At 34.0% G+C, this 112,550-nt stretch overlaps 1 protein-coding gene and 1 long non-coding RNA gene across 2 annotated transcripts; one reads left to right on the forward strand and one right to left on the reverse strand.

Annotated features, from left to right (window-relative positions):
* Positions 1 to 1,945: 1,945 nt before the first annotated feature.
* LOC142356323 (ephexin-1-like) lies at positions 1,946 to 62,783 on the forward strand (the record flags this gene model as incomplete). The annotated part of the gene is made up of 4 exons (XM_075408255.1): positions 1,946 to 2,530; positions 32,176 to 32,458; positions 61,528 to 61,795; positions 62,327 to 62,783. Coding segments are annotated over 4 exons (1,500 nt in total), but the record flags the coding sequence as incomplete, so codon positions are not given.
* A 4,006-nt stretch (positions 62,784 to 66,789) lies between these two features.
* Positions 66,790 to 90,451, reverse strand: LOC142356322 (uncharacterized). Its single transcript, XR_012761397.1, has 2 exons — positions 89,628 to 90,451; positions 66,790 to 68,239 (listed from the first exon to the last, which is right to left on the reverse strand). It is a non-coding gene; the product is annotated as an uncharacterized LOC142356322 (long non-coding RNA).
* Between the last annotated feature and the right edge of the window lie 22,099 nt (positions 90,452 to 112,550).

The raw sequence follows: 112,550 nt of genomic DNA on the forward strand, positions 1-112,550 counted from the left end.
ATTTTATCCACTATCAGATAAACTATTTGAGTTTTAAGAAGAGTACATGATGAATTACACACTATTGGCAAAGAAAGCTTTACATAGCTATCATTATTTGATTTTCTCAAAAACTCGGGCCTGCTCTCAATGCAGCCGCAGCGGAAAGCGTTCATATGAACGTTTACACAAGAAACAGAGTTTTATCCATCCACTACAAAGACACTTGCGTTCCGTACAAGACGCTGTATTACCATATGTAGAAATAGTAGAGGTACTTAAACTTCTGCCGCTGCTTCCTTGGAAGCACTTCCAAAAGGACAACAAGATTTAAAAATACAATCGTACTCTCACAACCCACGGATACGAATCCAAATTTAAAAAAATCGATATAGATTTTAACTCTACACAGCTGGACGATGGAGCAATGTTTTTATCACACGCTATAAGTACCCTTTCAATCGCAATTTTAGGTAAAAACAATACAAAAAACCTTCTTAGCACTCAGTAATCAAGAAAATCAACGAAACTGAACCATTAATCCTGAGTACATGCACTCAACAATTACAATCTAAACTAGATTTTAAATCTCTACATCTTGAATTTTTCCACTCTAATAGACGAAAAGCTCTCACTCTCTTTCCTTGTCAAGAGATCGTTTTGAGGCAGATACTGACTATCAGGAAATTCCCGAAACTCATTTTAAAACTACCAAGCACTCAATTATAACACTATTTTTTAGTGACACCTTAGTGGAACCATAGCGTCACTTTCACAATACATACCCCCTTATGCACATCAGCTTGCAACTTCAGTATATTAATTCGAAAATCAGATCTGCGTATTATCTTAATTACTCATACATCGCTGACTAGTTATTACGAGGTAACATTGATTCTGGTACCAATCGAGTACCTCCAGTGCCTAGGGAGGGGCCACGAAGTGTATGTACGGCCAACTTTCAATCTTCTCTACAGTGATTGGATATCACAGAAGATAGCGATCAGGGAGCCGTCACAGGATGAAAAAGTTATATTGTCTTTATCTGGCATCTCAGCTGCAGACCTACATCCTCAGGTTTTAGCGGTGACAACAATTTCCTTGAATTTTTACGGGATTTTGACAATCGTGCCCCGAATTTTGATTCCGAGCACTGCTGATCAATAGACAAGGACCCCAGACGACGACACAAGTTACCGACTCCCCCCACCTGACGAGGATGACACATTGAACCTATTTCAGCTACAGTTTGCAAATTCGGACAAAAACTCCTAGCCCCGGAAGGATGTCGCAGATGAAATATTGAATGTACAACTCCAACCAATCAGAGACTGAGAAAACTCTATTCTGTTTTAAATAGTGCTTGCACGGCTTACTTCATTCAGTAGATAGACATAGAAATAGATATAGATAATAGATAATAGTTAAATTATATGTATATCTTACACCTTTACTCGAGTGATATATATTATACACCGTTTTAATTGAAATATATCTTCAGTGTTCTGAAGAGTTGGTTAGTCTGAGAGAATTCAGTCTGCTTCGGGCGCAGAAATAAGTGGCCCTAACTCTTTATACTTTAAGGCTGTAAAAGGAGCCCTCCAAGGGTCCGCCTAACTCATAACAAAATGACTTTTTGATTATAACAATCAATTCCGCACTCTACAGGACTGTTCTGAAAACGACTACAAAATGCAAATGAGTCAGGCTTTCTAAAAAATTAGCGGGAAATAAAAATATACACAAACAAATACCACACGTAACCACACGCACGCGCACACTCAAAATCACATACCATACACAAGAACGCACATTCATTAATCAAAATTAAACTTAAAATTTCTTCCCCTCTAGTTAGATATAATAATTCAGTTTTTTAGGGGCATTTGATCGTCTTGAAGGAACTTACCGGACGTTAACAAGTTAACCAGAAAGTTATTACTGAGACCTTTATGTGCTTGTTTAGGTAAAGGAGCGCAACCTTGAGAAAAAACTGTCAGAGACGGAAGTGAAGCTAAACGAGGCCATGTACGAGATATACATGACAGAGAACTCCTACTACAAGCACCTGGGCATCGCAATTGATGTCTTCCTAAACCACCTGGAAAAAATGTCAGAGAGCATCAAAAATGGGGGAATCTGTTCAAAATACGAGTTACACAAGCTGTTCTCTAATATGCGCCAACTGCATGAATTATCAGATAAATTTATCACAAGGATACAACACAAACAGGGCGAAAATGTCATCATGCAGAATTTCATGCCAGATCTGACCGAGTTTTTGACGGAATTTTTCCCTGTGCCTTATAGAGCGTATGCTTCCAAAAGAGCGGAGCAGGAAAAGACGCTTAAAAAACTGCTTCTAAATAAAAATTTTGTCACGGCTATTGATTCTATGCGCTGCGATCCCAGGTGTCAGAATCAAGATCTCAAGTCGTATTTGTGTGCGCCTATCCAAAAGATAACCCGCTTCCACCTTCTGGTTGAAAAAGTTGTTTCATACAGTGGCCGACTCGCAGAGAATGGGAAGACGCCTGAAATCAAAGAACAGGTAAAAAATGCTCCCAAGTTGTGTTAAGAAAGATAAATAATCTGCTGCTGCATTCTTATTAAAGTTAATAAATCTTTCGGGTTACAATGAATCATCATGAAATTTAATTTGAAGCATGATCAAAATAGGGTAAAAGCCTCCAAAGGAATTTATAGAAAATTGTAAAATTTGAATCTCCCAAAACTCGGAAAACAGCGAAAACATTTTGACTGCAAAGCAGAGATTTAATATTTAGCCATAGCATGGAAATACAGTAGTGTTTGCTCGCACTGCAAGTTCCCATCAGCCCACTCAAACTGTTATCTTTATCGTAATTTGCCTGCGATTCAAATTATTTTCAGAGACAACTAAAACAGTTTGCCATCAGTAGGCACAATTTCAAAAACATTAAAGTTTGCTGGTAAGAGTTAGTTTGCGGAAGTAGTTTCAATTTGCTTCAAAATCTGAGCTCTTGTAAAGTTAGACAAAGATAGAAAACTGAATAATATTAAAACGAAACGGAAAAACTGATATTTGTCGATAGTCTTTCCTTCGCCACCAAAATCACCGATTGTAGCATATTATTTTTTTTGGATTTTAATACATAATTTAACTTATGTCAACAAAAAGCTGCAACAAGAAAAAAATTGAATCTAAAATTTTTCAGAATTTAAAACAATTGTTTTAGTTTTTAAATCGCTCTTTCACAGTGGCCCTGCTATTGTCGAAGTGTTTGACTATAGTTTTGTACTTGTACAGTGTGATGAGTATTGTTCAACATCAAGAATTCTTTTCGAAATTATAGAAAACATCGGTTCCTTTTCATGTCGGCACTATTGGTCTGTTAGATCAATCCATAGAGTTCTATAGTAACTGATTGATGAATCTTGAGAAAACGATGTGTTTTCAACAAATTGTAAAACAACAAATCTGTTTTGTTTTCAATACAAGGAGGCTCGGTAATGTGCGATCGCACAAAAGGTTCCGACCCCGCTCATCCACAATTTTGATATAGTTCTCCAGCAAATGAAGAACAGATAGAAAAACCCAAAAATTCAAGTATTTTTCAGAAAAAAGTTGTTGTATGAACAAAAAGATAGCCTCCAAAGCAAATAACTCAATAGAGTAAAAAATGATGCATTAAACTATTGAGATATATCAATATTAAGAAAGCGAGTCAAGACGAACAGCAGAATTTAACAACAACAACAACAACAAACATTAATTACATCAAAAACTTTGTCTGATTTAAAAAACAAAACTTAATAACAAAGTCATTATACAGTCAGACAAAATTGATAATACACAAAATAACTTGTACTTCGCCAGAAAAGATATAGGACCAGTCCATAATATTGCTTGGTAACAGCTAGACAATAAAGAACAAAAACAGTAAATTTGAAAAATTAGCTTATAATTATTAAAAACAATTAAATTTAAAGTTAAATCATTAGAAATCAACTAAAATATCGTATTGGTTTACAATTACCAATGCTTCTATGGAAGGGGATTAACAACTGTCGGTTTTACATTGTTTATGTTGTTACAAAAAGAACAACAAATAGACAACAAACAGAAAATCAATTAAAACTTGCCAGAAAACGCTTTTGAAGCCGTAAAGCCATAATTTGGCGCCCAGACTAAGTTTGATTGCACCTTCTTTGAACACTGATACGGTATTATGTGACTTCTCATTAACTCTCATTAATGAAACTAGTTAACAAGTAGACAAAAAAGGAAAAAAAAAGGCAAAATAAAGTAACATTTGTTTTTTTCCAAAAAAAATTATTTCCAAAGACATGAAAGTCATTAATTACAAAATGAAATACTTAAATAGGTTCCTTTATTCTTCCAAAGACTTGCCAAATTCCAAACATAAGACTTGACAAAACTCAAAAATTAAATTATTTTTTTTGTGAAAAACCTGTGTCGAAGCCAGTAAAGGCATAAAGATTTCTTAAAAACATTAGATTTTGTGATAACAATCGTTTTTGGCACCTTTTTTGACAACAATAATGTCATATTTAGACGGTAATTAACGAGAATAAGTAACAAACAGACAGAAAAAAGAACCAATTTGCGGAATTAATGTGTTTTTTTTAATTTTAGAAAACAAAGTTTTTTTTTCACAGTCATGAAAGCCATCAGCTATCTACTAATAACAGAATATCGGCTCATCTATTCTCCCATGAAAACCAATGAGACGGGGTACTTGTACAGGGTATTTGATACAACTAAAAAGACAAAGTAAAAGCGACAGTTAAAAACAGAATTAAAAAGTTCCAATAACTTATTCGAGAAAGTAGTGTCGAAGACGTTAAAACCGAAATCTAAATCTTTAAGTTTTTTAATATTTTCAATGGTGCCTTATGTTGAACGCCAATAATGTGATATATGAACTGTCAATAACGTGATAATGCGACAAAAATAGAAGACACGAAAAATGGGCAAAAATCTAAAAATTAAAAAAAACTGTACCAAAACTTGAGGCGTAAAACCTCAAAAAATATTGAGTTTGAATTCAGTAGAAAGAATAAGCATTCTTTCATTGCTGACACTAAGCTACAAGTTGACAAAAAACGACAAAAATGGAGGCAAAGTTCAATAAGCCATTTTTTATTTAGAAACCATTTATTTTTAAAAGTCAAAACGACCACAAGCTTTCAAGTAACAAATTAGATACAATATTTTGGAGTTAATTAGGAATTGAGTTAGACTTATCACTAGTAAGCTTTGATTTGACATGTTCTGTTATTTAATTAACATAAAAATATCAAATTTTTTTAATAAAAAAGACCGACTGATTACAATCCAAATTATTTTTGGATTGTAACAGTCCAAGAATGATCCAAAACTAGCCCTGCTAATGCTGTTTGTCCATTCAGAAGACCTAACTTTTCGAATGTCATAGATATAAATATTTTGTTAGTTAAAAAATCAAAAATAAATGCTGCGTTTTTGATAGTCAAGTAAAGTTTGCAAAAAAACGGTAAAGTTTTAATTACAGAGCACTTTTAACGGAAGTTGAAGTAGAAATTGCGCAATGAGTATTGTTCAATATCAAGAATTCTTTTCGAAATTATAGAAAACATCGGTTCCTTTTCATGTCGGCACTATTGGTCTGTTAGATCAATCCATAGAGTTCTATAGTAACTGATTAATGAATCTTGAGAAAACGATGTGTTTTCAGCAAATTGTAAAACAACAAATCTGTTTTGTTTTCAATACAAGGAGGCTCGGTAATGTGCGATCGCACATAAGGTTCCGACCCCGCTCATCCACAATTTTGATATAATTCTCCAGCAAATGAAGAACAGATAGAAAAACCCAAAAATTCAAGTATTTTTCAGAAAAAAGTTGTTGTATGAACAAAAAGATAGCCTCCAAAGCAAATAACTCAATAGAGTAAAAAATGATGCATTAAACTATTGAGATATATCAATATTAAGAAAGCGAGTCAAGACGAACAGCAGAATTTAACAACAACAACAACAAACATTAATTACATCAAAAACTTTGTCTGATTTAAAAAACAAAACTTAATAACAAAGTCATTATACAGTCAGACAAAATTGATAATACACAAAATAACTTGTACTTCGCCAGAAAAGATATAGGACCAGTCCATAATATTGCTTGGTAACAGCTAGACAATAAAGAACAAAAACAGTAAATTTGAAAAATTAGCTTATAATTATTAAAAACAATTAAATTTAAAGTTAAATCATTAGAAATCAACTAAAATATCGTATTGGTTTACAATTACCAATGCTTCTATGGAAGGGGATTAACAACTGTCGGTTTTACATTGTTTATGTTGTTACAAAAAGAACAACAAATAGACAACAAACAGAAAATCAATTAAAACTTGCCAGAAAACGCTTTTGAAGCCGTAAAGCCATAATTTGGCGCCCAGACTAAGTTTGATTGCACCTTCTTTGAACACTGATACGGTATTATGTGCCTTCTCATTAACTCTCATTAATGAAACTAGTTAACAAGTAGACAAAAAAGGAAAAAAAAGGCAAAATAAAGTAACATTTTTTTTTTCCAAAAAAAATTATTTCCAAAGACATGAAAGTCATTAATTACAAAATGAAATACTTAAATAGGTTCCTTTATTCTTCCAAAGACTTGCCAAATTCCAAACATAAGACTTGACAAAACTCAAAAATTAAATTATTTTTTTTGTGAAAAACCTGTGTCGAAGCCAGTAAAGGCATAAAGATTTCTTAAAAACATTAGATTTTGTGATAACAATCGTTTTTGGCACCTTTTTTGACAACAATAATGTCATATTTAGACGGTAATTAACGAGAATAAGTAACAAACAGACAGAAAAAAGAACCAATTTGCGGAATTAATGTGTTTTTTTTTTAATTTTAGAAAACAAAGTTTTTTTTTTCAAAGTCATGAAAGCCATCAGCTATCTACTAATATCAGAATATCGGCTCATCTATTCTCCCATGAAAACCAATGAGACGGGGTACTTGTACAGGGTATTTGATACAACTAAAAAGACAAAGTAAAAGCGACAGTTAAAAACAGAATTAAAAAGTTCCAATAAATTATTCGAGAAAGTAGTGTCGAAGACGTTAAAACCGAAATCTAAATCTTTAAGTTTTTTAATATTATTAATTGTGCCTTATGTTGAACGCCAATAATGTGATATATGAACTGTCAATAACGTGATAATGCGACAAAAATAGAAGACACGAAAAATGGGCAAAAATCTAAAAATTAAAAAAAATTGTACCAAAACTTGAGGCGTAAAACCTCAATAAATATTGAGTTTGAATTAAGTAGAAAGAATAAGCATTCTTTCATTGCTGACACTAAGCTACAAGTTGACAAAAAACGACAAAAATGGAGGCAAAGTTCAATAAGCCATTTTTTATTTAGAAATCATTTATTTTTAAAAGTCAAAACGACCACAAGCTTTCAAGTAACAAATTAGATACAATATTTTGGAGTTAATTAGGAATTCAGTTGGACTTATCACTAGTAAGCTTTGATTTGACATGTTCTGTTATTTAATTAACATAAAAATATCAAATTTTTTTAATAAAAAAGACCGACTGATTACAATCCAAATTATTTTTGGATTGTAACAGTCCAAGAATGATCCAAAACTAGCCCTGCTAATGCTGTTTGTCCATTCAGAAGACCTAACTTTTCGAATGTCATAGATATAAATATTTTGTTAGTTAAAAAATCAAAAATAAATGCTGCGTTTTTGATAGTCAAGTAAAGTTTGCAAAAAAACGGTAAAGTTTTAATTACAGAGCACTTTAAACGGAAGTTGAAGTAGAAATTGCGCCCTTTGGAATCTACAAAGATTGTGTTAGTGGTGTTTGGGTGTGCATTTCCTGCAATTTTAATCAAATTGGACTGAAGAAATTTATTTCAGTCCAATTTGATGAAAAAGTCTGGGTCTTGAAATATTTGGCCAGATTTTTTGACAAAGAAATTAAACGGAGATAGCCGACAATATTTTCTGTCGTTAAAAATGAAATCAACAAGACTTTCTTTAAAAAATTCTAACAAATTTTAGCAAAATTGGCGAAACTTTTCTGTCCAAATTCTGAAAAAATAAAATCAACTGAGTTCACTCTATTTTATCAAAAGTTTAAACCTCAATAACTCCCTGTAGAAAACAAAAACCAAAAAATCTTTTTAATTCCATATTATACGCTGGACAAGCTTTCTAATGATATCAGTTTCAACTCTCTACGATGAATAAATCGATCGGCCAAAATTGACTGAACAAAAACCCATTTGAGTATATAGTTCCTCCCCCCCCCCCCCCCCCCTCAAGAGGGGTCGGAACAATGAAGTACTTAGACGACCAATGACAAACCAATTCCATTGAATCAAAAACTTCATTATTAACGTGGTTGGTGCTCAGTGCAATGCAAAGAGCTATCAATAGCATTGTTCTAAAAAATATTCCAAAGAAATCTACTTTATATTTTTTTCTTCCTACTTGCAATCGATGACGCTTCTTCTAAAGTTGATGCACGTAAGGTTTTGAAACGTAGTGTAGTTAAAGAGGAGAACCTTCCTAATAAGGAAACACTTAAATTTGCTATTACGCAATATTTTGGAGTTAATTAGGAATTCAGTTGGACTTATCACTAGTAAGCTTTGATTTGACATGTTCTGTTATTTAATTAACATAAAAATATCAAATTTTTTTAATAAAAAAGACCGACTGATTACAATCCAAATTATTTTTGGATTGTAACAGTCCAAGAATGATCCAAAACTAGCCCTGCTAATGCGGTTTGTCCATTCAGAAGACCTAATTTTTCGAATGTCATAGATATAAATATTTTGTTAGTTAAAAAATCAAAAATAAATGCTGCGTTTTTGATAGTCAAGTAAAGTTTGCAAAAAAACGGTAAAGTTTTAATTACAGAGCACTTTTAACGGAAGTTGAAGTAGAAATTGCGCCCTTTGGAATCTACAAAGATTGTGTTAGTGGTGTTTGGGTGTGCATTTCCTGCAATTTTAATCAAATTGGACTGAAGAAATTTATTTCAGTCCAATTTGATGAAAAAGTCTGGGTCTTGAAATATTTGGCCAGATTTTTTGACAAAGAAATTAAACGGAGATAGCCGACAATATTTTCTGTCGTTAAAAATGAAATCAACAAGACTTTCTTTAAAAAATTCTAACAAATTTTAGCAAAATTGGCGAAACTTTTCTGTCCAAATTCTGAAAAAATAAAATCAACTGAGTTCACTCTATTTTATCAAAAGTTTAAACCTCGATAACTCCCTGTAGAAAACAAAAACCAAAAAATCTTTTTAAATCCATATTATACGCTGGACACGCTTTCTAATGATATCAGTTTCAACTCTCTACGATGAATAAATCGATCGGCCAAAATTGACTGAACAAAAACCCATTTGAGTATATAGTTCCTCCCCCCCCCCCCTCAAGAGGGGTCGGAACAATGAAGTACTTAGACGACCAATGACAAACCAATTCCATTGAATCAAAAACTTCATTATTAACGTGGTTGGTGCTCAGTGCAATGCAAAGAGCTATCAATAGCATTGTTCTAAAAAATATTCCAAAGAAATCTACTTTATATTTTTTTCTTCCTACTTGCAATCGATGACGCTTCTTCTAAAGTTGATGCACGTAAGGTTTTGAAACGTAGTGTAGTTAAATAGGAGAACCTTCCTAATAAGGAAACACTTAAATTTGCTATTACGCAATCAGTACCACAAATTAAAAAAGAACATAGCAAGCCAGTTCAACAGGTAATACAATTAATTTGACAAACTAAAAGTAGTGGATAAAATAAGGGATTCAACCACCAGCAAAACTTGTCCCTTTCTCCTAACGCTAATTGCGCATGTCGAATCGGGCCAAATTTTACTGTTTGTTGAATCCCTTGTTTTAACCACTACTATATATTAGCTCTATATTCACTTCTTTTATATTTTAAATCTATCATTTCTGGTCTCACTTAGTGCAAGCCACTAGTACAGAGTTAAGCTGGTAATTAACCATTATCAGACGGATAGTTCGGGTTCTATCCTCGCTGACTCCAGTGAACGTATCCCAGATACTAGTATAAAACTAATCAGTGAAACTGCTTCGCAGATGAGACCGTGTAACAATCACATAAACAAACTTGCGAAAAAAACTTGAACAAAAATTGAAAGAAATATTTAAATAATAAAAATTTTCATATATCTCCCCAAATTAATATTTAATCAATTTAAAAATAAAACTTTCTGTCTCACTTGGTGTAGTGGTTAAATCATCGAGTCTAGTTAAGTTGCTTTAGCAAACGGAAGGTTTGGGGTTCCTTCCTCACTGACTCCAGTGAACGTCCCCCGACTCTAATGAATTACTATGAAACTAAGTGAGATAAAAAAAACCAAATTCACAGTTCTTAAAAAGGATAATCCCTGCTGTGAGACTGTGTATGGGACACACTGTGATGGGTATACAGTCAAAAAACACTGAGATCGGTGGAAACACAGTGATTAGTGTTTTTCTATTTCTTCTTGAATATTATACTTATAAACATGCTCTCTGAATTGATTTCTAGTGTGACCATATCTATATCTATGAAGTTAAATACATAGTCTACATTTCCTATTTCTAAATCTAAATATTGATATATGTTTATAAACATTACACATACTACTTATTAGATATTGATCAGGATCAGAATAATGATATTCCAAATGTTCTATATAATCTTTAACCTTAACCATATTTTTACATACATAACAAGAATATTCTAATTCTTTACAATTATTACAACATTCGTTCCAAGGTTTATTTATACACTTATCACATTTCATTTTCCTTTTTCGAAAAATTATTTTTTGATTATTTCCCTAAAAAAATACATCATGTCTCAATCAACTAATACTAGTGTCATAAACTTCTTCGATGTCTGTAATCTATCATTTGAATCAAAGAAGGCTTTATACAGGCATCAACCATACGATCTCAAACATAAGGAACTATTGGAGAAAATGTTTGAGTCTGAAGAAGAAGAAGAAATCTCGGAGAGGGTGTATAATCCGGATGAAGATGATTATATTATTAAAACTAAACCAGCCACCAAACCTAAAGCTAAAACTGAAGAGGATATCTACACCAGAATTAAATCGGCGAAGCCGTTTCACGGATATGAATGTAAAGAATGTCATGAAGAATTTAGAAGTAAAGTAGCTCTAACTACTCATTCATATAGTCACAATCGCAATTATCTAGAAAACACAGAAGACTTCGATATAAACTCAAGTCAGAACATGAGAGAATTTTATATTACTGATAAAGGTGGGAATTACATTGAAGATATAGACGAAGCAACTAATTACTCTTTAGAAGAAATTAAAAACTGTTACCAGTTCAGAAAAGTTAAGAGTTTTAAATATAAGATCACGGCTGAATGTGATTATAAGAAGAGAACCAAGGAAGAAGATAAAACTACTAAAATATTTTTCATTACTGATTATATTAATAATAATGCAATATATGAATATGGTGACTTCAATCGGTGGCTAGATTTCGAAAAGGAAATATATGAAGGTTATGGTTATGATTTTGAGTTTCTTGGAATAAAAAGTATTCAGTTAAACATTGAACCAACTAAAGCATCTATTGGTAGTTATATAGATTTACCTCCTGATCTCAAAAACTCTAAATCGATATTAAATATACGTAGTTATAAATACAACTGCTTACAACTAACTATAACTGCTTGGCTACATCCCGCCCCACAACATGCAACTCGAGAAAGTAAATATGTAGATAAACTAATTGAATCAAGACAACAACATGAAGATGATTTTGCTTATATAATAAGAATACAGAAATTGTATAGTATTAATATTTGGGTATACACACCTTGTGGTAATGGTAAAATAGAATTGTTTAAACAAGTGGATGATTTTTATAAAGATAGAAAAGATGTAAGAATACTAGTTTGGAGTAATGGTCAAATAAAACACTGTGCCCTAATAAAAAATATAGAAACCTTGTTAGAACGACCAAATAAAAACAACATTAAATATTATTATTGTGATAGGTGTACCTATTGGTTTAACTCACAAATTAAATATGATAAACACGAATGCAGCACTTCATTCAAACCAGAGATTGTTTGTCCTAAGAAAAAACATATTACTTTTGTAAATGAACACAAACGTCAGAATATAAAAAATAATATAACTGCCGATATAGAATGTTGCATTGTTGATCCACGAAGCGGTTTCACCGATGTCTCAACTAATGATTTAAAATATGTAATAGCTGAACATGTTCCAATAGCTGTGGGTTACACCTGGCAAGGTAACTTCAAGCACTACTTCGGTCTAGGCTGCATCAAAAGATTTGCTAGAGATCTGTTAGAAATAGAAACTGAGAATAATTTCAAACATAATGAAAAGATGATATTCACTTAAGAAGATAAATTATATCATGAAACTAATAACACTTGTCATATCTGCAGCAAAACATGTATTAATAAAGAAAGAGATTATTGTCATGAAACTGGTAAATATAGAGGACCAGCATGTAAAATATTTAATCTAAGATACAAACAACAAAACTTCATTCCAGTAATATTCCATAATGGCTCTGGCTATGACTTCAACCTACTATACAGTGAACTCTTTGAACAGAATAATGATAAAAGAAAAGTAGATAACATACCACTAGCTGCTGGTAAATCTAAGATGTTTAGCATTGGTTGTCTCAAATTCTTAGACAGTTATAACTTCTTAGCTATGCCTCTAGATCAAATGGCAAAGATATACGGATGTAAAACTAAAACATTATATCCATATGAATACTTTGGTTTGGATGATTATGGCAGCGAAGCTGCCAATGGTAGCAAAGCTACCTACCAAGAAGCTATAGGTAATCTATAAATAGAAGACTTTAAATCCTCTCTACATAATAAATTACCAACACAAGAAGAAGTAGATAATTTTAATAATGAAAACAGTAATAAAACTGGTAAAGATCTAACTATAGAGTATTTACAGAATGATGTGGAAATATTAGACTTTTGCATGAATGAATATGTTAAACTAAGTATGAAAGAATTCAAGCTCAATCCACTACATTACGTTAGTCTCCCGGGTTATAGTTTTGATTGTTGGTTAATGTCAAGCGGTGTAACATTAGATACATTACAAGATAAACAAATGCTAGATGATTTTGTTGGAGCAAAGCGAGGTGGTATATGCAGAATAATGGGTGATAGATATATAAATATTAGTAATACTAATACTAATGCTAATAATAATGATAATACTAATACTAATACTAATACTAGTACTATTACTAATACTAATCAGGGAACGTGCTTCGCAGATACTAATGATAAAGTTATTAATAGAAATATATGGTACATAGACGCAAACAACCTATATGGTTATGCAATGATGCAAAAGTTACCTTATAAGGACTTCCAGTTTACTACTACTACTCTTGATACAATATTGAATACTCCAGATGATAGTAATCATGGTTACTATATAGTTTGTGATATTGATTATACTAATGAATGTAAAGAGAGAACAGAACAGTTAGCACTAATGCCTAGTAAAAGAAAGATAAATGATAATGAATTAGGTTACAGAGAAAGAGATGGAGGCAAGGCAAGATCAGGGAAACTGCTTCACCGATCAGAGAAATTAATCTTAGACCAAAACAACAAAACAGAATATATGGTTCATTATAGGATGTTAAAGTTCTATGTTCAGATGGGAGTAAAAGTAACAAAAATACATAGAGTAATTAAATTTAAACAAGATTATATATGTAGCGATTATATACAAAACAATACAAATAAAAGAGCAACAGCTAAAACTGAAGCAGAAAAGTATGTAAGGAAATTAACGAATAACTCATTATATGGAAGAATGTGCATGAATCCTCTACACTTCTTTCAAAGCAAGTTCTTGCATGATGAAGAAAAGATAATGAAAAGTGTAAGTAAACCAACATTTAAGAATATAACTAGATATAGAGATTATAGCCAAATAGAATATATAAAGAAAAAAATAGAATATGGTTCTCCAGTATTTGTAGGTGTTACTATCTTAGAATTAAGTAAATTACACAGGTATGATGTTTTCTATAATATTCTGCCACCATCCCTTAAAGATCTAACACTTCACTATATGGATACGGACAGTTTCGTATTAAGTTATAGTGAAGGTAAAGTTAGTGATGAGCATATGGACTTAAGTAATCTAGACATACCTATAAAAACTAATAATAAAGTCCCCGGCAAGTTTAAGCACGAGCTGGGAAGTAGGATTATTGAGGAATTTATAGCATTGTCCCCCAAAACATATAGCTTCAAAAATTATCCTAAACACACTAAAGAAAAAGGAATAAAGAAGCCTAATAATGCTAGGCACATAGATTATTATGATGCATTAATAAATAATAAACAGAGAACAGTAGATGAATGTAGAATACAAAAAGTTGGCGATAACATGACAACAACAAAAACAAGTAAGATAAGTCTAAACACATTTGATGATAAAAGATTTTATGTAAATAATATAAAAAGCTATCCTCATGATGAGAATCTATATCTATTCAAAAGAGAATTAATAAAAATGATCCACCAAGCATCAGTGAACGAGCAAAGCTCGCGGTTTACCAAACTGCTTCGCAGATCATTAGATGGAGACAAAGACCTACTGGTTAATAATATTCTAGTTCTAACCATTAATGATGATAGAAAGTTAATTGAAGTTGCTATTATATTATATAACGAGCTTTGCAAATTTTTATAACAAATAATTATAGACCTAATTCATTCATTACATCCATATGGTTGGTAGTTAGTAAATTATAAATCATTATCTGAGCCATATATTTTTCCATAGTGTCTCCCATGATTGTAATCTTATGTAGTGTAGCTCCAGCTATTATATTTTTATTATATTCTAGAAATTTTATTGTCTTCTTAGCCCCATCTACATACTTAGAATAAGCTGAAATTATTAAATCATCATGATTTGGTTCCTTAATATGATCAATAAGATCATCTATAGTATTACAACGTCTTTTACAAGCTAAACATCATTTTAGATTAAGAGAGAAGCTGTTTTCATTATCCATTTTTTACTCTTATTATACTTTTTCAATACATACAAAATGACTAAACTAGATAAACTTATAGAAATAAACAATCTAGAAAAACAAAACAGAAGAAATAGATTAGAAGATAAATTAAAACAACAAGAATATTATGGTGAAATAGAAGAGTTATTTGATCCTCTAACCAAAACTATCAGTGAAAACAATGAACGGAATCTAGCATTAAGTGAACAAACATTAAGAGCAATAGATTGGCAAAATCAAGAGTTAGATAAACAAACTAAGATGATTGGTGAAACTGCTTAGCAGATCGAGCAAGCTGGTTCCCAGTTTAATGAAACTGCTTCCAAGATGGGTGAAACTGCTTCGCAGATTGGTGAAACGTTAAAGGGGACCATAAAGCAAACTCAAGATATAGCACCAGTTTATGTTGATACAAAAACAGCCAAACTTCTTCATGACATGGGGCCTCAAACTAATCCTCAATTAAAATTAGAACTCGTAGATTTACCTAGTAGGAGATATAAAATGAATGGTGTTGATATAACTCTAGAGCAGGGTGCATTTTTAGTTAGGGATAATGTATATGAGTTTTCAGAAGGATTTACTGATTTTCTTACTAAAACAAATGTAACATATGATGATAAGGTTGAGGAAGATGAAAACAAAATTAAAAGGTTTTTAAAGGATATTAGATATGATTCAGGAAAAGGGGATAAGAAAAGCGCTAGATATAGAACAATAAAACGTATAATGGAGGTAAGAGATGATATATTTGGCAGGGGATTAAATAGCAACTCAAATAATTTAGTAGAAAGACTAGAATTATTAAAACTTGAAACAGAAGCTGGTCATGATGGATTATATGATGAAATGCTAGATATATCTAAGCAACTATTATCTATGAATATTATTAATCAAGACCAACTAGATAATTTTGTTTTTAACTATGGTAAATGAATAATGATGGAAAAACAACAACAACAACTAGCTAAAGAAGTATTCAGTCCTCAAATAACAAAGTTTAAAAGACAAAGAATAATACTACTATATAAAGATGAAACATGGTCAGCTGATTTAATTGATAAGTCTTCTCTAAGTAAATACAATAATAATTATAAGTTTATATTAACAGTTATAGATATATTCACAAAATATGCATGGGATATTTCTTTAAAAAATAAATCTGGTTTATCTATAACTAATGGTTTTAAAACAATCCTATCAGAAGGACGAAAACCAGAAAAATTATGGGTAGATAGAGGTAGTGAGTTTTACAATAAAACATTTAAATCTTTACTTAAAGAATATGGAACCGGCGAAGCCGCTTCAGGGATAGAGCCATATTCTACTTATAGTGATTTAAAGGCTGTGTTTATAGAGAGATTTAATAGAACATTATTACACATAATAAATAAACCAATGTTCATCAATGGAGATGGTAATTGGGTAAATATATTAAATGATGCTGTTGTAACATATAACAATAACATTTACTCAACAATTAATATGACACCAGTTGATGCTTCTAAAAATCCTGATAAAGTTAAATACACTTTTAGTTTTAAGAATATTAAGGGTAAATTTAACGTTGGCGATTATGTTAGAAATGTAGATAAACGTAATATCTTCTCTAAAGGTTACACTTCTAATTGGAATAGAGAATTGTTTAAAGTGAATGAAGTTCTAAAAACACATCCGCCAACATATAAAATAGAAGATATTATTGGAGAGATAATAGAAGGCAAATATTATGAACAGGAACTATTGAAATCTGAGTTTGATTTTGAATCTAATAATAAAGTTTTAGAATCATTAAATATATTTCTTAAAGTAAATAATCACAAGAAACAGATTCAATCAAGCGAAACATCATATAGGGAATGGAAACAACTTAACACTAAGTAAGTCTCGTGGGTTATTCCTAGAAGATAATGATAATATTGATTTGAAGGATACCTATAAAATTACAAATGTTCATCCTCCTAGAGATGAAAAAGATGTTGTTAATAAAGAGTATTGTGACAATAACTTATTATCCTCTTATAATAAAATAGACATTTTAAGTAAAAACATAACTGAACTAAGAAAGGGTGACTTTGATAAAGTTACAACTAAAACATTACAACTAAATGAAACACAAGTTAATGAAGAACTAATTAATGAGTTTATTGAATCAACAAATGAAGTCAGAAATACTGTTAAGTTTTGTAATAAAGTTGCTGCAGATACTATCTCTAAATATAATCAATTAAAGCAAGAGTTTGATAATAATAAGCTTAATCAGAATATAACTAACATACAACTAGATGAAATGTTTACTAACGGTCTGAGAGAAATGAAAGAATACAATAAATCTCTTAGAGGTGTTATAGTACAATATATAATTGCTATACTTTTACAAAGTAAGTTACTTGATAATAAAGAGAAAGACAGACTTGAGATGCATTATAGTTTTAATCAAGAAGATATAATAAAAGAAATAAAGAATTTTTACTAATGAAAACAAGCAAAGCAATGACCAATCCAACAGCACCGAGTGAGAGATTACTATATCCAGATTTGTCATCAGTATCAGAAAGATTGATAAACGAAAAAATTCAAGCTAATAATAAATTTAACAACAATAATAACATTATAAAAGATATTAGAAATTATTATGAAACTGAAACTAATAACTATAATAAGAATTTAGGTAGATATAAGAATTATATTAACATAGCTGAGATAACAGAAATAGTATTATCATCAATAGCAACAACTGCAACAACAACATCAGTTTCCTTAACAGGTATAGGATTAGCTTATTCTATACCAACACCTTTTGCTACAGCAACTGTTTGTGGTTCATTATCAAAAACAATTAATACTAAAATTAGAAATAAAATTATAAAGTATTCACAAATGTATATTTTAAGTAAACAGTTTAGTGATAAGTTTAATAAACTATATACTGAATCAACGAATGATAATCAAATAGATAATGATGAGTATAATGAATTTGTTAAGTTATATGAGGATTATAAGAAGAACAAGAAAAACAAGCTGAGTATTTTTTTAGATTAAAGATATTAGTGCTTAGTAATAACAATGTTTTTAGTAATAATAATAATAGTATTAATATTTATCGATAAATATATAATCATAATCGTAGCTATAATCATAAACAAAATCATAATCATAATCATAATCAAATAATTATCTTTTCTTTGTACCTAAGTATAACCCTCTTCCTTTTTGTACTAATTTTATACCTACACCAGTAGTTGCAAATTTAATTAAATTACGTGTAGCCGCTAGAGCTGCTTTAGGGTTTCTAGATGCAGCTGCACTTCCTACTTTTCTTGCTATTTCTAATGCTCTTACTGGATTATTAGCAACTTTCTTTCCAAAGTTAACCGTAGCTCTACCAACACTTTTAAAGAAATCTTTAAGTCCTTCTGCTTCTATCGTTGCATCAGATACTGTCATTGATTTATTCCTTCTACATAAAACACAATTACCTTTTAACATTTTAGTACCTTTTGAAGTGATAGCTCCTCTTATATTAACAGTACCACTATAATGTCTACCTCCAACACAATATGAATTAGTTTTGAACTTATTTGAAAGACTCATTTCTATATATAAAAAATAATGGAAGTTGAAAAGTATAATCCCTTTGTTGTTATTAAGCCTAAACCCCAGCCTAAGCCCAAGGTTAGACCTAAGCCTAAGATTAAGCTTGAAGCTGGAGGCTTAGCTCTAGAGAATAAAAAAAAATTAGACATTATTTATGCTAAAGGTTTTGTTAATTCTAATAAGAAATAGTTAGGTATTAACAAGAGTAACAATTAGAGCTGACTAGCTATAAGTATAAGTATAAGTATATGGTTATATATAAGTAAAAGTATATAATTATAACAATAACTATATTATACTATAATTATAAATTATCGCTAGAGTTATATCTAAAATTATAGTTATCGCTAGAGTTATATCTAAAATTATAATTATCGCTAGAGTTATATCTATGACTTAAATTATATCTAGGACTTAAATTATATCTATGACTAAAATTATATCTATGATATTATGTCTACCATCTTATTACCATCACTATTCACACTAATAACCTTTCTAGTTAATACTAATGCATGACATATAACATCTGCAACTGCAGCACTAAATTTAAAATTAAGTTGTATTGGTTGTGGACCTATATGATCCCTTTGATATCTAGTATCGAATACATATATTCTATAATTACTTTTGAATGTTCTATGATTTATATATGGTTTTATATTATGTGGTACCCCATTATAATCTTTATTAAAGCTAACAATCTCTTTAAAAGCCTCATTATAATTATTGGTTCCATAATTAATATTCATTCTATCCTTGGGATAAAACTCACTACCAATCTTACAATAACATTCAGTAACATTCATTACATCAAATGTACTTGCATCATGAGTTTGTTCATTAACATTATTATTTTCAAAACCAACTATTATATTTTGCGGTCTTTCCATACCACTTTCCATACCTAGATCAAACAAGAAGTTAGTAGCATTGGGCACATTCTTATAAAATGTCTTTCTTTCATAATAACTAAAGTCTACATTATTCTTTTTACTTAAACCCGTTTGTACAATAATTCTATTATCATTACTAGTAGTTGCAAATTTAATTAAATCAGGTGTAGCCGCTAGAGCTGCTTTAGGGTTTCTAGATGCAGCTGCACTTCCTACTTTTCTTGCTATTTCTAATGCTCTTACTGGATTATTAGCAACTTTCTTTCCAAGGTTAACCGTAGCTCTACCAACACTTTTAAAGAAATCTTTAAGTCCTTCTGCTTCCATCGTTGCATCAGATACTGTCATTGATTTATTCCTTCTACATAAAACACAATTACCTTTTAACATTTTAGTACCTTTTGAAGTGCTAGCTCCTCTTATATTATCAGTACCACTATAATGTCTACCTCCAACACAATATGAATTAGTTTTGAACTTATTTAAAAGACTCAATTCTATATATAAAAAATAATGGAAGTTGAAAAGTATAATCCCTTTGTTGTTATTAAGCCTAAACCCCGGCCTAAGCCCAAGGTTAGACCTAAGCCTAAGATTAAGCTTGAAGCTGGAGGCTTAGCTCTAGAGAATTAAAAAAATTAGGCATTATTTATGCTAAAGGTTTTGTTAATTCTAATAGGAAATAGTTAGGTATTAACAAGAGTAACAATTAGAGCTGACTAGCTATAAGTATAAGTATAAGTATATGGTTATATATAAGTAAAAGTATATAATTATAACAATAACTATATTATACTATAATTATAAATTATCGCTAGAGTTATATCTAAAATTATAGTTATCGCTAGAGTTATATCTAAAATTATAAATATCGCTAGAGTTATATCTATGACTTAAATTATATCTAGGACTTAAATTATATCTATGACTAAAATTATATCTATGATATTATGTCTACCATCTTATTACCATCACTATTCACACTAATAACCTTTCTAGTTAATACTAATGCATGACATATAACATCTGCAACTGCAGCACTAAATTTAAAATTAAGTTGTATTGGTTGTGGACCTATATGATCCCTTTGATATCTAGTATCGAATACATATATTCTATAATTACTTTTGAATGTTCTATGATTTATATATGGTTTTATATTATGTGGTACCCCATTATAATCTTTATTAAAGCTAACAATCTCTTTAAAAGCCTCATTATAATTATTGGTTCCATAATTAATATTCATTCTATCCTTGGGATAAAACTCACTACCAATCTTACAATAACATTCAGTAACATTCATTACATCAAATGTACTTGCATCATGAGTTTGTTCATTAACATTATTATTTTCAAAACCAACTATTATATTTTGCGGTCTTTCCATACCACTTTCCATACCTAGATCAAACAAGAAGTTAGTAGCATTGGGCACATTCTTATAAAATGTCTTTCTTTCATAATAACTAAAGTCTACATTATTCGTTTTACTTAAACCCGTTTGTACAATAATTCTATTATCATTACTAGTAGTTGCAAATTTAATTAAATCAGGTGTAGCCGCTAGAGCTGCTTTAGGGTTTCTAGATGCAGCTGCACTTCCTACTTTTCTTGCTATTTCTAATGCTCTTACTGGATTATTAGCAACTTTCTTTCCAAGGTTAACCGTAGCTCTACCAACACTTTTAAAGAAATCTTTAAGTCCTTCTGCTTCTATCGTTGCATCAGATACTGTCATTGATTTATTCCTTCTACATAAAACACAATTACCTTTTAACATTTTAGTACCTTTTGAAGTGATAGCTCCTCTTATATTATCAGTACCACTATAATGTCTACCTCCAACACAATATGAATTAGTTTTGAACTTATTTAAAAGACTCAATTCTATATATAAAAAATAATGGAAGTTGAAAAGTATAATCCCTTTGTTGTTATTAAGCCTAAACCCCGGCCTAAGCCCAAGGTTAGACCTAAGCCTAAGATTAAGCTTGAAGCTGGAGGCTTAGCTCTAGAGAATTAAAAAAATTAGGCATTATTTATGCTAAAGGTTTTGTTAATTCTAATAGGAAATAGTTAGGTATTAACAAGAGTAACAATTAGAGCTGACTAGCTATAAGTATAAATATAAGTATATGGTTATATATAAGTAAAAGTATATAATTATAACAATAACTATATTATACTAAAATTATAAATTATCGCTAGAGTTATATCTAAAATTATAATTATCGCTACAGTTATATCTAAAATTATAATTATCGCTAGAGTTATATCTATGACTTAAATTATATCTAGGACTTAAATTATATCTATGATTTAAATTATATCTATGATATTATGTCTACCATCTTATTACCATCACTATTCACACTAATAACCTTTCTAGTTAATACTAATGCATGACATATAACATCTGCAACTGCAGCACTAAATTTAAAATTAAGTTGTATTGGTTGTGGACCTATATGATCCCTTTGATATCTAGTATCGAATACATATATTCTATAATTACTTTTGAATGTTCTATGATTTATATATGGTTTTATATTATGTGGTAGCCCATTATAATCTTTATTAAAGCTAACAATCTCTTTAAAAGCCTCATTATAATTATTGGTTCCATAATTAATATTCATTCTATCCTTGGGATAAAACTCACTACCAATCTTACAATAACATTCAGTAACATTCATTACATCAAATGTACTTGCATCATGAGTTTGTTCATTAACATTATTATTTTCAAAACCAACTATTATATTTTGCGGTATTTCCATACCACTTTCCATACCTAGATCAAACAAGAAGTTAGTAGCATTGGGCACATGTCTTTTTTTCATAATAACTAAAGTCTACATTATTCTTTTTACTTAAACCCGTTTGTACAATAATTCTATTATCATTACTAGGATCAATACTAGGTACACACCATGATATATCTCTAATTTCTATATTACCATCATTGGCAACTGCACCAGGATTAGCATTAACTCTATATAGAGCTCTATCATTATTATTTCTTTTTAATAATAGTTTAAATCCTAAACAATATATAATCTTTTCTAAATCGTTTACGAAACCAAATAGATCACTCATCTTAACCATCATATACATATGTCCTCGTTGTTCAGCAATATGGTCGCCTTTAAGTTGACTATCTCTATTGCCCTGATTTCTAACAAAACCACTCTCATATTCATCACCAGTACTAGTTAATAACTTATACCTCAATAGATTAGGATGACAAAGATCTATTTTTTCAATAGTCCTACCACCACTAGTTTCAAGCTTAATTGAAATAAACAATGCCATCACACCATAATTAACTAATCTGATATTAGCATCATTAGCAAATACACCACCAGCATCATCTGATACAACAAACTCTATCTCTTGATAGGAATCACGCAAATTTAAGTGATTCTCTTCTCTATTGAGTATGATATTAATATTGGTATTTATCGTATTCATTGTTGCCAGGTTATTTGGTTTATATTTTATAATCTTACTTTTATGTATATCATTTTTGTAACCATAAGTTGCATCCAAATTAAAATCCATTTTAATTAGATAAAAAATGACAGACAACTTCTTTCTATATGAACTACAAAATAAACACTAAGCTTTAACTAAAACTAAAGAAGAGTATACACTTAACTTTAGAATGATAAAACCAACAGAAAAGTTTAACTTTAGTGAACCTATACTTACTACAACAAAATTAGGTTTAATTAGATTATCTGTTTATAATTCGGTGTTTAATGTGAATAGGAGAAATAATCAATTCTTATATGCTAGTACTGTTATAGAAGATGATGAAGCTTTACCTCAGGCTCTTAGCTCTGACCCTAACCTTAACCCTATCTCTACCTCAAGCCCAAACATTACATCTATACATAATCATAATTATAAAGGAATCCCGTTGCTATATTCAACCATTACACCGGGAGCATATGAGTTAACTGATATAGCAGAATTAATAAAAGAGGAAACTGATGGTAATGTTATAATAGAACCTGATAAGAATACGATGAAATGGAAATAAAACAAGGAGCACTCAGCTTTGATATAGAAAACTCACTAGCCTCATTACTAGGATTTAGAAAAATAATTTATAAAAATGGTAGATATAAATCTCAGAAAATTATTGATATTATGGGTTTTAGTACTATTAACATTCATTGCAATATTATATCTGGAGCTAAAGATATTGGTAAAGATACAGACATACTATATACTTTTAATCTAACAGAACCACCAGGTTACTTGATAAATATTATACCAACTAATATCTTATATCAAAATGTAACTAAAGATAGAATAGAATACATAGAATTTCGTATTAAAGATGAGCATGGAAGACCTATAGACTTTAATGGTGTTGTATTAAGTTTTACTTTACATCTGGTGTAACCAGCAACTTCGTTGATCTAGTTTAGTTTTTATCTTTATGACTTAACTTAAACTAAACTACAAAATTTTCCTATCCCAATTAATTTAGTTTAGCATTAATATTTTTATTTTTAGTTATATCAATGACAATATAATTATAAGGCTCTTTCCATACCTTATTACATATATTAGCAAAATCATTATAACTAAGTTCAACATTATTAAAGAAATCTTGATATATCGATGCTAGGACTTTACCTCTCTGTTCATATAAAATAAATAGATTACAGTTCTCTCTAACACTCTGCGTATCCAGAGAGAACAGGTTTTGATTAAGATATATCATATTACAGTTATTATGTCTACCTCTACAAAAGTATTCATTAATAACTGGTTCCTTGCCTCTAACATCATCAAATATCATTAGTTTCTTTAAGTCTTTGGGTAGTTTATCGGGAGATGGTAAATCTTTTATATCTTTAATAAATTCAACATCTGCTTTTGGGTTTATTCTTTCTATACCATGGTACTGATCACCAGTAGGTCCAATGATTTATAGCTTATCAAAATATATACTAGCTAGAATTAGTTTTTTTTAATAAGAATGTCTTACCACATTCACTAGGACCAGATATTATACATCTAAAGTTATCTGGGAATGCGGCTTCAGTAATTATATCATCATCATTTAACCATGAATATAGATCATCATTTATGTTTACAGATATCGGTGAAACCGCTTCACGGATAATATTAGTAGGACTATTACTAATGCTATTACTATTGCTATTCCTATTAGATTTACTCTTTTGATATTTTTCATCAAATAGATATATAAAATTATCATTATCATTATCATTATCATTATCATTATCATTATCAATGACATTATCCTTATGATTAACATTATCATTATCATTATCATTATCAATGACATTATCCTTATGATTAACATTATCATTATCATTATCATTAACATTATCATTATCATTAATAGCAAAGCTACTTCTTAGATCATTAACATTATCACTAACATTATCCTTATCTTTATCACCACCTCTACTACAACTTAAACAAGAACACTCATTATATATTCCCGGATATTTACATTGATTAACTAGAATATTCAAAGCACTTTTAATTCTAAATCCTCTATCAATAAGATAGATCATATATAAACAATAAGCCCCACAATAAGATTCCTTATATTGTTGTATTCTCTCATTAGAGCCTAGATCAACATGTTCTTCTAAAAATAAAGGTGGAGTTTCTACATCAAAACTATCAAATAAATATGTTGGACCACCTTCTCTTCTTATAACTAAAGCCCAATGTGTACCTTTAGTTGGATGTAGATTTACAATAATGTTAGAGTTAGGTTCACTTACCATTTCTGGTTTATCATCTCTCATTACAATTTCAATTGGTGTTAGACTTATGTCTTTACCTATATCTTTTATTCTGATATCACTCATAGCATTATTATCAATATTAAATTTATTATTGAATTCCTCAAAAGTTAGGATGAGCATTTTTATATAATAACTTTATTAAATCTAAGTCTAATTATAAGTCTAAGTCTAAATCTAAATCAAATCTATATTTATTATATAAAAATGGAAACAGGTAGTGCAGTTTTTATTTTTATTAATATAATTAGAATTTGTTATATAATATATGATTCAAGACCAAGTAAATATACAAAACTAGAAGAAAGCTTTGGTGGATTTATGAATAGGAGTCTAGTTAGATTTGAATATGAAAAGTCACCACTACATACTATTGTTTATGGCTGAACTGGAACGGGTAAAACATGTTTTATTAGACAATACTTAAAGTTATACTTAGACCATGATCAAGTTCAAGATCAAGTTCAAGATCAAGTTCAACATCAAATTCAAGATCAAGATCAAGTTCAAGATCAAGTTCAACATCAAGTTCAAGATCAAGTTCAACATCAAGTTCAAGATCAAGACCAAAGGTCCATAGTTATAGTTTGTAAAGATGACAGAGACTGGATAGATCCTGAGTCTAATAAATTTTATACTGCGTTTAAGAAATGTGATATAAATATGATCACAAAAAATAATATGCATAAATTTCAAAATTGTGTAATAGTACTTGATGATATGGGTGATAGGTTAAATAAGGATATAGGTTATTAGTTTACTGAAGGTAGACATTATAATATTCAAATGATTGTAATGTGTCATAAACCAGCTCAAATAAATAATACAGCAAGAATGAGTTGTGATACTATTTATTTAACAAATTATAATGGACCTGACCTATTTAAAAACTTTAATGAGATATATAAATGTGAACATGACTTCAATAAAATAATTAGTGAATTAAATAGTAACTATTATAATTGTACAGATGGAATGTCAGATGAACTTCGTTATGGTATAATTAAATATAATAAAAAGGAAAATACTTTTATTATTATTAGTAGTAATAGAACAATGATATATGATTCAAGAGTTGGTTTCCTTGATTTAAAAGCTCTTAGTTTAAAAGATGATTTAGAAAGAGAAGATATAAATAAACTTATAGCATATATGAAACCACTAATGATTAATGCAACAGATAGAAATGTTATTAATCATGATAATTATCAGTTTTATTTTAATAAACTTCTTACTTTAAATAATATTAAAATACAGAATGATGTTTTAACTAAAGAAATGATTATGGGAAAGGGTATGAAAATTTTATCAAATATTGGTGGAATTATAGGCGCAGGTTTATTTATATTTAATTGTTTTTATCCTAATTCAATATCAAGAAATGCTGGAACTGTAGCAATGGGAGCAAGTACAATGTTGAGTAGAGTAAATACATTAGTTAATGTTGGATATGGAGAAGAGTTGGAAGGTGAAACACGAAATACAATCTGCCAAACAGTTTCCCTGATACAAGAGGAATATATAAACCAGTGTAACTATGACTTCGTCAATGAAGAGATGGGAATTTTGAATAGAAAGGGAGGAAGGTTTTTAAACAAACTATATATAAATAATAAAAAATTTAGAGAAGAGATTGTAAATTTTGTTAAAGATAAAAAAGAATTAGACCTTGATTTGATTTTAGATAAGAGATGTAAAACTAATACACTCAATACTTTAGGAAATAAATATTTAGCAGAGTGTATCACATCTAAAGATAATACTAAAGATTTAATTGAAATCATGGCTAAATATTACCCTGTGAAGGATTAGGTAAATATTATCTGCGAAGCAGTTTCACTGATAGTTTACCCTATTATAAATGCTTTTACAATGTTTAGAGTGTAACTATAAATGTGGAAACATTGCTGTTTTAAAATATCATTATGAATCATTTCATAAAGATAAAACTGATAAATGTATGTGTGGTAATGTAATATTAAGTGGTATTTGTGCTAATGATTTTTCTCCATGGGGTTGTTCTTTAAAAAATGAATCTAGTTCTAGTTCTAATTCTAGTTCTAACCCCAGTTCTAATTCTAATTCTAATTCTAGTTCTAACCCTAGTTCTAGTTCTAGTTCTAACTCTAATTCTAACTCTAATTCTAACCCTAGTTCTAGCTCTAGTTCTAGTTCTGGTTCTGGTTCTGGTTCTAACCCCAGTTCTAGCTCTAGTTCTGGTTCTGGTTCTATCTATGACTATAACTCTAACTCAGATCCTAACCCCAACCCTAACCCTAACCTTATCCCCAACCCTAACCCTAACCTTAACCCCAGCTCAGAAGTATTAACTAGATGTTGTAATAAGTGTAATTATATAAAACCACTAAATAATTTTGATGAGGGTAAGTATACATGTAGAAGTTGTACTTCAGCTAAAGTTAATTGTCCATATTGTGCTTCTGTTGTGAGATATGATGGGATACGGGCTCATGTAAAGAAACAACATCCAGATATAGAATTGACTAGAGGATTTAGTAGAAATCTGCAAAGCGGGTTCCCTGATATAACTGATTGGTGTAACCGCTTCGTGGATAAAACAATTAATCCTAGTTGGCAAAGTCCTAGAGCTGTAAGTCCTTTAGTTATTAACCAAACAGAAGAAAGTTGTTCATGTAAATACTATAATTTTGTATCATTTCTTATTAATAATGGAATAAATATAGAAAAAATAAAAGAAAATATAAATTTATTGAAAAGTATAGATAATTTGAAATAAAAATTAAAAATAAAAAAATATCAAAAAGAGGGATTCACTCTTTAAGAGCGAAAAAGAGCGATCTTTTCTACTGGGGATCACTCCGAATAAAAGTCAATCACTCTTAAAAAGAGTGAAATATAAATTTTGCTTTGATTTTTTGATTTTTTGTATTATTTTTGATTTTAATTTTAATTTTTTTATTGAATTTAGAGCTAATATATAGTAGTGGATAAAACAAGGGATTCAACAAACAGTAATATTTGGCCCGATTCGACATGCGCGATTAGCGTTAGGAGAAAGGGACAAATTTTGCTGGTGGTTGAATCCCTTGTTTTATCCACTACTACTAAAAACCTCGCCGTCTGCTTGAATATGAGAACAGTATTTGATAGTCAACAAATCTTATTATACTAAACCACACACGATATACATAAAAAAGTTATCTAAAAAAACAACCTTTTTTCACACTTTTTATTCGATAATAAGTGACGCTTTCGTCACGAAGTGTGTTATCAGCATTCCGACGACTGCAACTTATCTACCAAATAAAAAACTAAAGAAGCATGTCTTCACAGAGAATAGAGAGAACGCTAAAACCAACAAAGGTTGACTATTTTCTATAGTCGCATACGCGTTTTGGAAACAGATTGTGTCAATTTCTTTAAACCGCTCAATAGGTATAAATCCTGTGTTTATAATTAAAGAACCTCGTTGACGTGTCATGAAAACGACGACTATTTGACAAGACAACACAGGTAAATGAAAAAATGACACAATTAAGTCTCTAAATTTTAAATATAGAAAATATTGCAAAAGTAGCCAAAACCATTAAACATGAAAACAGGCTGTAAAAGATTCAATTACGGTTCATCAATGAGACTAGCTACTATTAGACTAGCGACTAAATGACAAGACGATAAACAAAACTACAATAACGGGAAACATACAAAATAACATTATGTAAGATTATATAGTAGTTAAAACCTTGGAAAAAACTAATGGTTAATACAGTTAAATATGTTTGTTTGTCTCTTTGAAAATTCATTGAAACATTGCATTATTCAGATAAACCTAAAAGAAACCAAATGTACAACAAACGGGGGCAAGACAAGTGCATAAATTCACCAATTGTTTATAGAAGAATTGTCACCATGCAATTATTTATAGAAGAAAAACTCCTTAGGGTTGTTAATGTCTTACTGAAAATCCTCTTGTAGCACTTTCGTTAGCAAAACTAAATTTCAAAACAAAAAAAAAATTTTTAGCAGAAATTCAAAAAATTTCAGATATATTCCAGAACAGACAAAACAAAAAGCGAAATCCATTAGCTCAATTTTGACTTATAATTTTTGATTGAACAACTTGAAAACGGTTAACTATTTGCTGTTTATGCTGTCTTTTTAGCACTAAAATACAAGCTTTTGACTGGAGTTTGACTTTTCATTGACTTCAGAAAGCCAAAAAAGTGTGAACAGGCCTCATTAAAAAAGAAAGCGCTGCATTGCGTTTTCTTTTGGTAATGAGAAAAGACAGGTTTTAAAATTCCAAAGAGAAAACAATTTTACAATTTGAGAGACAACTACCGAAAACAGTGTTTGATAGTCAATAAAACAAATTACCCTGCATACAAAGATGAAAAAAAACTTTAAAAAGTTATCAAACTAATGTTAGGCAAAATTTCAGGAAAATGTGAATAAAAATAAGGCAAATATTCACAAAAATTTAAACCAGGATAAATCGCTCTAGAAATCGAAATTCAAAATTTTTAATTTCATATTCTATGCTGGACGGGCTTTTTAATGATACCACTCACAACTCTGTACGATGAATATATCGATCGGTCAAAATTGTCTGAACAAAAAAAACTATTTGAGTATATAGTTCCTCCCCCCTCAATAGGGTGGGAACAGTTAGAAAAAGGCAACACAAGGACTCGTGTTCAAAATTTAAATCTGAAAAACTAAAGAAAGTTAGCTACCAAGTGAGAATTTTGCAAAAAAAAATTGCACATGTTTTGTTCGATTGATAATGGACTTCTTTATCAGGATATAATGATGTGAGGACAAAAGAACAAGATGTATTTGCAATAATTTGCAGAGTTTTACCAGAACCAAGTGTGAGAGCCAAAAACAGTTAGATTGTATTTGAAAATTTGTTGACTGAGGGCTGATTAAAACGCCATTGCTACCTAAAGTCAAGTAAAAAACAACAAAGGTTGTCTTTTTTTCCTGTGGCATGTCTAACACTGGCCTCAAAAATTCGGAAAAAGTGTGAGTGTTATTTAAGAAAATCATAGCATGCCCTGAAACACAATTCAAACAAAAAACTAAAAAAGCAAGACCTAAGTGGCAGCCCAAATGATAACTAGGAACCAGTGCGATGAAAAGCCTAATTTGTCCAATTTGGAGAATTAAACCAAAAATAATTGATGCATTTCGGATATATATCCATTTATGCTTGCGAACAGCTGGAAAATTGTAATTCTTTTGAGAACTGGAAGTAAGAAGAGCTTTCATTCGGGTTGATAAATAATGTGTCAGAATTTTTAGGCCCCTAGTACGGGAAAACTGAGCCAAAGACGAATAATTTGTTCCAGTTTTAATGAACAATTGTTCAATTCTGGCCACAAATGATAGCCAAAAAATGCAGGCCATCAGCTCAGCATACCCCTTTTTCTTTAAAAGTTAATTCAATAAAAAAAAGTTGTAGAATTTTATTATTGTAGCAAACATCCTCAGAATTTCACCAAAAATCTGAAAAAGTGAACAAAGACAACGAGAACTAGGATAAATATCCGAAAAATTAATTATATTTCTCATTTGGAAGCCAACTATTTTTCTAATTACTGGTGATAAGTCAGATAAAATCCAAAAATCATCAAAAGCAAGCGAAGCCTATTATTTCAATGGCAGTCTACAGTCATGGTGTCGAAACCTTAAAAACCATAAGCCATTCTCTGAAAACAAAATATAGGTTCATTGGACCTGATTTGAACATTAAGGGGCTTTGTCGTTTAGAAAAACTGATTAGGAGCCCCGATCCTAAGTTGAACAAAATAGTCTCTAAACGTGAACAAAATCCCGTCTAATATCAAATGCTCACAATAATTTAAACCCCGATAGAACTCCTCGAAAAAAAAACAAAATTAAAAAAATGTGTTTGCATTAAGATCTTAGAAAAGAAAGACTTTTTGTGATACCACACTCATGTCGTACGTCAAATTCGATTGGCCAAAATTGAATGAACAAATAATCCCAATTCAGAATATAGTCCCCCACTACGTGGAGTCGGAACAAGTAATATTCTAACTGTTTCTATAAAGCATGAATGGAAAACGTTTAAATTTTCGTGAGGGCAGAAGTTAGATTTTATAAAGGTAAGAAATGTTTCATATCAAGTGTTACTTCACACCCCTACTTTGTGAGAACAGTTCATGAATCAATCGCACAGGTTTGCAATATTAACGCTAAATTTTTGTTATGGAAACTCGAAATCGGAAAAAATGTATAGAAAATCGCAGAATCGAAATCGTTCCTAACAAAAACGTGTCTTGGTTCGCCGAGAGGATAGAATAGGGGCAATGTATCAGAAATAAAAATAGAAAAAATTGTACAAAAGTACTTCAGAAAAAATTACGAAAAATCCAGAGGAGTCTGAGAAACCTCAAATTTTAATAATCTACAATTGACTTGCTTTTTGAGGATACCATTCAATGCTCTCGATTTTTTTTATTAGGAACATCTCCAAATTTGGCTGAATAGAAAAACATCAATCATATTAGTGGCCCCCCTCCAAAAAATGGTGGCGACTTCAGCAATTAACCGTTTGACAGTGGTATCAAAATTTCAACCTGAAGCCCAGAGCTCATTATTTGAAAAATGTGACAAGCCAATATTTCGTCGATTGCAGAATTAAAATTTGCACCATTCTAAACTGGTTCACTGCTTTTGACTTCAATTTTGTGAAATTCTGGACAGTCTGAGGTGTTCAATTTAGAACCAGATACTGCACAGTGACGCGGAAAAAGCCCTGTCGGCTGCTAAGAAGCTGGCGCACGAATGCAATAATGCCGACTTAAAGATGCGCCAGATAGAACAAGTCATTTCGATACAGCAGAGACTCGATATTCCGTCCGGACCTGGGGCGAAGGGTGGGGCCAAAAAGGATTCCGGGTCTGAGCCGAAGATGAAGCTGATGCAGAACCAGGAAACTGCTAAGAACTGCTTCCTGTTGAAGGAGGGAGAACTCACTGTCATCACGGGAAAGGGAACTATAGCAGGCTAGTACAGTTGTTGACATTGGTTAAAATTTAACAACATTGAATTTATAATTTAATTCCTCTATTTTATCCCGGGCCAAGAAATTCTGGCACAAATTATGTAAGATAAACGGTAACTAGCGATCGCAAGTTCCAAAATTCCACGCAATTCTTTTACTTAATTTTGAGGTGAAAGTCATAACAACGCGTTCAATCCCAACAATTGTGCTAGAAAATTGCAGGGCATTGTCTAATTTGTCAACACTAGTTACCGCCTATATTAGATAATAATTGCGTTTCTATGCATCTGAAACAATTTTGGCGTTTGTAATCGTAGATCTTACATAAATTTATCATTTCTAAGCGTTGCAATTGTTTAACTTCGACGTTTTGACCTCTGTCTGTAAGACGCGACCCACCGACTTCTTGCATGCTTGTTGCCTTTTCTACGATTGTATACCATAATTAGTAGTTTTCTTGATAAACGTATTTAGAAATCGCACCGTAACATCAGGTCTCTTACGTGGTGATGCGTGGATTGAACTTTTTACGCTTCGTTAATTTGGCAAAAAAAATCATCCGTAAATTGTGGTGGATGCTGACAAAGCACAATTTTATGTAAGATCAACGCTAAGATTTAAGTCTTGAATCTATGCAGGATCAACACTAATTTATGTAGGCCCGGGTTGACAAAAAGTTTTAATCATAGAACTTTCATATTATGGACCATTGACTTCTTAAATCAAAAAAGTTTTAAAAGATTGGTAAGACTATAACTTTCCCATAAATGAAAGTTCTATGACTAAAACTTTTCCATAAATGGAAGTTTCATGACTACAACTTCTCCATAATATGGAAGTTCAATGGATACTACTTCTCTATAACAACAGAAAGGAGGCATTTAAAGAGTCTTGGTTTTTTCGTGAGTCCTCATGAGCTTCTTAAACTACAAGGGAAAACAGTTTTGACTGTTTTTCTTGCAGAATAAGCAAAAATGGAGGCTCTTTTTTTCCAAGACATGATATATAGCTAAAAACTAAAATCCCGGATAAGCCAGGAACATCATAGAAGAAAGAAACAACGCACAATTAAAATACAGCACATGGGAGAAGGTGCCTGTAAGGGCACAAAGGGATGGACATTTAACAAAAAATCGTTTTTTAAAAAAAAAAAAATTTTAGCCCCCAAAACTTTAACGAAGACGCCAAACAAAAAAAGCCGGTGCCTTACAATCCTTATGGATAGAAGGCACTGCCAAAACAGTATGGGTAACATTGAATAACTAATTGACCCAGAAGGTCCCATTATATTTTTTAAATAAAATTGACTTTTTGAGAAACTCTCGACGAAATTGCAGAACTTGAACTTATACATCAATTATGGGAAATTTTCTTCTTCCATAGCCAACGTTAGCCTAACACACGATTGTCATGTCAATTTGAGCAACCAAAGCCCAGTAGTAAAGAAATGAGAGCAATTTTTATATGAAAAACGCTCGAAAAATCTGCTTTTCCGAACTACACACTTTTTTATGTATCAAATTTTAAGCTTTGGCCCAGAAAAATCTCTGGGTGTTTTACCATCCTTATGGATAGGAGGCATCGCCAAAATAGTATGGGTAGTATTGAACAGCTCACTGAGACAAAAGGTCCTATTATATTTTTTAAATATAATTGACTTTTTGAGAAACTCTTGACGAAAATGCAGAACTTGAACTTATACATCAATTATGGGAAATTTTCTTATTCCATAGCCAACGTTAGCCTAACACACGATTGTCATGTCAATTTGAGCAACCAAAGCCCAGTAGTAAAGAAATGAGAGCAATTTTTACATGAAAAACGGTCGAAAAATCTGCGTTTCCGAAATACACACTTTATGTATCAAATTTTAAGCTTTGGCCCAGAAAAATCTCTGGGTGTTTTACCATCCTTATGGATAGGAGGCATCGCCAAAATAGTATGGGGAGTACTGAACAGCTCACTGAGACAAAAGGTCCTATTATATTTTTTAAATTTAATTGACTTTTTGAGAAACTCTTGACGAAAATGCAGAACTTGAAATTATACATGAATTATGGGAAATTTTCTTATTCCATAGCCAACGTTAGCCTAACACACGATTGTCTTGTCAATTTGAGCAACCAAAGCCCAGTAGTAAAGAAATGAGAGCAATTTTTACATGAAAAACGGTCGAAAAATCTGCGTTTCCGAACTACACACTTTTTTATGTATCAAATTTTAAGCTTTGACCCAGAAGAAAAATCTCTGGGTGTTTTACCATCCTTATGGATAGGAGGCATCGCCAAAATAGTATGGGTAGTATTGAACAGCTCATTGAGACAAAAGGTCCTATTATATTTTTTAAAAAAATTGACTTTTTGAGAAACTCTTGACGAAATTGCAGAACTTGAACTTATACATCAATTATGGGAAATTTTCTTATTCCATAGCCAACGTTAGCCTAACACACGATTGTCATGTCAATTTGAGCAACCAAAGCCCAGTAGTAAAGAAATGAGAGCAATTTTTTTTTTAAAAAACGGTCGAAAAATCTGCGTTTCCGAAGTACACACTTTTTTATGTATCAAATTTTCAGCTTTGACCCAGAAAAATCTCTGGGTGTTTTACCATCCTTATGGATAGGAGGTATCGCCAAAATAGTATGGGTATTATTGAACAGCTCATTGAGACAAAAGGTCCTATTATATTTTTTAAATAAGATTGACTTTTTGAGAAACATCTGACGAAATCGCAAAACTTGATGTTATATACCACTTCTGGCAAATTGTCTTGATTCATGACCAATAATAGCCTAACGCACGCTTGTTATACTTTTTTGAGCAGCCTAGAATTAGTAGTAGAGAAATGAGTCAAGTTTTTACATAAAAAACGATCTAAAAATTAGCGTTTCCGACCTAAACCTGTTTTACGTAACAATTTTTCAAGCATTGACTGAAAAAAAAAATCTCTGGGTGTTTTACCATCCTTATGGATAGGAGGCACCGCCAAAATAGTATGGGTAGTATTGAACAGCTCATTGAGCCAAAAGGTCCTATTATATTTTTTAAATAAGATTGACTTTTTGAGAAACATTTGACGAAATCGCAAAACTTGATGTTATATAAAACTTCTCGCAAGTTTTCTTGATTCATGGCTAACGTTAGCCTAACGCACGCTTGTTAAATCAAGTTGAATAGCCTAGACTCAGTAGTAAAGAAATGAGACTACTTTTTACCTAAAAAACGTTAGAAAAATTAGCGTTTCCGACCTTCACCTGTTTTATGTAAGAATTTTTAAAGTATTGACCCAAACGAACAATCTCGGGTAGTTATAACATCTGTATGGATAGGAGACACTACCAAAACAGTATGGGAAACATAGAACAACTAATTGACTCAGCAGCTCCTATTACATTTTTTAAATACGATTGGCTTTTTGGGAAACATTTGATGAAATCGCAAAACCTGACTTTATATATAAATTATGCAAAATTTTCTTGATTCATGGCCAATGCTAGCCTAAAGCACGCTTGTTATCTCAATTCAAATAGCCTTGAATCAGAAGTAAAGAAATGAGACTAATTTTTACATAAAAAACGATCGAAAATTAGCGTTTCCGACCTACACCTGTTTTGTGTAACAATTTTTTAAGCATTGGCCCAAAAGAAAAAAATTGGGTTGCTATAACATCCTTATGGATAGGAGGCACTGTCAAAACAGTATGGGTAACATTGAAGAACTCCTTGAGCCAGAAGGTCCTATCAAATTTATTAAATACGATAGACTTTCTGAGAAACAATTGACGAAATCGCAAAACTTGATGTTATATATGACTTCTTGAGAATTTTCTTGACTCATGGCCAACGTTAGCCTATTGAACGCTTGCTATATCGCTTTGAGCAGCCTCGACTCAGTAGTAAAGAAATGAGACTAATTTTTACATATAAAACGATCGAAAAATTAGCGTTTCCGACCTACACCGGTTTTGTGTAACCATTTTTTAAGCAATGGCCCAAAAGAAAAATATCGGATTGTTATAAAATCCTTATGGTTAGGAGGCACTGCCAAAACAGTATGGGTAACATTGAACAACTCCTAGAGCCAGAAGGTCCTATTAAACTTTTCAAATACGATTGACATTTTGAGAAACAATTGACGAAATCGCAAAACTTGATGTTATATATCACTTATAGGAATTTTTCTTGATTAATAGCCAACCTTAGTCAAACGCACGCTTGTTATATCGCTTTGAGCAGCTTAGACTTAGTAGTCGAGAAAAAAGAAGGCATTTTAAACAGAAAACAGACGATATTTTTGCGTTTCCGAACTTTACATTTGTAATGCAGTATTTTTTCAAGCATTGAAACCTAAGCAAAAACTTTTGGTTTGATGCAATCCATTTGGATAGGGCATACTACATAAATAGTATGAGCAACATTTAACAACTCCTTGACCCATGGGGCTACATCAAGTTTTTGAAAAACGAGACGACTTTAGAGAAACAATTGACGAAATTGCAAAACTTGACTTTATATAACAATAATCTTGAATTTCCATTTTTTTTACATCAAAGCCACCATTAGCCTAACACACGTTTCTCTTATCACTTTTAGTTGCCTAAGCCCAATAGTCTAGAAATAAGAAGGCAATTAACATAAAAAACAGACGAAATTTTCGCGTTTCTGAACTTCAACTTTCTATGTACCAATTTTTCAAATATTGAACCAATAGCAAAAGTTTTTGAATTAATACAAACCATATGAATGTGAGACACCACAAAAAGAATAAAAAGAGTTTGAGCAGGGTCATCATAATTAAAAAAAAGACGAGTTTTGAGAAGCATTTGACGAAATTGGAAAACTCAACTTTAGATATCACAATTTGCAAAGTTCTTCACATCATAGCCAATGATAGCCTAACGAACATTTGTTTTACCACTTTGAACTGGCTAGAACAAAAAGTCAAGAATTAAGAAGAAAATTTCAAACAGACGAAAATTATGCGTTTCCGATCTTCACATTTCTAATGTACTACTTTTTAAAGTCTTGACCTCGAATCAAAACTTTCCAAGTTATTACATTCCATATAGAAGGAGCCTATATTAAGGTCTACTGAAGGACAGAATTAGCTTATTATTTTGCCTCAATTAGCACAGACCTAACATTCTGGTTAAAACAAAAGCTTGTTAAAAGGAAGACAATTCAATTTTTGCAAAAATTTTTCAACTGAAAAAAAATTGAGTTATTTTCGAGTCTCAAAATTGTATTCAATCGCTCAAAACTTCTACCACTTGTTCGCAGTCCCCACAGATCGACTTTTCAGCATCAACAAAGAACCTGGGGACATAACTTCGACAGACAGAGCACAATGCAAAATTTTTGTTGGATAAAATTTCGTCAACATCCTCACGGCAAATAGGGCATGTCGGTCTCTCATTGCACAAGAACTGACTTGAGAAACTTTCGAGCCACTCTTTAATACAACTCTTGCATCCAACATGCTCAATTAGATAGCTTTTGTGCAAAACAAAAACATTATCTCCCACATCCTCCAAACAGAAGGGGCAGATGGGGTTATTTGAAGGCATTCTGGCAATCAATGAATTGACAATTCAAACGTCTGAAGAAAAGAAATCATTCCTGTTTAGTAGCAATTAGAATTTTTGGGTTGCTTTTGAAGAACAGTAGTAACTCTGGGCGAAAAAGCGCAATACAAGCAACAAGAAAACAAAAAGTTCAACAAAAATTTGGATTTAGCAAAGGGAAAATTGTGATTGAACTTTTTTGGAAAATGTACCAAAAGTTATTCAATCAAAACATTTTATACAAATCGACAAAAATGTTATAGTTTAAAGTCACATTTGAAGTCAAAAGACTGACTCATTCATTTTTCCACAGTTCGGGCAACAAACTTTTGAATCTTTTACAGCACAGTCATCGCAGATCACATCACAGCATTGAGCGCAAAATGAAAAACCCATGTCACGCAAAAACCGATCTGAACAACTTCCACAAATAATCGCTAAAGCTGGCCTTGGATTATTGGAATTCGCAGCCAGAAAGTGTCGAACAAAGAGGTACTTCTCCGCAAACTTCTGCCACCAATCATTTCCAGCTCTTTCGTTTTTTGTCCAACTCGGAGGCATCGAGACCCCTGACCTCAGACCCATCTTATACGCTGCTTCTTTAACATCTTGCGCAGACTTTGCGTAGAGGACTACGTCGATCAGCAACTTGTTAATCAAACTACGCGGAAGTACGCAGGGCCTTCCTTGCTGTAAGTCAACTTTTGACACGTGGCGTCTTAATGTCGATCTTGGAACACCATGTTTCTTTGTGACCTTCAGCAACGAAATCCCTTTAGTTCTTACATCTTTAACAGCGGCATTAAAATCAGAATTGGAATATTTCCCAGTTGTTTTTCGAATGTATTTTTGAGGCATTTGACACTGAAGAAACAAAAAAAAGAAATGAGATTTTACCAAAAAAAAGAAACACTGAATAGTCAAACATAAAAGCAACAACTTTTTCAATTTCTTCAAACTATGAGTTCAAAATTTTCTACTAAGGCTCAATCATGTTCAAAGATATTCACCAAAGGTACCAAAACAAGTTTTTCATTTACAGTTAATGGCAAGAGCTTTTCAATAATAGCATCCTGACTAATAGTCTGTACATTTTCCAATTTTCTGACTTCATAAAAACTGTAAACGTCAGCCGTTGATTGAGAAGGTCTGTGCTTTTTTTCTATTTGGTAGAGCACAACAGAAGCAAAATCTTGTTTGTCGATTGTAAAGAACAATCGAATTTGACACAATTTTACTCGCCGTCACAGACAAAAGAAATGAACGAGTTTCTACACGACGAATGAGAAAGGGAATCAAGGGTAAATTTCTCAAACTTTTGCGTGGAATAAAATTGAGCAGAAAGATCTTTGAGATCAGAGGGGATTTCTTGCGAGCAAACAGCCCGTTGTTTGAAAGATTTTCTCTCCCTAAGAGACAGACACAAGTCGTATAGCGTGTCTTTTCGAGGATTTTCGCAGCAAGAATTTTTGTTCATTAAGTAGCGGTCCACCAAAACATTCAGATGACACACTGTCCCAGTGAACTTGCAACGTAGGAGGTAATTTGCCGATTCAAACATGATGGCAGAGGTGCACCATAAAGGTCCAAAGCACCTAACCTGCCACGCTAAATGATTGAGAGAATGAATATTCGCAGAAAATACTTCGTTTGAGTGGGCTTCCGCAGTTAGAAGGTGAAACCGTTCAATAAGATTTTCAGCCACGCGGCAGTGCTCAGAAGAAAATAAAAGCAAACGGGTGGAATAGCTCAACAAATGAAACCTCTCGTACAAACTTTTGTTGACGAAACTCTGAAAACTGCTGGTTCCACATATAAAAGCCAAACTTTCAACTCGTTGCTTTGAAAAACTCCAATTCATCAAGACTTCGGACCGATCTCTTGAAATCAGAAGTCAATTGAAGAGTGGCACCGTTTTCGCGAATTTTGTTGAGATCAGATTTTGTCGATTTATCTCTAATAAGAAACAGAAGAGCACGTGTAACACCCAGCAGCACCTGATGCATGTAGTCAACAGGAGCAGTGAGAGGTAGATTTTCGATTAATGTGGACACCGCTGAAGGCCCTTTGACACCTCTAAAAGAATCCTTAGCTTGCTCCTGTATTAAGCGTATATAGACTTCATGTTGTGCCGCCGTTCGCATCTTGTTCCTCTGGTTAGGATAATATAAACCTTTCTTGCCTTCTCCTATTGGTTTGCTTTTTATCAAACAGAGCGTACAGCCAAAATAGGCATTGAATTGTTGCATATTAAGTATGGATGCTTTCGCGGGCAAACCCACAACTAATAATTTGATTACAAAATTGACTTCCCAAAGAGTACCGTTCCATTCAATTGACGACTCACTTTGCAGAGTTTCTTTAATTTGGCTAAAAAAAAAAACATTCCAGTCAGGTTTACCTCGACCGAGCCATAATTTTGCAAGAATAATGTTTGCAAACTTGCATCGTAAAACCGGAGGTAAATTAAGAATACCAAGCCATAGGGGCCACAATGATCGCTTTTTTGAATTGATAATCCTAACACCATCGGAATTCATTGACAACGAAACTGTTATTTTATTGCTCGAATCAAAAAACGGCGGGATATTTACATCTTTCAGAGGGCACTGGGAAGAATTGTACTCATATGTTGAATTGAGATTCCTCTTAAGAACAAGTAAAATGTCTGATATAAAATCTAATGTAATTAACTCGCCTTCACCACATGATAGAGTAGTCTTCAAGGCCAATTTCACGGTCTCATCAGCTTTTTGTTTCATTGACTTTAGCGAGGGAACGTAGCTTTCGGGAAATGCAGTCCGCATTAGTTTTATCCAATCGGAAGCTTCAGCGTCTGAAGTACCATGGCGGGCAATAATTTCATTCACGCAGATCGCAAAGTTCTGCTGCAAAAATGTGCAGCTTCGATCATTAGCAGAATCACGAGCATCTTCTGAGGACGAATCTGAGACATGATCATTGATTGCGCTCAACGTGAAACTGGGAGCCATCTTTTCTACACTGTTGTTAGGCGAGGACGCAAAATTGTTTATTTGCTGAAAATCAGCCAACGAAGAACTTGTTTCACCAGAAGAGGTATCATCCTGTGGTAGATCAAAATCTGATGAACTACTGCTCTCCGCAAAGTTGCGCTTTTCCAATTTTGGTCTGGGTGATTTCTTGCGACATTTCGACCGGAGAACTGATTGTCGTCTTCACCGGATACGAGAACTGGGCAAAACAAGTCTAGGCCTGGAGTCGCGTTGCCTCTCAGCCAAAGACACTTTAGTCTGATGTCTATTGACATGAACACAGAGACAGTCTTGATTCCCTTCTCCGAAGAAATCATTACCATAACTAACTGTTATATCGTCATTTTTTTCAATAGGGCAAAGTATCTCCAACTGGATACATCGTCGGGAATTGACTTCTCTCAGAACGAAACGACAGTTAGGTTTACAAGAGTGGTTGGCAAAGCGAGTAGGGCCTAACATGACTCGATCAAACTTACAGGCGTCCGTCTTTCTGAAAATTGATATGTCTTTGAAGCTCGCCAATGACTCACTGGAAATTTTTTCAATAAATCCAACTATTGATGGCAGAATTTGTAACGGTCTTGACTTCCTAGTTTGAAAGGTTTTCTCACCTACGTAAAACAAACCATATCCACCAAACCAATCCTGTTTGAAAGAAAAATTGTTTGCCAGTGCAGTCTGATAGGCGTCACGTAACAAACCATCGAACTCGAAAAGTGCAAAATTTCTACCCAATGCTTCTCTGTATTCATTTGCCGAAAGTATCTGTACCAACGGTTCAACCGGATGGTTATTAACCTCAATAATTTCTTTAGTGACATGCGCATCAGCCTGCGCAAGGCTAAAGCACTTCAACATTTCTTTAACAAAAGATAATGATATCCATTATTCTATCTAAAAGAGCGCGGCTCACCAAACACGAAAAACAATTACACTAGTTCAAAATTCCCGGGTGATAACTGGCGCATGAAACAACCAAAATTCTTTACATGCCTATCAAAAACAGCACAGCATTAGTAGTTTGTATTTACTATCATCAGATTTCAACACCGAACTACAAAACGCAAAGAGAATAGAACAAGCGCAAAATCATTATATAGCAGCTATTACCGTTGAACAGGAAGTACATTAACAAACAGTTGAACCTCGCTGAAGTTTGAGTTTAATATCCAAGCCCAGTTGATTAGCTGCATGGCGAGCGTCTTTGTATGCTGCTTCCGGAAATTTGGGATATTTTCTTCGCACAACAAGTTCAAACTTTGCACGTTCATCTTCAGGCACCGGAGTTCGAATGTCTTTGCGACGCCGATGAGCCCCAATGATGAGCGATTGCAGCTTGCAGAGCTCGCCCTTACCATACATTGCGCAACCCAGGTGACGCCCAAACTTGGCAGCACTGCTACCGGCTGGGACTTGCATTAAGTTAATCCCCTCGTGCATGACTGGCAGATAAACAGTCGTATTGTCGGCAGACGGTAGCTCACCTGTATTTTGATAAGTCACGAGAGCGAAAAATTCTTCATCATTGGCCCTTTCCTCTTGCCGTAATTTTTTCAAGCTCATTTTGTGCTCATCAACCATTCTAGAGAGATTACGTTTGAAGGCTTCAAAATCTTCATTTTTAACATTATCTTGATCTTGTTTATTCAAAATTGAACTTTGCAAATCATTACTGGTTTCAGTTTTGTCATCACTTGATTCCATTTGGTCTTCAGCTTCACTCTCAGAAAGAACATTTGAAACAATTTTGGTACGTTTCTTCAATACTATTTGATCTTCCTCAGATGAACTTTCACAGCTAGACATTTCTAACATGAAAACAAACCAAATTTTTTAAAGTTTCCTAAGTGCATTTAGATTGTCAAACACTGCTTTTTGTAATAAAGGTCAAACAAACATGTTTGTTCTTTACTGGTTCTCATCTAATTTTATTAAAAAAGCAAATCGAGCGAAAGGTTGAATTGAATTTTGTCAAAACAGCTCACGGATGAAACGCATGAAGAAATGATAGATATCAACAACAGTTACAGCAATCTATACAAAAATCAAAGTTCAGAGGCAAAACGAAACACCGAATAGCACCAAATATGCTTTTGCCAAAAAAACGGAACGCAAATTAGAAAAATGTAGCTTGCTATAAAGTTGGCGATATTAAAAGTAGGACAATGTTTTGGTGATGACCATCATAGAGAGTGCTTTTTTTTCATTTCGGCCCCATATTGATTGGCACCTGCAACAGCACGGCTTACGGCTTCGTCAGTATCGCCTGAATAATTTCTAGTCACAAACAAAAAGCTCTTCAAGAGCTGCATCGCAAGGTCCACGGCTGTTTCGCCTGTTGACTTTTACACCAATACGCTCTTTAGCGAGCATACAGTTCTTCTCACTCCCAAAAATTTCGGCAGCAATTGTTCTGCCAAACACAGACGGCCCATCTTCAGTTGGTTTGAACCTCATCAAGTCCTTTCCGTTAAACATCAAAGGATCGGCGCTGACACGATTGGCTTTGATCGCATTTTTCAACCTTTTCAAGCTATCAGGTTTGTCACCATCTCCCAAAACTTCCAGAAGCTTCTTTCTAAGAATAGCATTTTCTTTCCTTAGTTTTCTAGTGTGCTCCTCCTGAGCGTCCAGCACCTCATTAAACTTGGTTGTCACGAAATCCATTACATCTTTCATTGAGTATTCTCCTTGAGCTGTGTCCGCATTAGAATTTGGAGCATCATTGCATGGCGTTGAGCAACTTGATTTTGCCAGATTGATATAGGGACTCTCATAATCCTTTTCGGCCAACAAGACGTTCTTGGAAAAATGAATGCTCCTCTTTACCGGATTTTGAATTGACTTTCGCTTCTTTTCTTTACTCTCTTTAGGTTCCTCATTCTCTTTGTCTCTAGGCAGCAATACAAACCATCCGTTACTATAGTTACTCGGTACCTTATGTTTTCAAACAAAAAAGATTTATAACAACGAAGCCTATATCGCTGGATGCATGACAGAAGCAAAAGTCGAGGTTTAGGAAGATTACAAACGAGAACACCAAACAAGCCCAACAGAACAACGTAACTTACTCGAATTCTTCTGCTGCTGCTTGTAAAGGCTGAGCATCATTAATGGTGCAGTTTTGAAGGTTCGTTTTACTGATGTACAAAAGGAAAAATTTTCTAATGCAAGAGTTTGAGCCTGGAGTGAATAAATTTATAAAAATTTAAATACCTAGATTTTCAAAGTTAGACTTCTAAGAAACTGGAAATTGTAGGAAAGTGATATTGACCCGAAAAGTGTGTACTAACGCTATGGAACTTATATCCGACAGACTTTTATTTGCGTTCGCAACCTTCATTGACACATCACGGACGAAACTGTCAACTTCTTTGACTGACATCATTTTGACAAATGATGCCTTGAATCTACCTGATGACGTTGCTTTGAAGTACAGCTTTCGGCCTCTGACCATGGACAATTTGTCAGCCAGCGAAATGTCCGGCCAAAACGGACTGTTGTGAGTCAGCACAAAAAGATGGCAATCGTATTTCTTATAGAAGACCCACCGAAGCCCTTTTGCTCTTTTCTCATCCCCTGGTGAGTTGTACAGAGAGCTTTTATTTGGAAAATTGCCTCTGGTGGACCTTGGACCAGTTAAGATTAAATCATTGGCTTTATCCGCAATCGACATAGTTCTTCTAAAATTTTTGGACCAATTGGTCGCACCGTTGGAGTAAAAATAGTACAAAAAGTAACAAAGTCTGACACGTTTTATCTGTACGGCAAAAAAAAAACGATACAAAGCTAAGCTCCCCTAAAAACGTTTTGGTTGTAAGAAAACTTAAACCTAAAGCCGACAAAATCAACATTCGCAAAGGCAAAAATGTTAAGATGAAAGTTGTTGAAAACAAATTGGAGGACAATCAGATAGATTCCGAGAAATCGAGTCGAAATTGCCAACAACTGTTTAGAACAAATTTCAGTTTCGAAAAGATTGTAGCTCAGACCATATATCCTTGAATTGATAATTTAAGATTAGGAACATCGGAAGCTTTTGGGTGAGACTGAATAAAGACTGAAGTATCTACCAGCTATTGGGTGGAACCATATTAAATTAAAGATTATGAATTTTAGGTATTTTTTTCAGAATCATCCCCCAACTATCGGGTGGACGAGTGAACCAGTGACATCAAAACAAGGCTTTTTAATGATGTGAGTTTACGAACTCCCCAGCTGTCGGGTGAGACTGAATAAAGATCGAAGTATCCCCCAACTATCGGGTGGAACCAGATTAAATTAAAGATTATGAATTTTAAGTATTTTTTTCAGAATCATCCCCGAACTGTCGGGTGGACGAGTGAACCAGTTACATCAAAACAAGCCTTTTTAATTATGTGAGTTTATGATCTCCCCAGCTTTCGGGTGAGACTGAATAAAGATTGAAGTATCCCCCAACTAACGGGTGGAACCAGATTAAATTAAAGATTATGAATTTCAGAAGGTATTTTTTCAGAATCATCCGCCAACTATCGGGTGGACGAGTGAACCAGTGACATCAGAACAGGCCTTTTTAATGATGTGAGTTTAAGAACTCCCCAACTTTTGGGTGAGACTGAATAAAGATTGGGTTTATCCCCCAACTATCGGGTGGAACCAGATTAAATTAAAGATTAGGAATTTCGGAAGGTATGTTTTCAGAATCATCCCCCAACTATCGGGTGGACGAGTGAACCAGTGAAATCAAAACAAGCCTTTTTAATGATGTGAGTTTATGAACTCCCCAGCTTTCGGGTGAGACTGAATAAAGATTGAAGTATCCCCCAACTATCGGGTGGAACCAGATTAAATTAAAGATTATGAATTTCAGAAGGTAGTTTTTCAGAATCATCCCCCAACTATCGGGTGGACGAGTGAACCAGTGGCATCAAAACAGCCCCTTTTTAATGTTGTGCGTTTATGAACTCCCCAGCTTTCGGGTGAGACTGAATAAAGATTGGATTTATCCCCCAAACTATCGGGTGGAAATAGGACATCGAGTGAACCAACAAAATATATCAGTTGTGCTTCTAACAAAGACCGCAAAGATTTAAACTTTAAAAACGCTCTCGCAGTGGTTATATTCAGACACGGTTATTAAGAAGAAAACCAGAAAATAACAAGCTTTTAATCTCAGACTTGCGAAACAGGGCTCAAAGTTAATATAAACTTGTCCAATTGCAACAATAATTTAATTTACATTGGGCAAAGATAAATCAACCAGATCCGGCCTAGCATCAGGAGCACTATCAAACTCCCGAACAAGATCACATCCTGCTTGTTTATACCACCAGTCTTTCATGTGTACTGTATCGGGTAGAAAATCTTCATCCAAAGAAAAGGTGCGAAAATGATATTTAAGTTTTTTATCGGCAAGTCGGTTGTTGAGGGCTCTGATGATGTCGAAACCTGCATTTACAGATGACAAGCGATTAATTATCTGCCAAACTATCAATCGAACACCATAGTTATTGCAAAAGTTCCTGATCTGAGTGAATTGTCCAATAAGACTTCTCATTTCCTCCTTGTACTGTATTGGGTCACTGGGTTTTGACAGAAGATTGTTACCTCCTAACATCAACATACAAATATCGTGTTTCTTGATAAGCTCCTTATTTTGCAGCCAGTATTTTACATGTGCATCTCCTTGTGCCTCGATCGTAAAGTTATCAGGGAACTGGAAAACGTCGGCAACTCTTTTGAGGTGCGAGTCGCCAATTATTAGTACTTTTGACATCGTTATCTGGAAAACAAGACTATTAACTTGAGCTCTTTTTAGCTGGCGTTTTTATGGTACACACGACTGAATCATTGCATCAAAGCATATTACGACGTCTTTCTAACTCCCATATGCTAGATGGTTTACAAAACAAGCAACAGATATACAAAAATACAACACTTCTTTGACGATTTTTTCTCCTAACCTACCTAATTTATAGCCCTTAGGCGCCACCTCGACCCGTGTGGCTGGGACCTTGTTAAGACCTAAAAAAATAACATTATAAATTGAACATTTGTGAAATTCGGAGTTCAGAAAGTGACCAGACCTGGCCGTCATCCGCTTCTGGGGTCAAAATGGGGTCAAGTTCCCAGGCCACCAGTCTTTCATGTGTACTGTATCGGGTAGAAAATCTTCATCAAAAGAAAAGGTGCGAAAATGATATTTAAGTTTATTATCGGCAAGTCGGTTGTTGAGGGCTCTGATGATGTCGAAACCTGCATTTACAGATGACAAGCGATTAATTATCTGCCAAACTATCAATCGAACACCATAGTTATTGCAAAGGTTCCTGATCTGAATGAATTGTCCAATAACACTTCTCATTTCCTCCTTGTACTGTATTGGGTCACTAGGTTTTGCCAGAAGATTGTTACCTCCTAACATCAACATACAAATATCGTGTTTCTTGATAAGCTCCTTCTTTTGCAGCCGGTAATTTACGTGTTCACCTCCTTGTGCCTCCATCGTAAAGTTATCATGGAACTGGAAAACGTCGGCAACTCTTTTGAGGTGCGAGTCCCCAATTATTAGTACTTTTGACATCGTTATCTGGAAAACAAGACTTTTAACTTGAGCTCTTTTTAGCTGGCGTACTTATGGTACACACGACTGAATCATTGCATCAAAGCATATTACGACGTCTTTCTAACTCCCTTATGCTAGATAGTTTACAAAACAAGCAACAGATATACAAAAATACAACACATCTTTGACGATTTTTTCTCCTAACCTACCTAATTTATAGCCCTTAGGCGCCACCTCGACCCGTGTGGCTGGGAACTTGTTAAGACCTATAAAAAAACATTATAAATTGAACATTTGTGAAATTGGGAGTTCAGAAAGTGACCAGACCTGGCCGTCATCCGCTTCTGGGGTCAAAATGGGGTCAATTTCCAGGCCAATTTCTCTAAAACGGCTGAACAAAAAAACGCCCTTTGTACAGTTTGTAGCACTGCTTGAGATACGCATCATATTAAAAAATGAGCCCAATCGGTTCATTCTTCAAGGAGTTATAGCAAAAATAGGGTACTGTACCAAATGACCAAAATGGCCCATTTCGGGTCCCGTTTCCAACTCAAACACAACTCACTATAAACACAACTCACTATAAACACTATGACCACAACTGGGGCAACCTCATACTGGATGATGGGGCCTATGGGACCCATAACGGGCTTGGGGAACAGGTTGGACGCTGTTGGGGGGAACGGACAGAGGGTTGAAAAACGGTGTATTTAGGGGGGTTGGGGGGGGGGTCATTTGCAGAGTGAACATTGACCCCCTAGATCGCAAAAAACCCTATACAAAATATATATGGGGAGATTAGCCATTACAAATGGAGTTGAATGAGCCTATTCGTGCAGTCAAAGTCGTTAATTTCAACATTTCACATATAGAAACGTGAAACGTACCAGTCACTAACAGGTAAAAATGACCGTATGTGTCTTGGCCAATTTCTCAAAAACGGCTGAAAGAAACAAAACGCTATTTACAGTGATTCAAGTACGGCTCAAGCTGAGTTCAAATCGAAAGACAGATCAAAAATTGGTTCAATCTACGAGGAGATATTCCAAAATCAAGGTACCGTACCAAATGACCAAAATGACCCATTTCCGGTCCTGTTTCTGTACTATAACATATAACCACTCATTATGACCACCTGTAAAATATATATGGGGAGACTCCCCACTAACGGGGGAATATAACACACTAAATTTCACCGTGGATTGAACCCACAACAAGGTTTAATATCGTACTCAAGGTGTTGTTTCGCTCCACAGGAGGTCGAATTGGGGTCAACTTTCCTGGCCAATTTCTCGAAAACGGCTGAACAAAAACAAACTTGATACTGTTTGTAGCACTGCTTGAGATACGCATCATATCAAAAAATGAGCCCAATCGGTGAACTTTTCAAGGAGTTATAGCAAAAAGAAGGTACCGTACCAAATGATCAAGGAGGAGAGATAGACCACCTCCAGAGCTAAAATTTGACAAGACAATGTGTCAAACAAACTACAAATAACAGCTAGAAAGCTTTGCCATAATATAGGGAAACTAAAGCACCAATAAACAAGCTTTAAATCGATTTGTGACAGAACTTCAAGGTGGTGTCGGATGGTGTCAACCGCTTCTGGTGCTCAAACCGAGGTCAAGTTTACTGGCCAATTTCTCAAAAACGGCGGAACAAAAAAAACGCCCTTAGTACAGTAAAAAAAAACCCGTTTGTAGCACGGCTTGAGATACGCATCATATTAAAAAACGAGCCCAATCGGTGCAGTCTGTAAGAAGTTATAGCAAAAATAAGGTACCCTGCCAAATGACCAAAAAAGCGAGATGACCTGACTTCAGAGCTAAAATTGAACATTTAAGCCTGAGAAAACGCTAGATAAAGTATACATATTCAGAATCTACATTAGACGGGCTATTCAGAACACTAATTTTGTAACCTGAAGTCACAAAATTGAAAGCTTCAAAACTGGTGCCGGATGGTGTCAATCGCTTCTGGGGCTAAAACGGTGGGCAAGTTTACTGGCCAACTTCTCTAAAACGGCTGAACAAAAACAAACACCCTTAGTACAGCTTGTAGCAATGCTTGAGACACGCATCATATTAAAAAATGAGCCCAATCGGTGCACTCTAGAAGAAGTTATAGCAAAAAGTATGTACCGTGCCAAATGACCAAAAAAGCGAGGTGACCGCTGTTCAGAGCCAAAGTTCAACGTCTGAACTACATTAAACACCATATAAAATACATATGGGGATACTATCCACTAACTGAGGATTCTAAAACACCAACATTTGTTGGGTAAATCGCGTGTTTTCTTGTACCGAAATTTGGGTCACCCAGAATAGCCCGAAAAATCGAATTATTTCAAATTTGAACATTGATAACTTTTTGATCAGGCCGATTTGAGAAACCAACACTGCAAGCAAGAGGAGTTCAGTGTCAACAAAATGCGACCACTCCCGTTTAATTTGGTTCAGTACTTTAGAAGTTATTAACAAGATACTAATTTATACCCCAATTTTTGGGCTTCCAGCGATGCCCAAAATCTCCGGAACCGTTGTAAAACAACGTGAAATAGCGTTCGCGGCGTATTTGCGGGAGTAATTCTGGTCCACTTCGGCGTTCTAGGTCACGGCAAACCTTCATGGTGAGGTGGGAAAAAATTTCCCACCTCACCATGAAGGTTATGATGTTTTGTGTGTTTTGACATAAAACAGCATCCACATAATTTTGATGAAATGGTGAAAAATGATAAATTGTTGAATTAACCCCATTATTTGATACAATTAGCTTCAGCAACTTAAACAAGGTCTAGAAAACACAAAACGCACGCCGAAAAACTTGTTCAAATGCGCAAAACACCACTCAGCCATAAAATTTGAGAAAAGATTTTGTTTTTCGGCTTTCATCATTGAATAACTGTTCTAAAGAATTTTTCAAGAATGTGACCAGCCATTCCATAGAAGAGCGTCTTAACAGCAAAAGATATTGCCAATGATCACTCGTTTTGGTCAAAAATTAAATGAGAAAATCGGAAAAGCACAAAAGATTAAGTTCCTTTCTCAATGTGATAAAACAAGATCTTTCCTCCAACTTTTTGATTAAGCCGACGTGAGAAACCTATAAACACTGCAAACAGTTGGTTTTAAGATCAACCCAAATGCAACAATGCCCTCCAATTTAGTACAGTAGTTTTAGAGAGATTGTCAAACATAAAAGAACTCGTATTTAAAATATCATTTTTTAAAAAATTTTTTTTAAGAAATACAGCTTAATAACGTTCTCAGCAGGCCAATTTAGACACAAATTCAAGACAGCAGACATTTAACAAACTTACAGTCAACAGAATGCGACTATGGTTGGCCAATTTGGCATAGTAGTTCAGGAAAAATCGTCAGAAACAATAGGCGTGGCCTCAAATCATTAAATTTTATTTCAATTTTTTCAAAGTTAAACAGTTAAACACTAATAACTTTTTGATTAGGGCGACTTCAGAAACCAATGAACACTGCAAGCAATGAACGTTTAGGGTAAGCAAAACGCAACAATGCCTGTACAATTTGGTACAGTAGTTTCGAAGAAATCATAAAACACATGAAGCGTACGCCGAATTGATAATTGATTTTTTTTTCAAATTTGGACATTAATTTTTCTGTAAAGATCTTCACGTGTGTTTTTAACAGTTAATTAGATGCATGGTTAGGCGAGGTGCACACCCCAGCGTTTAAAATTAATTGGATGGCCACTTTTAAAATCAACAGAAGGATAGAAACTATTTGCAAGGAAAAAAATTTACATAAAATTTCCGAATTTCATAATGAGAATAATTGATGAAAATCCAAAGTAAGGAAACAAAAATAGAAAGAAGATATAGAATGTTTAGCGAGCGTTGTGATTGACTCCATAAAGCAGTTTTTAATTCTCGGAGATTCTCAGAAAAAAAAAGAAAAATCAAATTATCTACAAAAAATAGACGAAAATTTTTTTTTTGCTTTTTGAAGTTGAATAAAGTTTATTCCTCAGCCTAAGAGACAAAATTCCGTTTTTCCTATTTTTTGTTAAACTAGTGTACTTAGGTCGTTTTACTTGGAGATCATGACGACCATTTTGAATCCGTAGTTGAGAAAAAATCACTACAGAATTAAAAAAAGATCTACTTTTTTCAATTGTTGGGGAACCGTTCTCGTACAAAATCATTTGAAATTGATTCCGAAAAACCCTCAGATGTATTCCTGAATGTTAACTGGATGTGATTTGAGGAGAGGCAGTTAACAATGTTTTTAATTTAAATGAGGGTACTTTTCTTACATCGACACAACTGTCAGACCATTTGAAGTCCAACGCAAAAAAAAAACAAATAAGAAGTTCCAAAGCTCTTCGTGGTAAAAATTGATCAAACAGCCCATTTTTGAACTAAAACCCAGATTGTAGATTGGGGTACCACCCCCGTTGATGGTTGTTTATTTGCGCGAGACGCTCTGAGTTGATTAAAAACAAAAACTTCAACAAAACTTGCCTGATATATTTTTTTTTGCAATTGTGAAGTCGAACGAAATTGATATCAGCTGAAAACACAAATTGTGCTTCAAAGAAGTCTTGCTCCTCAAGACATTTTTTTAGCAATAGCAATTGGTCATTTCAAGAAGTAATTAGCTACATTAACCAATATTTTGGGTGTCCGATTTACCCAAAAAAATTTTTTTGGGTGGAAACTTCTATATTCTATCAAGTTTTCATTTTCCCATAATTTTTTTGTGCTATGGGCTTGTTGTACACTCCTGAAGATGAACCCGAGTGTAGGATCGCAAGTAGAGCGTTTTTGATAGTGACAAAAAATAAGTATTCTTATATGGATGAATTTTGTAAGCAAAATTATTGAGATGGGGTGGTTCAATTCTCGATGAGGTACATTTTTGCTTGATAACAGCTGCAAAACAAAAATGTGCATCGAAGAATGTAAGTTCCTCGAAACAACTCATTGGCAATATCAATTGGTCATTTCAAAAAAGAAGTAGCTACATTAACCAATATTTTGGGTGTCCGATTTACCCAAAAAAATTTTTTTGGGTGGAAACTTATTCTATATTCTATCGAGTTTTCATTTTCCCATAATTTTTTTGTGCTATGGGCTAGTTGTACACTCCTGAAGATGAACCCGAGTGGAGGATCGCAAGTAAAGCGTTTTTGATAGTGACAAAAAATAAATAATCTTATATGGATGAATTTTGTAAGCAAAATTATTGATAAGGGGTGGTTCAATTCTCGATGAGGTACAATTTTGCTTGATAACAGCAGCAAAACAAAAATGTGCATCGAAGAATTTAAGTTCCTCGAAACAACTCATTGACAATATCAATTGGTCATTTCAAAAAGGATTTAGCTACATTAACCAAAATTTTGGGTGTCCGATTTACCCAAAAAAAATTTTTTGGTGGAAACTTATTCTATATTCTATCGAGTTTTCAATGTCCCATAATTTTTTCTAGGCTATGAGCTAATTTTACACTCCTGGAGATGAACCTGAGTGGAGGATCACAACTAAAGCATTTTTGATATTGACAAAAAATAAATAATCTTATATGGATGAGTTTTGTAAGCAAAATTATTGAGATGGGGTGGTTCAATTCTCGATGAGGTAAAACTTTGCTTGATAACAGCTGAATAACAAAAATGTGCATCAAAGAAATTTGGTTCCTCGAAGCAACTCATTGGCAATATCAATTGGTCATTTCAAAAAAGAAGTAGCTACCATAACCAATTTTTTGGGTGCCTGATTTACCCCAAAAAATTTTTTTGGGTGGAAACTTATTCTATATTCTATCGAGTTTTCATTTTCCCATAATTTTTTTGCGCTATGGGCTAGTTGTACACTCCTGAAGATGAACCCGAGTGGAGGATCGCAAGTAAAGCTTTTTTGATAGTGACAAAAAATAAGTAATCTTATATGGATGAATTTTGTAAGCAAAATTATTGAGATGGGGTGGTTCAATTCTCGATGAGGTACAATTTTGCTTGATAACAGCTGCAAAACAAAAATGTGCATCGAAGAATTTAAGTTCCTCGAAACAAATCATTGGCAATATCAATTGGTCATTTCAAAAAAGAAGTAGCTACATTAACCAATATTTTGGGTGCCTGATTTACCCCAAAAAATTTTTTTGGGTGGAAACTTATTCTATATTCTATCGAGTTTTCATTTTCCCATAATTTTTTTGTGCTATGGGCTTGTTGTACACTCCTGAAGATGAACCCGAGTGTAGGATCGCAAGTAGAGCGTTTTTGATAGTGACAAAAAATAAGTATTCTTATATGGATGAATTTTGTAAGCAAAATTATTGAGATGGGGTGGTTCAATTCTCGATGAGGTACATTTTTGCTTGATAACAGCTGCAAAACAAAAATGTGCATCGAAGAATGTAAGTTCCTCGAAACAACTCATTGGCAATATCAATTGGTCATTTCAAAAAAGAAGTAGCTACATTAACCAATATTTTGGGTGTCCGATTTACCCAAAAAAATTTTTTTGGGTGGAAACTTATTCTATATTCTATCGAGTTTTCATTTTCCCATAATTTTTTTGTGCTATGGGCTAGTTGTACACTCCTGAAGATGAACCCGAGTGGAGGATCGCAAGTAAAGCGTTTTTGATAGTGACAAAAAATAAATAATCTTATATGGATGAATTTTGTAAGCAAAATTATTGATATGGGGTGGTTCAATTCTCGATGAGGTACAATTTTGCTTGATAACAGCAGCAAAACAAAAATGTGCATCGAAGAATTTAAGTTCCTCGAAACAACTCATTGACAATATCAATTGGTCATTTCAAAAAGGATTTAGCTACATTAACCAAAATTTTGGGTGTCCGATTTACCCAAAAAAAATTTTTTGGTGGAAACTTATTCTATATTCTATCGAGTTTTCAATGTCCCATAATTTTTTCTAGGCTATGAGCTAATTTTACACTCCTGGAGATGAACCTGAGTGGAGGATCACAACTAAAGCATTTTTGATATTGACAAAAAATAAATAATCTTATATGGATGAGTTTTGTAAGCAAAATTATTGAGATGGGGTGGTTCAATTCTCGATGAGGTAAAACTTTGCTTGATAACAGCTGAATAACAAAAATGTGCATCAAAGAAATTTGGTTCCTCGAAACAACTCATTGGCAATATCAATTGGTAATTTCAAAAAAGAAGTAGCTACCATAACCAATTTTTTGGGTGCCTGATTTACCCCAAAAAATTTTTTTGGGTGGAAACTTATTCTATATTCTATCGAGTTTTCATTTTCCCATAATTTTTTTGCGCTATGGGCTAGTTGTACACTCCTGAAGATGAACCCGAGTGGAGGATCGCAAGTAAAGCTTTTTTGATAGTGACAAAAAATAAGTAATCTTATATGGATGAATTTTGTAAGCAAAATTATTGAGATGGGGTGGTTCAATTCTCGATGAGGTACAATTTTGCTTGATAAAAGCTGCAAAACAAAAATGTGCATCGAAGAATTTAAGTTCCTCGAAACAAATCATTGGCAATATCAATTGGACATTTCAAAAAAGAAGTAGCTACATTAACCAATATTTTGGGTGTCCGATTTACCCAAAAAAATTTTTTTGGGTGGAAACTTATTCTATATTCTATCAAGTTTTCATTTTCCCATAATTTTTTTGTGATATGGGCTAGTTGTACACTACTGAAGATGAACCCGAGTGGAGGATCGCAAGTAAAGCGTTTTTGATAGTGACAAAAAATAAATAATCTTATATGGATGAGTTTTGTAAGCAAAATTATTGAGATGGGGTGGTTCAATTCTCGATGAGGTAAAACTTCGCTTGATATCAGCTGCAAAACAAAAATGTGCATCAAAGAATTTAAGTTCCTCGAAACAACTCATTGGCAACATCAATTGGTCATTTCAAAAAGGAATCAGCTACATTAACCAAAATTTTGGGTGTCTGATATACACCAAAAATTCTTATTGGGAGGTAACTTATTCTATATTATATCAAGTTTTCATTGTCCCATAATTTTTTCTAGGCTATGGGCTAATTGTACACTCTTGGAGATGAACCTGAGTGGAGGATCACAACTAAAGCATTTTTGATATTGACAAAAAATAAATAATCTTATATGGATGAGTTTTGTAAGCAAAATTATTGAGATGGGGTGGTTCAATTCTCGATGAGGTAAAACTTCGCTTGATATCAGCTGAAAAACACAAACTGTGCTTCAAAAAGTTTGGTTCATCGAAACAACTCGTTGGCAATAGCAATTGGTGTTTTGAAAAAAAATTAGCTACATTAACCAAATTTTTGGGTGTCCGATTTACGCCAAAATTTTTTTGAAAAAACACTGGAACCATGTTCTATCGAATTTTCATTGTCCCATACTTTTTTGCTATACGCTGGTCTGTTTTGCGCCGAAAATTTGAATGGCAAGATAACATTTCTTCGTAAGGAAGAAATTAGTTCTTTTACGGAAAAAATTGAACCAGAACTTTTCTATGAAGTTCTATGACTACAACTTTTTCATTGTTGATTGTAATTTGCAGTCTCATTTGATGCAATGGCTTTTCATTGAATAATTCAGGGCGGGCAAGGAGTTTTTTAACTTGCAAAAGTGTTTTTCACTTTTCTCCAAATTTTTTTCTTTTTCTATGAAGTTCTATGACTACAACTTTTTCATAATTCTCTGTTCGCTTAAGACTCAATTTTTCAATTTTTTTTCAAGTTAGTTTCTTGAAACATACTATTTCGCTCCTTTTCATGATGTAAAAAAATTTTCATAAAAATTCAATTCCATAGAACTCCTTTTTATAAAAGTTCTATGACTACAACTTTTCATAGACGCCATAATATGAAGTTGTAATATTATAACTTTTTGAATTATGGGGTCAACCCGGGGGCTCAACGCTAAAAGTTAAGCCTATAATTTACAGGCCTATTGAAGCACATGTTTTAAATGCCTCATCGAGCAGCAAGGTTAAGGGGATAAATCCTTAGGGGTCAGTGATCACCAGACTTGCAAGGAAGAGTGTCAATGAATCGAAACAGCATGAGAAATGTGTTTAAAAAGAGTCATTGACCAAAAGGACTCGGATACAAAAAAAGGAATGTACCAAAGTAATTGGTTTTGAAATGGTGTTGTTAGTGACCTTGAAAATTTGGATGTAAGACAAGCTTCACGAATAGAAATGCGTAGCGTCACAAGCACAAAAGAGTTAATGAACCAAAGTAAAGGAAAGTGACAAAACTCTCATCAGCCCAGAACGTGCATGATAAGAAACAAGTCATTGATCGAATAGTCAATCAAATGAAAATAAATTGAATGGCCCTATGTAATTGATACCGTAAGTGACAGAAAGTGCGACAACAAAAACTTCTTTGAGCAAAAAGTTTAAAGCAAAAACAGCTAATGACCGTATCCGACTTGCGTGGCTGGACTGGACTAAAAAAGATTCAAAGAAATTCCAAAGATTAGAGAATGGGTTGGCACTTAGTTAAGTTGCAAATCTCTCTCTGTCTCTCTCTCTCTCTCTCTCTCTCTTTTATTCTCTCTCTCTCTCTCTCTCTCTCTCTCTCTCTCTCTCTCTCTCTCTCTCTCTCTCTCTCTCTCTCTCTCTCTCTCTCTCTCTCTCTCTCTCTCTCTCTCTCTCTCTCTGCTTTCTACTGATTTTCTTTCTTTAGCTGAACTTTAAGCTCGCTCTTTTCTTTTACTAGGGCTTTCTGGGTTGTTCAATTCCGTCTTTTTCGTGTTCTATTTTTTTCTTTATCAGCTTATTCCTTTTATCTGGCCTGTCTTCTATTTTTCGGTTTTGTACCCTCCTTGTTTTTAGCCTGTGTATAAACTGGGGTTTTTTAATGTCCTAATTTTTTTTTGCCTCCAAGCTTTAGACTTATGCTTTCTCATCTTCATTATCGTTCTTTTTGTGTCTTTTCTCTGTAACTCTTATTCTCTCTCTTTCTCAACTTGTGTCAATCTAATTTTTTTGCTCCAAACTGAATTTTTTCAATAGATTTTTTTCGTTTTTTTTGCGTTTCAGTTTTTGGGATTTTTCCCAACTTTTCCTGTTTCTTGTTTTCTCTCTTTCACTGTGATTACGGGAATGTGAGTGCTTTTTAGTGTAATTTTTTCACTTAACTAACTCATTTCTCTCTTTCTGCCGCTGTCTTTCTAGTTCCTTTGATTGCTTCTTATTTCTTACATTTGTCTATTCTATTTGTCCTCGGTTATCAGAGAGGCTTAACCTAGCTCTTCTCGGTGTATCTTAGATTCGTCGCCTTCCTCCGCTACTTTTTAAATGCAAATTTTGATGGATTTTTATGTTTTTGAGATCCAGATCCCTCTATCAGCCCTTTTAAACTTCTACTGTTTCTTGAAACCAATTTTTTTCAGTTTTATGTTATCAGTGAAATTGTTCAACAAGATTTCTAATAAGTTCAGCCTCTTTTTTTAATAAAGAACAGCACGAAATAAGGTTCTTTAGTTCACTTTGATTATTTTTGCCGGGAGTACATACCCAAAAACCCTAAAAAACTTTTATAAACTCTAACAGGGGCTATTTCTACTTCTACTTTCGTTGAGAGTTCTCTGTAATTAATATTTTGCCGTTTTATTGCTAAATTAACTCGATGATTATCAAAAACCTATTTGTTTTTGGTTATGATTTAACAAACAAATTATCTATATCTATAAAATAAGAGAAAATTAAGTAATCCTAAAGCACAAACAGCTTTAGCAAGGCTAGATTAGGTCCATTTTTTTGCTGTTGCAATCCAAAATAAATTCAGATGTATTCAGTCGGTTTAAAAAAAATCGATCTTTTATATTAATTTAAGAACAGAACAATTCGAATTAAAGCTCACTGGTGATAAGTCTAATATTTTTAAAAGTCAAAACGATCAAAAAATTTTAAGTGAATAAGTAAATACATTAATTTGGAGCTGCTTAGGAAGCAGCTCCAAATTAATGTATTTAATTTTTCACTTAAAATTTTTTGATGGTTTTGACTTTTAAAAATATTTGATTTTTATATAAACACTGACTTATTTAACTTTGCCACTATTGTTTTCCTAATTTGGTCAACCTGTAGCTTAGTGTCAGCAAAAAAGAGTGCTTCTTCTTTCTTCTAAATTAAAAATTAACCTTTGTTGCGGTTTTACTCGTTAAGTTATGGCTTTCTGGCTTTGATGCAACTAGATTTCGCAAATTTCTGTTTTTAGGCATTTGCCACTTCACTTTTTTTCCCCTCGTTTCGTAACATTATCACGTTATTGACAATTCATATATCACATTGTAAGGCACATTCAAAATAAGGCACAGTTGAACATATCAAAGTCTTTAAAGGTATTAATTATGATTTCAATGGCTTTGACACCGTTCTCCGGAAGAATATAACTGAATGTTTTACTTTGTCTTTAACTGTTGTTGTATGTTTTTTTCTAATTATGTTAGTGGTGATATCTTTGTATTGTATTAATTACTTAATCGCACTATTTCTTCTCTCTTTTGTTTTTAGTGCCTGCTTTTCGTCTGCTGTCTCGTTATTGTCCTTCAGTCTGACTGATCTTTCTTCCCACTGTTGACACTACCCAGGTTGAGGTCCAGACCCAAATTGAGTTATGATCAGACCCAGTCGAGCGCACACCCGTGTGTTCCCAGACCGAAATTACAGGGTATTTTCGGAAGTTCGAGCGCACTACGGTCTGGACCATGGTCTGGAGATGGTCTGATCAGAGGTCATTTTGGTCTGAAAAGTCTGATCATAGGCGGATTCGAGCGCACTTGGGTCTGATCAGAGGCGACTTCGAGCGCAATTGGGTCTGATCATAACCTCTTCGAGCGCACTTTTGTCTGATCAGAGGCGACTTTGAGCGCAATTGGGTCTGATCATAACCTCTTCGAGCGCACTTGGGTCTGATCAGAAATGCTTTTGAACGCAATTGGGTCTGATCAGGGACCATTTCTAGCGCATTTTTTTTTCATTTTTTTGTTTTTTTTAATGAGAGATGTTGGCTCTGCCACGAGGCAGCCATAAGGCAGCGTTCTTATCAGAGACTCATCTAAAGTCCGATAGCTCTGATCAGAAAACAGGAGTCCAGCCGATAACAGAGGCCGGTCCCCTTCAGAAAAAACTTTGATCAACTGGAGACTACGATGTTTCTTATGGAAAGCTGTCTAAACTCATCCATTGAGTCAGAAATATACACTAAAAGGTACACTAAATAAAATTTGTTTTCAACTGTTGGTTTTCGTTTTCTTTAGCAATACTTTTATAATTGATTTTCCCTTAGATGAATTAAATACTGCAAACATCAGTTTTTTTTAAATGAATATATTATTGCAAAATTAGAAGTTTTTTTCATAAATTAAATCTTTCTCTGACCAGACTATTTCGTTTCGAGCGCACTTGGGTCTGATCAGAGGCAAGTTCGAGCGCAATTGGGTCTAATCATATTCTCTTCGAGCGCACTTGGGTCTGATCAGGGGCGACTTCGAGCGCAATTGGGTCTGATCATAATCTTTTCGAGCGCACTTGGGTCTGATCAGAGGCAACTTCGAGCGCAATTGGGTCTGATCAGAGGCGACTTCGAGCGCACTTGGGTCTGATCAGAGGTCTAATGTTTATGGGGTAACAAGTTTGTCTGTCTGTTTGTCTGTGTCTGTCTGTGTCTGTGTGTGTGTGTGTGTGTGTGTGTGTGAGTGTGTGTGTTGTGGGTGGGGGTCAAGCGATGGGGTGGAGAAGAAGGCTGATGAGAGGAAGGTTGGAACGATCGATATTTGTAAGTTGTAAACTGCCGTTTAAATCCAAGAATTGTGTTTTGGTTTTATTTGAAACTTTTTTTAGACACATAGTAGTCCTTTTCCCTGCATAAACCCAACAAACTCTTTTGTTTATCTTCCTCACAAAGGCGCCTGAAAACGATCCATAGGGGTCAATGGTGTCCTTTCGGAGCGCATGTAACACTTGAAAATAAATAAATTATGTAAATGCCCGTTTGTATCATGCGTAATCCGTAAACAATTTATTATTATTATTATTCAACTCGATAGGGGAAGGAGAGTGGACAATTCAAGTGTTGTGGTTAAAGGACGGGAGGGCTGACGATGGCGATTTTGAGTGTTTTTGATCAGAGTAGTCAGCTGGGGAGATGGTCTCGACTGAGTCTGATCAGAGGCTACTTGGGTCTGAAATTGGGTCTGATCATAGTCTGATTAAGGTCTGGGCAATGGTCTGGAGATGGTCTGATCAGAACTCCTTCGGTCTGGAAAGTCTGATCAGAACTCATTCAGTCTAGAAAGTCTGATCAGAGATAATTTCGCTCTGGAAAGTCTGATCAGAGATAATTTCGGTCTGGAAAGTCTGATCAGAGATAATTTTGGTCTGGAAAGTCTGATCAGAAGCAAATTTGGGTCTGGACCTCAACCTGGGTAGGTATATCAGATCTGCCGTCGCTTTTTTAGCCTGGTTGATTTTGCTCCCTTAATTCTTACTTATCATTAATCCCTGTCTTCTTTTAGACATCAGACTATTGTTTAAGTGCGATTTTAGTAGATTTCTGTTCAATTTCTGATCAGTTCTTTTGCTTGATTTTTGCTCGTTTAATATTTTTGGTCTTTTTTTATTAAGGGCGCATTCGATTTAAAGGTACCTTAAATTTGGCTTTTATATTTAAGGTAGCTTTCATTTATACTTAAATTTTTACTTGAATTTTTTCTTTTTATAGCTTTGAATTTATTTCAAAACTAAGACATTTTCAATGAAGTTAAGGCAAGTTCAATATAATGACTTTTCCAGTAAGTGAGGTTATTTTTCAAGGTATTCTTTTTCTAAATTTTTAATGGAGAGCTAATGAGACAGCCGTTGCGGGCTAGTCTAAGACGTCTTCTTGATGAATGAAAATGGCCGAATGCTGTTGTCGTTCTTGGTAATTATTTTTCTATGGCTTTTAGGGTTGAGAAGCAGCAAAGCGTACTGTTTCCTGTTTAATGAGTACATGCTCATGACCAATATAGTGGAGAGGTCTGGCCGATTCCTGGTGCGTCAGGTGGCCACAGACATTAGTGTGAACAGAAGTGTGGAGTTCCTAAAGGAGAGATACTCTAGTATGTATGGCAACCAACCCAGGAGTTTCTGGCTCAAGTGTGTACACCTCTCGGCCGAGTTCTCATGTGAAGCAAAGCTGGTCGCTGAAGATACCAACATCTGTGAGAAACTCAGGTACAACTTCAAAATTTTAGCCCATAAATTGAAAACCCGATTGTGTGCGGACATTCGGGATAAATTGGACATTCAACTGATTGCAGTACTTTTTTCACTGCGGCAAAGATAACTGAGTCAATTGTCTATTCGAATTTGAGCCGATTCAAACATAAATTCGGCTCCTTGGTCCATAAAGAAAAGACTGAAAGTTCTCCAACTCAGCCTGGGTACACTGCCAACCCTAATTAGAGGTAAACTACGTTTTGTGGGGACATCAATAGGGTGCACAACCTTTGCTGCAGCACTGTTCCCGTCGTACGCTCTTGTTGAGGCTAGTAGTCTAATTGAAATTGGGTAAAGTTATATGCTGCCTCTTAAATTTCAACTCCAAATCCACAGCAAAATAATGCGGTGAACTGGGCCGAAAAAAAGCTGAAAACTTATTGAAGAGTGGTGAAAATATTAACGTTTGTCACATACTTTTATACAAAATGTGATCCGCATTGTAGACAAAAGCACTCGTGGCAGCATCTTTTAATGTTTTGGCAGGGATGTGGGAAAACCGATATCATTTCTTCTGCAATTCAATGTGGACCACGAAAGGGAAAGGTGGGCTGATGCCTTGGGCGGCACTTCAAATCTAATGCCTACCCCTGTTGGGGACCCTCTGCCTAAGGGTAACTGGTACAAGACGAACACCTCGTACGATGCCAAGGAGCCAGACGAGTTAACTGTGTACCTCAATAACAACGTTCGAACCGTCTCCGCCAGATTGGGCAATTGGGCTAAATGCGTGGTGCTGAATGAGAAGCTGAGTGTTGGCTGGCTGCCCACTGAAATTTTGGTATTTTCCACGGATAATGGGCGATACGAGCGCAAGTTGAAGGCACAGATTGAGACAATGACTAGATGAGTGAATGATACATCGCAGCGCAGAAATTGGCAGCTGTAACAATGTTCAATTTAGTAAAAGTTATGAGATGAAAATATATTTTTAGTTTCGTTATCATATTTTTCTAACTGCCCTTGTTAGTTGCTCTCGAATGAGAAGCAATTATTGTAAACGTGTGTGTCATTTTGTTTTTATGCAAATTTTTTGCTTGACCGTTTTGCGTTTTTCTTCTAGAATAATCTTTGACTTGACAAGTGACTTTTTTACGCACTTCTTGATTTTTGAGTGATGTCAATTGCTCTTACTCCGAAACAAAGTTTATTGTTCAAACAAAACTGATTGTAAGAGAGTAGATTTCAAGGTCATGATAGCTAACTAGTTAATGCCTCTGTCGAGTTGAAGGAATCGGACTCAGGACGTCAAAGTAAGAGCCCGACTGTCGCGTGTTGTTTTTGCAACCATAAAGATAAATTTATCCAGGCTACGTCCCCTGAATTGAATCACCCCGCCTGTCATTCGGGAGCAATTTTTCCGACGTTAGGTGGTTTATGTTAATATTTCAACTCATTAATTTAAATATGCATCTTTATTAGGGGCAAAACAGTCATAAAGTTGCAAGTTTGGAAAAACAGTTCACTGCTATGCCTGACCAAATTTTTTTTCAAATCGGCATATTGATTATTTCGGTGTTTTAATCAGATTTGGTATCCTATATCTAATCAACCACTGAATAATACGTAAAGTGTGAACAAAATAGGTACTTCCACAATGATCAAATTGTGAATACAATCAAATTTCAAATGATGTATTCATGGCCAGTGAAAAGTTTTGACTTCAGAACTTTGATTATGTTACCAAGTTAGTACGGGATGAAATCCGGAAATGGAGGAAAAAATTTTTCAAATACAGCTGAAAAATTACCCTCTCTCACCCACTCGTACACCATTTTGACACCAACCCCCCTTTTCCCCATTCGAAACCACCACTCTTACACAAGAATTAGACTAGAATGTGTATAAATGTCTCGTTCCCTTTTAAACACTAACTCCTTTTGATTGTGTTCATGCATAAAAATTGAACATCAGAACATAGGAGCATCAACAATAACAAAGATGATCGGTATGTGCATAAATTTTTGACCCGGCTCATGTTATGTTTTATATTCGAGCGTAAAAGCTGAACATTCAAACACAATGCTTGGCGATTGATTAATTTGTAATTGAAATTAGTTTTCAATTAATAGTTACTTAAGAAAACAGCTTGAAAAATACCGATGAAACTGAAAAAGGTACAATTAGAATTCAAGATTTGTACATGTAATCAATGAGAAGAAAATAGAATGCAATTTAATCGAAAACGTAAACTGTGAAAAGAACATTGAATTTTTGTAATCTGGTTTAAAAAAAAAGATTAAAAACTTGTATTACAAATCCCAAGGAAATAAACCCCGACGGAGAGAAACCCTACGGAGAAAAAGTATTACTTAAAAATTGAATTTCGGTAATGATAATTTTTCAGGTTGTGATAGTTTTATATCAGACAACGGATCTCTCATGTAATCCTTATCAATTTTCTAGAGTCTGATGTGTGATTAAAATTTAATATTACTTGTGACAGGATCAGTCGTCAAAAATTAGAAATTAGCCACCAACTCGAACTTTTTGTAGCCTTTGATCTCAGTCTTGCTTGCAATTTTTTGTGCACACAGTCTTCCAAACAATTGACCCACGATCGCCTGATCGTTGAAAATCTGAAAGCTCTCTGCCTAGCTTTTGTGCAACTTTTTCATGTCAACTGTGTTTTCACCTTGGAACACTTGTTGAATGTCAGTACTTTGTTTCCAAAGATTTTCATAGAATGACTAAGTGACAACCAATAACGCATTTAGCGTTAGTATTACAGAAAGATTAAAGAGGTTCAGCTGAATTGCAGATTTTTTTAAAAAAAAAACAGATAAAACCGGCAAATTGTTCTTATGATTTCATTACCTGTGAAAAAAATTTCATTGAAAAATTTAAAAACTGACATTCAAAAATTTTGTCGTTTTTAGAAGAATTTTTTTGCTGTGAAAGTCTTGAGCCATGATTTGGTGTCATTTTAAAGGAAGACATCAAATACTGTGATATATTTTTCAAAGAGAGATTTCTTTTTCACTGTAAAATATCCGTTGGATTACATCATTCTAGTCATAGAGAAAGGTATATTATTTTCAAGAATTTATTGCGGGACAAAACCAAGCAAAACAAATTTTCCTAGTTTTTAACCTTGACTTCTTAGAGACTAGATTTTTAATTAACAATATACACCAATGCAGTATTCAACTTTTTTGCTTGAACAGTGTGGTTTTGGAAAGTAATACAGAGAAACTAATATGTTACCCGACCGTTTTGTTTTGCGATGCAGGAAAAGCTAGCAGACCCTTGCTACTGTCATTTTTTTCTATTCAACATGTTTAAGAAAAGGAGTGTCATCCTTAAGGCTGGTTGTTTTTGCAAGAATTCTTTTTGGACAGGAAAGTGGTAAAATGTCAAAATTGAGGCGCTGAACAAATCGAATCAGTTGCTAGCGTTGTTAGGTGGTGCACTGCTTCAAAAAAGTTTTTAACAGGTGTGTGTGAGGAGCGGTCTAATATTCAAAAGGGATTTCTTTTCTATGCCTTTCTCAGACGTTTTCAAAGATATAATTAATTATGAAATTAAGATATAAGTTTGATTCTGACGCAGTTGGTTTTTGATGAATTTATAAAAAGTAGTATTGTAGACAATATGAGGCAAAACTTTTAATGAGCAAAAAAATTGATGACATTGAAAGCCGTTATTTTCATTCCAACGACAGTTCATTGCAATATTTTTTTTCATGAGTGCAGAAAGCCATGCCTCAAAAAATGTTGATTTATTCTTTTTGATTATAATTGTAGGTGGAATACCTACATCGGAAAGACGCGAAGCGCACTATAAAAATCACAAAATGAATGAAAAACTGCTTCAACCTTATACACTTTGACCTATAAGGGTGCCCTAACCTTGTCAACCTACTTATTCGGATTCTAACAGTGAAAAAAACTCAACTTTGATAGTTTTGAACAGAAAAAGTGACATTGACCACTGCAGATTTTTGTTTCAAGAACTCATGGTAGGCCCCTTTGTTTCAGGGCGCAAAGTTTCCTGATCGGCTAACATCTTTGTTCTAATGTATAACTAGTTTTTTGTATTAACTTTGTGTTAACGTAGGAGAAAACTTGACAAAAAATCTTTCATAAATTTACGGTAAAAATAATGTACACTTTGTTCTTTTGAGGTTTAGTGGAACTTTTGCATAAAACCCCGAGCATATTTCGTCACATGTTTTTTCTTTAGGTCAGTTGACCGCGGTGAAGAAATTGGTAAGTTGAGAGTGACAAAGAAGATCGGTTTTGTCACGTTTTATCACGTGGGTTTTGTCACGTTTTGTCACATTTTTGACAGTTTTATGAATTCAGCTCTTCCATTAGCCTCTTCCATTAGCCTAAAACATTTTTGTTCGAATTTTAGTAGTTACGCCAGACTCAATTCAGAGTTATAGGATATAGGATTTTTCTGCAACGAATCACCAGTTAGGTTTTCTTTCATTTCATTCTAGTTGATTCACGTTCTTAACTATTGTGGAAACAATATACTGTTACACTCGAGAGTAGTAATAGCGTAAATAACATTGACGGTCAAATTTGTCAACAGTGACAAAATGTTGTGACCGCTGTACATGCTCGCTCAGGCATCGGGTCAAATGTGACGGATATTTTCAAATTGGAAACCTTTTTGAACTTATAGAGTTTATTGTTCATGTTGTGCAGACATGCTTACAGCTCTAATCGTAAAAAGCAGTCTTGAATAACACTAGAGTTGTCTAGTAAGCACACTCGGTAAAATGTACTATACCTTTGCTTGGTCATCTAATGCACTCTCCGGAAAACTTTCAATGTTTAATTTTAATTTTGAGGCAATGGATAGTGACAAAAAGTAACTGATGCAAACCTTTCGAATGATGGAAAACAGGAATCGATTACTCTCTTGATGTTCTGAAAAGTAGTGAAACGTTCCAGAACATTTGCTGACTTTTTTGCACTCCATTTGTGACATAAAACTGTTGACCAAAATTTAATTAGAAAGCACTGGTTTTCGTACCATTTCTATTAAAACTATCATTTCACGAAAGAAGACAATTTCAATCCAAATAAGAATGCAGTATTGGTAGAGTGCTCAGAACCGCCGTTTTCAACACAATCTAATTGCAAAATTATTTGGGAGCTGCTTGCAGTCATGTCGATTTTCACGTCGTTATTTAAGCTAAATTATTAAATATTGATGGTGATATTATAGTACTATTTTAGCAAACAAGTTAACTAGCAATTGGCAATAATCATAAATTGGGGTTCTATTCCTTTTCAGTAGTCAAAATCTTTTGAAAACAAAATCAGGATTGAATTACATCTTGGTTTTTTTTTGAAACCGTTGTTTATTACATTTTCAAATTAGCAGTTCAAATTAAAATAAAATAGTCTTTATTGTAGACTGCTGTAGTGGTATACTGAACATTGGCATTTTTAATAAAAATCTAGGACACAAGAATCTTTCTGTCTGTAATTCTCCTCCTGTCTCTGTGATTACTTTCATTCGCCCGTCGCAAAGAAAAGCTATACTGTAGACCAACCATGAAGTTTTTAATAAAAATTTTAAGACTGGCATGTTTAGGTTGATTCAAATTGACTGCTTCTTATTTTTGTCTGGAGGAGAACTTCACGTGTTGAAGACGATACATACGGGTAGATAACCAACAAATTGCAGCTAATAGTCATAATACTTTATCTGACATTGAATTGAGCATACTGAAATAGTGTTTGTGGGTCTGCTTGTGTGAGTGGAGAGGGGGGGGGGGTCAAGAGGGGAAGAGGATGGCGAGAAACAAGAAACAACTTTGTACTTCACATGAAACTAAATAACTCAAGCAGAAGCAGCTGGTTCTACTTTGGGGGAGGAAGAGTCATTGGGTGAAACTGCGGGTGTTGCTTTCACACTCAATTTCACAGTTCTCATATCTGTCCTGACTGAGGTGCGGGGCTCGGCGGACGTCGTGGAACCTCCTCTGCTCGACTTTCTAAAGAGGAGTCGCAAGCAAACTGCAATTGCAACCCAGAATAACAGTGTCACAAGCACCCAGAAAACTTCCGGAACAAACATGATATAATTGGGTTACCGAATGACAGGAATAAACGTAAACCAAAGTGGCTAATGTAAGTAAGAGAAAACAACAGGAAGATTGATTTTGTTCAATGGCACAGAAAGCTTCGGAATAGGGCGAATTGTTCAATGTAAGTGAAGAGTTAAAGATGGTGTTAACTTGTTTAAACTAATCACATTGTGATAGGTAAATAATTCACGAATGAAATGATGCATCTTTGAATAAGGCCACTAAGCTTAAAGTGAAAATTCAACAACGTACATCAAAAGTGCTGTCAGTCGTAAAGGTAATACCAGTAGAGAGCGTTAAGAAACCCAGGTTTTTAGGCGCATGATTTATTAACAGAGTCTTTTTCACTGCATAAATATCTTAAAAGTTATGACAGCTAAACTCGTGATGCACAGCAAGGGCCCTATATGAAATACAGTAGAATTGCCAGCAACATTTTTTTCCAAAAATGCACACGATGATGAATCAGTTGCCACAGGAAAAACAGAAAACCAAAACAATTAGAAAACTCGTTATTTTTTGTTTGCATATTAACATGTAACCCACCTGGTCAACAATTATTCTGGAAAATAATCTTTATCAGGAAAAGGAAATGGCTGGTAGCTGTCACAAAAAAATAAATGTGTTACAGCCGCGCCAATTTTCCCTGTCCAGATGAAACTATACTACAGAAAATTTTAACTAAATAAGAAATTAGTTTTGCTGTTAATTTGTAATGTCTCCTATATCATCATAAACACATACAAATACCCCTCCCCAAACACACACACACACACACACACACACATACACACACACTAACACACACACACAAACACACACGCACACACACACACACACACACACACACACACACACACACACGGACACACACACACTCTCTCTCTCTCTCACTCACTGACACAAACACACACACACACACATAAAAACACACACATACACACACGCGCGCACATACACATACAAAAATACACAAACACACACATACAAACACACACACACACATGCACACACATACATACATCCATTACGAGGCAGACGAATACCCCAAAATTTCCGCCTTAGTAAAATTGGCTCGAAAATTAGATACATACAATGAACGAAATTAAGAGACATCCTTTGTATCACAAAGGAACATTCGGTGCGAAAAGTAGGTTACAAATCTTGTAGCACGTTTCCGCTCAATTTAGGTATCTATTATTTGCGCGCATTTTGAGTATGCAATATGCACTTTAATAAAGATTTAATTGAAACTTTCAAAGCTTTAAACTGCTTTAATTACATGCAACCACAAAAACTGATTTTGTTCCAAAAATTCCCTCGCACTTCAATGGCTTTGTATATCAATGTGGGAGTGGCCGATTTTAATAAGTAGTAATGAATATTACTAATAAGTAGTAATAAGTAGTAATAAAGTACTATAAGTAGTAATAAAGTAGTAATAAAATACTGCTATTAGTAATAAGTAAGGCTTAATTAAATAAGTAGTAATTAAGTTAGGCTTAGTTGCGGATTATATGCGAAATTGAGCTTTATTGCGTGCGAAAAATCGATACATAAATGGAGCAGATGCGTGATACAAGCCGTCCAAAAAACAGTTTATAAAGTTTGTACTTGTATTTCGCGGTTAGGATTAGGACATTTTTGCGAATACGGATTTTTATTTCTCTTCCATTTTGCCGGTTTCTGATAAAGTAGCTATTTTCTGCAATATTGTTCCACTTTCAATGTTTTAACATAATAAAAACGAACATGAGATACACGCATCGGGCATATCTGCCCGTGACGATTTGGGTATACCTCTGCGTCGTAATGTACACATACATACACACACATACACGCACGAACACACACATGCACACAAACACGCACACACACACACACACACAGACACACACACACACACACGCACACACGTACATGAGAAAATACTGAACATGAGCAAAACATTTGTCTTTAAATATCTCGGGCAGACTTCAAAAGCTTTAATTTATGCTTTTTAGTTCTAATTGGTAAGTCTTTTCAAGTATAATTTTCAGATAATTATAAATTAATAATTGTCTTTTTAAAATTGGGTTTTGGGTTTCGTTTGTTTTTATTGTTCAATATTTTCCCGTAACTATTTATCTACTACCAATTTTGCATCTAATTGACTAACTTGAACGGCTTTATTTGTTTTCCTGTAAACTTTTTTTACCAGTAAATTTTATAATGTTTTTGAATGTATTCCCTGTTTAGCGGCGTCTAATTGATGGAAAAAACGTAGCACATTTTTAACAATTCACCAAAACTAGTGATAAACGTTTGAAATATTTATTCTGGCGTTTTAGTCTTTTCCAACGATCTGAACAATTATTTCAATTTGAATTTTGGGATTGCTCTTTTCCGTGATTGAAGCTGCAATTGCAAAAAAACGATTAAAAAGTTCCTTTTATGCATATTCCTTTTTCAGCAAACTTTTTGTTGCTTCTAGCAATACTCATATATGATTATTAAAAAACTTCTCAACATTGTTGGTTCACTTGCCGCGAAATTTTTAAATTTCTGAATTACATTTCTAAGCTTTTATCCCAATCACATCATCTTCTTAAGAAAATGATGATCCTTTATTTTTGTCAGGAATGATAAATACTAATTCATTTCAAAATAATGCTCTAAATTTATATCAAAAATTAATGAAATTAATTATGTCCATAAAATTGTCATTTGTCTTACATTATGGTTTAAGGAATGTTTTAACAATATTGTATAACAATGACATCGTTGCTTTAGTAACAACAGTTGAGCCCGTAGTGTTTGTTACTTTTAAACATTTTTTTAAAAGTCGGCCTGGCGATTTCAGAACAAAAATTTCATATATCGCCAGCGACTTAAAATATTTTACTGTATGTGGGGGGAACAAAGACTGCTTCTAGTTCATTAGTGAGAATTATATATGTGAGCTCAAATCAACAAATGAAACAAAACGTATCTCGATTTACGTAATATTACCTATTTATCACACCATATCTTGCTCAGATGTTCTTCCGCCATGCTACATTACATAATCTTTATTTTTCATTCAAGTTGAAAGACGAAGATTTATTTCCGAGTCCATAGGCCAGAGTCCATTTTCTGCCCTATAAGAGGTATAATAAAGAGTAAGTCATCCAGTCGACTTTTTTTTCTAAGCATGCCTCATTTATCTTTAAAATAACAAAAAGATAGCAAAAGGGGTTGTGAAAATCAATATGTGAACGCATATTAACAAACAGGGCAGCTTTATTGTTCCGGTCCCCAAAGAAATGGGGGTTAATAACTTTATACCAGCCGTACTATATTTTATTAGCTAATTTTGGCCAACCAATATCTTTGTGGAGAGATACAAAAGTGTCATCCACTAAAAAACACTTGAAATATTGAATCAATTGTTTAAAAAATCTATCTTGACTATGTTGATGTGATCATTCCCGCAAGAAAACGGGTTCAATGACTTTTTGTTACAGAAATGAAACAAACAAAATTGATATGCGCAAACTGACAGACCGAATTAAACTATAAAATGACACATCTTTCAGTTTTGTTTCCCAAAAATGATAGTCCAGGAAAAGCTTTATGCTCAACTACAACCGTATTTGTTTTCACAAGCATCTACGGCTAAGAAAATGAGGCAGGTCCCCATCATATAAAGCATTTTTGTTGCCACCTATACGAAACTACAAAAACATTTATAGAGAATAAAACGATCTCAGAAATTTGATCAGAAAATTAAAATAATCAATCAAAACGTTTTCTCAAGTGGACATGTAGCCTTTATAGTAACTGATTTCGATTGTCATAAAAAAACAAATGGCCGAACTACACGAAATGGTATTAGTGACTACCTAACATTTTTTCCAGTAAACTGCGTCAAAAAATTGAATTAATTTTGTAATACCTTAAAACAGAAATTAACAAAAACAGCATCGAAAACACGGAGGTCTAATTTTATTTCTAAGTTGAAACAGTGCTCCATGAACAATTGCTTAACTTATTTCAGCAGAAATTGCGACTAAATTGTTAACGGTTGCTCTCTTATTTTTGGCTGGGGAAGGCTTTACACACCTAATTGGTTTCAGTTTTTTCAAATCTGTCTGGATAGTACAGATTTGCACTTAGTTTTTGTGAACTGCTTTGCCCGCTACACGGTCGGCTATCGTTTTGTCACTAGGCACTACCCTAATTCCAAGAATTAATCATTCAGTCACGTCTTTGTTTTGCTGAGAATATCAGTATAATACTAATTAGTTGCCACCAGATTTTTTGAATTCCCTTTAAAAACCCAAACAATTAAGTATACAAACAATTTTGAAGTCCGAAAAATTTTCTCCCCTAAAGTGGCCGTTGTATTCCAAAATGCCAACTCTGCCACTCGAAGAAAACATACGATTTAATTTAATTAAGAAGTTTGTAAACTGATGTTTAAAACATTGGTTCTATAATTCAAATCAGGTCGTGAATTCTTTATAAACAATAAAAATAAGAATCTAGTGTCCGATATGATAAAAACCAGTAATAGAAACTGCTTTGAACAAGGTACAAAGTTTCTCATCTTGAATTGCTTTGCTCCTCAAAAAGATAGATTGAGAACATCGAAGTTTGTTATCTTTTCTAGTCAAGGTTAAGTTCCACAGTAACACAGTAACAGGTAAGTTATAGCTCAAAATTGCGCTGCGTATGTCCGTTTCATGTAACTATATTATTAATTTTCAGGCTCTTACTTTAAATAGTTTTTATACTGGTAGTCAAATGGTTAAAATGTCGTTTTTGTATTATCGACTGGTTATAGAGTGTTATGTTGCCAGCATGTAAGCATTATTAAGAAAAAGTCATTCTAGTTGTTTTTTCATGTCAGAGGACATAAATTAACTGGAGACCAGTTTTAACAAAAATTTTAAGGTAACAACAAAAATTTACTTAAAAAAATTGTAATTAATCACGCATTATAAAACTGATTTGAATATGTGGTCGTATATGGCAATGCTGATTTATTATTAGTGGAGTTGTTTGCGTTTGAGTTTGAGTTTCAATTGACGCTTGATATCCATCTGATAAAAAAAGTTGATGACGATTTGTAATGCAATTAATTGGGCTCTTATTGAATGTGGCTTTAAATATTACTTATCATACTATTCTATCTCTATGATCTATTTTGGCCGTGAGTTTGTTTGTTCAGTTAAGTAGCTTGACTCCAACACTGCCTGCTTTGTTTTCCATTGCAAAGACATAATGTCCAACTGATACTACAAGAATGAGTTCTATTGCTGTGCTCTTCTAGACTTCATTATCCATTACAATTCTTGCTGATTGAACCATATCGGACCCTTAAAGGGTCTTTATAATTCAACACAAAAATGGCATCAAGTATCGCTGACTTATTTTCCTTTTCAATTTTGCATTTTATTTTTTTTTCATTTTTTTCTTTTTTCCATATAAATTTTTTTGAGGGAAAATGAGATTCACTCAGTTTCAGAGCAGCGCCTTATTGAATCAGTTTGCTTGAGTTGATCAATAATTGTTACTCTGGTGGCCAATTCTACTCGATTGTTCACACTCTTTACCTCCATTGCATCAGAAGTCGCATTCGTTCAACAAAGTATCTGGGTAACCACAGCGCTACTTCCGTTAATAATGACCAACAAATGCAAAAAAGCAACTTCTTTTTATGTTCTTTGACTACCTGATCTTTTGAATTCTCACCGTTGACTGCCAATTGGAGCTCCAAGTAAGGTACTAAAAGGTGTTTTATTTAATTTTTTCCGCCTTTTCCTATTACAAATGCTAATTAGACTGAGTATTGTTAATCTTGATGTTTTTGTTATTAGGAGTCTCAACCATCGTTGAAGGGATATTTCCCAAATATTTAATTGAGAGTACTGGCTGTTTTAACCTACATTTCTCAAATTTACACGCCAATAGCCAAGTGCAAGGTCTGATAATTGAGATTAGCTTATTAAAGAGAAACGTTTACTCAAGAGTATCCTATCCACAATGTTTCCGCGAGACATTGTGGATAAGATACTTTTCTTTAGACTTTCGATTTTTTCAGTGTTATTTTCGTTTTCTACCCTGCTTATGGTTCTGCAAACTCTCAGTACCAGTTCGCCTCCATTTCTCACAATCTTGGTCTTTGTTAAAAAAACAAGTTGTGTGTTCGTGCTCTGTGTTCGCAAAATATGCGGTAGGTGCATTTGGCGTTTAGTTTCATTGTCTTTCACAAAAGAGGACAAAATGAGGAGTCATCAACATGAACACTGGTAGCGATATCAGACCTTGTAATCGAAAGATCGTCTCGTCTAGAACGTTTTCTGTGCTGAATCGACCAAATCTTTTCTATAAATATTCCAGTCTTCTCATCGTTTTTACCGGTGAGATCCGTAGAAGAGGTACAGTACATAACACCAGCATCATTGCAAGCGTGTACAAGCCCTGCTTCGCAGCTGTTTTATCCTTCTATTAAAAAACGTTGATGACGATTTGTAATGCAAATAACTGGGCTCTTATTGAATTTGGCATTAAAAATTACTTATCATAATTCTTCCTCTATGATGTATTTTGACCGTGAGTTTGTTTGTTCAGTTAAGTAGCTTCACCCATGAGGTCCAATTGATTCTACAAGAATGAGTTTCATTGCCATGTTCTTGTAGACTTCACTATCAATTAGATTTCTTGGTGATTGAATCCTATCAGATCTTTAATTAATCTTTATAATTCAACCCAAAAAAGGCCTCAGCTAACGCTGACTTAGATTGCTTTTTTTTCATTTAAATTTTTTTGAGGCAAAATAAGACTCAATCAGTTTTCTTTAATTGATCAGTAATGGTTACTCTGTTGCCCGTTTCTGATGGGTTGTTCACACTCTTTACCTCCGTTCCATCAGTAATTGCATTCGTTTAACAAAGTATCTGAGTATCCACTGTGTTACTTCAGTTAATAATGGCGAATAACCGTCTGATCTTTCAACATCCCTGCATTGACTGTCACTTGGAGCTCCAAGTAAGGTACTGCAAAAAGTTTTATTTAATTCCTTCTGCTTTTACCTATTATAAATGCTAACTAGGCAAATATTGTTGCTGCTGTTGTTGTTATTGGAAATTTCAGCCATCGTAGAGGAGATATTTCCCGAATACTTAAATTAGATTACTGGCTGTGTTATCCCCCATTTATCGAAATCGCACGCTAATAGCCGAGTGTAAGGTTTGATAAATGAGACTAGCTTATTAATGAGAAACGTTTACTCAAGAGTATCCTATCCACAATGTATCCGCGACACATTGTGGATAAGATACTTTTCTTTAGACTTTCAATTTTTTCAGTGTTATTTTCGTTTTCTACCCTGCTTATGGTTCTGCAAACACTCAGTACCAATTCGCTTCTGTTTCTTACACTCTTGGTCTTCATAAATCTAAACATGTTGTTTGATCATGCTCTGTGTTCGCAAAATAAGCGATAGGGGCATTTGGTGTTCAGTTTTATTTTCTTTCACAAAAGTGGACAAAATGAGGAGGCACTTTATCTGCATGAACATTGGTAGCGTTATAAGAACTAGTAACCGAGGGGTCGTCTCATCTTCAATGTTTTCTGTGCTGAATTGAACTACTCTTTTCTTCAAGGATTCTAGTCTTCTCATGGTTTTTCCGGTGAGATGCGCATCATCGAAGGCTTGTACAAGCCTTGCTTAGCAACAGTTTTCACCGATTCTTCATTTCTTATTGAGGGAGCAGCAAAAAGCTTGATTTTCTTAGCCCTTTCTACATGTGCGCGCTGCCGTCTAGATTCAATTTGACCTATATCCAAAGGTCGTTTGCTATAGAAAAAGTAGAAGACTCCCCACTGGCTTCAGACCGGGTCTTGTTCCTCGACTGTTAAGATCCGCTTTTTTTGAAAAGGCAAACAAACCATGTTTTCCTTTCCAGTGCAATGAGATATTCCGGCATTTTCTGGATAGATCTCTTTACAGCCAAAAACTTCAGAGAAAAAATAGGAATTCTATTTAGAGGGCGTCTGGCCGATCCCTGATAAGCATACAAAAAGTAATGAGACAAAAAGAACCAAGCTCAATGTAATGTTAAATTTGACCTTGTTTGATCAACCACTGCCAATACGTACAGACTGCGTTGTGTCATTCAGATAAACATAAATTACTTTCTGAAGGCAGCCTCCAATTCTCCACTCATTTTTATGGCGCTACATTGTTCTTCACTGAACTGAGATATCTTTTATTTATGCTGGTTTCGGCAGCAATTAAAAGTAGTTAATTTTAGATCAGAAAGTGTGTTCGTTCACCCTGCTTCACTTCGTTCTCTCAAATTTGCCCATTTTTAGTCATAGAGAATTTCAGAAGTTTTTTCATGTGAACACTGCACGCAGCAGACAATGGGAGCAGACAATCCAATTAAACACCGCAGGATTTTACTGAGAGTTGTTGGAGTTTAAACTTCTTTATTTTATCCCTGCACACTTGAGTACTATAGTCAGCAACAATCAAATGAATGAAAGACTCTCAAGGAAACTCAATGTTGGGTTCAATATCGACCTTATTTCTATTGCTGATATTGTTCAAGCTTTCTGCAGCTTTGGCAACAGCATCGTCTAAGCTGATTCATCATTTTGAGCAAATATGATCCTAACTGTTTGCATGCTTCACTGGCTTCTATTGATTTTCCCCTACCTTCATAAAATGTGCTCTTAAGTCATTAGAGAGAAGAACCCTATGGGCCTCAGAGTGTTTGAAGCTAGGAGTTCTGCAATCTTTGCCTCCAACGTTTTTAGACCACTTGATAATAAAGAGAATTATGCAATTGCACTAAAAGCGATACAAATGAAATTGATTTTTATTGCTTTTAGTGAGTTTCATAAATCTCTTAATTTTCAAATCGAACTTTCTCAAAAAGGTATTTTGCAAAAGTTGGAGAGCTCCTAGGTTCAAAACACTTCTCAGTTTTGTGGCCCTCTGGATTTATCGCTCTACCAATTAAAGCTGACTCTAGGGTGAGAACTGTAATTTTATTGGTAAGTTAGGCTCTGGTTCTTTTCACAGCCATTACCCAACTCTATGCTCTTCTGTTGTATCTGTTTGCACTGCAGTTTAATTTTGTTGACTGATGCCGTTGATTTTGGAGGCCCAGATTTCATTTTCCCACCATGTTAGGATACTCAAAGCTTTCTTCACATCTCCTCCGAAGGCAGGATGGCAAATATTTTGTCCTTCTTGCAGGTCATGTGTCAAGTGACCATCCATTTTAACTCCATTAGAACGGCGAACATTTTATCTGGTGTTTTTGTCTTTTATACTAATGGGCATTCTAGCTACTAATGAAGTGTACACGAAACGTATGATGCCAACTCAAGTGGTTGAATCTTTGGCTCAAGCATATGGATTCATAAGTTCTGTTTCCCAACAACCTTGAGATATGTTCAAATGCTCCATTTTGTTGCAAACCTGATTGCAGTTATTTCATTTTGAGAAAAACTTCTCTGTCTTCAGACCCCTGTGTTCTCTGTTTGTCACCTAATTGAGCATAAAATCGGCGCGTTGAGCTCAAAACTTCTGCAGAAATTTTTGAAGAAAACAGTTCATCAACTTTTAGAAAACACATGTGTCCAACCAGTTACCATTGTTCTGTTGTGGGGCGTGAACTATATGCAGCCAGCTGTTAACTTTAACTTCAGTAAATTGCTTTATTGTGCCACATCCGTAAAATGAATGTTACCTCCTCCCTGCTGCGTACCGGTCACTCACTCTCTTATTCCTAAGTAGGATACATTCCTGCGTATAGTTTGTGCCACCAAGTAGCCGATAGCGGTTGAATTTTAACTCGTTCTTTCAGATCAGGGCTTGCATGGAAGTTTGATGCTTTCTGGAACATTTTGTTTCAATTGTTTTGTCTCTGTTTTTTTCTTTTTCTTTGCAAAGCTTCTCCATTGTACGTCGATAGTGACGTTAGGTCTTCCATTTGTCTCGAGAATATTCCAGTTATCGCCACAAATTCGCGCAAAAAATCCCATTACTGATTTTATTGACTTTTTTGCGATAATAAGGAAAATTTTGGATGCCTCAATTTTTTCACACATTGTTTTGTTTTTTATCCAATTTAACTAATCACCCGACAACTCTGGTTGTTTGAGAGGCATTTACTGACTTCAGTTATGAACGGAAACTGCCCACTGGTGTTGTCTGTTCAGCTCGGAGATTATACGAAGCGACCTCTTGATCTACCTGGCTTTGTACAATTTTCATTTGTACTAGCCTAATCTAAGGCATCAATCCTAATTGGAATACTGTTGATTTGTGATTTTTCCACTGCCCTGATTGAGTGAGAGCGAGCACCGACACTCCCCAATTTTATTCTTGTCACCTTCTTCAATTCTTGCACTTCTGCCAGCTGATGATGGTTGTTAACGTTTGAAAAATTGAGTAGTTTGCGAGGTAGTAATCGTCACTTTCGTTTTTTTCGTTGCTTGTTTGGTGTTTCATTTATCTACATTCAGTGCTAGTTGCGTGCCTTTGATCATATATGCAATGCAATAAAAGTCTAAATTAGGCTTTAAATGCTTGTAGACCATGTTTCGACCTGTGGTGTGAGTTTCTTTTGAAGCATGCAACTGCTAGGGAGTCCCGCCTTTAAGATAGGATTACCCTATTGATAAAAGAGCTTTAATTAGACTGGTTGGAATTTTTTTAGACAAAATTTTTTTAGTGTTCAGTTTTTCCCTCGAAATGTGATATTTCATGGCTTATGTTCCAAATCGCTTTTGACTGAATCTGTTTTCTTCTGAAAGTTCCAGTTACCCGGCGGTTGAAGTCCGTTTTTTCTTCATGATGAACCAATAAACTTGTTCATTGAATGGTGCTCCTCAATTTGATAAGCAGGCGTTCGATCTTGACTCAACGGAATTTAGTTAGTTGATGATTTGGGCACTATGGTTATGATTACACAGCAGTTTGCTGTCGGCCTCGACGAATCAATTGTAACGGCTGCACTCTCATTTATGAGAGAGAAAACACAAACAAGGGTCAGCTTGTTTCTGTGGTTTCAAATTTTTACAGTTTCATGTTTTTACATTTGCTACTTTTTATTCGCTACTTTTTATAATAACGCTTTGTTACTTGATATAACGAGTCTTGCGGTCATGCTGAGTAGCCAGTTTGCATTACTCAGAAAATCAATACAATTACAAGTCGAATCTATCTTGTCTTGCTGAGTTCCTGTTAATAAACCAAAACTTTAATTGTGTACAGGAATTTCCACTCGTCCAAACATTAACCAGTTTGTGTTAATATATGTATGCAAAAGGACGATTTTGTATCTTGAACCAACATAAGATTTTTTAAACCCCGATTTTTATTACTGAAAATCTGAAACGGCACTTTCGAAAATCATTCTAGCTGATAGATGATTTCAAAAGAAGCAGCATAAAATTAGGCTCAACTCTGAAAAAGCAAGTAACAAAAATCTATTTGTATTTCAAAGCTAATCTTACTCGGCAATTTTATATTCCTTAGAAAAACATTCAGAAAATTGAACTTTATTTTTTTAAGTTAATTTTAAATTGAACTGCTCCATCACTAAGTTGATTTACAAAAGGAAGACACAGTAACAAGTCAATAGCCGCTTAATGAGGAACTTGTATTTAACACGCACTGGGTGCTAATTTAATTACCCCAAATCTGAAATCTGAGTTTTCACGGTCCATGTTGGTATATATTGTTTATAGTGGTCAGGTTATTTAAATGTCAAATTTCAATTTTCCATTGGTTGTAGACAACATTGTGGCTGGCATGCGTAAAATTTTACAAGAAGTCACATTCAGTGTAATTTTCATTTCACGAGGTTTTTTTAACCAGATAGAAGCTTTGTTGAATATTTCATGCCGATAGCAAATTTCATTGCAAAGCAATTGTAAATAATCTGATGCAATTTTAAAATTGAATTCATGTGTGCAGATGTGCCAATACTCGTTTAGTTATTATGGAGTAGTTTGTGTTCAACATTTAGTTTTACATGATGCATGATATCAACATACTGAAATCGTGGTCAAATCTGTTGTACTCAATTACTGTGTGACTAGTCAATTGAGTAGCAATTGTATCTTTACCAAACTGTCTGAGGCAATTGCGGTGCGATTGCCAATTTACCTTCCACTAGTTGAATTCCATCTAGTTGTTTTATTTATTTTTTGCATTGGAAAGAAGAAGCTTTGTTATATAGTTTTTGATAAAATGATCCTTGTTTCTTCATTTCTCTTTTTTAAAATCTTTTATTCAGTGGAGAGAAGACGCTTTGTGATATAAATGGCAGCAAAGAACAATTTGCGATCAAATGCGCACATTTTTGGATGCTGTTGTGTCAATGTTTATTTGAAAACGTAGTACGACAAATTTGTATGTTAAGCAACTAATTGACAGTTTTGTATGACAACTACTTCTCAATGGTCACTTGGAAAGAGGAGTTTTTTTAATTAACAGAAAACAAAAATCGCGGATGAGGTTCAGCACTAACGATACCTTTTGGCCAAATTTGGCTTTCAGTAAGTACTTTTGCGATTAGATTTGGTTGCGTTAATCATAGACATAAGTTGCGGAAAAAGCATAAGTTTTGTTTCTCATTTACACGGGTAAACTTGACCATTGTTCACATTTTGAGCTTGTTAAACTTTTTTTCCTAGTAGCAATTATCTCAGAACCAATTAAATGACCAAGCTCTTCCTAAGGACCACTTCATTGGTAGTTACAAAACTGGTACGTGTTTTCTTAATCGACGATAATTATCGCTATGTACACTTATATTTTACTCAATAATTAGAAGTGATCGACTTTCATTTGAAGTGACTCTAATGTAGTTTTTGGGTTATTCGATACCTCAACTGTGGACAACAGTTTTGCGTGGACAACAGTGATAAGGGGGTATAGACAGCAGTGACAAAATCTTGTCACTGTTTTCTATGCTTGTCCATAAACAAGCATCCTGGAAAATTGTTACGGATTTTTCGCTTAGAATCCGTTTTTAAAACGTGGTTTTTGAAAAGAGCGATAAACTCAAATGAATTTGTTCTATCAAATCCACTTTTAACACTTTGTTTTTAACGTCGCAGAACTTTGGAAAAATTGTCACAGACCTGATTTTGAACTTTTTGAGATTGTTCAAATTTGGCAGAACATAAACTTGAACATAAAGTCAACGGATAAGTAAAATAAAATATGCGAAAACAAAATTCAAGTTAACTAATTTAAATAAATGGAAAGCCATGCAGCCGCTGCTTAATTGTAATCAAAATAACAAGGTTTTTGTTCAATTTGACATTCTACGTTAAGGAGCAAAAGAAAATTGCGCAAAACTGTAGAAATCTTTGCCTAAAGAAATGCGGCTCATCTTCAGTCACAAAACCAATGCAGGTAAATTTCTGTTTAAATTTAAATTTTAACTGCTTTTCACCACTTAATTTGTTCATAAGTCAAATTTATAATGTATCTCATTAGCTAGAAGTCAAACAGCCCGTTGAAAAGTAAAATTTTGAGAAGAGCTCAAGTTTGCGCTTGAAGGATTATTAGCAAGATACCCTTCAAAGCTCAAGAACTCATGTAGAGATAGAAAGTATAGTATTTTGTCTGCTATTATATATTTCAAAAGCTAACTGCTAACTATCAAAATAAAAATGAAGAATAAAAATAAAGTGAGAATTTTATTTTCAATGCAAATTCATGCCACTATTGTGCTGAATACACCTTAGCGATGAACATTTTGTTTTTTAAAACAAAACTGCGTATACACCAACAATGACATCAATGCGTTTGAAAAGCCATTTAACAGCTCGAAGAAAGCTTCTGAGCTAATTGTGCGTAAAATTAACAAAGACGGGGTTGGCATAGGGGGAAAATGAACAAAAAACCTCCAAATTATGCTTTCAGATGCGCGTTTTTTGTGACATTAAAAGCGTTAATTATGGCGCAAAAGAACTCTTTTAAGATGCAGCTCTTTAAAATCTAAGCGCCTTTATAGTAAAACAAGGAGGCTCGGTAATCAAAAACATACATATCGTTCAATAAACAACCAATGGAAAACAATAATGCCACGCTAGAGGGCCGATGAAAGTTTTTGATAAGAGAACAACTAAAAAAGACCACTAAAAGTTAAAAAACATACATTATTTACGACAACAACTCGATGTCTACAATAACAAATCATAACAAAATCAAACTCACATCCGATAAAACTTAAACAAAACAGTTTAACCTATACTTCATTAGAAAAGATATAGAACCTGTCCTCAATGCGATTGGTCAAAATTAGAAAAAAAGCAAAGAGGTGCAAAGTTACAAAATACGTTTCCATTTTTGAAAACAATTATCTTCACAGTTATTAATGTCATTAGATATCACCCGAAAACACTGAAATCTTCATTTATATCTCCATAGGAAGCAATTGAGACATTCCATAATCCAATCTTCAATTGATTATAATTTTAATGCCACTGGGACTTACGATTATTGTTATAAACCAAAAAGAAAACAAAAATCCTCTAAAATGTACATATATAAAAAAATCTCAAACATTTTAAGAAGTCTCGTAGTAAAAGTATTAACAAAGACGAGAAACAAATATTTGAAGCCAAAACCGTTATAGGGGTTAATTTAAAGCCCACTGTAAACGGTTTGTAACCTGTTTTTACAGGGGCTGAGCTACAAATCGAACGAAAAACTATTTTAAAAAAGACGAAGCACAAAAACACAAATATGTTTTGAAAACAAAAATGTTCAGAAGTCATTATGGACTTAAGTTTTCAAAAAAAGCGATGGACGAAAATACAACACATCACGAAGCCTTATCAAAGGACAACGTAGACACGACAAGAAACAGAAGCCCAGAAACTTAATAGTATAGAAATCTCGAAAATTTTTTGAAAATAAATGGTCGAAGCGATCAGCCACAACGTATAAAATGCAATAAAAGTGGCTCAATCTCAAATAGTAATGTTAACTTTTAAATAGTGAGACTGAGTTACATGCTGACCAAATTGAAAGCAAAAACAGAAAGTTGAAAAAAAAATTTTTAAAAAAATTTAAACTGAAATTCACTAACACAAACTGCTATAACCTGAAATCTTTATAAAGGTGGAGTTATACGTCCTTGGGAAGCAATCAAGACCTATCGTTATCAGGTATATATTGTACAACAACAAAAAGAAATAAAAACATAGAAAAAAAAACAAAAATGTCCACAAATTTTTTTTCGATAGCCCGAAAAGCATAAACTATTCAACAAAATCAACTAACATATACAAATAATAACGCTGTACATCTTTTCTACTATGTTTTTATTCAATTAGAGTTGCCAACAATGTGACAATTTGAGAAGGAAACAAAAAAGACTAAAAAAACGCAATTATGCTCAAAAATGGAAAAGAAAAAACCTTTGAAAACGCGTACTATCAAAACAATGAATATATTAGTTGAATATAAAAACGTTTCCAACAAAAATTTTTTGCTGACAGTAAATTGGTTTTTGCCTGTCTTTACTTAGGCTGGGCCCGAAGTTTAGAGAACTAAAAAATATATTGGCAAAGTTAAAAAATTAACCGATATTTTGTTAAAACAAATACATTCAAAGTCATAACAGACACTAGATAACAACTGAAACATTTCTCTAGGTTCATTTATTTCTCCTGAAAACTCTTTGGATCCTTGGCTGGGGACAATAAGTCCGTGTGCTGCAAAAAATATAACAAATGAAAGCAAAATTCAAGAAGTACTTAAAAAATCTTTTACAAAAAAAATTTCTCAGAGCCATGAAAACCATGAGCTTAACTCTGAAACCGTAATATAATCTCGCTGGGCCTTGTTTTTTTTGCAAATAGTATCTCTCATTAACTGAGCCTTAATTTGAATTTCTTTTCAGTAAAAAACACTTTACAAAAGCATTTTTATAGCAGAAACGTTTTGAAAAAAAAAAAGGTCGCGCTCCATTTCAGTCTGAAAACTTTTTTATCGTAAGGTTCCAGGGTGAGATCAAGATTAGCCTAGATATTGCTGCGCGTCTAAAAAACAGTCAATTGTTCAAATGATTGCGAAATTGATCAGTTTTTAAACAAAATTTTCCAGTTTGTCGAAAATAAATAGTGCTTTTTTGTAATAATCGAGTTTAAATTTGCAATAAAACTTGCAAAATTATAATCCAGAAGAGTCTTAAAGCCATTGGAATTGCAACTAGCTCTTTTTTTGAGCTTAAGAACAATCCGACCGCAGTTTTAAGGTGTCTACGTCCGGCAAATATAAAGAAAGTGTGCTAAAAAAGTCAAATGTGGTCACATTCTTCTCGAAAAAAGTCTGATTTTTGTAAAACTTATCATAAATTCTAGCCAAAAAAAACTCGGATTGAACAACACAGCAACCCTCCTCTATCTTTAGAGATGAAATCGATATCAGTGCAGTTAACAATTTTAACAAATTTTTTTGCAAAATTGACGAAAACTGGGTCAAAAATACAGAAAATGTGAATAAAAACAGCAATTATTCACAAAATTTTAAACTTCGATAACTCCCTATAAAAAACGAAAAATAAAAAATCTTTTTAATTCCGTATTCTACGCTGGACTGGCTTTCTAATGATACCACTCACAACTCTCTGCAATGAGTATATCGATCGGCCAAAATTGTCTGAACAAAAAAACCCATTTGAGTATACTAAAGTGGGGTCGGAGAAATAATTGGAGTAGGTGAATCAGAACTGAGTCACATTTTACGCTCGTTTTTGAAGGTTTCATGTTATCGCAAAACTTCAAAAAACTGTCAATGGCTGAAAATGTAGCAAAAAAAATTCAATACTTTCAAAAACACACCCAAATAAAACATCATTGATAAGCGATAGAAATTTGAGTAAAAAAGTTATAGACTGAACTATAGCAGATTTTGACCCGCAGACATTTGAAGACACACTGGAACCTTTAAATTTGTATTTCTAAGAAATTAAAAAAGGTTAAAGCTCTTTTATAGCAATAAAGATTTTTTTTCGTATCACAGTCATACCTCTACACAAAAAGCAGAAAATCTGGTTTTGATTCTAATAGAAAATTATTCGGAACCAACAATTTCATTATTTATTGTACATAGTGAAATCAGTTATAAATTTATCTGTATCGGGACCAAAATTTCAGCCTTTTACAAACAAAACAGTATATTTGAATTCTTTTGGTTTTAACTTGAGTTGGTTTATTGCAATAAAATTGATTTTCCGCATTTTGTAGATCAAAATATTGTTCTTATAAGGTATCGAGCAAATAATTATTCATCAGATAAGTTTGATTTCATGACATGAAACTCATTTAAAATCAAATGAAAAAAAATTGATTGGCTTTCGAGAAATTAACAAAAGAACAATAAAAAATTAAAGTTATCAGAACGGCTGAGGAAAAAATAATTCAACTCAATTATATCAGTTAAAAATTTATCAAATTGAGACTAATCTGAAACTTCAACAAGGAGGCTCGGTAATGTGCGTACGCACATAATGTTCCGACCCTGCTCATCCATATTCTTAACTTAATGGGCTACCAAATGATGAAGAGATAGAAAACTTTCAAAACATACACATCGTTGAATAAACAACCAATGAAATACGATAATGCCGAGCTAGAGGGCCGATGAAAGTTGTTGATGATAAGGACTACTAGTAAGGACGATGATAAAAATCAAACAACAAACATTATTTACGACCAAAACTCGATGTCTATAATAAAAAAATCATAACAAAATCAAACTCGCATCAGATGAAAACAAAAACAAAAAATTTAACCTATACTTCATTAGAAAAGATATGAAACCTGTCCCCAATGCGACCAGTTAACAGGTCGCAAAAAAACAAATAGGTGTGGAGTTGAAAAATTCTCTTCCATTTTTGAAAACAATTAATTTCACAGTTATTAATGTCATTAGATATCAATTGAAATCACTAAAATATTGATTTATACCTACATAGGAAGAAATTGAAACTTGTCATTAGCCAAAGTTCTACTGCTCAAAATTTCAAAGCTAATGAGATCAACGATTTTTGTTATAATTCAAAAAAAACCAAAAAACCAAAAATCTTTAGAAATGTACCAATATAAAATCATTTCATAAATTCATTTTATAAAATCTCGTAGTAACAGTAGTAACAAAACCAAGAAACCAATGTTTGGAGATAAAACCGTTATAAAGATTGAGGTATAGCTCACTTGAAACGGGTTGTGACCTGTAGTTACAGAGACTGATCTATAAATCGACCGAAAAACTAATTAATCAAGAAGAAGTTCAAAAACTCAAACTTATTTTTGAAAACAAATTTTTTCAGACTTATGATTACAACAAAAGCGACGGATGAACTTCAACACCTCTGGGAGCCAATTGGGCCTTCTAAAAATGAGACTGAGTCACGAGCCCACAAAAAAATAAATGAAGAAGCCAAAACGTCAAACAATTTGACGACATGACACTTTTCAAGGCAATATAATTATAAGATAATACCAGCAGGAACTGGCAATGATCATTTTGTCTTCATCTGAACCTCAACAAGGGTTTCTTATAAGAGGACTACTTAGACATGACAACAAAAAGAAACCCAAAAATTGAACAGTGTTTGAAATCTCGAAAATTTCTTATGAAACTAAATGGTCGAAGCAGTCAGCCACAACGTATAACCAGGCGCCAAACAAGTGTTTGAATCAACAAAAGTAATAGAGTCTTCTAATGAGTGAGATTGATTTACATGACGAAGAAAATAAAAGCAAAATGGGGACAGATGAAAAAAATATATTTTTTAAAGTTTGATTCGAAAGTCATTAGAACAAACAGCTATAATTTAATATCTTTAATTAGGTTATGTTATACATCATGGGGAAGCAATTAAGATCTATCGTTGTTGGGTATGGCGCACAAAAACGAAAAGAAAGACAATTAGTCAATATAAAAAAACCATAAAATTTCGCGAGATAACTGTGTCTCAGCCCAAAAAGCATAACTATTCAACAAAAACAACTAACATATCCTGATACGTATTTTTCTAACGTTGTGCATTTTAAATATAATGCCTTCCTTTAATTGCATTTTTCAATAATTTGATAATTCGACAAGGAAACAAAATGAACTCACAAAATATGCAGTTATGATCAAAACTAAAAGGAAAACTGAAAACGGGTAGTACCAAAATTAAGAAACCATAAGTTGAATATAAAACCGTTACCGACATTAATTAACAACTCACAGAAAGTCGATTTCTGCCTGTTTTTACTCAGACTACGCCCGAAGTGGAGAGAAATAAGATAAAATAGTGGCAAATTTGAAAAAAATCATCGATAATTTCTCAAAAGAATTATATTCAAAATCTTAACAGACATTAGATAACAACTGAGAAAAATCTCTAGGTTCTTTTATACCTTCTAAAAGCTAGCTGGATCTTTGACTGAGGACACTAAGTCATTGGGCTATGAAAAGTAAAGGAAATGAAAGCAAAACGCAAGAAATTCATAAAATTTTTACGAATACAATTGAACAGAGCCATAATAACCATGAGCTTAACTCTAAAACCATAATGAAACCTCGTTGCGTATTGTTTGTTTTAAATAGTGTCCGTCTTTAATTGAGCCTTGATTTGATATTCTTGTCCTTAATCTACAAAAAAAACATTTATATAGCGGAAATAATTTGAAAAAATGGTTGCGCCCATTAAAATCTAAAAAATTTTTATCATAAGGATCCATATGGAGATCAAGATCGGCCCAGATGTTGCTGCACGTCTAATAAAACACTCAATTGTTGAAATGTTTGCAAAATAGATCAATTCAATATAAATTTTTCAGTTTGTCAACAATTAATAATGCATTTTGTATAATTAACGAGTATGAATTTGCAAAAAATTGGCAAAATTATAATTCCAGATGACCCTTAAAGCCAGCGGGAGTACAACTAGTCAATTTATCAGCTTTAATAGAATCTGGTTGGAATTTTAAGGTGTCTTCTTCCCGCAATTTTAAAGCAAGTGGGCTAAAAAAAGCAAATTTGGTCCCATTTTTGACGAAAAAAGTCTGAATTTTGAAAAATTTAGCGTAAATTCTAGCCAAAAAACTGGAATCGAACGATTCAACAACCCTCCTCTATCATAAGAGATAAAATCTATAACACTACAGTTAATAATTTTAACATTTTTTAAGCAAAATTGACGAAAATTTTATCAAAATTGGCGAAATTTTGGTCAAAATGTGAATAAAACGGCTGAAATACGTCTAATATTCACAAAAATTTAAACTTCGATAACTCCCTATAGAAAGCGAAAATTGAAAAAATCTTTTTATTCCATATTCTACGCTGGATGGGTTCTCTAATGATACCACTCACAACTCTCTACGATGATTATATTGACTGAACAAAAAAAACCCATTTGAGTATATAGTTCCTACCTCCCTCAAGAGGGGTCGGAACAATGAAGAATTTGTTTTAAATTGAGATAGAGGAATGACAGTTGTTATACAACGACACTCTATTAAAAATCAGTAGTCTATAAACCTATTTTTCTCAAAGTCATAATCACACTGACACCAAAAGAAGCTGAGAACTATTTGCAATTCAGCGCAGAAGTTTGTCTTTTGTACGATCAGTAAAAATGGCATAATGTTTTGAACTTTTGAATTTCATGCATAGCAGTAAGAACAAATATATAAAAAATACCACATAAAAAAGACAGAATGTTCAAAAAAACTTGCTCTTCGTTTGACTGATTTTTGACAGCACACTAACTATCGCTTTTTAAGGGATTATAAATATGTAAATTTTCAATGATCATGAGCAGAATGAATACGAATTTTTTAACAAAAACTAAAAGCGATCGGCAAAAATTCACTATTCATTCATTGTAGACCGTTTTCGCCAGACATCGGATTCGAATTAAAAATCCGCGCTTCCTTACTTTAGGAAACAATTCATCAAGCCACAAGTCATTTGCAATGTTGTCTAAACTTGAATTTGAGCTGTTTGGTTTTTGGGGAACTTGGGCATTTTGTGGAAAGTACAGATTTTCCAGTCTAATTTTTCAGTTGTAAAAGCAAAAGCAACTCCCACAATGTAGAGAGCCCAGTTTGCAACAACTTTTCGTCGTTACCTTGTCTGTTTTTCAGAACTGGACTGTCATAATTGGCTTAGCTGAAAAGTAAGGCGACATAATGTTTCTTCAGAAGGGTACAGAGAGACATGATCTCAAAATGTAGAGCGATGATCTTTTGCAATATTTTAGGGTAGAGACATAATCGCCATGAGGGGTTTCGAAAACTTACCATCAACAACTGGAAAGAATGGTTCTACGGAAAATAATTTGTATCACAACAAATTTGTTGAATGATTTGGGCAGAAAAAAAAACGTTGCTCTTAGAGAAAATGGATAATAACAAACTGTTGCTATCATTATCGAGAAGTTATCAAACTTCGAGGCGAGATCAATTCGTCGAACGACTTAGAGAATGCAATAAAAACCGCTTGATAATGTTTAGTATCAACTCTCTTTGAGACTAAAATAGTTGCATAACTTATGCCGCTATGCATCTCATTAAACTCTTCTACCACTCTTTTCTTCCCACTGTTCATATAGCAACAATGGCAACAAAAGAGTGCTGGAAAAAACAAATGTAATCCTAGAGCAAAGTTTCGTCTCTGTTTCAGATTTATTTCGTCGCTAAATTATGCAACTATGTTGTTACCGCGAAGACATGATTAAATGTATTTGGCAAAAATTATTATTCCGGCGTAACTTTCCATTAGTAAAATTGTTCTGGATGTCCTTTGAAGATATTTGTAATGCAATGAATAATCAACAGTATACTTTTCTGCACTACAGTGAAAAGAAGAGGAAAATTTGTTTAAAAAGGCAGAATTAAGGTAAAGGTTAGGTGGTAATTTTGTTTTCTTTAATTATCGGAAGTCAAAGTAAATTGAATGGCATAATGCCCCAAGGCTGTGAAGAGCAATACCGTACCAAATTGAATAAGAGAGTTCAAATAGTGATAGCGGCCGTCTCCTTCAGAGGAAATAAACAGCGACGATATGGAGTAGTGTGCTCCACGTTAATACGTATGGAGCCTTCCTGACATTAGGTTAAATTTAGCCAATCGAATGTGAGAACGGTGAAACATAAACTTGAAAATACTCTCGAAAAGAGGGGGTGGGGTTAGTAACTAGACACCACACTCCTAAAGCAGATAGGAAAAGGCTATTTATATCAATAAGCGTTTTTGTTGTTAGGAAGTTAATGGCCTGGCCGGTGTGTGTAAAAGCGGTAGTTTGTGCATGGTCAATTTAACAACAGCTTATCTATCTTTCAAGTGGGTTGATGATCTGATCAAAACGTATGGCTGGATAGGGTAAAAACAAATAGGTGTAAGAGGTAATGTCTACACCGCACACGTTGTTCACATACACACAAAAAGGGGGGAAAATTGGTATTTGCATGCGGATGTAGAAAGCGAGCGGAAATGCGGCCATAAATTAACATTGTGAGGTAAGGATAGTTAGTTCAATATTTGAAGGAAAAAGGAAATAGGAAATCGCGAGCAATGGTCATGGCTAAGGTATAAAAGCAGGCAAGCAACGAAAAAAAAGAGAAATTTGGACTTTGCCGTGACAGCGCAAAAGACTGCTGGCTAAGTGAGAGTATTGAGGTGGTGTCCAGGTTTGATATCTATAGATCAGCCCATCGTTAATCTCCGCGGCTGAGTTCTATAAACCAACAGCCGATTGCCCAGGATTACAAGTTTAGTTGCTAAAAAGAAGCGTATTGTGCATTAGAATTGTTTTTTGTTCTACGCCGAAATTTATGGTGGATATGCAAAAATGACTTAATTAACTTTTGCACAATATTTTTTACCTCATAAAATGGTGGGTTAGTTAGCTTAGTGCAGGATAAATGACTTAATAAACTTTTTCACTTCTTTTTCATCTCATGAAAATTTTGAATTCGTTGGAGACCAACCAGATTACTAATATAGGCACTGACTTGGCCAGTTTGTTAAAAAAGGAATCTACTTCATGTTCGCGTTGCATTTTGCTGGCAGTGGACGCGACCAGTGCAAAAGTAAACTTTGTTGCTAGGAACAGTAGGGTGCAGTAGTTAGGATAGCAAAATTGAGTGGTTCCCGAATCACAGACACCAGAACATTTGAAAAAAATAATTCCGATGCAAATAAAACAAATGGGGACAATTTGGCCCTAAAAAGTTGCTTCCAGCATTTTTATTCTTGTGGCCTTAGCTGATTGATTCATTACTTCCACGATTTTTGAGCACTTTACAACAAAATTAGCTGTGAAACAAATAAAACAAACTTTCTCAGAAAAGGTTAGACAAACAAGTTAGGTTGCAAGGGTAAACTAAGCCGGGTCTGGTACTAAAAAAACAAAAAAATTTTCAGAAGACTGACCTGAGCAGAGAGAAAACGGGAAATACTTTGGTCCTAATAGTTTTCTTAAAGTTAGCTTAGTGCACAAAAAATGCCACAAAAAACCTTGGTTGAAAAATTGTCAATATTTCGTCGATATGAATGTCACATGTTTTCAAAACAAAAATCTCTCGCCAATTTGAAACTGGCGTCAGTTCTTTGAAAAAAATACTGATTTGTAACAGATTTATGAAAAAAGTTGACATATTAATCACCTGACCTAAAGTATAAATGCAGCTTCAAAACTTTCAGCAATAAAAAAACAATGAAACTCGACAATCAGAAACTGATAGAAAATTTGTATTAAAGATCTAAACAAAATATTACTTATTATTGCTTCTGATTCTGAAAATCATCTTAAAAATTCTACAGATTAACTCTCTCCAATTTTTAAACGAGAACTGATAATGACATTAAAGAAATTTTCTGAAAAAGCAAAATTCAAACAAAATGTTCGTTCTTGTTTCGTTGACTATACTTTGCCTATAAGATGAGATAGGGTATAAAATAGAAGAGGCATCCAATCCAGAAACATAGATAAGCCAGTGTTAATATTTATAACTTAGTTAATATCTCACCCTCGAACTTCAACAGTTTATCCCCTCAGAAAAAATATAGCCAATGTTTGATTAAATGAAATCTGAAATTGCTTTATTCATCCAAGTGAAGCAATTTTGTATTCAGCAAAGCTGAACGTTTAGCCAATGGGACTAACCGAGTGCAGGGTACTTCAATGGTTACCTACCATATTGTGAATAACGCAGTTCGCAAAAGCTGACTGCAAAAACAAACTATGCGGACAGAATCGAAACCAATGAAACGCACCGGGCGTTGTAAAGCGTTCGTTGTCATAATTGAGTAAAAATTTCAACCCTCGGAAAGCAGATTTGATAATTTTGCAAAAACCTCAGAAGCCTAGAGGATTAATTTTCAACATATTTTACGTTGTGCTGCAATGTAATTCAATATGACATTCTGTTTTATAGTCCAAAGTATAGACTTCAGATTCTGTGAGTGTGGCAGAGTTATGCTCGATTTCAACTCGGCAATTGTCTTTTGGGATTTTCATCCGAATAACATTCAATCCAGTAATTGAAATTGAACTGTGAAAACAATTAAAGCAGGTATAACGAATAAAAAAACTCGATATAAATCGATATAAATCCATGAGGTGCTGTTTTTGAGTAATAGTTTGTTACGTCAGCAAAGCTTTTCGGAGCAAATTGGAATTGGTATTAGAAATGATTTCAATAAGAAAAAGGGCAGCTGAAAACAGGCCACTGTAGGCCTAATGCTGTTCCGCTGCGATTACGCGGAAACCACAATTATTATTATTATTAGTCTTTTCGAAACAATAATTTTCTATAATTGTGCAATCTTACTAATCTAACTAAAACTGTTTACCAAATAGGAAAAATTTTTGACAGGGTGAAAAAAGACTCCATTTGTATCATACTGTCCTTCTCGATCTTGGTCTACTCAGCGACTAAATGCAGTTACTTATTTGCAGTTTGGAAATAACAATTCAAAAACAATGTCAAAGGATTTGAGATGCAAAAAGTTTGAGTAGTTTTCTGAGGCCATTTTTGACGCAAACGTGAAGTTTGCCAGTCATATGATTCACAAAGAGATTCCTCGTGAACTTGTTTCCGAAACTAATAAATTTTTTATAAACAAAAACGGATATCAATTCATAGGGACTAACGTTATCAGACGCAAGGATTTCAGTGACAGCTGTAGCTATCATTTTGACGAATGTGGCAACGGATATCGTCATATGGCGGTCTTTAATTTAACTTTGCTCAAAAAGTTTTTCACGAAAATATTCGATGCTTTAGGAACTCTTTTAGAGCTGTTTAATTAAAAGATAAGTGGTTTGATTTTAATCAGTTGTCCTCTGCTCTTCGACAGTTTGTCACTAATGTGGCTCAACTTTAGCAAATGTATACGTTTATGACATTCATCTGCTAAGTGTTTTGTCGTGTCTCTGTTTTGCGTTGTTTTAACCATTTCAGAATTAAGAATCAAAATTCTTCCAATTTCCCTCTTTCTTTTGCCCCACTGACACCATTTCTCTGGTGACTGATATGCTTCCAACGTCCTGCAGTTATGGACATCGATTTGGGAAAATTGTCCTTTCACGTTTTCCGTGTACAAGTTGAGGGAAAGATGACTGGCCGATTCAGCCTCAGAGGTTCCCAGTGCTTACCTGGATGTCTCAAGGAAACTTTCTCATACCATAACTGATAGATCTGCTCATCACTTGCCCCCCTTGGTAGCTAGTAGAGAATCTCCCCTTGTGTGATGCTATTCTTTAGCAGCACAGAAGGGGAGATAGATAGTCAAATATCAGTTTAAGAGCAAGTGAAGACAGCTGTTTACGGCCATGCCTCTCATGCTCTTTGGGCTATAATCATAAAATTGCGGGTCGGTTATCAAGGTGAAGACTCGACGCTCGTGAAGCGAATGCACAGACCCGCCAGTCGGATTTTTTTTTATTTCCCGCCACCTACCAGATCATCCGTGGTTGAATCAGTTAAAAATGCCATTTTGCATTTAAACCCGACAATCGCGTCAGCTCAACTAGTTCAACGGTTATTGACGAAAACAGCTGAAATAATACTTCATTGGACAGCTTCCTCGATAAGTAAAAAGCTGAAGCAACCGATAAATCGGCATTGGATATAGAGCAAGATGTCGCCTTAGAGGGGACTTATTCTATTGATCAGATGATTGGGTCATGATTGAATTTAATGATTCAACTGAGCTAGTGTCGTAAGTTTGATCAACCTTCTCATACCCAACTAAAAATGTTTAATTAATTTAATTAATCTGTCTAACTAATCTGTTTAATTAATTTATCAACCTGATCGCTTCTCATACTAAACTAGTTATCAACTTAAAAATTAATATCATAAAAAATTTCCTCTCACGTGGAAGTGGAAAATGTGGTACACACACCTCTTCCCAAATACTACTAAGAGTTTGATAATTGCGCTACCATAAATTTTAGACTGTGCTCCGGCTCACCGGGTAACTTATATTAGTTCTCTAATCATTGTAAAGCAGTATTTGAACTTGTGCTTTAGTAATCTCTTTGTTATATATTTTTTGAAGGATCTATCTAATTAGAAATCTTGGTTCATAAATGATCATTGTTATCAATTCAACCCATGCAATCACCCATGCAATCACACTCGTTTCCTTCTTGGAAAAATTGTTTGAGGTAAAACTTCCTGTTCTGGGCAATCAAATTTCACCCGCCACTGAGTTACAGCTAGTATGATGATGCATTAAATTTTGTGTTCCCCACTCATTGGGTGAGTCAAAGACGTATCAGTATAGATTGTCCCCTCTCATGGATGACAAACTATTCAAGGCCGACTCGCCTCTTAACTTCTGCAACAAGGATTCAAAGATTTGCTCCAGTTTCATATGTGTCTATAATCTCGCATCCCTTGCTAGGAGCATGATTGCAGACCCCCGAATTGCTGTAACAGAAACTGATTGAGATAACCTACTGAAGGCTACCGACAACCCCGCCGGCTGCAAATTTCTGTTATCAATCAGAGTAGCAATTCGTTTGAGGGTCTTACGAACTGTCTCTGAAAATCCTCCAAACGTTTCGAAAGCCACAGGAATGAATTGAATTCCGACTTCACTACAGTTCTGGGCGTACTGTTCGTACTTCCTGTCCTCAGCAGCTGACAGTGCGAAACCACTCTTCTCCGACGCATTTATAATGAGGCTTGACTGCAAGGGAGAAGTGACGGTAACGTCTAAAGCTGCTGGTTGACCGGCATTCAATACAGGTAAGAAAATATCGCCCAGTCTGGAGTTATTGTCGGTTAGTAAACTTTTCTGTTCACAGATGGGAGAAAAAAGAGCTCCCGAGCAAGCGGATATAATTTTGTCTCGTATACGATCATGACGAGAGATCATATCACCGCGACATATTTGTTATATTGATTCTTATCTTGTTATCTTTTTGTCTACACAAACAAAAGAGTTAAATCTTTTAATTCTCATTAAATTCCAAATTGGAACGCGGTTACATACTAGTATTGTAGTTTCACTGTTTTTCCCTGCTAGTATATAATGCGGGTAGATGGTAACCTGACCATCGCGTTCACAGCATCAAATAGTTCACGACTTGCTCAGATGAGGGACATCAAGCAAAACGTGTTCAAATGAGTAAGGATTTTGAGAAGACTGTATGTTTTAAAAGTGTACTTGAACAGTACTAAGTTCATGAAAAAAGTCAAAATGAAATTTTCAATGATTCGTTACTGCATTCCACTTGGACGGGAGTCCGCGTCACGATATCCTCAAAACATATCTATATGGATTTTTTATGGACTTTCATTGCGGAATGAGGAGAAGAGGAACGATTATATTTCAATAATGTCTTTGTCGCCATAAATTTCACAAATTAGCACAATAGTAATTAAAATACATTTGCGGTGGGCGCGGGCTCAATGAGTGTCAACAAACCAAGCTCTAGCTATGTCCGAGCTTATGATTGCGCTTTGATCTGATTATCTAAGGGGGGTCTGGTTTGCGAGGGGAGGAGGGGAGGGGTTTTGTTTTATGAGAGGAGGTTGTGGTGGTGGTGGGGGGGGGGGTTGGTTTGTGGGAGGGGGGGGGGTGGGGTAGGAGGGTTTGGTATATTCTCACTTTTGAAGTAAATGATGCTCATGACGACACCACAACTATACTTAAATTTCATTTTGCCTGGTTTTGCCTCATAACGAAATTCATATAAAAAGTCTTTTTTGTTCGTCGATTTGTTTCTTTGACAATCTGAATACTGGGCACTCTTTTCTTCAGGAAAATAGGAAACCGGGTAATTTGGTGTTTTTCCCTGTGAAACAACCAGCTTCCAGTAACATGAGATTTACAAATGAATAGTAGAAATTTGATACACGAAGAAGAAGTTGGAGAAGCCACAATCGGTCACAAATTTTTATAAACAAAATCTGATACTGAAACCCGTGAATGCCCTATATTAACTAGCATAAAACGGTAACCCGTTCATCTTTTGCTCGAAACGATCACCCCCCCCCCCCCCCCCCCACCCTCACCTCACATAAACTAAACTCCCTCCACTCGCAAACCAAACCCCCTTTGAAAATCAGATGAAAATGCAATCATAAGCTCGGGCATAGCGAGCGCATGGATTGTTGCCCTTCATTGAGCCAGCGCGCACGGCAAAGGTAGTAAAATAACTATTGTAATTTGTGAAATTTATGGCGACAATGACATTATTAAAGTATAATTGTTCCTCTGTTTCCACAATTCAAAATGGACCCCTGAAGAAACTTGAGGGTGAAAATGACAACGTTCAGTTTGCAGATGACACTAGTATCATCTGCAAACTTGATACTATTGAAAGTATTCCATAAAAATGGAAAATAATAAGAAAAACAGAAAAATACCTGACAGAGAATTAACTCACATTAAATGCGGATAAAACAGAGTTATTAATTAATCGTTAAAAATCATTAAAAAGCCGATTCAGAGGTCTGTTAAAAGGTGAAGTTAATAAACCAGCTAAGGTTTGTCGTTATCTCGGAGCACAAATTGGTTCAAACTTAACCTTTGAAAACCTCCTGAACTAAGTTTTAAGTAAAGCGGCTAATGCTATTCGTTCATTGTATACTCTAAGAAACAAAAATTCCTGTAAAAGTGTGATTTGAACTGATCAAATCAATTGTACTCTCTGATTTTTCTTTCAGCGCAAAATTCTTTTCGAACGCTTACAGCAAAAAATGAACCAAATAATTAAAGAATTTCTGTGGGGAATGAAAATTTGTCTTTTTCGACAAAATTTTGATCACTCCGCTGCCTTCTGATTAAAGATCGTATCTTGCCAGCCGAATTGTTTAGCTTGAAAGTTAGTTTAATGAGTTTTCAGATAGATTTCAGACACTGAGGAACATCCCAAAGATTCAAAGTTTTAAGTAGCCGTCTAAAAGCTAGAAGAAACAAGATAAGAAATCAAATGATTATAAGAAAGACAACGAAAACAAAGTGCAACCACAATTCGTCGAACGAAAATCACAAAAAGCGTTCAAAAAGGGAACAAATTACCCTCTTCAGTGAAAGCGTTAAACAGTACAACGTGTTTTAGAAATTTTTCAACCGAGTTTTGCTCGATCAGCAAAAAATACCAGTTAACAGACAAACAGGAGCTTCCAAATCTTGCTTTTACCAGTGAAACTGAACAGCCACAATTACAAGATGATAATAAGAAACATACTGATTCTCTGATTAATTTACTTAATATTTGAAGATATAGGGACAATTAACCCGAGATTTCTAGCGAGAAAAAATTACTTGTCTACTTCGAAAAAAAAAACGAATCCATATAGACATGTGTTGACAATTTTCTGACCTGGAGCCCACCTGGAGCCCATTATATTTTTGAATAAGCTTTTCAAGAAAATCTCTAAAATGTTTTGTTAGGCCTATGAATTACAAAACTTGCGTCTACATAATAACATTCGGATTATTGGGTCAAGCTGATTTCTTGGTCCAATTTATCTAGTCTTGAATCATCACAAATTGCTACCAATACTGAAAAAAACATTCGGAAAAATAGGATGCGACATACCAATCAATCCCAAACACTGAGAATATGTGAGTACATCCAAGTTCAGACCTCGACTTACAAAACAACTGTCGAAATGAGCTCCAAAAAATTTTTTCTGAAGTTAGAAGTAGCTGGAGAATAATTTCATTATAGTTTTATCTTTTGTCCCAACACGTGGCACTGGCTTGTTGTGCATTTTTTGAGCCTCAAATCCACATACTTTTTCTCAGCACTCAAAGATAAGCGGACTAGTAATTGAACTCATCTCAAGCTCATACAGTCGCTTAAAAGGTCCCAGTGCTCTTAAATGTCGCGGTTTTCTGCTCAATCTATTCGGCGGTTTATACTTTTTGGGTCGAGAAAAAGTACATTTTCTAAAAAATCTTTTCTAGTGTAATCAGAGCTGTTTCTCGCATTCACTTGTAATGGAAAAATATGTTTCAACCTTCGGAAATTTTTTTGTAGTTGAAGAAGATATTACAGGACAAAAAGTTATTTCGGGGATTGTCTGCAACACAGTGAAAACAGTAATGGCTTTAATTGTTAAAAAAACCCCGCTCATCCACATTCTTGACTTGCTGCCAAATGATGAAGAGATAGAAAACTTATCGTTCACTAAATAACCAATGGTTTACAATAATGAAATTCTAGAGGGACGGTGAACGTTGTTGATAATAGGACCACTAGAAAGGACAACAAAAGATATCAAAGAACAAACATTATTTACGATTAAAACTCGATATCTATGATAAGTAAAAACATAGCAAAATCAACACGCATCAGATAAAACCTGAACAAAACAATTCCACCTATACTTCTTTAGACAAAATATGGGACCTGTCCTAAATGCGACTGGTTAACAGGTCGACAAAAAAAGCAAGGAGGTGAATGTTCAAAAATACGTTTCTATTTTTGAAAAAAAAAATAATTTCACTGAAATCCTTAAAATGTCCATTTAAATCTCTATAGGAAGCAATTGATACATGTCATTATCCAATGTTCAATTGCGCAAAATGTCAAAGCCGATGGGACCTGCGATCATTGTTTGAATTTAAAAAGAACAAATATCCTATAAAAAAAACAAATATAAAAAAACTCAAATTTTTTATGAATTCTCTTAGTAACAGTAGTAACAAAGCCGAGAAACAAATGTTTGAAGCTAAAACCGTTATATAGCTTAAATAATACAGTTCACTGGAAACGTGTTGTGAAATGTGCGTACATAGACTGAGCTACACATCGACCAAAAAATTATTAAGAAATGACGAAGCTCAATAACCAAATTATATTTTTGAAAACAATTGATTTCAAAAGTCTTAACAGACTTAAAGTTTTAACATGAAGTAAACTGCTATGAGATGAAGTAAAAGCGATGAAGTAAACTGCTATACTTCAGGAAGCCAATTGGAGCACTTAATAGGAGATTAAGTCACGACCCCACAAAATAACAACAAACATATAAAGACGCCAGAACTTCAGACGATTTAACGAGATCACACTGTTCAAAGCACTATAATTATAAGATGTTACCTGCAAGAAGTGTATATTGGCACTTTCATTTTTACATCACAGAATCTCCCTTGCAAAAAGACTATGTAGACATGACAACAAAACGAAACCCAGAAATTGAACAGTATAGAAATCTCGAAAGGTTTTTATGAAATTAATGGTCAAAGGAATCAGTCACAACGTAAAACAAAGTGCACACAAAGGTGTAAATCAACAAAAAAAGTAGTTCAGATTTTTTATTTGAATGACATGCTTACAGTTGAAAAAAATTGTTTATTTCAATTTTAAAGTCATTTAAACAAACACCTATAAACTGAAATCTTCAATTAGGTTGAGCTATACATCCTGGGAAAACAATTGAAAATAATCGTTATGAAGTATGTGGCGTATAACAACAAAACAAATGAAAAACATATGCAAAAACAAAAAAGAATGAATAAAGTTTTTCCAGATAACTGGGCCTAAGCCCAAAAGGCATAAACTATAAAACAAAAACACTTGACATATTCAGATACGCATTTTCCCAATGCTTTGCATTTTCTACTATACTTTTTGTCAATTGATAATTTAATTCAATTGATAATTGATTCAATTGATAATTAAATCCGATAATTTCTTAAAACAAATATATTCAAAGTCATAACAGAAATTAGATAACAACTGAAACAAGTGTCTAGGTTCATTTATACCTCCTGAAAAGTATCTGGATCCTTGACTGTGGATAATAAGTCCTTGGGCTGCAAAAAAGATAATAAATGGAAGCAAAGTTCAATAAGTACTTAAAAAATCTTTTACGAAAACAATTTGTCAGAGCCTTAAAAACCATGAGCTTAACTCTGAAACCGTAACAATCGTTTTTTGTAAATAAAATTTTTCATTAGCTGAGCCTTGATTTGAAATTCTTGAAGGTAAAAAAAAACATTACAAAAGCATGTGCTTAGCGGAAATGGTTTGAAAAAAAAGTCGCTCCCCAATAAAATCTTTGAAATATTTATCGTAAGGATCCATGGTGTGATCAAGATCAGTGCAGTTGTTGCTCTGCGTCTAACAAAACCACCATTTGTTCAAATGGTTGCGAAAAAGATCAATTTTTTAACAAAATTTTTCAATTTCTCAGAAAAAAAGTGCTATTTGTATAATTAACGAGTATAAATTTGCAAAAAACTGCCAAAATTATAATTCTAGAAGACTGCCAAAGCCAGTGTTGTACAATTATCTTGTTTGTCTACTCAAAAAGAATATGGCTGCAGTTTTATGGTATCTACGTCAAGCAAATTTAAAGCAAGTCGGCCATAAAAGCAAATTTTGTCAAAAAAGTCAAATTTTTAAAACATTTAGCATTCATTTTAGCCAAAAAACTCGAATGGAACATTTCAGAAATCCTCCTCTATCTTTAGAGATAGAATGAATAACACTACAGTTATCAATTTGAACAAATTTTAGCAAAATTAACAAAAATTAGGTCAAAAATACTGAAAATGTGAATAAAAACAGCTAAAATACGTCTAATATTCACAAAACTTTAAACCTCGATAACTACCTATATAAAGCGAAAATTGAAAAAATCTTTTTAATTCCAAATTTTACGCTGGACGGTTTTTTTAATGGTACCACTCACAACTCTCTACGATGATTATATCGATCGGCCAAAATGTAAGTTAAAAATTTTTACCCGTTCATCCTGAATGAATCTTAGCCCATTAATCCACCCCCTCCCTCCAAAAATTGCAATTGGTGATGATGATATGACGAAATTGTGAAAAGTTCAGTGAGGATACGGAATATATGTTTATGTGCAACGCAGGTTTTTTCATCTTAATGGGAAATCACCAAGGAGTATCTAAAAAAATATAGTTATATTATCAACTCGGAGCAAATACAATCTTAATTTACTACCTTCAGTTTCCATTTTAAGTGTATAGTTTTCCGCAGGTTGATATTCTTATATTATTCTGCCAAATATACGACCATGTTGGATTGTTGGTGGCATTGGGGAAAAGTAATTAACCGTCGGTTGATCAAAATTTGGTAAAGTTTCATGGTTCCTAAAAAGTATATGCGGAGGTGTCCCAGTTCATACTTCATCGACGCCAACCCGGGAAGAGCTACTTTTTTATGGAATGTGGGTCCACCAGCAATAATGATAATACAATCCCGTTTTCCAGTAGAGAAAGGATGATAACATTCTGCAAAATAGATTATTGAGAAATGGAACGAAGCCTGGGCGGTCGAATTAGGAAAATGTGGATTATAACTCAGCAAACAAAAAGAAAGTGACAGACCTGAAACTCGTGTGCACCTGCAATGAGAAAATGGCCAAATGCAAGTTGTGCACTTAACCAGGACAGGACCGAGCGAAAATATTGCTAGCGATGTTTCTAAATGGACTTAGAATTCGGAGCACGAAGAGACAAATACCACGAAATTAACAAAACATTTAAAAAAATAAGAAACACCTAAACACAACGAGAAACAACTAGAAACAGAGGAGTTACTTGAAGACAAATTATAATCAATAGCAGAAATCTGGAAACAAAGAAACCATAGCCCAAAACTGCTTCAGCTGTGCAGATAAATTTGAATATTAAACAAATATGCAAGGCAAGAGTTACAAAAATGCTCAAAATGGGGAAAAAATTGCGAGAAAAAAATGTACACAGACCATGAAGTAGAGCTTACGGCCGAAAAAAAAGAACCCTGGTAGAAGAAAATGAAGATAACCAAAAACTGACAATATCTAGGAACAAGAGAATACAATTGAAAAAACAACAAAAAACCAACCAAATATTTGAAACAGCGAAACAGGATAAAATCTTCCAACTAGACCAAAAAAAATTAATGCGACAGAAAGAAGAAGAGAAAAAGGATATTCCGAGATAAAGCAAACAGGAAGTTGAGATTCAAGACAAGGTTTCTAAATTTGAGATTGATCTCATAATAACGAGATATAAAGAAAACAAGATTTGAGAAAAGGGACGTCCGATATCAATCTAATTTTAGAAATACCAATGGTTTTAGCGTGTAGTGAAATTACTTTTGTCTAAAATTAAAATCAATCAACTGCAAACGCCATGATGATCGTATCATAGTACATAACAAGGCGGCTCAAATATGTGCGATGGCACTTAAGGTTCCGACCCCGCCTATCCACAATTTTGGCATAATTGTCTACCAAATGAGGAACAGATAGAAAACCCAAAAATTATTTTTTGGGAATCCCAAAAAACCCAAAAAAGCACAAGTATTTTTTCAAAAAAAAATTGTGTATGAACGATAAGATAGCAAATAACTCAGTGGAGTAAAAATTGAAGCATTAAATTGCTGTGATATGCCAATATTAAGAAAGCAAGTCAAGACAAAATCAAACAACATCAACAACAAACATTAATTACATCAAAAACTTTTTGTCCGTTTTAAAAAACAACATTTGATAACAAAGTCAAGATACCGTCAGATGAACCTGAAACTAAACGAAATAACTTAAATATCACCAGAAAAGATATACACCAGTCCATAAAAAGGTTTGGTAACTATTAGACAAAAAAGAACAAAAACAGTAAAGTTGAAAAATTCGCTCATTTTTTTAAAACAATTATTAAAACCATTAGAAATCAAGTAAAAAATCCCAAAAGTTTACGATTACCAATTTCTATATAAAAAGGCTTTAGGACCTATCCGTATTCATTTCTTTAAGCGGTTAAAAAGAACAACAAAAAACATCAAACAAAAATTCAATTGAAACCTGCCAGAAAAGCTGTCAAAACCGTCAAGCTATATTTCGGTCATCAAAATTTATTCGTTTGCGCCTTCTTCAAACACCGATAATGTAGTATTTGGCCATTTATTAGTGAGACTAGGTAACAAGTAGACAAAAAAGTGAAAAGGGCAAAGGTATGTAATAATTTTGATTTTTTTTAATCAAAATTATATCCAAAGTCATGAAAAACATTAATTACAAAATGAAATATTTAAAATGGGTCGTTTATTCATCCAGGGGAATTCTTTGTGACAAGCAATTGTCCAAAATAATTCTTGTGTCTACAATCAGAACGTCAAACATGACAGAAATGAAATTAATTTACTTTTTTGTTAAAAACCGGTGTAGAAGTCAGCAAGGTCATAACGCATTCCTTTAAAAAAACAGATTTTGGGACATCAAGGTCTTTTGACACCTTCCCTTGACACCCATAATGTAATATTAGACCTGTAATTAAAGAGACTAGGTACCAAAAAGAAAAATAAAAAGAACAAACTTGTGAAATTAAAAAGTTTTTTTTTCGTTTTTAGTTTGGAAAACGATTGTTTTCAAAGTCATGAAAGCCATCAGCTATCTACTACTATCAGAATATTGGCTCGTCTTTTCTTTATTAAAAATCCAGTCAAACCTATCGCTATACAGGAAATTTAATACAACTGAAATGACAAAGTAAAAATGACGGTTAAAAACAAAATTAAAAAAATCAACCTAATTTCTTGAAGAAAGACGTGTCGAGGCCGTTAAAACAATAATTAATATCTTTAAGGATTTTAATATGTTCAATTGTGTTTCATTCTGAACTCTAATAATGTGATATCAGAACTGTCAGTAATGTGATAAGTTGACTAGAAAACTTGAATAACTGGCAAATTTCTAAAAAAACAAAAAAAATCTGAAATCTAGTTGTATCAAAGCCAGAAAACAATAAATTCAGGCTTAAAAAGGCAATCGGGACTAAATTTAAAATCTGCAGAATGAAGAAGCATTCTTTCTTTGCTGACATTAAGCTGCAAGTTGACCAAATTAAGAAAAAAATGGAGGAAAGTTTCATTAAGCCATTATATATTTAAAAATCAATTATTTTTAAAAGTCGAAACGATCATAAACTTTCAAGTTAAAACCAAAATCATTAGTTTAGAGCTGCTTAGGAAGCCATTTGGACCTATCACTCCTGTGCTTTCATTTGATATGTTCTGTTCTTTATTATTAAAAAAGGTCGTCTTTTTTCAAAAAAAAAGAGCGAGTGATTGCAATCCTAATTCTTTTTGTATTGAAACAGTCCAAGATTGGCCCAAAACTAGCCCAACTAATGCTTATTGTCCGTTAGGAACTATTGATTTTTCGAATATTGTAGATATTGATAATTTGTTAGTTGAAAACTCAAAGAAAATTTTGCCTTTTTTGTAATAAACGAGTAAAGCTAGCAAAAAACGGCATTATTTTAATTACAGAGCACTCTCAGCGGAAGATGAAGTAGGAATAGCCCCTTTTGAGTCTTTTTTGACGAAAAAAAAATTAAATCAGAACAATCAACAAGGCTTGTTTGTCCTTAAAAATAAAATCAACGACACTATTCTTAAAAATTTCAACAAATTTTAGCAAAATTAACGAAAACTTAGTCAAAAATTTCAGAAAATGTGAATAAAACAACGTGAATTCACTCTATTTTTCTCAGAAGTTTAAACCTCGATAACTCTCTGTAGAACACGAAAATTAAAAAAATTTTTTTAATTCCATATTCTACGCTGGGCGAGTTTTCTAATGATACCAGTATCAACTCTCTACGGTGAATATATCGATCGGCGAAAATTGACTGAACAAATAAACCCATTTGAGTATATAGTTCCTCCCCCCTCAAGAGGGATCGGAGCAAAAAAGTGTATTTGGGATTGGCTGTGTTTTGCACAGGAGGTCCAGCCAACAAGTGACTGTTTCTAAGAGCCGCCATCAGCTAATCAGATTGATACTATTTACGCAATGTTTTTTCCACGACCCTAGTTTAGTTAGTGTTTAGGTCAACCTGCCGAAAAAAAAAGAAAAAATTGTCAATAATTTTGTCAGTTCAATACTGCCAGAAAAAAAATTGACTCTTGGACTGAATTTCTGAACAATTCAGTAGTTTTCGCCGTTGAGTTTTCTGTTTCCTAGTGCACCATCCCTTGTATAGGTAGCCACTGCAAATACCACAAAAACGGAATTGGTTCTTTCTATGAAAATTTGTTGGAATTTCGAAATTTGACATTTTGTTTTGAATAATGTAAAATCAATTTGAATACCTTGGTGGTTTTTGCTCAGTTTGCCTGCGTGTTTCTTGGTTTGCACCGTTGTTAGCATTTTTTTGGATGCTGTCACAGTTTGGAAAGAGAGTAGCTTATCTCATTTGCCTTACGAGACAACTGCGCTTGAACAGCAACCTTTGCAAAAATTCCCAACACAACATATGTTTTCTTTTCTTCTTCAATTTGCTTATTTTCTGTAAACTGTTGACATTCACAAAATATCTAAGTAAACTGTTCGTAATCAGAAGTAGTTCGATTATTTTTCGAGATATTCCCAAGTCTTCGATCGATGTTTTAACAATTCGCTTTACTTTTTGCTCACGGTTCTCGTTTTTCGCCCTTGAGTACTGACTGGCGTTCAAGAAACAGAAATAAATTTTTTGAGCAATTTCAAAAATCAACGCAAAATAAAATACTGAAGAAGCCTGGTCTGCAGGTTATTATCCATAAGGCTATCAACAAGAGTGCTTTAGAGCAAAAAGAATTTCGATAATGATTTTTAATTTTTTTTGGCGTTTGAAGTTTAAGTTAGGTTAAGTATAGTTGTGCAAACGGCCAGAAATTCTACTCGAGTTCCGTATACTTAATTGAAATTTACGGAAAGTGTTTGTATTGTACTTTTCTTCATTATCATTCAATACTTTTGACACCAAGGAGTCAATGGTAGCTCTTATTTAACAATCTTTCTGTCATTTTCTTCCATAGACTACAAAGGAAAAAATTCTATAGAGTCATTCTTTTATGAGTAATTTACTCGCCACGAACTTCATGTTTTAGTTTCCTTGTTTTTTAAACTAATTTGCGGTTTGAATTATCTTTTTACAGCAAAACAAGAAGAATGATCAAATATTGTGAAAAACAATTTCACTTATTTTTAGTCTATTAGTGTATACAAAGCGTGAAAAGATCAGAATTGTTACCTCTTTTCCCATAGATTTGTTTTTTTTAAAAAAAAAAGTCTGAAAAGAAAACCTGAAACAGAAGCAGTCAAAACAAAGATATTGCTGACAATCTGTCATTTCTCACCGTAATCTTTTCATCTTGTTTCATCAGAATACGCAGCATTTCTTTTTAATAAAATTTTGCAAGACAAAAGGCAGGTTTGGGAATTTAGTTTACGCAACTGATAGTGAATTTTTCGCAAAAAGTGTCATCTATTGATGACTGTCGCATAAAAATGGACACAAATAGAAAAATTATGTAGAGTTTTTTTGTGAAATGATAGGGATTGTTTGAAATGTTCCAACATACTTTTTTGGCAAACGAATGAGAATGATTTTTTAAGTCAAGGTCTGACTAGTTATAATCTGTCAAACTGTTTTTTGACAAAAAATTCTTCTAAGCTGGTATTTTTTAATTTTTTGTTATAATAAAAGCTTAAGCTCAAAAGGTTTGAATAAACAAAGTCAAGTAAAGTTTCACACTGTAAATATCAGGGGACCCTAAAAATAAAACTGGGAAGTTGTAAGGTTTTCGGAATAAATTGACTGATATTGGGATATAACTGCATGAAAGAGAAGGAAACGTGAAAAATTGTGAAAACATTGTACCTCATTTATTACTCGGTTATTTCAAAAATTTGAAAGTGCACCTTGAACAATTGATTCAGTTTTTTAAGCCTTTCCAATGGGTTACCCACGATTTATTTAACTCCCTATAATTCACACCCGTATATAATCACCCCTCAATCATTTAACCCCGCAAATTATTCCACCTCTTTATCTCCTCGTAAAATATATTGATCGACCAAAATTCACTTATGAGAAAAAATGGCCAGGGTAGCATAAAGCTCTGCACCCCGAAAGAAATTTGGAGGTTGGAATAATTACATATCATAGAGAAGTCAAAGCGTCTCTAATTTTCTACTACAATGAGCAAGCAATGAGCTTGTACAGTAAAAAGTATAGAGCTTTAAAAAAATGGAGATCAAGTGTAAGTACTCTTCATGTGCGATAAAGTTGTTGTTAACCATGCATTTGTGCGTTTCAACATCTTTATCGCATAGATGACTGACTTCAATTTCTATAACTAAGTGTGTTTTGAGATAGTTAACTTTTCATCCCGGCTATTTAGTTGTTTCGTGTGCCAGATGTGAAAATGAATGACGTTTTCTTCAACCTTTCAAGGAAGCCTTTCATTTTGATTTTATTATTTTTAGGATGAGGAAAAAAGTAATTTCAACTGTGTGACGGTTAGGTCAAATTTCCACATGTTTACAATTATTATCAGCAAGCAACAGCTATTATCAATTTTATATCAAAATGATCGACTCTATGACATCTTGTATGTTTCTGTTTTCTGAGTCACAATCTACAAAATACTTTACTATCAAAATAGTCAGATTGTTCAGTTCATACATTTTCCCTCTAATTTCGCTTCTTTTCTTTTTTTTTCATTCAGATTACTGTTCCCTATTTGCTGCCTTAATTACTCTTTTTTTGTTTGTGTTTCTCCCTCTCAATTAGTACCAAAATTTCAGCCCAATTAATTAACTTGCCGAGTATTCCGCTAGATTCTTACTTTAACGTATGCGAAAATGAGCGGAATACGCAAATAAGCCCATAATAATCTCCTTGAACCGAAACAAGTATGGGTCTGACGGACAGACTTTGCCCAGATAGGGTCCAGAACGAACAGAACCAAAAGTAAGGGTGGACCAGACCGCAGACTTTGGCTATTCTGAGCCAGACGTAACAAACTTTGGTCATCCTGGGTCAGGCTGAACAGATTCAAGCCACACCCTAGAATGTTACCAACTTCCGCAAAAAATTACCAACACTTGACACATATAAAGTTAAGGTAAACTCATGTTATTTTTAAGGTTACCGGTTACGTTAAAATACCTTAAGTTTACCTTAAAATGAGTTAAAGTGGAAAAATTTACCCTAAAATAATTATGATAACTACTTTTGTAACGTTTTATTCCATTAGATTTTTCATTGCCGTTCTCTCCTTTATTTTAAAACTCTTAATTGTTTTTCCTGGTTCAACGAGAGAACTGATAGTTAAGCTGACACAGAGAAGGAAACAAAACATCGTCTTCAGTGGTCATTGAACACACTGAGGGTAACGTATATCAGGAACAGTTTTTAATATTAAAAAATATAAAATTTAAGATATGGTTGAAGTATAAATTAAGGCAGTGCCCCTTAACTTTTATGAAAATTCTAGAGTGCACATCGGGTAAGTTAAAGTGCTTTTTGAGGAAAATTTTCTTTAGTTTTTTTTATAGTGAGTTTGCAAGCCGGCTCGAAGTTTCCTTGATTGCTCAACAGGGCAACAAGTCGCAATCCAAATTTTCGGACAAATAATGTTGCAAAAGTTCTGGCATTGAATGATTTGATATCAATTTAGTTTGTAACATCCTCAGGCAAGTTTATTGGCCTCCTCAGCACTTCAAGCAAACTAAACCAACTGCATATGCTTTATACTTTGAATTACATGCCAAAATAAGATTTACCAGTTGCGGCTCTGGATACAATACTTCGTATGCTCTTTGCTGATATGAAATTATAGACCGAGACTTTTGACATAATTTTATAGTTTTGATCGGCCTTATGTAAAATGTAAGCAGAACCGATTTGCCGAAAAACCCTCATGTGCAGATGATAATCAGCTTAGGAAGACGACGCCATGCTCGACCCGCTGGCTATAAAGAGTACCAATATATGCCAAATCATTGATTTTTTGCAGTCATATTAAACACAAAACATTTTCAACTGATTTGTGAAAAAGAATGTCTGCCTCCGGATGATCATTTGGTTTGGCAGAATTTGTTCCATGTCAACCAGTAGTATTGGCAAAAATGGTAGCGCAACAATGAGACCAATCTGTTATATCATTCTGAAAGCTGATTTTTGTAGACTTTTCTCAGATGTTTCAGCCTCAAAAGCGGCTAAGAAACCTGGTCGTCCGGGAAATAATTTCATGAATCACCGATATTATGAACACAATGGCCCACAGGTGAAGTTGTAAGTTGTCCCAATCAATAATGAGATATCGCGTGTAACATTTTTGGGCATTTGCGAGCGGTATATTGAATTAACTCAACAAATGTGGTCGCGGTGTTTATTGGGGGATAGTATAGTTCCAAATTCACCCGCCCTGGGTTTCCTTTTGAGTTTTCTCTGATATCATGAAGTTTGATTAGACGAAAGAATTCCCATAATTAATTGAGTCGCGTCTATGTCTATCGCTCTATCGTTATGTTGACGCTTGTTCCCCGGGATTAAAATATGTTGATGTCAAAATACTAATGCTGGTACATCCTGTAGGGCCGATGCTGCTGCTAAGTCGGATATGAGAAGTGTTTTTTTTTCTGGCGGTGCTGGTGGCTCGACAATTTTCATGAAGGCGCTTCGCAGTGATGGAAAACTTGGGTTCTTTGGAAAGAGTACTCGCATTACGCGCTCTTATTTCGAAAGGTTTGAAGATGCATCGCTGGCGATGTCCCGTTTTCATGTGTTAATCCCCTTTCCTTTTGCGTGAATTTTTTAAGGTGGAATTGGATCCTATCCACCACTAATTTCCACATTGGTCAGTGCCTCGTCTTGCAGTGTGTTCTCATGAGGGTGGTTTTTGTTCCTATCTCGTTCTAAATTTAGTGCAATCACTCTTTTTGGATAGCGTTTGCGAGCTTAGCTTGCCTGATTTTTGGATCTCAGAAAATGAGGGAACTCGTTTTGTTTATAGTGCATCCGGCAGCAAAAACTTCATACCGGACATCTAGATTCTAATTTGGACCCTTGTTCGTATTTTTATTGCGTTCTCTGAAAGCAAAAAATAGCCTTTTCTGAAGGCAGAATGCAAAAATCAGGATTCGTTATCCGTGTTTTTTTCTCCCGTTGAGTTGCGACCTGACTTAACCTCAACACTCCTTTCTTCACCTCGGTATCACTGCAATTTTCATTTAGCCTTTTGTCATCGGGGAGGAGAATTTATGTGTTGACGGTATCCTCATCAAAATAATGGCTAATTATTTTTTGTGGGACAAATTTGTCATCTGTGGGAGAAGTACTTATTGTCCTTAGGGATTATTACGTTTCATACAGTGCGCTTCACAGGCGAAATCTTTGTTGCTTTTGTTTGAACATTCGTAATTGATATAGTACTGAGTTTCAGTCGTATTTAATGTTGAACGAATCAGCAGCTTAAATACTTCTGTACATTTTGTGTGTCCATTTTGTTGAGTGAATCAGTCGTTCTACTAGTTGCGTTGCTCGACAATTTTTAACAAGGGCTTCTATTATGTCAAAACTGTTGCGAATGCAAAAACATTTAACTTGATCATTACCAATTAGAAATCTAAATTGGTTCGGACGAATATTACGCAACACACATTTTTGTGAATATACGTGGCAGGACAATTTGTTTCATCAGCAGGCCAAGTTGCTTTTTTGAACAAATTCTGCTATCAGATAATTGATGGCTTTCAGCTAAAATATTGATTTCATGCCCTTTTTAATTATTGAAATATTGATCTCGCATTATTGATTTTGAACGGTTAAATTCGTTTACTTAATCAGGAAAAACTTTAGCGACGCAAATTTTGATCAGATATGGTGTAGCCGTGTTTGTGTGACAGCACGGCCATTCGTGGAAGTATTGGTTTCAGGCCGTCCGAGAGAGATGTGAACTCATCATCCGGGAATTACAAGTCACTAACAGAAGTGGGATTTTGCATTCCTACTTGTGTTGCGAATGACTCTTTTGAGCCCGATGTTTATTCCATTTGTCTTGAGCCGTCAATCTAATTTGCGAAGATGTGGTTATGAATTGTGAATCAATGGAATTATTTGTTAAACTGCAAACACTATTTGTTACACTGCAAGCACATTGTACAAGAAGTGTAAAACGGGTACTTCCTCTTTCTGGTTGTCTAATCGTTTCATGTTTGCCATTAGATTTTTATAATTCGCTGCCATTTTGTCATCTCTGCTGTTGTATTCGGCGTTTCGGAGTTGTAATGTTGGTTATAGGTTGAAGAAATTAATTGAGTTGTCTTTAGGTGACTCATTTCCAATAAAATTTACTGTCAATCTGTTGCTACTAATCAGAGTTAACCTATGTGGGTTTTTAGCTAATCGGGCAAAACCATTTTTGAGTATGCAATGATTAAATTGTTTTCTCCGCTCAAGGCAATGTTTTTTTTGGCCCAATGGCCACAAAAATCAACAATTCTATAAATGAGTAACTGGTTGACGGGCTCTGTTGGCGATTGATTGCATTTACGCTAGTTGAAGTGAATGCATTATTTGTGTTTGAATTTATGGCTGGTCTTCATTTTCTAACTCCGTGTTAATTGCAAGATCAAGTGCCTGGCGTAGATCTATTGTTTCTTTCAGAACCTCTCTTTGGATATCGGAACAAGCAAAAAACAAAAAATATTTCTGGTTGAAAGTGATATTGTGATGGCTGATAGCTTCTTCTTTTCCGTGATGCAAGAAACCTACCATATTCAGATTGTCGACAAAACTGTGTACATCTCTACTGTGCAAGGGTAGTCTTTCTTCAATATAGATGTTAGCTATGATATAGTAAAGGGACTGTTTCTCAACCCAGCTTAAACCATGATTTCACTCCACAAAAAATACCGACCTCTATTATCGTATGACAATTTTTCTGCCAGATGATTTTTGTAGAGAAATCCGGGCGGTGCGTTTCCTTGGGATTGGTCTGAACGTCTTTGAATTGCTACATTATAGATGTAATTTACTGGAAAATGAACTAATTCCGGTTGGGAGTCAAGTAATTTGTTTAGGGATGACAAATTTGTTTACCCGTGAGGGTGTGTTCAATTGCACTCTCCACTTCTCCCATCTGTGTGAGGTGTCCGATGTTGATTGTCGCAGAAATTGTCAATCCAAAGAGGGGTGTGCTTAGTCTGCGCAAGGATGTCACACTGAACAAAAATTAAGTGATTTTCTGATGGTAGTGTGGTTTCACTGAGGTTTACTGAGGTGATGTTACCAGGCATACCTACATTGTAATATTAGATTCCATTTCGTTGATGATTTGCTGAACTTGAAGCAGTTTGTATTTGGGTTTCACTT

This window comes from Convolutriloba macropyga, unplaced genomic scaffold (assembly GCF_964194025.1).
Source record: "Convolutriloba macropyga unplaced genomic scaffold, txConMacr16.3 SCAFFOLD_529, whole genome shotgun sequence".
Taxonomy (NCBI): Eukaryota; Metazoa; Xenacoelomorpha; order Acoela; family Convolutidae; genus Convolutriloba; species Convolutriloba macropyga.